Below are 144,179 nucleotides of genomic sequence, written 5' to 3'. Positions count from 1 at the left end.
CACGTTCTCCCCGTGTCTGCGTGGGTTTCCTCCCAGGTGCTCCGGTTTCCTCCCACGGTCCAGTCCAAAGGTGCGCAGGTTAGGCGGATTGGCCATGCTAAATTGCCCCTTAGTGTCCAAAGGTTAGGTCGGGTTACAGGGATAGGGCGGAGACGTGGGTGCTCTTTCCAAGGGTCGGTGCAGACTCGATGGGTCGAATGGCCTCCTTCTGCCCTGTGGCAGCTATGCAGTGTTGTGTTGTGAAGGGAGCACAATTTTAAAAGTATTTTAAAAAATGGACTGACTCTCGCAGCCCCCTCCCCCCCCACCATCCCTCTCAGTCGGGCATGCGTCAGCCCCCCCTCTGCCCCGCCAGTCCAACACGACACAAGCCCCCCCACCCCTACCCCCTACGGTCTGACCCGACCGCCCACCCGACCTGACTGCGCACCCCCCGCTTCCGGTTCGACCCCCTCCCCCGGGGTCTAAACCCCATCCAGGCCAAGTTCCCCCCCCCCCCCTCCCTCCCCCCCCCCCCCCCCCCCCCCCCCCCCCCCCCCCCCCCCCCCATCCCCCCCCCCCACCCAGCCTCCCCGAACAGGCGCTGGAATGTGGTGACCAGGGGCTTTTCACAGTGACTTCATTTGAAGCCTACTTGTGACAATAAGCGATTTTCATTTTCATTTCTTCACCCCCAGGTTCATGCCGGTTATTCCGGTTAGGATTTTACCTGGTTGCAAGTGTTTTTTCCTTCTGTGTAATGCAGAGCTCCTGCCCTGTAGTGAGTGAACGGCAGGACCTTCGCGCCCCCCCCCCCTCCCCCCCATGAGGTAATGGCGGGGGAGGGGGAGGGTGGGGGAAGGTTGGGGGGTGGGGGGGGGGAGGTTAGGGAATCTGACCTCCTGCTCGGCACGCCGGGAAACAGGCTGAGCCACAAGCTGCTGCATAACTGATGGGCTAAAAACTGGGCAGCCGCATGTGCTCACCTGAACCACCCCCCCTCCGACCGGCCAGCAGGAATCGCCCCAATTTCCTGGGTGGAAAATCCTGCCCAGTGTCCTTATTTTTGTGTCTGTCATTAGCGTCATGAGAATGGATCCTCGCCATGAAACCTTTGTGAAAAGTCTCGGTATTACCCAACACCTTTGGCCTCAATCTACTTCTCATAATTAACCCAATTCTTTTCCACTCAGTCACATATTTGTTTGGTAACATAGTTCTTGCATTCGCAAACAAGCAATCCTGGGCTAATGAATGAATGGGAGTTGAAATCCTACCACTGCGGTCCAGAATGTAAAATTCACTTAATAAAATACATTTTATTGAACTCATTGACATTAACCATGGCTGGGATTTACACCCCCCCCCCCCCCCCCGCACTCTCCCCGCGACGTGGATGTGGCTTGTCATCGGCCGTCGCTGCGATCTTCTGGTCATGCCGTAGTGTACGGCGATTTGTGTGGGTTTTCCCGCCCCGCCCTTCCATCCCTCCTTCGGCAGGGAAGGTCCTGAAAATGTCCCCCCAGGAAACCCATTCTCCTAAAAACCCATCCGGTCCACGGGTGGCACAGTGGTTAGCACTGTTGCTTCACAGCCCCAGGGTCCCAGGTTCGATTCCCGGCTTGGGTCACTGTCTGTGCGGAGTCTGCACGTCCTCCCCGTGTCTGCGTGGGTTTCCTCCGGGTGCTCCGGTTTCCTCCCACAGTCCAAAGACGTGCAGGTTCGTTGGATTGGCCATGCTAAATTGCCCCTTAGTGTCCAAAAAGGTTGGGTGGGGTTACTGGGTTACGGGGATAGGGTGGAGACGTGGGCCTATGTGGGGTGCTCCTTCCAAGGGCCGGTGCGGACTCAATGGGCCGAATGGCTTCCTTCTGCACTGTAAATTTTATGATTCTATGAGGCGGCTCAACATCACCATCACCATTCGAGGGCAAGGAGAGATGGGCAGTAAGTGTTGGCCTTGCCAACACCATCCACATCTCATGAATTAATTGAAAAGAAAACGTTGCAGCAAAAACCTGCGTCCTTGTGGTCAATTCTGTCATTTCCCCGCAAATAATATTTAATATATAACATATTAAAATCCACAAAATTATCTGTATTTAGCACATTCTCTCCACCCCCGCCACTCACCAATCTCAAAGTATTGTTCCTCAGTGTGTGTATTCTCTTGCTACTGTAAATGTTTATTAAGTAGAGTGCCTTGAGGCTGGAAGGCTATGTTTTGCCTCGGTTCCAGGGTGGAGCTCGATAGCTTCGCTCTGACTCACATACGCGGAAAGGCCGCACCTATCGTTTCGAATAAGTCTTCGCTACATCACTCACTGAGTCATTCTGGCCGGGTATCAGTGCAAGGTTGGGGAGGGTATGGGTGGGGGAGGGTTGCAGGGAAGAACGTGGAGCTTAGTCCACGATCAGGTCGGCCATGATCTTGTTCCATGGCAGAGATGGCTCGTTGGGCCGAATGGCCGTTCCTGCTCCTCTTTTCTATTGAAGACAGAGAAAGAACATAGAACATAGAACAATACAACACAGAACAGGCCCTTTGGCCCACCGTGTTGTGCCCACCACTTATCCGATCACTTGTGAACAATTGTCCCTGACCCTGAGACTGCACCCCATATTTTAGATTCTTCAGCCAGAGTAAACTCAATGTCTACCCTATCAAGCCCCTTCAGCGCCTCGCAAGTTTCAACCTGATCATTTGCCACTCTTCTGAACCTCAGGAAATGAAGGCCCAATTTATTCAGGCTCGGATCACAGGGTTCAATTTAGCGAACGTTCTGAAGGAGAGTCGTGCAAACGTTAACTGTGTTTCCCTCTCCACAGATGCTGCCAGACCATTCGAGTTTTTCCAGCGTTTTCAGTTCTTATTATTGCAAATATTGTATTAAAGGAGTCACATGTGCTGTGGGTAAAGGGGAACCAGTGGATGCACTGTGCTTAGATTTCCACAAGGCTTTTCATAAGGTGCCACATGAAAGGCTATTACAGAAAATAACGGGCCGGTTTCTTCCGCGCCGCCCGCCGCAAGATCGGCAAGGGTGGGACGTGGACCGTATAAAGGTCAGTTGACCTCAGGCGGGAATTTCTGGTCGCCGGATAGGCACGGCCAGAGAATCCCGTCTCAACGACTCCCCCTCGGACTGATCTGTTCCCTGTAAGAACACTATTCACGACGCCCTAGGCTGCTCTTGCTCATGTATTTTCTTTGTTTGGCCCCTTGTTCCACACTGTAACCAATCCCTGTTTGTCGATGTACCATTTGTCAATGTTCTCTGCCGATTATTCTTTTTGTCTGCTATGTACGTACTGTGTACGTTCCCTCGGCCGCAGAAAAATACTTTTCACTGTACTTCGGTACATGTGACAATAAATCAAATCAAATCAAATCAACAGCTCATGCTGTAGGGGGTAACGTATTGGCATGGGTTGAAGATTAGTTTTGCGGCTACCTTTTCTAGCCTGATCAAACAGCAATTTCAAAGTGCTGTGGAGGATTACACAGCCAGCTTGGGTGGCCGGGGGGTGGGGGGGGGCTAAACCCCCTGGCAAAGCTGAGATCCAGAGGTCGGGGTGCTACTTTTAGAGGGTGCCCCAATCTCAAAGTAAAGTTAAAAGCCCCTCCCCCACCCACAGACATCGGGGGCACCCTGCGGACACGGGGGACACCCCCAACGCAACCCCCCTCACAATCTTTGCCTCCACACCCTTAATGGAGTCACAGGCCCCCCTCCTCATTATCCATCGGGCGCCTCTCCCCGCACATAAGGAAACTCCCCCCCCCCCCCCCCCGCCCCCCGCAATGGGGCTATACAGAGGGTCACCCAGGCATGGCCAATCTGACAGTACTAACCTGGCAGTGGGAGCCAGGGTGCTGCCCTGCCATACCCCTCACCACCCTGGGTTGTACTTACCTCCAGCGTGGTCATCACAACTGTTTTTTGTTTTCGAAAGCCAACAATGATTCCAGGCAGTTTGACATCACGCCGGCAGGGGGATAACATCTAACACGCCCAGAAGCAAGGGTGTTAAACCGTATAATAATATTAAAATACATTTAAGTTCATGGAAATACGATTACTTCGCTGGCGGGGTGCAGGGAAGTTCTCAAACTGGGATCTCGTCACTGCAAATCCTGTTATGACCCTCTCGCAAGAGTTAGTGGCCATAACATGATTTGCACCTGTGTCGAATGGGTCTATAAAACCGCGTCCTCGAGTTGGCGCAAATTAATGTTTTACTGATTTGCAGGATGTGACGAGTGATGTGTCCCAGGGATCAGTGCTGGGACCTAAACGGTTTCCAATTTATATAAATGACTTGGGTGAAGGGACTGAAGGTAGGGTTGCTAAATCTGCTGATGGTACAAAGATAGGAAAGTAAATTGTGAAGAGGACGTAAGGAGGCTACAAAGGGACACAGGTAGGTTCAGTGAGTGGACAAGAATTTGGCAAATGGAGTAGAATGTGGGCAAATGTGCAATTGTCCAATTTGACAGGAAGAATAAAAAAGAAGCTTATTATCAAAATGGTGAAAGATGGTAGAGCTGTAGAGGGATCTGGATGACCTGGTGCATGTATCACAAAAGGCTAGCATACAGGCAGAGCAAGCAATTCGGAAAGTGAATAGAATGTTATTGTTTATTCTGAGGGGAACTGATTACAACAGTAGGAAGGATGTGGAGATGCCGGCGTTGGACTGGGGTGAGCACAGTAAGAAGTCTTACAACACCAGGTTGAAGTCCAACATGTTTGTTTCAAACACCAGCTTTCGGAGCACTGCTCCTTCCTCAGGTGAATGAAGAGGTAGGTTCCAGAAACATATATATAGACAAAGTCAAAGATGCAAGTCGATACTTTGAATGTGGGCATTTGCAGGTTAACTAATAGTAGGGAGGTTATGCTTCAGTTATACAGGGCATTGGAGAGACCACATCTGGAGTATTGTGTAAAGTATTGGTCTCCTTATTTAAGGAAAGATGAATTAGGAGCGGTTCAGAGAAGGTTTACCAGACGGGCTGTCTTATGAGGAAAGGTTGGGGAGGTTAGATTTGTACCTGCTGGAGTTTCGAAGAGTGAGAGGCGACTTGATCAAAACCTTAAAGATGCTGAGGGGTATTGACAGGGTGGATGTGGAAAGAATACTTCCTCTCTTGTCGGAGAATCTAGAACTGGGGGGGGGGGGTCTCTGTTCAAAAATAAGGGGCAGTTCATTTGAAACGGAGGTGAGAAATCTATTTATCTCAGAGAGAGAGATGAATGTTTGAAACTCTCTTCCTCAAAAGGCGGTGGAAGCAGAGCCTTTGAGTATTTTAAAGGCGGAGCTTAAAAATCACTGATTAACAAGGAGGTGAAAGGTTATCAGGGGTGAGGCAGGAATGTGGGGTTGAGATTACAATCAGATCAGTCATTAAAATTATAAAGGAGTTTGATGCGGTCAATGTGGACAAGGTGTTTCCATTTCTAGGTGAGACCAGAACTAGGGATTGTAAATATAAAATAATCATTCATTAGTCCAGTCAGGAGATCAGCCCAGAGAGTGGGGAGAATGTGGAACTCCATAGCCATTATTTCAGGTCAATTGCATTAAGGGGGGTGGGGGATTCTCCGTTCCTGCGACTCAGTGTTGATGCCAACGCAGAATCCTTGGACTTTCATGACAGAAAAACTGGCGTCGCACCTGGATTGATTCAGCCACTGTGGAGGGGCTAGCACCGGCGTCACGTGGAACACAATCGATTCCAATGGAAAACGGAGCGGGATTCGCCGGGTCCGTGATTGACACTCGGGAGGCTGACAAGCTGCAGCCGCACATACACATTGCACTCCCCCCACACACTCATCCCAGCCAATAACATGGCACTGGTTGTGCTGGACCGCACCCATTCAGCTGATGGGTTGGCTGGGGCCAGAGGGCTACGAGGAGGGTGGCTGGGGGGGGGGGGGGGGGGGGGACACCTATACGACCGGTGGCCCTCCGTTCACAGTGGCCAGTCAGCGGCTATGCGCAACTGCAATGGCTCCCTTCCGGCTGTGGCAGTGTTGTTCCGTGTCCACCCCCCCCCCCCCCCCCCCCCCGACCCCACAGCCACCTCCTCGCTACACCCCCCCGGTCCTGGCTGAAGGTCCCCCCCCCGGCCAGTGGCACAACTGTCAGCAAACTGCGGCGATGTACGGACACTTTCCGTACCCCCTCTCTCTCCCTCAGCAGCCACCACGCGCGGTTTCACGATTTTTAAAAGCACAAGTGAACCGTGCCATTGGGAACTCGGCCCATCGGAGGCGGAGCATCGCGGAGGCCCCAGAGAACACCGGGTCAGGACCGCTAAAGATATGCAAACAGTGTCCACTATACGTGCATTCCGGAACACATTGGCGCCCCTGTCGAGGTGACGGAGAATCACGATTTGCATCAAACCGGTGTCCGCCTTGGACATTGACAAATTATATTCTGTCTGCCACATCTGACGGCAAGATCGCACAAACGCCAATGGTAGATACCCACATCATCTGTTTGCAGGGATTGGTTGAAGGACGCACCAATACATGAAAGACCCCTGACCTGCCCACTTAATCCCATTTGCCAGCACTTGACCCGCAGCCTTCAATGTGCCGATATATCATTACTTTTAAAGGATGTGAGGCAACCCGCTCTACCCCCCTCCCAGCAGTGCGTTCCAGACCATCACAACTCATTAAATAAAAATGTTTTTCCTCAAATCCCCCCTAAACCTCCTGTCCCTCACCTTGAACTTGTGTCCCCCTCGTGACTGACCCGGCAACTAAGGGGAACAGCTGCTCCCTATCCACCCTGTCCGTGCCCCTCATAATCTTGTCCACCTCATGGTAGCATTGTGGATAGCACAATTGCTTCACAGCTCCAGGGTCCCAGGTTCGATTCCAGCTTGGGTCAGTGTCTGTGCGGAGTCTGCACATCCTCCCCGTGTCTGCGTGGGTTTCCTCCGGGTGCTCCGGTTTCCTCCCACAGTCCAAAGATGTGCAGGTTAGGTGGATTGGCCATGATAAATTGCCCTTAGTGTCCAAAATTGCCCTTAGTGTTGGGTGGGGTTACTGGGTTATGGGGATAGGGTGGAGGTGTGGGCTTAGGTAGGGTGCTCTTTCCAAAGAGCCGGTGCAGACTCGATGGGCTGAATAGCCTCCTTCTGCACTGTAAATTCTATGATAATCAGGTCGCCCCTCTGCCTTCTCTGCTCCAACAAAAACAACCCAAACCTCTCCAACCTCTCTAATAACTTAAAACAATAAATAACGCAACATCCTGGTGAATCTCCTCTGCACCCCCTCCAGTGCAATCACATCCTTCCTATAATGTGGCGACCAGAATTGCACACAGTACTCCAGCTGTGGCCTCACCAATCTTCTATATAACTCAACATGACCTCCCTGCTTTTGTCACCTATGCGCCGATTGATAATGGCAAGCGTCCCATATGCCTTTTTCACAACTCAATTAACCTGTCTTTAGAGATCTATGGACAAACACACCAAGGTCCCTTTGTTCCTCAGAACTTCCCAGTGTCAGGCCATCCATCAAATACTTCCTTGTCACATTACAAAATGTATCACCTCACACTTCTCAGGGTTAAATTCCATCGGCCACTTATCTGCCCATTTGACCATCCCGCCTATATCATCCTGTAATCCGACATACTTAACCTCCCTGTTAACCATGTAATAACTCGCACGGGAATTATGAGATCGGAATAAGTATCTTTCCCGTGGTCCTTGCGGAGTATGAGCTCCCCTGCTGAGGCTGGGGTATCTCTATTAACCTTTGTGTAAAAGGTCGGCCATGAGGCACCGACGGGATGAGGAACCTGGTCGGGGTCTACAGGGCAGGGTTATATCGTGTTCTAAATAAACTATGTTTCTTTATTTTTCCTCGATTTGGACTCCCTGTGTCCTTATTAAACTGGCGACGAGGAGTAAACTGGTTTGCTGTCGACGCTGCGACCTGCTCGGCTGAGCCACCTCCCCAATTATCTGGCCCAGGTTTGGATTTCTTTGCTTCGCCGCCGTGCCTCTGTTTGGGCGGTTAGATACATTTGACGGCGGTGTTGAAGGCTGGAACCAGTACGCTGTCCGAACACGTTATTTCTTCCGGGCCAACAATGTCACGGAGAGCGAGCGCCAGACAGTCATTCAGTTGACGGCCTGCAGAGCGCAGACGTTCGAGGTGATCCAGAGTTCCACGTGCCGGGCGGTGCCAGTTACACAATCACTCGGCCAGCTCATGGCAAAACCTTAACCTGACACCGTCAGTGCTCGTTCAAAGATATCGGTTTAATATGGTAGAGAGGTCACTCAGTTCATACCACGGCTATGGAAGATAGCTGAGTTTTGTGAGTATGGAACTGCTTTATCAGATATGCTCCACGATCGTTTGGTCTGCGGTATAAATAATATAGAAACAAAGAAAAAACCCTTTGGGCGAAATCTCTCTGACCTTTCAGCAGGCACTGAAGATTTCCTTGTCCCGGGAAAGTGGGGAGTGTGGCATCCGGGAGATATATGGGATGGAGGGGAACGTTTTTGGGCATTCCCCCTCACGTGGTATCCCAATGGTCTGAGCCAAATGCTGTGGCGACTCCGGCCTCTGGGCAAAGTGACGGCCGCCGAGACGTGTGATATCACCGGACTCGGCTTTAGGCGATTCTGGCCCATGTGCGACTTCTGGGCACCGGTCCAGGTGTACCGACCTGCAGCAGGAAGGCCAGCGCTACAGGCGCCCCAGTCGAGGTAGGCGTTAGCCCCAAGGCCGGGCCTTGCATTTGGAAGGCCCAGAAGAGGCCGAGGTTGAGGCTGAGATGCAGCTGGACACACGGGGAGGATGTGCAGACTCCGCACAGACAGTGACCCAAGCCGGAATCGAACCTGAGACCCTGGAGCTATGAAGCAATTGTGCTATCCACAATGCTACCATGCTGCCCGTAAGTAACTTGTGACAATAATAAAGATTATTATTTTAATGTTGTATTTCTTGAAGCCTGAGGAGGATTTTGTGAACGAATAAACCAAAATAATTATCGGATTGCAGTTCACGAGACGATGCGTGGAAACAGGGCCTTCCGTGATGTAAAACATTGACTTCAGCCTTTGATACCTTGGCTGCCAGGTTTGTGAGAAATGAGGCGTTAAATTCAAAGGGAAATCAATCATTGAAACCTCATGTGGTTTAAGGGTTATGAAAACTGAATGTGAACAATTCCATTTACGAAAGATAATTGCCAGGTGTAAAATAAACAGAATTACTCGCCAAGATTTGCAACTGTGGTTTTACTCATACCAACAAACAAAACCTCGGGTGTAGAATTCTTGTGGGAGTTCTCTTGATTGCCCAGATTGGCCAGATTGTCAAAGCACTTTTCTTTAAAGAGCGGCATTTGCCAGGAACAAATATGCTTCCGATCATCAGACAGGATTCGTTGCCTGAAGTCATGTCTGTAAAATAGGTCATTGCCAGCGCAGGGCGCAGTGTACAGCGTCATGGCGGCTTCATTCAGCTGTCATCCACGGCTCCATTATTAGCGTTTTTGTCTCTTCAGGTGAGGACTTGAATCCCATCCCCGGCGGGCGTAAATCCGAGCTGACACCCTCGGTGTGGGCCCGAGGGATTACGGCGCTCAGGTGAGGCACTAAACCGAGACCATGGGCGGGATTCTCCGGTTCCCCCAGCCACATGTTTCTTGGCAGGGCGCCGATCACTGGCGGCGGGGTTCTCGCTTCTCGAAGCTTATCAGCGCAGCCACGCTGCCGGGTAACCTACAGGCAGTGGGGCGGGGGCCATTTTGATCACTCCCACTTTCTCGGCGACCCCATACCCCAACTATACCACCTATTCCATGTGAAACACGCACTTCGTGTGGCGGAGGCAGACCCCATACTCTGAAAAAGCTTTCAACACTGCATCAGGTTCTGCAAATGTTCTTGATCTGCGATCCTGGTGACAATCACATTGCCCAAGTAAACCACAACGTGCAGTAATCCACCCAGGATGTTCTCCATGACACGCTGGAAGACAGCGCACACCGAGGATTCCCCGAACGGGAGCCGGATGTACTCATGGATTTCCCTTGTGTGTATTGGTCATGATGTTATTCTGTGATGATTTATCAAGCTCAGTTTGTAGGTCAGCGTACCATAAATGCACAGCGACCAGCCAATGTTGCACACAAATCCTCCACGTGCGGTAAAGGATGACAGTCCAACCCCGAAGCCGTGTTCACCGTCAATTTATAGTCGCTGCAGAGACGGACTCTCTTATCCAGCTTCATTAAAGGGACCACTTGCGTCGCCCAATCGGCAAATCGCACTGGCCAAATGATGCCAAACGCTGAAGTTCGATCTTGACTTTCTCCACTAAAGCGTGGGGAACCAGGCAGGCACTTAAATATCCAGACTAGGCCTCGTGTTCCACCTGTATCATGGCCACGGCCCCTTTAATTGCACCCGAGGAAGGCTGGAAAATTTGGGGGGACTTGCTCAGTGCTGCACACACACCACGAGATCCCACTTGGAGGATGTGTTGCCAATCCAACTGCAGCTGGTGTGGCCAAACGCAGCCCAACATGCTAGGATCGTTTCCTTGCACGACAATGAGGGGAAGGCGCACCAATTGGTGCCCATAAACCACCGGAGTGAGGGTGGACCCCGCCATATTCAATCCCAGTATAAGAGTAAATCAGATGCCGCATCAGCCAAAGTCAAAGTTTTATAAGATCAGGTTGCTCTGCGCCACCACAGAAATGGCAACTCCCGTATCCAACTCCAGTTGGAGCATGTGGCTATTCACCTGTATTGGAACGCGAACAGGAGCAGCACGGTAGCATTGTGGTTAGCACAACTGCTTCACAGCTCCAGGGTCCCAGGTTCGATTCCTGGCTTGGGTCACTGTCTGTGCGGAGTCTGCACATCCTCCCCGTGTGCGTGGGTTTCCTCCGGGTGCTCCGGTTTCCTCCCACAGTCCAAAGATGTGCAGGTTTGGTGGATTGGACATGATAAATTGCCCTTAGTGTCCAAAATTGCCCTTAGTGTTGGGTGGGGTTACTGGGTTATGGGGATAGGGTGGAGGTGTTGACCTTGGGTAGGGTGCTCTTTCCAAGAGCCGGTGCAGACTCGATGGGCCGCATGGCCTCCTTCTGCACTGTAAATTCTATGTAAAAAGTAGGCTTACATTACATTGACATTTGGGGCTGGTTTAGCACGGTGGGCTAACCAGCTGGTTTGTAATCCAGAATAATGCCAGCAGCACGGGTTCAATTCCCGTACCGGCCTCCCCGAACAGGCGCCGGAATGTGGCGACTGGGGGCTTTTCACAGTAACTTCATTTGAAGTCGACGTGTGACAATAAGCGATTTTATATATATATATGTGTGTACATTAACGCTGCAATGAAGTGTCACTTCATTGAAGCCTACTCGTGAAAATAAGTGATTATTATTATTATTAGGTTACTGTGAAAAGCCCCTATTCACCACATTCCAGCGCCTGTTCGGGTTCACTGAGGGAAAATTTAGAATGTCCAATTGACCCAACAAGCTTGTCTTTCGGGACTCGTGGGAGGAAACCGGAGCACCCGGAGGAAACCCACGCAGACACGGGGAGAACGTGCAGACTGCGCACAGACTGTGACCCAAGCCGGGAATCGAACCCAGGTCGCTGCCGCTGTGAAGAAACAGTGCTAACATCTGTTCTCTCGTGCCGCCCCTATTGTTTCAACCAGCAGAAGGATTTCCCCCCAGAGTTGACTAAACTCTTCTTTACTTCAGTTCTTACGTTTAAAAAAATAAACATACCCTGTCTTGACCTTACTTACTTACCCCTTGCACATTTCCCTTCGAACGAAACAAGTTAACTTCAAAGTTACCTGTGTTGTTGCCTTATGTAAAACTCTTATTAAGCTCCTCTTGGTTCATTAACGTATCAAACCACTTCTTATTGTTGGGTTAGATTCTTGCAGACGCCCTGTAGCCTAGAGAAGCAAACCAGAGGATTGGTCTCAGCCCAGGTGGGAATCGAACCCGGGATCCTGGCGCTGTGAAGCAACAGTGCTACACATTGTGCTTCCGTGCCGCTTCACATGTTCACAATGGCCTCAAATTTAATAATATAATAATAAGAATTGCTTATTGTCACAAGTAGGCTTCCTGTTCTGGGAGTCTGGTACGGGTATTGAACCTGCGCTGCTGGCCTTGTGCTGCATTACAAGCCAGCTGTTTCGCCCACTGTCCTAAACCAGCCCTTAAATTTAACCCCATGAAGGCGGCAGACGGTTTGAGGAGATGGTTAAAGAACTAAATTTGGGTGAGGGTCCCCGATACGCAAATGTCCTGTGCTGGACTCTCCGTTTCAGTGGCTAATTGCCGGCTCAAACAGAGAATTCCTGGGGGTTTTATGACGCCAAATTCTGTGTTGAACTGTCACTGATTCCGGTACCGGTGAGGGGCTAGCAGCGGCGCCGGGTGAAACTCCCGGCTCCTGCGCCGAAAACGGCCAGAGAATGGCCGTATCCCGTGGCGCGCATGTGCACAGCGATGACCTGCAGCGGTCACGCCGTACAACATAGCGCCGGCCGTGTGCGGACCTGACCTGCCAACCGTGACTCCACAGGCCACCCCCTGACCAGCCCCCACCAGCCCCCCCAGCCCTCGTGGAAGCCCCCTCACCCCCCCCGCCGGCCTGCAGCACGGATCCTGGCTGAGTGTTACGGTACCGACACAGTCTGCAGCCTCCGTGCCACGTTCCCGACCGCTGAGACCGCATGTCAAGCGCGAAGTCAGGAACCGACCCATCGGGGGCGGAGAGCCTTTCCGATGACGGGCCAACGGCGTTGCTAGCGCGCGGCGTGATTAAGTCATTTTGGAGGGGCAGAGCATGGCTGACCGGCATTAAATCGGTGCCGACCACGATTTGGCCGTCGGAGTGGATTCTCCGCCCGATCTCCGATTACGATATTGGCGTCGGGCAACGGAGACTCGAACCCCCTGTGTCTTTTTCACAGCACCTGGTATTGAGGGGTGCAGAGTAATGGAAAGGTTTCTCAGTGTGGTAGCGAGCGGGAAATGCAGTGAGCTCCCTGGCGAGGCAGTTACCACTATGGAAAGTTATTTGGCCCACTTAACGAGGCCCCACGGGATTCACGCCGCAAGTTATGGTCCGCCGGCTGATTCGCCGGGCCCGCGCTCGCTAGTCCCCCGCTAACAAGTGACACCAGTACCTTCAACCGCTCCTGCACAGCCATATCGCCACGGAGACCAGCCTTACACTTTGGTGACACCCGCCTGGGATAACTGTTGGACAAGGTGGAGGGAAGACGGGAAGCCCTGTTTCCCCGAGGGTCCAGGAGGGTCAGCCATGGGGTAGCCACTGCCACCTGGGAGGAAGTGGCAGCGGCCGTCAGCTCGGGGAGTGTCGTTCAGTCGGCAGTGAGGAAGGCAAATGCAATGTTCGCATTCATGTCGAGAGGGCTAGAATACAAGAGCAGGAATGTACATCTGAGGCTGGATAAGGCTCTGGCCAGACCTCATTTGGAGTATTGTGAGCAGTTTTGGGCCTTGTATCTAAGGAAGGATGTGCTGCCCTTGGAAAAGGTCCAGAGGAGGTTCACAAGAATGATCCCTGGAATGAAGAACTTTTTGTATGAGGAACAGCTGAGGACTCTGGGTCTGTACTAGTTGGAGTTTAGAAGGATGAGGGGGGATCTTCTTGAGACATACAGGATACTGCGAGGCCTGAATAGAGTGGACGTGGAGAGGATGTATCCACCTGTAGGAAAAACTAGAAGCAGAGGACACCATCTCAGACTAAAGGGACGATCCTTTAAAACAGAGATGAGGAGGAATTTCTTAAGGCAGAGGGTGGTAAATCTGTGGAACTGTTGGCAGCAGAAGGCTGTGGAGGCCAAATCACTGAAGAGAATGGGGATGAGAAACATATCAGCCATGATTGAATGGCAGACATCCACCGGTATTTGCTGGGGAGGTTAGATGGGGGGTTTCGGAGGTGGCAGAGAGCAGGGATTGAGTGGCTGGTAGATCTGTTTATTGATGGGAGCTTTCCCTGTTTGGAGGATCTGGAAGAGGCTTTTGAACTGCCCAAAGGGAATGGGTTTTGTTATCTGCAGTTGAGGGATTTTGTGCGAAGGCAGATTCGACCTTTCCGTTTCTACCGCCCCAGGGGATACAGGACAAGGTAGTTTCAAAAACGGGGTTGGGGGAGGGGATGGTGTCGTAAATTTATAAAGCGCTCATTTAGTGGCAGGAAACCCAGGTAGTTGAGCTGAAATGTAAATGGGAAGATGAGTTGGGAAAGGAGTTAGAGGCGGGTCTGTGGGAGGATGCCCTGAGTCGAGTCAACACGTCCTCATCATGTGCCAGGCTCAGCCTGATACAATTCAAGGTGGTTCACCGGGCACACATGGTGGTGGCCCGGCTGAGCAGGTTTTTTGGGGTGGAGGACAGGTGTGGGAGATGTGCGGGAGGGCCCGCAAACCATTTCCACATGTTCTGGGCATGTCCGAAGCTCAGGGGATTCTGGCAGGGATTTGCGGATGTCATGTCCAAGGTGCTAAAAACGAGGGTGGCGCCGAGTCCAGAGTTGGCAATGTATGACTTGTCGGAAGACCTGGGAGTCAGGGGGGGGGGGGGGGGGGGGGGGCGAGGGAGGTTGGTGTCTTGGCCATTGCCTCCATGGTAGCCCGGAGACGGACCCTATTAGCGTGGAGGGACTTGGAGACCCCGAAATCGGGGGTATGGGTTAGCGACATGGCTGGGTTTCTCAGGCTTGAGAAAACTAAGTTTGCCCTAAGTTTTAGAGGATCAATGTTAGGGTTCATCCGGAGGTGGCAGCCGTTCATCAACTTCTTCAGGGAAAACTAAACTATTAGCAGATACAATAGGAGGTAGGGGGAGGGTGTTCGGGAACATTGAGGGGGGGTGCGGTAGGGGAAGGTAGTATAGTTTAGTTCAGGTGGGATCAGTGATAGCAGAGGGAGGGGCTGGGGAATTGTGTGTATAAGCCATGTTGGCTGGGTATGGTTGTTGGTTGGGGGGTGTTATGTACTGAATTACGTTTATATTTGTATTTGTTGTTGTAAAATCATAAATGCCTTAATGAAATGTTTTATTTAAAAAATGATTGAATGGCGAAGCAGACTCGATGGGCTGAATGGTATAATTATGGCACAATTATAGGGATGCCCGGCAATAACCCTCGCATGCTACATGGCACCCCTACCCACGGGGATCCACTTGGGAAATGTGAGGTGCTCACTTAATTATGATTGCCAATTCCCTATTAGCTATAGCCTTCAGCCGCGTGGCCACAGGCCCCCGCGGTCAGTGGGAGGTATGGATGGTTAGACAGGGGCTAGGTTTGCCCGCTGAACGGGTGCACGCGTCCAGGTATTAGCATGGTGGGCCCACGGCCGATTAGGCCTCCCCCAGCCGAGATCATGGGCGGCCACCCCCACTGCTTCACGCCCCCCCATGGTGGTCCACCCCGTCTGTGGCTGGCCTCCCCGGTTGCTCCCCCACCCCCTCCGAGCACCAGGGCAGCAGCCCCGGTGACCCTGGTCTCCTTGCCTGTGAGCGAGGATGGCTACTCACCTCCTCGTGTCCCCACAGCTGCCCCTTTGCCAGTTTCACGTATTTCCAAAGGAGTACTAATTGGTGCCCACATGACCATTTGCTGGAGGGGCTGTTAGATCGGTGGCCACTCCTGTTAATTGTATGGAGATTGGGCTGAAGTGGTGATTATTGGTTTCTCGCCGTGCTAAGACGAGAACCCGGGTTTCGCCAAGGGGAGCGGGCCGGTTTGATCGCAAACAGATCGACGCACTACGCGGTTCTCGATTTTGGCCTCTTCCAGCATCTAACGGCTTTGTTACGCTCTTACTTAAGTATGACGCAGCCATTAAATCCTGCCCGAGGTAGATAGATAGATAGAGAAATACAGCACAGAACAGGCCCTTCGGCCCACGATGTTGTGCCGAACTTTTGTCCTAGGTTAATCATAGAATTTTGGACACTAAGGGCAGTTTTTCATGGCCAATCCACCCAACCTGCACATCTTTGGACTGTAGGAGGAAACCGGAGTACCTGGAGGAAACCCACGCACACATGGGGAGGATGTGCAGACTCCACACAGACAGTGACCCAAGTCGAAATCGAACTTGGGACCCTGGAGCTGTGAAGCAATTGTGCTAACCACAATGCTACCATGCTGCCCTTAAAATGTGTCTGAAACATCTCACCAATGAGGCACTGGAGTTGTCCTCCTTACAAAGGGGAGAGGGCTGAGCCATGGTTGACACACTCTTTATCAACAAGAGGATTTGAGTATTGGAGTAAAGATATCTTACATCAATTCATAGAGCCTTGGTGGGACGGCCTTTCTGGAGTATTGTGCACAGTTGTGGCCTTCTTACGAAAGGAAGGCTATACTTGCCATAGAGAGAGTGCAACAGAGGTCCCCCAGACTGATTCCTGGGCTGGCAGGGTTGTCCTCTGAGGGGAGGTTGATGACTTTTGAAGTCTAAGGGGTGATCCCATTGAGGGGCTGAACGGTAGCACAGTGGCTACCACAATTGCTTCACAGCTCCAGAGTCCCAGGTTCGATTCCGGCTTGGGTCACTGTCTGTGCGGAGTCTGCACGTTCCCCCCGTGTGTGCGTGGGTTTCCTCCGGGTGCTCCGGTTTCCTCCCACAGTCCAAAGATGTGCAGGTTAGGTGGATTGGCCATGCTAAATTGCTCCTTAGTGTCCAAAATTGCCCTTAGTCTCCAAAATTGCCCTTAGTGTTGGGTGGGGTTACCGGGTTATGGGGAATAGGATGGAGGTGTGAGGTTGGGTAGGGTGCTCTTTCCAAGAGCCGGTGCAGACTCGATGGGCCGAATGGCCTCCTTCTGCACTGTAAATGCTGTGAAATAATACATCCTTACAGGGCTAGACAGGGTAGGTGTGGAAAGGGATTTTCCCCCTGGCTGGTGAGTCTAGAACCCGGGGGCACAATCTCAGGATAAGGGACAGGCCATTTCGTACCGAGCTGAGGAGGTACGTCTTCACTCCCAGAATAGGGAATCTTTGGAATTCTCTCTGCCGGAGGACTGAGAAGGTTTAGCCACTGAATCTGTTTCAGGCAGGGATGGTGAGATTTCTACCTACTGAAGACATTAAGGGATATGGGGATAGTGTGGGAAAATGATGTGAAGTCGATGATCTGCCATGGTCTAGTTGAATGGTGAAGCAGGCTCGAGGGGATGACTAGGACACTCCCCGTTCCCATTTCCCAGGTTCTTTGACCTCGAGGTTTATTAGTGTGTGCCTGAACCTGCTGCCATAAGTGTATGATTTTAGCTTCAAAGTTAGGTTAGAATTCTCCTTGGAGCGAAGGAGATGGAGAGCAGGTTTGATAGAGGCACGCAGGGTTAAGACAGGTTCCGGTAATGTCGGCAAAGAAAAGCTGTTCCCGTTTGCTGCTGGCACAAGGATCAGGAGACGTGGATTTAAGAGCAAGCGATGTCGGAGGGGAACGTGAGAAACAATGGGCGGGATTCTCCGGTCGCCGTTGCCGCAAGCGCGTTGGGCGATCGGCTGGAGAATACCCGTTTCCGCCGAAATCGGGGACGCCGCCGCTTTCGTGATGCTCTGCCCCCTCAAAAGCGGCGTACCCCAGGAGCCCCTGAGCGGCCGAGTACCCGACGGCATCGCTCACGTGCGTGCTATCACCCGTCAGGAACTGGGCCTGGCAGCCGCGGACTCAGTCCAGCGCCGCCACTGTCGGGAGGGGGAGGGCCGATCCGGGGGCTGGGGCACTGTGGGGGGAAGGCGGGGGGGGGGGGGGAGGGCCGATCCGGGGCTGGGGCACTGTGGGGGAAGGCGGGGGGGGGGGGGCTCCCGAGCCGGCCAAAGGGGGGGGCAGTATTTTGCAGGCCGGGTCCGCGTGCGCCCGGCGCCATGTTGCATGTTGCCACCGCTGTGCGCATGCGCGGCCACAGACCCAGCAATTCTCCGGGTCGTATCGGCAGCTGGAACCGTGTGCTCTACGCCGCCTGTCTGCCAGCCCCCTGCAAAACGGGGAATCAGTGGCCGTTTTGCGCTGAATTTTCGGTCGTAAAACGCCACCTTTCCCACGCTGGCGCATGACATCGCCTCAAAAAATGTTTTTATACAGTGGCTGGTAATGATCTTGAACTCACTGGTGATAGAAATGAAGACATTGAATGATTTCAAAAGAGGACTTGAGTTTAATCCGTGGTTTAATCTGGACAAATGTGAGGTAATGCATTTTGGAAGGTCTAATGCAGGTAGGGAACATACAGTGAATGGTAGAACCCTTAAGGGTATTGACAGTCAGAGAGATCTAGGTGTACAGGTCCACACACTGAGAGGGGCAACATAGGTGGAGAAGGTAGTCAAGAAGGCGTACGAGGGACAGCACAGTGGCACAGTGGTTAGCACTGCTGCCTACGGCGCTGAGGACCCGGGTTCGAATCCCGGCCCTGGTTCACTGTCAGTGTGGAGTTTGCACATTCTCCCCGTGTCTGCGTGAGTTTCACCCCACAACCCAAAGATTTGCAGGGTAGGTGAACTGGCCACGCTAAATAGCCCCTTAACTGGAAAAATAATGGGTAATCTAAATTTTAAAAAAAAGAAGGCATACGGAATGCTTGCCTTCATTGGCCGGGGCATTGAGTAAGAATTGGCAAGTCATGTTGCAGCTGTATAGAACCTTAGTTAGGCCACACTTGGAGTATAGTGTTCAATTCTGGTCGCCACACTACCAGAAGGATGTGGAAGCTTTAGAGAGTGTGCAGGAGAGATTTACCAGGATGTTGCCTGGTATGGAGGGCATTAGCTATGAGGAGCGGTTGAATAAACTCGGTTTGTTCTCACTGGAACAACAGAGGTTGAGGGGCGACCTGATAGAGGTCTACAAAATTATGAGGGGCATCGACAGAGTGGATAGTCAGAGGCTTTTCGCCAGGGTAGAGGGGTCAATTACTAGGGGGCATAGGTTTAAGGTGCGAGGGGCAAGGTTTAGAGGAGATGTATGAGGTAAGCTTTTTTACACAGAGGGTAGTGGGTGCCTGGAACTCGCTGCCGGAGGAGGTGGTGGAAGCAGGGACGATAATGACATTTAAGGGGCAACTCGACAAATACATAAATAGGATGGGAATAGAGGGATATGGGCCCCGGAAGTGTAGAAGATTTTAGTTTAGTCGGGCAGCATGGTCGGCACGGGCTTGGAGGGCCGAAGGGCCTGTTCCTGTGCTGTACATTTATTTGTTTTTTGTTCTTTGTTCTAGGGCTACTGGGGTAGAGCAGGGGAATCAGACTGACTTGGATCCCTCTACGTGATGGGCTGAAAGGCCTTCTTTGGTGTTGCAACGACTCCTTGGGCTGTATTTTCCAACCCCTGTTCCCTCCGTTGCCCCTCCCCCCCACCCCCCACCCCGCTCCGTTAGCTGGCGGGTAACAGGTGGTCTTTCCACAGCCTTCCCACCCACCCCTGCCCTCTGTCCCATTTTCCAATGCATGGTTGGGGAGGGGCAGGTGTGACTTCAGCCTGGTAATTATCCCTGCTCGGGCTGCTTTCGGGCAGGAAGTGGAGGCCCCTCCTGTACCCATTGGAGGTACCTGCCTTGCTCCCCCCCCCAACAAAGATCAGACCTCCCCTTTAAGCCTCCCCACCATCCATGCCCCTCACACCACCCCTCACTTGGGTCTTGTTGTGTTATGCTTCTTCACGTAGCATAAGCTGCTTCCTTGATGTATACTCTGACAAAGGAAGGTTCAGACTTGGAGATAGCTTTAACACATTTATTGAGCAGTTAACAATTCTCCGACTTGGGTTCGACTCTCCTGTTAATCTTGCTATAGTAACTCAGTCTAACTAACCAATCTGCTCTAAGCCATGCGGTGGGTGTGATGCTTCCTGATCTGCCCCTGTCTCTCTGAGTGTCGCCTGTGGAATGAGATAGAGCATGTGTGCCCTGTCCTTTTATATGGATTGCCCCCTTGTGGTAGTGTCACCTTTGGGTGTGTCTTGACTGCCCATTGGTCGTGTCCTATCTTACGGATCTATTGGTTGAATGTCTGTGTGTCATGATGTCTCTGGTGCTCCCTCTAGTGTTTATCTAGTCCCAGTGTATTTACATTAACCCCTTGCGTATTTACAGTGATGCATATCACCACAGGTCTCCCAAGCCAGGCCCATCCAAAATTGCAGTTGGGATCTCACTGTGTAATTATGTGGTCAGCTTAAGAAAGGGAGACCAGAGCTGCAGGCTGCACAAGGTAAGTGGCTTTTAATGATCCTTGTGGGGCATCTGGAAGGCACTGGAGAACTATCCCATGCCTCTCAGCGTCCGCCAAGGAAGCCTTCCTCTGTTCCAGACAGTATTATGTTGCTTTATCCTTTTTTGAAATCTTACAAAATACCACAATGGCTTGTACTTAAGTGTATTTCAACACATTTTACTAACACCTGGCTGTCCACTAAGTCCTGTCCAAATTCCCCATCATTTGACAAATACACAATCACTTGGCATTTTCAGAACCTCTTGTCAAGAACCATCAAGTGGAGATGCCGGCGGTGGACTGGGGTGAGCACAGTAACAAGTCTTACACCACCAGGTTAAAGTCCAACAGGTTTGTTTCGAATCACTAGCTTTCGGAGCACTGCTCTGATTCACCTGAGGAAGGAGCTGTGCTCCGAAAGCTAGCGATTTGAAACAAACCTGTTGGACTTTAACCTGGTGCTGTAAGACTTCTTACTGTGAAGATCCATCAAGACTAGGCCATTGACAACTAACACTATTGTGCAACCACCTGAGCCCCAATATTTATGGTGGAGGGGGAAGGGGCAGTGCCAACCTCTTTTACTTCAAAATGTGGTCTCTCTTTCCCTTCCCTCTCCTGAGCAACCTCCCAGCTCCAGCCTCGCTTGTGCTCTGCCCGCTCTTGAGGGGATTACTCAGTTTCCCTCCCCCCCTCCCCCTGTATTCTCTTGTCTCCCACCTTTCCCTCCCTCCACTGCTTACCAGGGTCCATCCCCGAGGGTCCCTCCATCTGTTGTGGCATCCTGCCACTAGCTAGCTCTTCTTCCTTCCCAATGCCAGCCGTGGGCAGGAAATGGGTCCAGGAGGATAAGGAGGTCCTGCCAGGGATCTTGGGAACCGGGATCTCCACATTCCCAATTCTGTCCAATTCATCGGTCTCCCCAGCACCGTGTCATACTGGGCCCAGACGATTGCAGAACATGTGATTGTGAATTTGTCAAACGCCGGGGAAAAGAGACGGGACAGATCGAACAGCCAGGAATAAATAAAATGTGTTGAAATACACTTCAGATAAGCCTGAGTTACTGTAATTTTCCAAAAATTGGAAAGAAAGATGGCGACCAAATATTATCTAGAATACACTATTCATACAAATGTCAAAACTCTTCAATTTCTATCGCCCAAACTTTGCTTCGAGAGTTATTTCAATGGGTTGGCAAAAACACAGTAACGCCCATTTAATGTTTTAATAATCAGTGGTGGAAATACTTTACATTTTGGGGAAGATTTTGTTGTGTCACATTTTAATAAACCATGATTGCTCCTCCTTTGAAAATGAGCCCACAGAGAATGCTGCAATATAAATATTTTAACTTACAATACAATAATGAACTCATTAGTACTCCCACTGCCTGCAGCTCAAATGGAACGAAACCACAAAGGGACCTAATACACCATTGAATGCATTTTCTTGAAAACTCCAATTTACATTTAATATGTAGCATGGAGGGCACCGAGCAAGGATCTTCTAATTGTAAATTATACCCCACTAGATTGCATCTCTTACATCAAAATTGAGAACAGGAAGTGCTGGAAATACTCAGCAGAGATAGCAGCATCTGCGGAGAATGGTTTCTAGCCATGCATTAGAAATGAAGAAAGTCAGATGGCAACAGGCCGTCAGCAAGTATAGAGATAGGAGAACCAGTCGATGTCGTGTATTCGGATATTCAAATGGTATTTGACAAGATGACACACAAAAGGCTACTACGCAAGAGTAGTGTTGGAGGTAATATTCTGGAGCTCAATGATTTTTTTTCATAGAATTTACAGTGCAGAAGGAGGCCATTCGGCCCATCGAGTCTGCACCGGCTCTTGGAAAGAGCACCCAACCCAAGGTCAACACCTCCACCCTATCCCATAACCCAGTAACCCCACCCAACACTAAGGGCAATTTTGGACACTAAGGGCAATTTATCATGACCAATCCACCTAACCTGCACATCTTTGGGCTGTGGGAGGAAACCGGAGCACCCGGAGGAAACCCACGCAGACACTGGGAGAACGTGCAGACTCCGCACACACAGTGACCCAGCGGGGAATCGAACCTGGAACCCTGGCGCTGTGAAGCCATTGTGCTAACCACTTATGCTACCGTGCTGCCCGGAAGCATTTACTTTATCCATGCCCCTCATAATTTTGCACATCTCAATCATGTCCCCCCTCAGCCTTCCATGCTCCAAGGAAAACAACCCCAGGCTAACCAGTATCTCTCCATGGCTGAAACGCTCCAGCCCAGGCAACATCCTGGTAAATCTCCTCTGCATCCTCTCGAGTGCCATCACCTCCTTCCTGTAGGGTGGTCCATCATAACCTCCCTGCTCTTATGCTCTATGCCTCGGCTAATAAAGGCAATTGTCCCATAAGCCCTCTCAACCACCTTAACCACCTGTACATGGTGGGAACTCGATCCCAAGGCATGTCCGAAACGCATTGCTTTAGTAGTCTCATTTCTGAGGGTACACAAGGAAACCGCACAAGGACAGGTGTTTTCCCATGAGAACAGGGCATTAATCACTATCTGAGATAAATGACTCGATACCTGCACAGACATGTTTCTGCAAGCTTAAAAATCCTGCGGATTTACATGAAAGCCAACTTAAAATCCCGTGCTGTGCGAGCTGTGCCAGCATCAGTCAGTGAGAAAAGCGTGTCTTCTACTTCAATTTGAATGAGGCTGTTTATGATAAGGTGAAATATACTACGGGCTATGAGAGCATGGTTTCACGGTACGATGGTTAACTGACAAACCTTGATTTTCATCTGAAATAAAATTAAAATGACGCAGGTTATCTTGACAGAACATAACCCGATTGATTGATTGATTTAATTATCAATCCATAAGCATTTGAAGCATGCATAAAATTTTGTTTTGCCGGACTTTGCAATAAAAGTGTCAAGCAATAACACAGATATAATTCCAGCTGAGTTCTTCAACCAGCAGAAAACCTTGCTGAGAAATTGATGTCTACCATCGGGCCCTGTGCTTTGCACGGTAGGTCCGTGGGCCAGAAGGACCCTTCCCGCAAGCATTATAATTTGGGTTGGGGAGTGGGGGTGGCGGGGTGAGTGGGGGGGTGGGGGGGGGCGGGGTGGTGGGGGGGGGGGGGGGGGAGGGGGGGGCGGGGAGGGGGGGGGAGTGGTTTTGGATTCAAGAATAGAACAAGAAAGAAAAAAAAATACAGCACGGGAAACACGCCCTTCGGCCCTCCAAACCTATACCGGACCAAGAATGAGTTCTCATTTCGACAAACATCATTGCTGTTAGCATAATGAAATGGAAATCGCTTATTGTCACGAGTAGGCTTCAAATGAAGTTACTGTGAAAAGCCCCTAGTCGCCACATTCCGGCGCCTGCTCGGGGAGGCTGGTACGGGAATGAACCGTGCCTGCTGGCCTGCCTTGGTCTGCTTTCAAAGCCAGCGATTTAGCCCAGTGCTAAATTGTGACTTCCGATTGAAATGAAAATGAAAATGAAAATGAAAATCGCTTATTGTCACGAGTAGGCTTCAATGAAGTTACTGTGAAAAGCCCCTAGTCGCCACATTCCGGCGCCTGTCCGGGGAGGCTGGTACGGGAATCGAACCGTGCTGCTGGCCTGCTTGGTCTGCTTTAAAAGCCAGCGATTTAGCCTTGTGAGCTAAACCAGCCCCAGCCACATTGTGAATGTGGCACTCTGTACTTCTCTCCTCCTTCTTAGAATTTCACAGTAACTTCATTGCAATGTCAGCCGACTTGTGACAATAAAGATTGTTATTATTACTATAGAATTTATCTTTTTGACCAAGATTTTGGTTACTGGACTGATTATCTCTTTGGTGTCAGATTTTGTCTGATAATTTTGCTTTGTTGAAGGCCCTGCACAAATACAAGTTCATATCGCTAATTTAGAAACCAAAATACACTGTTTGTCTATGACAGAGTTCGAGGTTTGCTGAAAAAAGACCCATGTTGCCAAAGCTTTTCATCCTGCACTCATCAGGACAGACACAAGAATGCTAATTTCCACTTGCTCCCCCCCCCGCCCCACCTTTGAAATTTGGTACTCTCGCATCTAACCTGATGAGTGCGAGATGAAAACCTTCGACGGAATGTTTCTTTTTTCCGCAAGTCTATCTTGGAAATGGAAATATAGAAGTATAGTTCGAAAGGATTTGGGGCGGACTTCTCCCAAAAGGTGACTAAGTGACATTCTGGGCGGGAAAATCAGTGCCAGCGTTGGCTGTTGCGGTGATGGAACACCCCGATGGAGAGGTGCAAGGGCCTTCACAGGGGCAGCTGGATGGGAAAGAGATAGGGGAGGCTTTAATCGGACAGTGGTAGATCAGGCATTCATGGCCTCCGAACTGTGTGCCCTCCCTCTGTTGCAACATTATTGCGTCTAGATTGCGGGTTTGCGGAGAAAGTCCTGTCATTGCACACACTGTCTCAATACGTCAGGCATTGTTGCATCTTTACCAATGCTCATTGCTGAATCTTTCATCAATTACTCACAGGTAAACTCTATCTTTGCAAGAGGGGATAATACATTCATTAACATATCAGCAATGGCCCATCTAATGAGAATATTTGTGACTGGTGTGGGGTATTCTCTATGTGCTCTGGGGCAGTGCTCCCCCTTTTGCTTTGCTGCTGCGCTAGAGAGAGGTGACTGATCAGCTCCTCCTTCTCCGCTCACACCCATCCACCACTCAGACCCGCACCTCTCTCACAGCCCCTCTCGACTCTTACACCCCCTCCCCCTCCTCACACCCCCCCCCGCCCCCTCTCACACCCCTTCCCTCTCATATCCCCTCCCCCTCACATCCCCCCCTCTCACACCCCCCTCCCCCTCTCACACCCCCCTCCCCCTCTCACACCTTCTCCCACCTTCCCCCCTCCCCCCTCTCTCACACCCCCTCTCCCTCTCACACCCCCTCTCCCTCTCACACCCCCCCTCCCACTCCCCCCCCTCTCACACCCCCTCTCCCTCTCACACTCCCTCCCCTCTCACACCTCCTTCTCCGCTCACACCCATCCACCACTCAGACCCGCACCTCTCTCACAGCCCCTCTCGACTCTTACACCCCCTCTCACCCTCACAACCCATCCCCAGTATAAAATACACGAAAATACAGTATGCACGAAAGCAAAAAATCTTTTAATGATTGCTGGGAGGTTCAATAACGACAGTACAATGAAATCAGTTTATTATCCATAATTATAAATGGGGCGGAGGTAGATTTAATTGTAGTCAGCAATTTTACAACTAATCGGAGAGTTAGATAAAAACATAATTTAATCCAGGCCCTGCCCATCCCATAAATTGCACAGCCAAGTTTGACTAACAATTATAGCTGACTGTGAATAAGAAAAAAGCAAATGCTGGTAATACGCAGCAGAATCATCAGCTTCTGAAAAACAGGGGGGAGGGGTCAACCATTGGAGGGAATACCCTCTGTCAGAACCGAAGGATCAAGGGACACCAGGCCATTTATTGGATGGGCTAAAGGAACGGGGGAAAGGGAGGAAGACAGGAAACATTGTGGGCAACACGTGTCCCAACGCCCAGTCCCCTGCCCTATCCTGTAACCTGCACATCCCTGGGCACTTAGGGGCAATTTATCATGGCCAATCCACCTAATGCACATCTTTGGACTGTGGGAGGAAACCGGAACACCCGGAGGAAACCCACTCAGACACGGGGAGAACGTGCAAACACCACACACAGACAGTCACCCAAGGCCGGAATTGAACCCGGGTCCCTGCCGCTGTGAGGCAGCAGTGCTAACCACTGCGCCACCGTGCCCCAAGGAACGTGCGCAAGGCAATCTCCCCGTACTAAGGTAATTAGTGATGTTGGCTGGAGGATTGGTATAGTTCAGGATTTGCGGAGAAATCCCCTACTCTTCCCAGAAATCCCGGCCATGGGATCCTTCACATCTATCTGAGGGCACAAAGGGTTTAATATTTCATCCACATTCTACAATGATTGAGAGAGACTGCAAGCCAACGCTCTGTCGTGGGGAGTTCCAAATTCTTACCGCTCCCTGGGTAAAGGCGTTTCTCACGAATTCCCTGTGGAATTATTTTCTTTGGAGACCATAATATATTCGTGGCCTCCAGTTCCGGACTACACCCAGATGTGGAAACATTGCGACAGGTGTGGGTGAGGGGAGTACGCAGTTTATCTCGCCGCACTGCTCCCCAGGTCATACCGTTGCTTAAAATGTTTAATTCACACACCAAAATGGCCAATCATTTACCTTTGCTGCTTTTAGACCCGAAATAAAAGACTTTAATGAGGTTTCTTTCAATAAACTCAGAATGATTGATTTACTGGGCGGAATCTTACCAGAGCTTGGCAAAGTGTCAAGTTCAGACAGGAAACTGGTGTGTAACTCTCCAGTTGCACAGATTGGCTTCCTCGCCAAGTCTTGAGTATCTTCGACAAAAGGAAGTGAGTGGGTGTGGTTAACATTTTCGCTCTGGTGGGGCGGGGCCTCATAGAGGCAGCAATGCGATTGGGGCGCCATCTTTAAAGGAGGCCCCAATCACCACTGCAGGGTAATGGCCCCCAGCACCCATCACGGCCCCAAGCCCCCTCCCTCCCCCGGCAATCCCTTCTGGCATTCCCTACCATGCGCCAACCCCCCCCCCCCCCCCCCCTCACCTCCCCCCATCCACCACTGGCATTGAACTCCCCCACCAACACCAATGAAGTGTAGCCAGCGCTAACCCCTCATCACCACCAACGCGCCCCTCCCCTCCATGGGGCTCGCACGAGGGCCCACCCCAGCGTTGTCCCCTGCCCCTGCCACCCGTAGGCACGTAGGCTCTGAGTTAACCTGTGCCAGGGGGCAGTGCCTGACCATGTCACTCTCCCCACCCACTCCACCCCTCCCCATCCCCCCAGGAGCTATACGTACCTCTGCAACCCAGAGGGATACCCTCGACTGCCTCATGTACGGTCAAGCCTGTTGTAAACCTCGCCATCTTGACGTCACGTCGGCAAGATATAAATATTTAGTGAGAGAGGGGGACATTGTGTGTGTGTGTGTGTGTATGTGGGGGGGGGGGGTTGGGGGGACGCTATTAATATCTAAATCAATGCAAAACTATTCAAATGAAGCTAACGCCCACCGTAGAGGGGTGGGGGAAAATGGGAAACGCAACCTCAAACCTTCGGGGGATTTTCCAACAATGCCGCTGATCCCAGGGTCTCAAAACCGGCCCCACTATAAAACAAAATGAATTTTTAGAAGTTGAATTGTAACCTTGAAGACACACACACAGGCGCACATGCGTGCATGTGACACACACACACACACACACACACATATACACACCACGCACACACATACACAAAAATATACACGTCGCAGGGTTTTGACACCGTCGATCTGGTGCTTCCACATGTGGAGACAGGTCGCTAATCCCAGGAGGAGCCTGGGAGTTTCCACAAAAAGATGCTGCAGGGTGGAGGAGGGTATAACCTTCTTGCCTCAGCCTCTCGGATTTCCAAAGACAGACAAGTTCAGAGAGATGAGGATTCCTACTTGGATACTGTTAGCAACTCTATTTCAAACAATGGAAGGTTTGTGTGAGCTGGGGTGACTTTAATCTGCATATAGATTGGACAAATCAAATTAGTTAGAACACCTTAGAGGATGAATTCCTGGAGTGTGTATGGGGTGGTTTTCTGGACCAATATGTTGAAGGACCAACCAGAGAACAGGCCATCCTTGACTAGGCATTATGCAATGAGTACGGAATCATTAGCAATCTTGTTGTGTGAGGCCCCTTGGGGGTGAGTGGCCATAACATGATAGAATTCTTCATCAGGATGGAGAGTGACGTAGTTGATTCTGAGACTAGGGTCCTGAATCTAAATAAATGAAACTGTGATGATATGAGGCGCAAGTTGGCTATGTTCGATTGGCGAATGTTACTTAAAGGGCTGACAGCGAATAGGCAATGGCAAACATTCAAAGCGCGCATGAGCAGACTGCAACAATTGTTTATTCCTCTCTGGCGCAAAAATACAATCAGAAAGATGGCGAAGCTAAGGCTTAATAATTGCTTATTGTCACGAGTAGGCTTCAATGAAGTTACTGTGAAAAGCCCCTAGTCGCCACATTCCGGCGCCTGTTCGGGGAGGCCGGTACGGGAATTGAACCTGCGCTGCTGGCATTGTTTTGCATTACAAGTCAGCTATTTAGCCCACTCTGCTAAACCAGCTTACAAGAGAAATTAGAGATAGTATTCGATCCAATGAAGAGGCATACAAATTGGCCAAGGTAAATAACAGGTCTGAGGATTTGGAGCAGTTTAAAGTTCAGCAAAGAAGGACCAAGGGATTGATTAAGAAGGGGAAAATAGAGTACGAGAGTAAACTTGCAGGGAACATAAAAACTGACTGTAAAGGTTTCTGCAGGTAGGTGAAGAGAAAAAGATTGGTGAAGACAAATGTAGGTCCCTTACAGTCAGAAACAGGGGGATGTACCATAGGGAACAAAGAAATGGCCGAGTAACTAAACACATCCTTTGGTTCTGTCTTCACAAAGGAGGAATCAAATGATGTACCAGAAATGTTGGGGAACACAGGGTTTAGTGAGAGGGAGGAACTGAAGGAGATCAGTATTGGGAGGGAAATGGTGTTGGGGAATTTGATGGGATTGAAGGCTGATAAATCCCCAGGGTCTAATAATCTACATCCCTAAGTATTTAAGGAAGTGGCCTTCGATATAATGGATGCATTGGTGGTCACCTTCCAAGATTCTATAGACTCTGGAACAGTTCCTGCAGATTGGAGGGTAGCTAATGTAACTCCACTATTTAAAAAGGGAGGTAGAGAGAAAACAGGGAATTATAGACCAGGAAGCCTAACGTCAGTAGTGGGGAAAATTCTAGAATTCATTATCAAAGATTTTAATCGCAGACCACTTAGAAAACAGTGGCAGGATCGGAGAGAGACAACCTGGATTAATGAAAAGGAAATCATGCTTGACAAATCTTACTGGAATTCTTCGAGGATGTAACTAGTAGAGTTGATGAGGGGGAGTCAGTGGATGTGGTTTACTTGGACTTTCAGAAGGTTTTCGGTAAACTCCCACATGAGAGATTAGTGTGTAAAATTAAAGCGTATGGGATTGGGAGTAATGTATTGAGATGGATAGAAAACTGGAAACAAAGTGTAGGAATAAATAGATATTTTTCCAAATAGCAGGCAGTGACTCATGGTGTACCTCAGGGATTAGTGCTGGAATCCCAGCTATTCACAATATATATTCATGATTTAGATAAGGGAATTAAATGTAATGGCCGCGTTTCTCCAGAAAAACATCTAAGTGTTGCAGTGAATGGGAATGCCGCGAGCTTCCTGGCGCTCGGACTAGGGAGGCCGGCAACACTATTCAGCGTTAATTGGTCCACTTAACGAGGTCTCACAGAATTCTCGCTGCAAATGAATCCTCGCCAGTTGGCACTGCGCTCGTCAGCCCCCTGCTAACAAGGTTGTGCAGCATTAAGCAGCACTTGCTCAGCGAACCCCAGCCTGCTCGCAACAATGGCCACCAGGAGATCGGCCCCAGGATTCGGGCACACAGACCTGGAAAGCTGCTCGATGAGGTGGAGGCCAGGAGGGATGTCCTATTCCCCCAAGGTTCCCAGAGGGCCAGTCATAGGGCAGCCAATTCTGCCTGGGATGAGGTGGCGGTGGCTGTGAGCACCGGGAGTGTGGACACGGGGACCTCCCTCCAGCACAGGGAAAAGGTCAACGACCTACACTGGGCAGCACGAGTGAGTAGACACCAATGCCATCCCTGCTGCCCACCCCCCCCCCCGAGACCTTGCCACCCCCATTGGAGCATCCAACCCCCCAACCATCCCCCCACCCCCTTCAACCCCCCCCCCCCCAACCCTTCCTTCACACCGCTCCTCCCACCACTATGAACCACGCGTGTGGCTAACGATGCCCTCTCTGTGACTTCTCAGGTAAAACTCTGCCACAATTGTCGGGAGAGGGCCCAGACTCTGCCGGTCATCAGAATCCTCACCACCTTGGAGGATCATGCCTTGGAGGTGACCGGTGTGGCCGAGGACAGAGTGGTCACCAACGCGGAGGCTGGCGGACGCCACAGAGGTGAGGGACCATCGGGCTCCACCAGGGGACCTGTCAAACGTGAGTTGTTATTGCCTTACTGATGGACCCTCCCACTGTCCATTCTCCACAGGTTCTCCAGCCGACAGCGCCGACCCATCCCAGGTGGCCCTTTCTCCAGTCTCCCAGGAGGCTGTTTATGAAGAGAGCTCTGAGGATGAAACTGTGAGAGGCGTGTCACAGCTGTCATCCCCTCTCTTCACCAGGACAGATACACACACACCTATGTGGGAAATATTAGTGGACAGGCTTCTGGGGCACAATCGGGTGAGCAGCACACGGCTGCTGCTGATATACATCAGGTGGAGGCAGGAACCCCCAGGCTGGACAGCAGTCGGAGGGCTGCTGGATCCCAGGACCCAGCTGGGTCACAGCCTGACGCTGAGGCTCTGGAAGTGGGTCACCCGGAGCCGATGGAGACGTTAGACTGCGGCCACAACATTCAGAGGGAGATGTCAGCGATACTCCAGCAGATCCATAGCAGCTTGGAGGAGTCCCAGAGGCTACGGGTGCAGAAGATGTCGCTGGCAAAGCGTGGGATCGAGGTCAGTGGACCGCAGTGGAGGGCCCAGTGCACGACATTGCCACCATTAGCGAAGGCGTTGCGCAGTTGGTGATGGCCATGCCTGAGGGTCTCGGCAGAATGTCCGACGCACTGGGGGATGTGACCCAGTACCAGGCTGACCTTGATGAGGATCTGCAGGACATGTCCCGCTCTCAGATGCGCCTTCCCATGGCGGCTCAACTCTGCGGAGTGTCCCTCACCCCCAGCCGGGGTCCTCCCACCCCTCACCGAGCACTGGCGTGGCAAGCCCACGCCCCCAGGCTCTTTGCCTGTGAACAAACATGGCTGCTCCCCTCCTAGGCTCCCCGCAGAGGCCCTTCCGCCAGGTTCACATTTTTAAAAGGAGCACTAATCGGTGCCAGCGTGACCACTTGCTGGGGAGGCCGCTGAATGACAGGAGGCCGGTGGATATGGGGTGGCTCACGTTGATTGTATAGAAATACGGCTTAAATGGTGATAACTGGTTTCTCACCTCGCTACGGTCAGATCCCGATTTGGCCGACAGGAGCGGGCCGGTTGCATCACTAACTGTTTGGCACCTGGCGAGGTTCTCGTTTTCGGCCTCTCCCGCTACTCACCGGCCTCGCTTTGCTTGGGCGAGAACGCTACGAGGCTGGAGAATCGTGCCCAGGGATATTAATTCATGGGAATGTCAGAGGCCAGGCACTGTTCCCTCGCACAGGAGTTAAATCTCAGGTCAGTTCGGCTAGCTGGAAACAGGAGCTGCCAAATTCCTTCAAAGTGGGTGATGACACAGCAGGGCGAGGCTGGTATAGATACTCCACGGGCAGAGACAGGTATCCAGAGAACCAGGCTTTCATAGAATCCCTACAGTGTAGAAGGAGGCTATTCGGCCCATCGAGTCTGCGCCAACCCTTCAAATAAGCACCCTTCCGAGGACCAACCCCTCCCCCCTCCCCATTATACCATCTAACCTTTGGACACTAAGGGCAATTTGTCATGGCCAATCCACCTAACCTGCACATCTTTGGACTGTGGGAGGAAACCGGAGCACCCGGAGGAAACCCACGCAGACACGGGGTGGAAGTGTGAACTCCACACAGTCACCTGAGGCTGGACTCGAACCCGGGACCCTGGAGCTGTGAAGCAGCAGTGCTAACCACTGGGCCACCGTCCCCCCCCCCCCCCCCCCGCCGTGCTGCTTTGAGGAGGTTAGACTTGAGGCAGGTTTTGCTATCAGCCTGGAGTCTTACTTTGGTGTTGACAGGTTGGATGCTCAACAGCAGACTGCCCAAACCTTCCAACGGTCAAAGGAGCTTTGACCACACGATGGTGCCCTTTGGTATGCCAGCTTCAGGTTGGCAGTCGGTTTCTAAAGCCCCCGATTTTGACCCCATGCACGCTGCGAGCACCAACAGCAATGTGGGCACGAAATATCCCGAGATTGGGAAAACGGGCATTTCGCTGGTGAGATGACATTTACTGATTCCCAACACCGCTCGCCGGTGACGTAACGACGTCCCCACTCAGCAAGGCCCGGAACCTCATCGCAATAAGGGAAGGGATGCCGCTGTGGGGTGCGTAGGTACACCAGGGGGGAGAAGGGCATGCCTGGGCAGTACCCTGGTAATGCCCCCTGGCGCTGCACCCGGTACTGCCAGGGGCCTGGGCCAGTGTAGGCCCTCTGGGGAGCTCCATTGAGTGGGGTTCCCCATATCAGTTGGGGAGGGGGGCTTCCCCTTGTGTATGTGTTGGGGGGGGGGGGGAAGTTCCCCTTCTGCATGTGGGAGGCTATCCTTGTGCATGTGAGTGGAGGGGCCCCAGTCCTTGTGACAGGGGGGAGGGGAGGGGGGGGGGGGTCTCTGAGTGTATGTGGAGAGGGGTTTCCTGTCTTTCTATTGGAGATTGGATTGGATTGGATTGGATTTGTTTATTGTCACGTGTACCGAGGTACAGTGAAAAGTATTTTTCTGCAAGCAGCTCAACAGATCATTCAGTACATGGGAAGAAAAGGGAATTGAACAGAATTCAAGAAAATACATGAGAATACATAATAGGGCAACACAAGATATACAATGTAACTACATAAGCATTGGCATCGGATGAAGCAGACAAGGGTGTAGTGTTAATGAGGACAGTCCATAAAAGGGTCATTTAGGAGTCTGGTGACAGTGGGGAAGAAGCTGTTTTTGAGTCTGTTCGTCCGTGTTCTCAGACTTCTGAATCTCCTGCCCGATGGAAGAAGTTGGAAAAGTGAGTAAGCCGGGTGGGAGGGATCCTTGATTATGTTGCCTGCTTTCCCCCGGCAGCGGGAGGTGTAGATGTAGTCAATGGATGGGAGGCAGGTTCGTGTGATGGACTGGGCGGTATTCACGACTCTCTGAAGTTCCTTGCGGTCCTGGGCCGAGCAGTTGCCATACCAGGCTGTGATGCAGCCCGAGAGGATGCTCTCTATAGTGCATCTGTAAAAGTTAGTAAGGGTTAATGTGGACATGCCAAATTTCCTTAGTTTCCTGAGGAAGTAAAGGCGCTGTTGTGCTTTCTTGGTGATAGCGTCGACGTGGGTGGACCAGGATAGATTTTTGGTGATGTGCACCCCTAGGAATTTGAAACTGCTAACCATCTCTACCTCGGCTCCGTTGATGCTGACAGGGGTGTGTACAGTACTATGCCTCCTGAAGTCGATGACCAGCTCTTTAGTTTTGCTGGCATTAAGGGAGAGATTGTTGTCGTTGCAGATTGGAGGGGCTTGTTAAGAATGGCCGACCCGATCCCGGGATTCCTGGCTGCCAACCTAGACCCCGACCCGGACCTCGGAGCTCCCAACCCAGCCTAACAACCGATGCCAGCCCCTGGATCGCCCGGCCCAGTCCCCGAACTCCTAACCACCGACGATGAGACCCAGCCCAACTCGACCCCGAGAGACCAGCAACCCAACCCGGAGAGGCCCACCCAGAAACCTGACCTACCTGGAGATGGAAGAAAGAAAAATCCACGTGGAGGCCCGACCGGGCCTACTTCAAGATCCAACGCCAGGAGTACACAGGGAGGGAACGGACTCAGCTCAATCTGCCTCAGGAAACCCCTGCCCACGACCCAGGACCCCCGAAATGGCAGAGACCCCACTCGAGGACCCAAACGCGCTGCAAGGTATACCCGTGCCCGCAGAACGCCGGGACCCATCCGGATTGCAAACATGCCCGCCTAGCAACCCCTCTACCTCACTAGCGCCTGGGACCCTGCCAGATGCGACCCCGGAAACGTAACCAGTGCCCTGGTCCCTGTCAGCGCCCTGGACCCCGCCAGATGCAAACACCTACCTTCCACAAGGTCAGACTTCTCCCATCGGATCCCCAGGATCATCCAGCCGCAGCCGCCGACCGAGGAAGCGAGGGAAACATGGCGGTCTGCAGGTTAGACTGAAGCAACGCGGTTTCAAGACCCCTCTCCCCAGCATACTCCTGGCAAACGTCCAAGCGGTCAAAAACAAGCTGGATGAACTTAACGCCAGACTTACCTCTCAGAGGGAAGTAAGAGACTACCGTGTGCTCTGTTTCACAGAGACATGGCTCACCCCCGCCTCACCGGACTGTGCCATACAACCTGAAGGCTTCTCTATTCACCGGGCGGACAGCACCGCGTCATCAGGCAAAGCAAAGGGTGGAGGGGTGTGCCTCCTCATCAACTGCTCCTGGTGCTCGGATGTGGCGACCCTGGCGACCTATGGCTCCCTGGACCTGGAATACCTGACCGTGAAGTGCCGCCCATACTATCTTCCACGTGAGTTCACTTCAGCCATTATCACAGCGGTCTACATCCCACCCCAGGCAGAAGTGAGGAAGGCGCTGGATGAACTGTACACAGTTATAAACAACTACGAAGCAGAACACCCGGAGGCCTTGTTCATTGTGGCCGGAGACTTCAACAAAGCCAACCTCAAGAGTGTACTGCCAAAATTCCACCAGCACATCTCCTGTCCCGCCAGGGGCGACAACACTCTTGACCATTGCTACTCAAAATTCAAGGGCGCCTACCGTTCCATCCCTCGACCGCACTTTGGGAAATCAGACCATAGGACGGTGCTCCTTCTCCCGGCATACAAGCAGAAACTGGTCCGAGGAAACAGAAGAGCTCTTACGTGACTGCTTAGAGACAGTGGACTGGTCCATATTTAAGAACTCAGTGACCAACTTAAATGAGTATGCCACCACCGTCACAGACTTCATCAGCAAATGTGTGGACAACTGAGTGCCAAAGAAAGCAGTACGTGCGTTCCCCAACCGGAAACCATGGCTCAATTGCAAGATTGACTCCGTACTGAAGGACAGATCTGAGGCGTTCAAGTCAGACGACCCTGACCTATACAAGAAATCCAGATACGACCTCCGCAAAGCCATCCGAGATGCCAAGAGAGAATATCAAACCACACTAGAGTCACAGACAGACTCTCAGCAGTTGTGGCAAGGACTAAACAACATAACGGGCTACAAAGCGAAGCCAAGCAGTATCTCTGGCAGCAGCGCACCCCTCCCCGATGAACTCAATGCATTCTATGCTCGGTTCGAGCAGGTAACCAACAATCCGCTGTTGAGTGCCCCAGCAGCCCATAATTCACCCATACCCACCCTCACAGCTTCCGAAGTCAGATCGGCCTTCCTGAAAGTGAACCCTCGGAAGGTGACGGGCCCGGACTGTACACACCCCTGTCAGCATCAACGGGGCCGAGGTGGAGATGGTTAGCAGTTTCAAATTCCTAGGGGTGTACGTCTCCAAAAATCTGTCCTGGTCCACCCACGTCGACGCTACCACCAAGAAAGCACTACAGCGCCTATACTTCCTCAGGAAACTAAGGAAATTCGGCATGTCCATATTAACCCTTACCAACTTTTACAGATGCACCATAGAAAGCATCCTATCTGGCTGCATTACAGCCTGGTATGGCAACTGCTCGGCCCAAGACCGCAAGAAACTTCAGAGTCGTGAAGACCGCCCAGTCCATCACACGAACCTGCCTCCCATCCATTGACTCCATCTACACCTCCCGCTGCCTGGGGAAAGTGGGCATCATAATCAAGGATCCCTCCCACCCGGCTTACTCACTCTTCCAACTTCTTCCATCGGGCAGGAGATACAGAAGTCTGAGAACACGCACGAACAGACTCAAAAACAGCTTCTTCCCCACTGTCACCAAACTCCTAAATTACCCTCTTATTGACTGACCTCATTAACACTACACCCTGTATGCTTCATCCGATGCCGGTGTCTATGTATTTACATTGTATACCTTGTGTAACCCTATTATGTATTTTCTTTTATTCCCTTTTCTTCCCATGTACTTAATGATCTGTTGAGCTGCTCGTAGAAAAATACTTTTCATTGTACCTCGGTACACATGACAATAAACAAATCCAATCCAACCTTTTCCACGCAATCCCAACCCCCCCACTCGAGTTTCTCTGCACAGAGTACTGGGTTATTTGGATAGCACGCCGGCTCTCTTGCCTCAGTCAGCACTCAGTGCAGAGAAAGCAAAATTCAACCCTCTGTCTCTGGTCAAAATCCATTGTTCACCTCAGAACATAGATGGCAGCTGTTAACACCTTTGTTTTAATAGCTCTCTCTCTTTGTTACAAATCCAGGATGGGACAGTCAGTTGCTCCCTTATGCTTTCTGCGGCACGGTAGCACAGTGGTTAGCATTGTTGCTTCACAGCTCCAGGGTTCCAGGTTCGATTCCCGGCTTGGGTCACTGTCGGTGAGGAGTCTGCGTGTTCTCCCCGTGTCTGCGTGGGTTTCCTCCGGGTGCTCCGGTTTCCTCCCACAGGTCCCGAAAGACTTTCTGTTCGGTGAATTGGATGTTCTGAATTGTCCCTCTGTGTACCCGAACAGGTGTGGCGACGAGGGGCTTTTCACAGTAACTTCATTGCAGTGTTAATGTAAGCCTACTTGTGACAATAATAAAGATTATTATTGAGTGAAACTACTTTGCTCTTTTGATGTGATGATGTGCTGTCAATTGTAGCAATGAAATGAAATGAAAATCGCTTATTGTCACGAGTAGGCTTCAATGAAGTTACTGTGAAAAGCCCCTAGTCGCCACATTCCGGCGCCTGTCCGGGGAGGCTGGTATGGGAATCGAACCGTGCTGCTGGCCTGCTTGGTCTGCGATTTAGCTTAGTGAGGTAAACCAGCCCCAAGAGTGTTTGTCAACATTGTGGTTAGCATTAAAGCAGCATATTTGAGATGTATTCAAGTGAATATAAAGACTTAATTACCTGCAAAGACTCGCAGTCAAAGTTTCATCTTGTATCATTGGCTTTGTCTATATATTGTTTCTGGAACCCACCTCTTCATTCACCTGATGAAGGAGCTGTGCTCCGAAGGCTCGCGATTCCAAACAAACCTGCTGGACTTTAACCAAGAAAGAGAAGAAGGAAATTAGCCGGTCATTTTAATCCCATTTTCCAGTGCCTGATTCAGATCCAGGTACCTTTTAATTGAGATGAGCATTTCAGCTCAGGGCCTTTTGAAAGATATTAAGGTAGATACATCTCCTGGGCCAGATGGGAGGGATTTACCCCAGAATTTACTGACGGAAGCAAGGGACAAAATTGCTGGGGCCTTGATTGACACCTTTGTATCCTCATTGGCTACAGGTGAGGTCCCAGAGGACTGGAGAATAGTTAATGTGGTCCCGCTGTTTAGGAAAGGTAGCAGGGATGATCCTGGAAACTATAGGCCGGTGAGCCTCATGTCGGTAGTAGGTAAATTACTGGAGATAATTCTCAGGGACAGGATTTATACCCATTTGGAAACAAATGGACTCATTAGCGATAGACAGCATGGTTTTGTGAAGGGGAGGTCGGGCCTCACTAACTTGATCGGGATTTTTGAGGAGGTGACAAAGCTGATTGATAGGGGGAGGGGGGAGCGGGGGGGGGGAGGTGGGTGTTATTTACATGGACTTCAGTAAAGCCTTTGACAAGGTGCCTCATGGCAGAGTGGTAAAAAAGGTGAAGTCACATGGGATCAGAGGTGGGAGGTGGTAAGATAGATACAGAACTGGCTCAGGCACAGAAGGCAAAGGGTAGCAGTAGAAGGGTGTTTTTCTGAATGGGAAGTTGTGACTATCGGTGTTCCACAGGGATCTGTGCTTGAGCCTCTGTTGTTTGTAGTGTACATAAAGGATTTGGAGGAAAATGTAGCCAGTCTGATTAGTAAGTTTGTGGATGACACCAAGGTTGGTGGATGTTGGCAGATAGTGTTGGAGATTGTCAGAAGATACAGCAGGACATGGATAGGTTGGAGACTTGGACAGAGAAGTGGCAAATGGAGTTTAATCCAGATAAATGTGAGGTAATGCATTTTGATAGATCTAACAGAGGGGAAATATACCGGAAATGGCAAATCCTTATGAATATAGAAAGTCAGAGAGATCTGGGTGTGCAGATCCACAGATATTTGAAAGTGGCAACACAAGTGGACAAGGTAGTCAAAAAAGCATATGCAATGCTTGCCTTCATTGGACGGGGCATCGAGTATAAAAACTGGCAAGTCATGCCACAGTTGTATAGAACCTTGGTAAGGCTGCATTTGGAATATTGCGTTTAATTCTGGTCAGCACACTACCAGAAGGATGTGGAGGCTTTGGAGAGGGTGCAGAGGAGTTTACCAGGATGTTGTCGGTCTGGACGGTGTTAGTTATGTGGAGAGGCTGAATAGACTTGGATTGTTTTCATTTGAAAGACGGAGGTTGAGGGGTGACCTGATAGAGGGCTACAAGATTATGAGGAGCATGTGGATGGGCAGGCACTCTTTCCCAGGGTGGAGGGGTCAGTCACCAGTGTGCATAGTTTTGAAGTACGCGGGGCAAAGTTTAGAGGAGATGTGTGAGGCAGGTTTTTTACGCAGAGGGTGGTGAGTGCCTGGAACACGTTGCCAGGGGAGGTTGTGGAAGCAGATACATTAACAGTTAGAACATAGAACATAGAACAGTATAGCACAGAACAGGCCCTTCGGCCCTCGATGTTGTACCGAGCAATGATCACCCTACTCAAACCCACGTATCCACCCTATACCCGTAACCCAACAACCCCCCCCCCTTAACCTTACTTTTTAGGACACTAAGGGCAATTTAGCATGGCCAATCCCCCTACCCAGCACATCTTTGGACTGTGGAAGGAAACCAGAGCACCCGGAGGAGCACCCTGTTATGGGCCAAGGTTTAGAGAACTTCAAAGTGTATCATGGAGTTCACCTGATCCACAACTTTTAATAGATTGTGGTATGGGGAGCACACGGCCCACTCTACAGGTGTGGTACAGCAGAAATGGAAAAGTATTTTTTAAAGCAAAACATTGTTTATTCTATGAACTCAAGTTAACCTTTTTGAAACATGCAGTGAACATCTGAGCAACCATCAATTCAAATACAACCCGCAACGACTACTACACTAAGTAATCCTTTAAGCTTTCCTTTTAACATCCATAAGACTTAAAACACCTTTTACCAGAAGCACATCAGGTTAAAGTCACCACTGAGAGCAGTTATTAGTTTTAGATCACCAGGATCGATTTACAGTCTTTAGATTACAGAGAGAGACTCTAATACACCTTCTGACTGTGACTGTAGCTATCCAGCTCTGAAAACGAAACTAAAACACACCCTGCAGCAAACTGCCTAAAACGAAAGTAAAAGGCTGACAGACAGCCCAGCTCGACCCACACTCTGGCATCACTGAAAAATTCTTAAACACCCATTTCTTAAAGGTACTCTCACTACAGATATTTATATACATACCTATTTATGAACACCCATTTCTTAAAGGTACTCTTACATGACACAGTGTTTAAAAGGCATCTTGACAAATACATTGATAGGATGGATCTAGAGGGATATGGCACAAGGAGGGTTTTGACCAAGGTTAGTATCATAACCAGTACAGGCTTGGAGGGCCGAAGGGCCCGTTTGTGTGCTGTATTGTTCTGTGATCTCCCACTCTCTCCCCTTACCCCTTGATGTCTTATGAGTTTAGAAATATATCTATTTCCTTCTTAAATATATTCAGTCATCTGGCCTCTACACACTTCTGGGGAGAGAATTCCACAGGTTCGCCACTCTCTGAGCGAAAAAAACCTTTTCGTTCCGGTCAAACCAATCTTCCCTCGTACGACAATCCTGCCACCCAGGAATCAGACTGGCGAACCTTCGCTGCACCCCCTCTACAGGAAGTATATTCTTTCTTAGGTAAAGAACCAAAACTGCACATAATACTCCATAAGACCGTGCCTAATGCTGAGTATAAATTGAAAGACTAGGGAGGGGTCCCCAGTATCACTGCCCTCACCCATTAGAAAGACTGATGGTCAGTGCCAGGCCACCATGTAGCCCAGTGGATCTGGTTGGGCACGGGCGGTAAGCACCATGCTAACATATCGATCTTTCATCCCCTGTGGACAACGGATATTGGAATTTAACCAGCAATGGTGGCCTTCCTGCTGGTCGCTGCAGCCCTGGGGGATGCCCTGCGGCTGTACGAGCGGGTGCTGCTCGAGGAGGAGGAGGAAACTGCAGCAGCGGAGCGGGCAGCAGCGGAGTGGGCAGCAGCGGAGCGGGCAGCAGAGGGACAGGAGGCAGCTGCCCAGGATGGAGAGCCGGCCACCCAACAGACCGAGGAGGAGGAGGTGCCAAGGAGGCGCCGCATGAGGCCTCGTGTGTACCGGCATCGCCTGTCACTCGAAGACCTGCCGGACCGGTATTCCGTCTTAGCAAAGAGACACTGCGACGTATCTGCCAGATGATGGCAAACCTGGCAACGCGGGGTATGGAGGAGGACACCCGCTCCCTGTGGTCGTCAAGGTGCCGGTCACCCTGATCTGTTACGGCACGGGGTCATTCCAGGCACCGAGTGGGGAACTGTCCAGGATCTCACATATCTCGGTGCACAGGAGACACCCGTCTCGAAGGCCCTATATGCCCAGACAGCTCAATACATCCACTTCAATGTGAACGAGCCCACCAGGATGCCCAGGCAGCCAGGTTCACTGCCATCGACCGGATGCCCCGGGTCCAGGGGGTGATCGACGGAATGCGTGTCTCCCTACGTGCACCTGCTGATGACAGGCCACTCTACACAAACTGAAAGGGGTTCCACTCGATGAACATACAGCTGATATGTGACCATCAGATGTGCATCGTACACGTCTGTGCTGTAGCCACCGAAGTTGGCCATTCCCTAAATACAAAATGGAGGAACGCAAAGCATACAGGATAAAGTGGACAATGTTTGCAGCCCCAGCAGGCTGCACCTAGCAGGTGTGGATTCTGTCTGCTAAGAAAGCAGACAGCACCGAAACGAACATTCCGCATACTAATGAGGCAATCACCGGGATAATTAGCATGTTAATGGAACGATTCCAGAGACAATGGACACAAATGGGAAAGTAACTGCAACATTGTAAAGGATACCAGACACCCCGGCACCAACAGGGTTCGAAAACAAAGAGCCTGAGAGCCCGCCCAGTAGCTAAGGAACAGCCTCAGTATTGGGGGGATTCAAACATATCGATTGGGAAGAGACCCAATCGATTCCAAGCAGGTAAGGGAGTCCGCCCAAAGGGGCACGGATCCCTGGGACCTATAAAAGACAGGTCCCACAAATGGTTCATTCTTCTTGTCCAGCACTCCTCTCTCCTTGACCAGCACTCCTCCGTGGACCAGCACCTCGACCAGCTTTTGCCAAGAAGACCCTAAAGGAGAGAGGAGAGGTTTGGGACAGCAGCCGCCAGCAAGTAAGTGTCTCACAACGATCGCTACCAGAGATAGACACTCCTGACCCCTTTTTAACTTATACCAACCTGAAGTCTGCAGACCAGAGCAGAGCAAGAGGCCTTGTTCCCTGACCCGGCAGTTCCTTCGAGATAAGTATTAGTTTATTTAGCGGTAGGAATAGTTTAATCCTTTTAGCGTGTGCATGGGTAGTTATTATAATTGTATTATAATAAACTCAGTTGTTTGAACTTACTAATTGGTGTATGGTTTTATTGCTTTGAACTTCACCTTGAACTTGTGGCGGTATCTTAACGATACCTGGCGACTCCAGAGCTAAGTAAAGAAACAGAGCCAAATTGAGTGTTAAGCACACTCATCCAGAACGAGCAACTGTGCCCGGTACCCGGGCAGTGTACATGATGCCTTGATCCTGGCACACTCGACAATTCCTGACATGTTCGAGATGCTTCTCCAGCTGGGGGTCTGGCTCCTGGATGACAAGGGGTATCCACTGCGATTGTGGCTGATGACACATATCTGAGGGCCACAGGCCGACGGCGAGAGCCACCACAATGCCCATGCAGCGACCAGGGGCGTTATCGAGCAGTGCTTCAGTCTCCTGAAGATGCTGTTCAGGTGTCTGGACTGCTCTGGAGAGGTCCTCCAGTATGATGCTGAGAGGGTCGTCTGAATTGTGGCGGCCTGCTGCATCCTCCGCAACATTGTGTGCAACGAGGAGGGGGGATGTGCTGGAGGAGGAGGATGCCAGGCTTCATCCGACGAGGAGGATGGGAGTGAGGGTCAGGATGGGCAGGGGATGGAGCATATGGGGCAAGGGAGGATGCACAATGTGTGCGTCAGGGCCAATGTGCACGAGATGCTCTGTTCGCCTCCAGGTTCATCGACGTGGCTGGGGCAGGGGGAGAAGTGAACTGGCCAGGGGCACGAACACCACAGCCCACCCCACACACCTCCCCCCCCCCCCCCCCCCCGGCCACGCTCCCCCGCCTGCAACCTGCACGGGCCCCATAACCTCCTCCTCCCTCTAGGTGCCCAATGGGCTACTCCATGGGATATGGGTGCAAGTGGAGCTATCCCCTGAGGCTCCCCCGTCACCTGACGCTGCCAGTCCTGGAGTTATGCTCTGGTCTCGACCAGGGTCTGCATGCACGCAGTCATGGAGCAGAGGGAGTGGACTATCTCTGTCTGGGACTTCATCACATCACCCACTGGCTGCTGCCTCTTTCTGGGATTGTGTCACATCAGCCAGTGACTGCGCCATCTCCCTCTGGGACTGGGCCATCTTCCTCTGGGACTGGGCCATCTGCCTCTGGGACTGGGCCATCTCCCTCTGGGACTGGGCCATCTCCCTCTGGGACTGGGCCATCTCCCTTTGGGACTGGGCCATCTTCCTCTGGGACTGGGCCATCTCCCTCTGGGACTGGGCCATCTCTCTCTGGGACTGGGCCATCTCTCTCTGGGACTGGGCCATCTCCCTCTGGGACTGGGCCATCTCTCTCTGGGACTGGGCCATCTCCCTCTGGGACTGGGCCATCTCCCTCTGGGACTGGGCCATCTCCCTCTGGGACTGGGCCATCTCCCTCTGGGACTGGGCCACTCTGCCTAGTGTCTGCACCTGTGCAATGCCGCCGTCGTTCTCAGCCATGACCCACTGTGACTGGGCCATGCTCAGGAGCGTTGCTGCGATGTCCGGGTGGCTCTGACACATGGTTGCCTGTGAGAGGGCAGCCCTGTCCTGGGCCCAGGCCAGCACCTGCACAAAATTCCCCAGACCTTGGAGATGCTGATCCACAGCCGAAACCGTCGCCTCCAATGCCTCCACTGCGGACGACACCCATGCAGTGTTGGCCTGGGTGGCACCCATTGTCGGCCCCATCTCCTGCTGCTGCCGCTGTTGGACTCCTTGAACTGCACATGCAGGTGCTGGATGCTCGCCGACAACCTCTCATGTAGTCCCTGGCTCTGCGGCTGCACCTCCACGATCGATGGGACCGTCCGTTCCAGAATCCCGAAACCCGTCTGGACGGCAGCCAGTCCCTGGGGTCGGCCCACCCTCCGACCATCCGGCCCCTAGGGTGTTCCTACCTCCACCTGCTGTCCCTGATCAGCTGTGTGGTGTCCCAGGAGCCTCTTCACTAAAGTGCCCAAACGAGGTGATAGTGTCTGAGATGGTGGAGGGTGTAGGGGACAGCTGTGACGGCATATCCATGTCATCCTCAAACTCAAGCTCCGGGTGTCCTGCGTTTCGGGTGGGGGGCTGGTGTCCGAGCTGCTCTCAGCATCACTGCGTGGCTCATGAGGGGGGGGGGCATGGCTGGCATTGGTTGGGGGCATGGGACACCAGATGGGCCCGCCCCATCCACAGCAGCAAGACACAAGACAAGGCGCATGATTAATCCAGGGGCCTGGGGGTAGTGCGGTTGGTGGGGGTGAGGGTGGTGAGGGTGGGGGTGGAGGGGGGGGGGGGAAGAGTTGACACAACTCAGCAGAGTCTCACTTCCTCCCCCGCAGCCAAACTCCACGCGTCTAGGGCCCTCTGCACTGCCTCCTACAGTCTTGGGACGAGCAGTTGCCATACCAGGCTGTGAGGCAGCCGGATAGGATGCTTTCTATGGTGCGTCTGTAAAAATTGGTGAGAGTCAACGTGGACACTCCGAATTTTCTTAGTTTCCTGAGGAAGAATAGGCGCTGTTGTGCCTTCTTGGTCAAAGTGCAACGTGGGTGGACCAGGACAGATTGTTGGCGATGTGCATACATAGGAATTTGAAGCTGTCAACCATCTCCACCTCGGCTCCGTCATGCAGACCGGGGTGTGTACGATACTTTGCTTCCTGAAGTCAGTGACCAGCTCTTTAGTTTTGCTTACGTTGAGGGAGAGATTGTTGTCGCTGCACCGCTCCACTGGGTTCTCTATCTCCCTCCTGCACTCTGACTCATCGTTGTTTGAGATCCAACCCACGCCGGTCGTGTCATTAGCAAACTTGTAGATGAAATAAACATACTGAAATAAACAGATGAAACACTATGATAGCTGTCACAGAGCAAGAACATTGTCAGATTTTCAACAGGGAGAACAGATTTGGCTAGGAGATCAGAGAAATAGGGGAGAATTCACCACACCCAAGATATTACATTGTCTAAACAGAGCAGGGAAAAGAGTGTTCCCAGCAATTTAATGTTGTAATAAACAGGCCAGAGAGGTCCCAATGAAAGAACACACCACCAGGTGTGTTTTGGGGCCTCACGGTAGCATGGTGGTTAGCATCAATGCTTCACAGCTCCAGGGTCCCAGGTTCGATTCCCGCCTGGGTCACTGTCTGTGTGGAGTCTGCACGTCCTCCCCGTGTGTGCGTGGGTTTCCTCCGGGTGCTGCGGTTTCCTCCCACAGTCCAAAGATGTGCGGGTTAGGTGGATTGGCCATGCTAATTGCCCGTAGTGTAAGGTTAATGGGGGGATTGTTGGGATACAGGTTACGTGGGTTTAAATAGGGTGATCATTGTTCGGCACAACATCGAGGGCCGAAGGGCCTGTTCTGTGCTGTACTGTTCTAATGTAGGTGATCCTGTGCTACCAATCAGTTTGAATTTTGTTCAACAGTGTCCAGATGGCAAACATCCGAATGAGAATAAAAGTGAAATATGGCTGGAAATCTGAAAAAAAGACAGAAAATGCTGGAAAAACACAGACTTAATGCTTGTACGACTGAAGAAGAGTCACACGGACTCAAAACATTAGCTCCCTTTCTCTCTCCACAGATGTTGTCAGACCTGAGGAGTTTAGGGGTAGCACGGTAACGCAGTGGTTAGCACTGTTGCTTCACAGCTCCAGGGCCCCAGATTCGATTCCCGGCTTGGGCCACTGTCTGTGCGGAGTCTGCACGTCCTCCCCGTGTCTGCGTGGGTTTCCTCCGGGTGCTCCAGTTTCCTCCCACAAGTCCCGAAAGACGTGCTGTTAGGTAATTTGGACATTCTGAATTCTCCCTCTGTGTACTCGAACAGGTGCCGGAGTGTGGCGACGAGGAGCTTTCCACAGTAACTTAATGGCAGTGTTAATGTCAGCCTACCTCTGACAATAAAGATTATTATTATTATCTAGCATTTTCTGGTTTAATTTCAGAATGAGATCGATTAATCCCCTACAAAGGAGGGGAGAACCCAGTTCGTTAGACTTGTGCAGACACCACAACGTCTACCTCATGCAAGACAACATGGGGAGAGAACGGAAAATGGCATTTATCAAAGAGACCATCGATAAGCTTCATTTCTCACGGGACTACAAATGTTCAGAATGACGTGGAGACTGAAGCATTGGGTTTCTGGGGATGTGGGAAAAGTCCGATCAGAGACTTGGGGAGATGTTGTATAATGGAATAGGTTTGGCTAAATCCCATTAAGGGTTAACTGTAACAGTCTATAATGTCATGGGAGGAGCATACACTCATGCTTGCTTTCTGGAACTCGAGGAGAATAGGCATGGTCAGAAGCTGGTGTCGGGTGTTCCTGGAACTTGCAAATGTGTCACAAAAGTGCTGCAAGTGTTTTGCATCCAGCTGTCTTGGAGAGTTTACTGAAATAACTCCAACCCAACCGGATAATGGTATATCATCATTCATTTGTGACATATATTAGGGTGGCACGGTGGCACACTGCTGCCTCACAGTGCCAGGGACCAGGGTTCAATTCCGACCTCGGGTCACTGTCTGTGCGAAGTCTGCACGTTCTCCCCGTGTCTACGTGGGTTTCCTCCGGGTGCTCCGGTTTCCTCCCACAGCCCAAAGATGTGCAGGTTAGCTGGATTGGCCATGCGAAAATTGCCCCCGAGGGGCATATTGCAGGAATAGGATGGGGGGATTGGGCCAAGGTAGGGTGGCCTTCCAAAGCGTCAGTGCAGACATGATGGGCCGAATGCCTCCTTCAGCACTATTGGGATTCTACGATATTGTTCGCAGATAAACAGACAATGGCACGGTGGCATGGTGACACAGTGGCTAGCACTGCTGCCTCACAGCACCAGAGACCCGGGTTCAATCATGACCTTGGGCGACTATGTGGAGTCTTGCACATTCTCCTCGTGTTTGCGTGTGGGTTTACTCCGGTTTCCTCCCACAGTGGAGGTGAGGCGGGGTTACATGGATTGGGTGTGGCCAGTGGGCCTGGGTAGGGTACTCTTTCAGAGGGTGGGGAGGGTACTCTTTCAGAGGGTGGGTGCGGACTCAATGGGTCAAACGGCCTCCTTCTGCACTGCAGGAATGGTTCTATTCTAACCAGACTACACAAATGGCCACCGCACCCCACCCCACAGTCCCTCCCCCTTCAATGGCACAGGTAACTATGCCACAACCGGGGAAGTGTAGAGTTGACCTTTGACAGACAGAGATGAGTAAAATATTATTCATCTCTTCTGTACCTGGTGACCTCTTCCCTTCTGTTGATGTTCCTGTTGACGCCTCTGTTTAAAAGCTCATGCAAAACCTTGGTGTCTCTTTTCACAGCCCAGAGGTTGTTTTTCCCTCACCATGGAGACGGGACTGCCCTCTTCACACCCACCCCGAGAGAGGGCCACTGGGCTCCGCCCCTGCCAGTGACTCAGGGCGGCCCCTCCCCTGCCCTACCCTCTCACCTGGAGCCTCACCCAGGTGAGCCTGACAGAGGCGGCAGGGTAAAGCGGACAGACAGATAGAGAGAGAGAGAGCAGCAGAAGGAAGGCGCGGAAGGCAGTTTGCTGCAAAAAGTGACCCCACGCATTTTTGCTTTACCCCCCCCCCCCCCCCCCCCACACATACGGTGAAAATTGACACTTAAATACACGCATACTCGATACTGTTTTTTTACATACACACACTTCTCGAAAACTTTTGAGGCGTACACAAACTTTCCACTTTTGGAAAAAAAAATTACACTTTTTTTTAAAACACAGAAACTCGGTCCCCCCTCCCCTCCCGCGAACGGGAGGTTTCCTAAGACAAAAATCCGGGCGCGATTTTGCTCAGCTGCAGTCGAAGTGAAGTGAGGATCGAAGCTAATGGCGGCCCAGCGAGTCGCCTTTCTCGCCTCCCTGCTGCTGGTAAGGACCTTCACCCACTCTGTAACCATTAAGCTGCCTCTTATTTTCATGTTTAACTACAAGTGCCTTAATTTGATATTTGGAACATTTAAGGGAGAGGTTCGTTAGCCCTTTAATAATTGGCTGCCTTCATTGAAGAGTTTGCGTGATTTATGTACTGTTTGAAGTCAGAAAGAGCGATTGATCCAACCTTGTTTATTTGCAAAAGTAACTTTTGATAAACTCTCAAACAAAACTAAACCAAGTGAACTAAAGTGGTGAGGTTTAACTGTGATGTGGAGATGCCGGCGTTGGACTGGGGTGAGCACAGTAAGAAGTCTTACAACACCATGTTAAAGTCCAACAGGTTTGTTTCAAACACGAGCTTTCGGAGCCCGGCTCCTTCTTCAGGTGAATGGAAAGGCTTGTTCCAGAAATGTTTATATAGACGCAGTCAGAGATGCCCCGACAACGCAAAATTGCTGAGCAAAAACCTATAGCTAAGTTCCGCACGCATGAATGCGGACTCGAGGTCTACGCGGACTACGAGGTTTAACTGGGCATTCGTGTATTTAATTGCTGATTGTGGTCTTATTTGTTGGCTTCTTTTCTACTTTTATTTGCCCCCCCCTCCCAAAAACAAAATATGCTCTATCGGAGCAGAATTAGGCCATTTAGAACATAGAACATAGAACAATACAGCACAGAACAGGCCCTTCGGCCCTCGATGTTGTGCCCTTCGAGTCTGCTCCACCAAATTATTATGGCTGATATTTTTTTGATATAGAATGATACGGGCGGCAGTGTAGTACAGTGGTTAACGCTGTTGCTTCATAGCGACAGGGTCCCAGGTTTGATTCCCGGCTTGGGTCACCGCCTGTGCGGAGTCCGCACGTTCTCCCCGTGTCTGTACGGGTTTACTCCGAGTGCTCTGGTTTCCCCCCACAAGTCCCGAAAGGCATGTTTGTTCGGTGAATTGGACATTCTGAATTTTGCAAACAGGCACCAGAGTGTGGCGGTGAGGGGATTTCCCCTAACTTCATTGCAGTGTTATCCCCTTATTAATCAAGAAATCCTTTTATTAATCGAGAACACCAGTTTTTGTGGTTTAAAATTTATAAAAGTACGTTTTGAAGCAGAACAAATTTGACATGTGTTAAGGGCAATACAGAATTTATTTACCGAGAACACGTAATGCCCTTGTGTCTCACTAACTTACAGTTTTATTTACTGAGAACACGTAATGCCCTTGTGTCTCACTAATTTACAGTTTTATTTACACTGTTTTCTTATAGGAGTGAAAGCACTTCAAATTTAATTTCCGTGTGTGTGAAACATAGTTTTCTTTTTGATCACCTGGACTGTTCCATCAATTTTTTAAAAAAGTCATTCATTAACTTGCAATTTGCAATTGCTGTAACTTTCTGCCCAGTTGGAGGTTGTATTCCAAACAAAAGTTTCAGTTTTGATACTATTTTGAAAGAAAATGGAGCTGGGGATGTAGTTTCTGTCTTTGTCCAATAAAATACGCAACTGCTTTAATATCGCCAATGCTTGTGAAAGATCGCTGGCATAATTTGAGTTTTCTTTTTAAAAAATCCAGATATTCTCTGAACCACAAGGAAGTTTTCTATCATTTGTTTTAGCTTCTGCGTTATCTGTTGTTTAAAGTATCATGTCTTTAATGCTTTAATATTGACTACACTTGTTGTTATTAATACAGAAATTTGTATTTCCTGTGAAGCATACGGTTTATTTGATTGTATGAAGTGTTGGCTCATTAAATGGATAGCTAGAATTTATAATTAACTTGTTTTGTATCTGACACAATGCTGTTGACCCTGTAAATTGTATCGAACCTTGGACTGCACCTGGAGTGCTGTGTGCAGTTTTGGGCCTCGTATCTAAGGAAGGATGTGCTGAGGCCTGGAAAGGGTCCAGAGGAGGTTCACAAGAATGATCCCTGGAATGGAGGACTTGTCATATCAAGAACGGTTGAGAATACTGGGTCTGTACACGTTGGAGTTGAGAAGGATGAAGGGGGATCTTATTTGAAACTTGTAGGATGCTGTGAGGCCTGGATAGAGTGGACGTGGAGAGGGTATTTCCACTTGTAGGAAAAACTAGAACCAGAGGACACCACCTCAGACTAAAGGGATGATCCTTTAAAACAGAGATGAGGAGGAATTTCTTCAGCTAGAGGGTGGTGAATCTGTGGAACTCTTTGCTGCAGAAGGTTGTGGAGGCCAAATCACTAAAGACAGAGATAGATTGGCTCTTGATTAATCAGGGGATCAGGGGTTATGGAGGGAATGTTATGGGATGAGAAAAATATCAGCCATGATTGAATGGCAGAGCAGAGTTGATGGGCCAAGTGGCCTGATTCTGCTCCTATGTCTTATTGCTAAGGGCAATTATGGAAGAATATTATTGCCACAGTGGGAGTGCAACAAAGGTTCACCAGACTTGTTCCAGGGATGGTGGGACTGTCCAGTGAAGAGAGGGGAAAAACAGGGCCCGTGTCCTCTCACATTTCGAAGAATGAGAAGTGATCTCATTGAAACCTATTAATATCTAAAAGGGTAGATGCAGGTAAGATGTTTCCCCCTGGTTGGGGAGTCTTGAACCGGTGGGGAGGGGAGGGGGTTTGCGGGATGCCACTTAGGACTGAGAAGAGGGGAAATTTGTTCACTGAGGAGTGAGAGTCTTGGGGATTCTCTATCCCAGAGGCATGTGGAAGCTCAGTCATTGAGTATGTTTAAAGCAGAGACTGACAGATATCTAAATACCAGTGATGTAAAAGGAGTTGGGGATAATCTTGGCCAAGGACATTGAAGTGGATGATCAGCCGTAATCGTATTGCGTGGTGGAACAGGCTCGATGGGCTGAATGGCCTACCCCTAAGGGGCCTAAGGGGCCTCACGGTAGCATGGTGGTTAGCATCAATGCTTCACAGCTCCAGGGTCCCAGGTTCGATTCCTGGCTGGGTCACTGTCTGTGTGGAGTCTGCACGTCCTCCCCGTGTGCGCGTGGGTTTCCTCCGGGTGCTCCGGTTTCCTCCCACAGTCCAAAGATGTGCGGGTTAGGTGGATTGGCCATGCTAAATTGCCCGTAGTGTAAGGTTAATGGGGGGGATTGTTGGGTTACGGGTATACGGGTTACGTGGGTTTAAGTGGGGTGATCATTGTTCGGCACAACATCGAGGGCCGAAGGGCCTGTTCTGTGCTGTACTGTTCTATGTTCTATGTTCTATGTTCCTCTCTTCCTCTTGTTTGACTTTTTCCCATTTTGTTTTCCATATGTATTGATGCTGAGGGCTGAATTTTCTTGCAGGCTTTGAAATCCTGACATCGGGATCAAGTGGGGAGGGGTCTTGAGCTTGCGCTTGCAGCAAGACCTGGGACCGTCTCTGTCCTATTATTTGTCTGCAGCTTCCTATCAGGGGGCTTGCAGCTCTGATAGCCCCCCCCCCCCGGAATAGGTGGGCATTGCCGAGGGAGGTCCTCGACATGGAGGCAACCTTGGGAGGCTCGATTATTGGGGCTTGGAGCCTCCTGCAGGGAGTTTGCCTCTATTGAGCTGGTGGTCTCCACGGGATGGGTGCTTCACCAGTGGCCCAATGCCAGAAAGGTGGCAATATCGCCCCTAATTGTTGCCTTGATCACTATCGAGCTCCCTGCTTCCACAGTGTGGCCAGCAGATCTTTTCATAGATGCTGTATTTCATAGAATTTATAGTGCAGTAGGAGGCCATTCGGCCAATCGAGTCTGCACCCTCCCTTGGAAAGGGCACCCTATCCAAGCTCACACCTCCGCCCTCCCCGTAACCCCATCCAGCCTTTTTTTTTGAACGCTAAGGGCAATTTAGCATGGCCAATCCACCTAAACTGCACATCTTTGAACTGTGGGGGGAAAAACTGGAGCACCCGGAGGAAACCCACGCAGACACGGGGAGGACGTGCAGACTCCGCACACGGTGACCCAAGCCGGGAATCGAACCTGGGACCCTGGAGCTGTGAAGCAACTCAGCTGCCCACTGTACCCTTTCCCACACTGCACCGTGGAAACCTGCCTTGTGGTGAGAATTCACCAGAGTCAGCTGATGTGGTGCTCCTCCACTGACCCCTTCTCTCAAGAAAGAAAATGCAGCCCTTCATCTGAGTTTCTTGTTATTGTTTGCCTGTGCCAGCTGTGAGAAAGGCAGTCTGGGTCTACCCGTTTTCTCTATCCACTGTGACACTGCAAATATTTAAAAATATTGCATAACTTAGATTAAACATGTTTACTGGTAATAGTTAAGGTGAAATTTCATGATTTTCATATGTAATTTCTTTTTTTAAAAATAAACATTTTATTGAGTTTTTATTTGGTTTTACAGTGACAACAAAATAAACAATGTACATGAATCTATAAACATAGTGCAAAAGCCGTCTCTCTCCCTTACAGGTCCCAGCTTTATTAACCCCCTACTCTAAGCTAAACTAACCCCCCCCCCCCCCCCCTTCTGCTGACGATTAATTTTCCGCGAAGGGAATCGACGAACGGTTGCCACCTCTGGGCGAACCCTAACAGTGACCCTCTCAAGGTGAACTGGATTCTCTCCAAACAGAGAAAGCTAGCCATGTCTGATAGCCAGGTCTCCGACTTCGGGGGCTTTGAGTCCCTCCAAGCTAATAGTATCCGTCTCCGGGCTACCAGGGAAGCAAAGGCCAGAACGTCTGCCTCTTTCTCCTCCTGGATTCCCGGGTCTTCCGACACCCCGAAAATCGCCACCTCTGGACTCAGCGCCACCCTTGTTTTTAACACCGTGGACATGACATCTGCAAACCCCTGCCAAAATCCCCTAAGCTTAGGACATGTCCATAACATGTGGACATGGTTCGCTGGCCCTCCTGCACACTTTACACACCTGTCTTCCACCCCAAAGAATCTGCTCATCCGGGCCACTGTCATGTGAGCCCAGTGAACAACCTTGAATTGTATCAGGCTGAGCCTGGAACATGTTGTGGATGCGTTGACTCTACTCAACGCGTCCGCCCATAGACCGTCTATCTCTATCTCATCTCCCAGCTCCTCCTCCCACTTGTGCTTCAGCTCCTCGGTCTGCATCTCCTCTGACCCCATAAGTTCCTTGTAAATGTCAGAGACCCTCCCTTCTCCCACCCACTCTCTGGAAACTACCCTGTCCTGTATCCCCCTTGACAGTAGGAGTGGGAAGGTTGAGACCTGCCTGCGTAGGAAGTCCCGCACCTGCAGATACCTGAATTTGATTACCCTCGCAAATCCAAATTTCTCCTCCGGCTCCCTCAAGTTAGGAAAGCTCTCCTCTACAAACGTATCGCCCATCCTCTCAATCCCTGCTCTGTGCCATCTCTGAAACCTCCCATCCATCCTTCCCGGGGAAAACCGGTGATTATTACAAATTGGAGACCAAACCGATGCTTCCTCTGCTCTCACATGTCTCCGCCATTGCCCCAGACTCTCAGGGTGGCCACCACCATGGGGCAGGTGGAGTATCATGCCGGCGGGAATGGCAGAGGCGCCGTTATCAACGCCCCTAGTGTAATTTCTTTTTACTGTTTTATTTGATTTGAATTGTAAATCCCTGAATTTTTAAAACAATATCAACTATAATTTCCTGAGGTTTAAGAAACTGCACACTGAGTGCGCACTTCATTCTTCAGAAGATATCGAGCATTCTGTTTCGCAAAAGGGCTTGTTACGTAAGAAGATGGTAGGTTCAGGTGATGTCATTCCGCTCGTAAACCTGAAGCCCAGGTTAATATTCTGGCCACACAGGGCGGCAGGCGGCGCAGTGGTTAGCACTGCGACTGCAGCGCTGAGGACCCGGGTTCGAATCCTGGCCCTGGGTCACTGTCCGTGTGGAGTTTGCACATTCTCCCCGTGCCTCCGTGGGTCTCACCCCCCACAACCCGAAGATGTGTAGGTTAGGTGGATTGGCTAAATTGGCCCTTAATCGTAAAAAAAAACAATTGGGTACTGTAAATTAAAAAATATATATATTCTGGGCGCATGAGTTTGGACCCACCCAAGGCACTGGTGGAAATTAAATTCAATTGGTCAATCTGGAATATAAAGCTCATCCCAGTCATGGGGACCATAATCGGTGTCTGTGTTATAAAACATTTGAATGAGAGTGAGACGAGACAGTGAAATGTTGCAAATTCTGATTCCCCATAAATATAAAATGATGAGAGGAGCAAGATCAGGTCCTTCAGCCCTTCAAATTCTGAGGCGTTGAAATGAGAGGGTGAAAACTGCTGGGGGAGATGCGAAGAATATTTCCCCAAAGTAATTAAACAATTTCAATAAAAGTGTTGTGAAAGTGGTTTGCGGTGGAGGAACGCGCAAATATTTAAAGAGGTAAAACGTGGGAGTGCAGGTAATATGAAATAAAATGGGAAATTACCGATGTGCACACCGATGCCTGATGAGGGTAAAATGCAGGCTGTTTACGAAGAAGAATCCACGTGGTAAACTCATTATATATATCCAACTGGGGAGTGACTTGATGGAGAAATGTACGGTTACGAAATAGAGTTGGATAGGGTAGATGTAGACACAATGTCTATGTGCAGGACGGACCAAACCGACAGGCCCAATAATAGAACACGGTAACTCATTAATCGAGTAGAGAATTTGGTGGATACACCTTTGCGCAGAGAGTGGTGAGAATCGCGATAAAGTGCAGGAGAAGGAAGCTCTTGTCCAGCTACAACATAAGGAGAGGTCAATGAACAGGTGTTGCACCAACTATGGTTGTGTTGTAAAATGCTCAGAATAGGTGCCGAAGGGGTGACGTAAGAGAGAAAGACATAGTGAACAGCGTGATCCCTTGGGAGGGGGGGAGGGGGGGGGGGCGGGGGAAGAGGATGAATGTGGATATGTTACTTTGGAAAAGGTGGGAAATGATCTGGTGGGTGAAAGATGGTATAGATCCATAGAATCCCTACAGTGCAGAAGGAGGCCATTCGGCCCATCGAGTCTGCGCCAACCCTACGAAAGAGCACCCTGCCTAGGCCCACTCCCCCACCCTATCCCCGTAACCCCACCTAACCTTTGGACACTAAGGGGCAATTTAGCGTGGTCATTACACCTAACCTGCACAGCTTTGGAAACGGGGAGGACGTGCAAACTCCACACAGCCAGTCACCCGAGGCCGGAATTGAACCCGGGTCCCTGGTGCTGTGAGGCAGCAGTGCTAACCACTGTGCCACCCTTGTATAGAATCAGGAACCCTTTTAAGTGAGTGAGAGTGTGTCAGAGGAATTGGGATAGACACAGTGAGGGCCCTGTCTGGCATAGGGGGTGGGGAGGGAATGTTGGCTCAAGAACAATTAAATTTCAAACGCTCTAATCATCTGGGCAGATGGGGAACAGAGGTGGAAAATGGAATCTTTACGCAAAGTAGTGTGGCATACAACATAATGCAATTCGTTGTAGAAATCCGTGAACTTGGTAGTTTAGAACATAGAACATTACAGCGCAGTACAGGCCCTTTGGCCCTCGGTGTTGTGCCGACCTGTGAAACCACTCTAAAGTCCATCTACACTATTCCCTTATCACCCATATGTCTATCCAATGACCATTTGAAAGCCCTTAGTATTGGCGAGTCAACTACTGTAGCAGGCAGGGCATTCCACGCCCTTACTACTCTCTGAGTAAAGAACCGACCTCTGACATCTTTCCTGGATCTATCTCCCCTCAATTTAAAGCTATGTCCCCTCATGCTAGACATCACCATCCGAGGAAAAAAGCTCTCACTGTCCACCCTATCTAATCCTCTGATCATCTTGTATGCTTCAATTAAGTCACCTTTTAACCTTCTTCTCTCCAACGAAAACAGCCTCAAGTCCCTCAGCCTTCCCTCATAAGATCTTCCCTCCATACCAGGCAACATTCTGGTAAATCTCCTCTGCACCCTTTCCAATGCTTCCACATCCTTCCTACAATGCGGCGACCAGAACTGCACGCAGTACTCCAAATGCGGCCGCATCAGAGTTTTGTATAGCTGCAACATGACCTCATGGCTCCGAAACTCAATCCCTCTATCAATAAAAGCTAACACACCGTACGCCTTCTTAACAACCCTCTCAACCTGGGTGGCAACTTTCAGAGATCTATGTACATGGACACCGAGATCTCTCTGCTCATCCACACTTCCAAGAAACTTACCATTAGCCCAGTACTCTGTCTTCCTGTTATTCCTTCCAAAATGAATCACCTCACACTTTTCTGCATTAAACTCCATTTGTTACCTCTCAGCCCAGCTCTGCAGCTTATCTATGTCCCTCTGTAACTTGTAACTCCTTCCGCACTGTCCACAACTCCACCGATTTTAGTGTCATCTGCAAATTTACTGACCCATCCTTTTACGCCCTCTTCCAGGTCATTTATAAAATGACAAACAGTAGTGGCCCCAAACAGATCCTTGTGGTACACCACTAGTAACTGGACTCCAGTCTGAACTTTTCCCATCAACCACACCCTTTGTCTTCTATCAGCTAGCCAATTTCTGATCCAAACTGCTAAATCACCCTGAGCCTCTGTATTTTCTGCAACAGCCTACTGTGGGGAACCTTATCAAACGCTTTACTGAAATCCATATACACCACATCAACTGCTTTGCCCTCATCCACCTGTTTGGTCACCTTCTCAAAGAACTCAATAAGGTTTGTGAGGCACGACCTACCCTTCACAAAACCGTGTTGACTATCTCTATCTCTAATCAAATTATTCCTTTCCAGATGATTATACATCCTATCTCTTATACACCTTTCCAAGACTTTGCCCACAACAGAAGTAAGGCTCACTGGTCTATAGTTACCGGGGTTGTCTCTACTCCCCTTCTTGAACAACGGGACAACATTTGCTATCCTCCAGTCTTCTGGCACTATTCCTGTAGACAAAGATGACTTAAAGATCAAAGCCAAAGGCTCAACAATCTCCTCCCTAGCTTCCCAGAGAATCCTAGGATAAATCCCATCCGGCCCAGGGGACGTATCTATTTTCACTCTTTCCAGAATTGCTAACACCTCCTCCTTCTGAACCTCAAGCCCTTCTAGCCTAGTAGCCTGTATCTCAGTATCTCCTCGACAACATTGTCTTTTTCCTGTGTGAATACTGACGAAAAATATTCATTTAGCACCTCTCCTATCTCCTCGGACTCCACGCACAACTTCCCACTACTGTCCTTGACGTATCTGTAGAAAGCTGTAGGGTTATCCTTGATCCTACCTGCCAAAGACTTCTCATGTCCCCTCCTGGCTCTTCTTAGCTCTCCCTTTAGGTCCTTTGGAGGGACGATGTTTGCCAGATTAGCTTGTACCTGAATTTTGGGATGAGGTTTATTTTATTCATTCATGGCTAGGCCAGTATTTATTGTCCATCCCAAATTTCTCTCGAAGGTGGTGGTGAGTTGCCACCTTAAACCGCTGCAGTCCATGTGGTGTAGGTACACCTACAGTGCTATTAGAGAGGGGATTTCAGGATTTTGGCCCAGCGACAGTGAAGAGCACGCTGTTGAGTAGCTAAGATTGGATGATGTCCAGGAAGTCCCGGCTTGACAGCCTGGGAAACGTGTCATGGATCCGGAGAGAGGCCAGAGGATGAATACAATGGTTGGTGTTTAGCCGTTGCTATGTTGAAATCTTTCTGCCATGGCCATTGTATCAACTCTGGGGGGTTTGAAATGTCGGGATTGGAATTGAGGGATTTCACGTTTACATTTTCAATGCAAAAGGCAAGTCAAAGGAGTGAAGAAACTAAGGTGGCTGAGGTTGCATTGCCAACTTTTGAGAGGGCATCGAGAGGGATGGGATATAGGAAGATCCAAGAAGGATGGAGACAGAGAAGAATCACAAAGGAGAGAGTTGCTCCCACGGGACAGTCTTCACCTGAATCAAGCTGGGACCAGATGCGGCCCATCTGAGTTTTGAGTGCGGCCGATGAGACACTTTGTTGACGATTGCTCACGTGAATTTCTGTTGCGCCTCCTGAATAACCATTCATTGCTGTTCCAGTGTCTTCCCTGCTAGGCTCCCTTTCCAATCAACCCTGGCCAGCTCCTCCCTCCTGTCTTTGTAGAGACCTTTACATTGGGCAGCACGGTAGCACAGTGGGTAGCACTGTTGCTTCACGGCGCAAGGGTCCCAAGTTCGATTCCTGGCTTGGGTCACTGTCTGCGCGGAGTCTGCACGTTCTCCCCGTGTCTGCGTGGGTTTCCTCCGGGTGCTCCGGTTTACTCCCACAAGTCCCGAAAAAGTGCTGTTCGGTGAATTGGACATTCTGAATTCTCCCTCCGTGTACCCGAACAGGCGTCAGAGTGTGGCGACGAGGGGATTTTCACAGTGACTTCATTATAGTGTTAATGTAAGCCTACTTATGACAATAAAGAATATTATTATCTGATTCCAATTTCTCCCTCTCAAACTGCGGCGTAAGTTACATAAATCCTATCATATTGTGGCCACTGCTCCCTAAGGGATCCTTCACTTTGAAATCCCTAATTAAGTCTGCCTCATTACAGATCACCATATCCAGAATTACCTGTTCCCTAGTGGGCTCTGTCACGAGGGGCTTTTCACGGTAACTTCATTGCAGTGTTAATAAAGCTTGTATTGAGCTTGTTAAGGAAGGATTTGGGGATCAAGACTCTGGGTAGTTCAAAGAGATATGTTCAGTGTCTCTAAGGCAGTGGTGGGCGACCTGTGGACTGGGGGCCACATGCAGCCCATCTGGGATTGAGTGCGGCCCATGACACATTGTGTTGACCGTTCCTCACCTGCAGATTTGCCACATTCCCCTGATTTCCGCCCCTGTAGTTTTTTTCCTATCGGTGTGACTGAAGTGATTCGCACGTAAAGCGAGGGCGAGTGAAGTGACTGTTCACAACATTGTCTGTGAGAACTGTGCGCTCCCTCTGTGTCCAAAGTGTAAATATTTATTTTGTTTTTACCATTTGAAATTGTTAGTTCTATTAACATACAAAGGTTGAAGCATTTGCTATCCTGTTATGAATTTCTTTGGTGTCTATTCAATGTATTTAATGTTTAAAATGGGGTCATGGATAATGAGCAAGCCCAATTTCAATCTTGCAGCCCACTGGGATAAAGGAGTGGCCCACTCGCTAGTCTTAGTTGCCCATCACTGCTCTAAGGGGCACTTATTCTTCCCAGTTATTTTTGATCACTTGTGGAATGTCAATTTATCTTTGCAGTCACAGATACTGGCCAGGCGTTGTTTTCTGAATTTTCTGTTTGTTTGCTTTTTGGCACCTTCAACAATTGATATATTTTAATGTAAAGATGATGGAGCGTCATGGGTGCAAAGTTCATTTTAAGATTAAATTTGGTTTCATTGGATTATGAATTGTGTTCTTTTCTGTTTTTAGATGCTCCCAAGGTTTGGAGAAGCTTGTGTCAGCAAATCTATCGATGTTACCGTGCCAAGTCGGGAGATTCAAAAAGATCAAGTGATTTCAAAAGGTGACACAACTGAACTCTTTGTGTGCATCCCTGTTTTTCTTCACTCCTTCACCCCATCATTTACAGCTGTACCTCCAGCAGCCCAAAGATCTGAACTCTTAAAAACCTACCAGACTTGTCCCAATCCTTCCCAATGTGGCTGGGTATCCAGTGTTGTTTGATAACACTCCTGTGAAGTCACTCTCAGATGATTAAGAAGGCAAATGGAATTTTGTCCTTCATTGCTAGAGGGATGGAGTTTAAGACTAGGGAGGTTATGTTGCAATTGTATAAGGTGTTAGTGAGGCCACACCTGGAGTATTGTCTTCAGTTTTGGTCTCCTTACCTGAGAAAGGACGTACTGGCGCTGGAGGGTGTGCAGAGGAGATTCACTAGGTTAATCCCAGAGCTGAAGGGGTTGGATTATGAGGAGAGGTTGAGTAGACTGGGACTGTACTCATTGGAATTTAGAAGGATGAGGGGGGATCTTATAGAAACATATAAAATTATGAAGGGAATAGATAGGATAGATGCGGGAGGTTGTTTCCACTGACGGGTGAAAGCAGAACGAGGGGGCATAGCCTCAAAATACGGGAAAGTTGATTTAGGACTGAGTTTAGGAGGAACTTCTTCACTCAAAGGGTTGTGAATCTATGGAATTCCCTGCCCAGTGAAGCAGTTGAGGCTCCTTCATTAAATGTTTTTAAGATAAAGATAGATAGTTTTTTGAAGAATAAAGGGATTAAGGGTTATGGTGTTCGGGCCGGAAAGTGGAGCTGAGTCACAAAAGATCAGCCATGATCTCATTGAATGGCGGAGCAGGCTCGAGGGGCCAGATGGCCTACTCTTGCTCCTAGTTCTTATGTTCTTATGTTTGCCGTATTTAAAAGGTGCTGTGTGCGACTGCAGGCTGTTGTTGTCGATGGTTGGGAGGGAGGGGGGGGGGGGGAAGTGTCTCAATTATCTTGGTGGAATTCAAAACTCCTCGGGTCTCTCCTGAGTCATTGTCTTCGTTTTTGACTGCTTCCATTTTACTTGGATTGCCATCGTGGCCATCTCCGTCTCCTCCTGTCAGTCACCCCATTCCTCTTCCAACACCACCAGGTTTATTAAGTCTCTCGCCACCGTATGTGGCCTTGGGCCTTCCTTTTCTCTTTCTTTTATGGGATGTGGGTGTTGCTGGCTAGACCAGTGTTTATTGCCTATCTCTAATTGCCCTCGGCAGCTGGGACATTCCTCAAGTACCCTCTTTTTAAATTACAATGATCAGAGTCTAGGGAAGAGAGATTGTAATTGAGGAAGCTCTAATCCAATAACCTAATAAAAGACTTTCACTGGGATGTACAAAATTTAATGCGTTTGCAAACATCAGCATTCGATTCAACGAGGGGAAGAATGGGCTGGGTTGAAAATTGCCTGTTGGGTCCAATGGTAAATGAGTATAGAATAATTTAAAAAATCATGGTTGAATTTGGCTTGCTTTTTGTCTGAGCATATTCTTAAAAAGCTGAGAATTTTGTTTCTGGATTAGAGAAAAAAGTTTGAAAGAAAAGACCAAATTTATTAGCAAGTGTTTTGCCAATTCAGCATGGTTATTTTTCAGTGTCAATTTAATCATTTTCCCCCTACCGAAAGGGCTGACTTGTGCAGTTGTGTGAAACCATGGACGCTGATTGGGTTCCGTTTTTTTTTGTCTTGATCCTACTTGTTTCATCCTTGTTTTCTAGTTCTTCCGGCTCCCATCCCCTCCCTGCCTCCTTGTCTCTAATCTTCTCCAGCCCTACAACCCTCCGAAGATTCCCGCACACATCGAATTCTGGTCTCCTTGAGCATCCCTGCTTACGATCGCTACATCGTTAGTGGCTGCACCTTCAGTGGCCGCTAAGGGGGTTGGGATTGAGATACAATCTCAGCATCCTGTGCACTCATTGTTTGTGGGAAACAGGATAGCAGAACTGACACCCTCTTTACCCCATGGGTTGGTTCAGAAAGACAGGATGTCAGAAGTGCCGTCCTTTTACTTCCAGAGGATATCAGGACCACTTGATAACAACTTGTGTTTACTAGTAATTTGCTGATCGCACATTTTGTGTGTCTCAAAAACATGGTCAAGTTAGCTATCCTTAATCCCATTTGATTACTTATTGCTGCTAGGTCCTAAAAATACATGGTTAATGGTCAATAATGATTACTCAGTCCACTTCCTATAATTCATCTCAATCCTTAATAAACTAACTTCTGTAAAACCACTCGAGTGGCATCCTAGCTATTCAGTTTTAAGATGTCTCATCGCTGAACCCCCCCCGCTTCAGCCGTAATCCCGAGGTCTGCAATTCCCTCTCTACCTCACTTCCCACATTTCAACAACATGTTCCTTGGCCAAACGTTCGATCATCTGTCTGCGATTCAGTGGTATATGTGTGAAGCGCCTTGGTATTATATAATAACGGGGGCTATGTAAATGTAAGCTGTTGCCTTATTGTGTGATTCTGAACAGTCCGGTTTCCTCCCACAGTCCAAAGATGTGCAGGTTAGGTGGGGTTATGGCGATAGAATGGGGAGTGGCCCTAGATAGAGTGCTCTTTCAGAGAGTTGGTGCAGACTCGATGGGCCAAATGGCCTCCTCTGCACTGTAGGAATTCTATGGTTCTACCTCTAGATATAGCTCTATTTCTAGATGTAATAGCTATCAGTCAGCCTACTCCATGTTAGACACGAGTATCCAACTTGATGCCAGCCCAGCATTGAAGAAGTTGTAGCTTTGAGTTATCTGCTCAGAGGGTGTATTTACTCTGCTGTCCTCATGTCTGTTGCAAATACCCCATTGGGGTGCTGAACCAGTGGACAGAGACTTGAATTGTCTCCTCTACTCCAGGGGGTTTTATTGCAATGCTTGAAGATTAATATTATATTTGCAAATGGGCTGAAATATGCATGGTGCCACAGTCCCTGTCTGTCCACCACCAGCTGACTCCCTCCCCCAACACTGCCCCACAGCAGTTTAGCACTTGGAGCAGCATTGGTTACGTTAAGGCGAGACTCCTGCTCCTGGGAAAATGTCCTGCCCGTGTGAGCTGGCAGCCAATCGGGTGGCTAGCGACTCCAGCAGTACCAGTTTGGGGTGGAGGCAGGCGCACTGACCATGCTGAGGAGCCAGTTGAGGCCCTGTGGACGGGTGGCGGGGAGGGTATCAGCGTGTGTTGCGGGGGTGGGGACGTGGGCTGGTGGGGGCTGGGCTCAAGAAGCTGGGAGGAGGGATTTGTGGGGGGGGGGGGGGGGGGAAGGGTGAGGAGAGGAGCCCCCTGACTCCGGCACCTCCAAACTCGCCGGCGAGAGGAGTGTAAGACCCAGCTGTGTCGATGTTAATAAAAGCTAAATACTGCAGATGCTGGGAATCTGCAATAAAAACAGAAAATGCTCGATAAACGCAGCAGGTCTGGCAGCATCTGTGGAGAGAGAAAAACAGAGTTAATGTTTTGAGTCCGAAGAACTCTTCAGTGGTGAAGAAGTTTCTGTTGCTCTGTGTTTGTGCAGTATTTGCAGTATTCGTGAACCTTAAGTCTTCCATTCGGGATTAATCTGCATTTTGAGAGACGGGGTTTAATTAAGAACAGTCAGCATGGTTTGTTAAGGGGAGGTCATGTCTGACCAACTTGATTGAATTTTTCAAAGAGGTGACCAGGTGTGGAGATGAGGGAAATGCATTTGACGTTGTCTACTTGGACTTCAGCAAGGTTTTTGATAAGGTTCCACACGGGAGACTGATGGTGAAGGTCAGAGCCCATGGGATCCAAAGAAATTTGACAGATTGGATCCAAAATTGGCTGCGTGGCAGGAAGCAGAGGGTATTTTTCTGACTGGAAGCCTGTGTCCAGTGGTGTCCCCGCAAGGATCAGTATTGCGGCCTTTGGGGTTTGTGGTTTATTGATTTGGGTATGAATGCAGGGGGGTTGATCAGTAAGTTTGCGGATGATATGAAAATTGGTGGGGTGGGATATAGTGAGAAGGATCGCCTTCGATTACAGGAGGATTAGGGCAGCACGGTAGCATTGTGGATAGCACAATTGCTTCACAGCTCCAGGGTCCCAGGTTCGATTCCAGCTTGGGTCACTGTCTGTGTGGAGTCTGCACATCCTCCCCGTGTGTGCGTGGGTTTCCTCCGGGTGCTCCGGTTTCCTCCCACAGTCCAAAGATGTGCAGGTTAAGTGGATTGGCCATGATAAATTGCCCTTAGTGTCCAAAATTGCCCTTAGTGTTGGGTGGGGTTACTGGGTTATGGGGATAAGGTGGAGCTGTTGACCTTGGGTAGGGTGCTCTTTCCAAGAGCCGGTGCAGACTCGATGGGCTGAATGGCCTCCTTCTGCACTGTAAATTCTATGATAATCTATGATATAGATGGGCTGGTCAGATGGGCTGATCAGTGGCAAATGGAATTCAATCCGGATAAGTGTGAGGTGATGCACTTGGGCAGGACAAACAAGGCAAGGGAATACATGATAAACGGCAGGACCCTGGGAAGCACCGAAGGATCAGAGGGACCTTGTTGTGCATGTACACCAGTCCCTTATGGTAGCAGAGCAGGTGGATACAGTGGTTAAGGTGGCGTATGGTATACTTCTTTAGTAGCTGAGGCATAGAGTTCAAGAGCAGGGACGTTATGTTGGAAGCGTTCGTTCGGCAGTAGCTAGAGTACTGTGTTGCAGTTCTGGAATCCACATTATAGGAGAGATGTGATCGCACTGGAAAGGGTGCGGAGGAGATTTACCAGGATGTTGCCTGGGCTGGGGGAGGGGGGGGGGGGGGAATGATTGAAATGTATAAAATTAGGAGGGGCATAGATAGAGTAGAGAGGATCCAACTCTCCTCCCTTGGTGGTGGGATCAATGACCAGGTGGTTTGGATTTCAGGTAAGGGGCAGGAGGTTTAGAGGGGATGTGAGGAAAAACCTTTTTTCACCCAGAGAGCGGTGGGACTTTCTGCCTGAAAGGGTGCTGGAGGCAGAGACTATTCTGGGCTCTATAGCTCAGTGGGTAGCATGCAGACCTCTTCAATTGGAGAGTGACGGGATCACGTTCCATGTTCATCATTCGAGTGGCAGCAGCTGGAGGCGGAATTAATTTTGCATCTCGGGAACGCCGCTTGTCTGCTTATCGTTAATCTTTTCTTCAAGCTTTCCCACCTTTGTTGGTGATCTCATTCACGAAAATATTGTGGTGTCGATAATAAAGTGTGGTGGATTTTGCTTGAATATGTTCTATTCAGTGGTGCACACATGAAGTGACTTGAAGACTTCTGTTGTCCCTCACATTTTGGTAACTGTTGCCCAAATTTTGAAAATATGTATCTATTGATCCCAATCTTGTTCTGCTCTTCTCGTCTTTTACCTGTTAATACATTTGGTACTGTTGTTGCTTAATTACGTTCAACACTGTGGTGAGGGATACTTCAAGGAGTAGCCTTTAGCTGCATCGTGACCAATGAAATACTGAATTACATGTGACATTTTTTTGATTGTCCTAATTTTTCTTTTTGTGCAGTGGATTTAGAATGTTGCCGAAAGGGTACGTTACAGATCAGCACCACCGATCCAGATTTTGCTGTGAAACGCGATGGCTCCTTGTATGCAAAGCATGTTCTCCGCATTAACCGACAACGGAACTTTGACATTGAACTGCAAGACTCGGTGACGTCAATGCCATGCACAATCCACGTCCGAGTGGTGTTTCAGTTGAATCCACAGGTGAGCAATTTGCTTCTTTTAACCCCTGACCCAATGATGGCAGTCAGTCAGGCTCATAGGCTCAAGAGGTAGGCCACTCGGCCCCTCGAGCCTGCTCCGCCATTCTATAAGATCATGGCTGATCTGATTGTAACGTTTTCTGGAATGGCCAAATAGCTCAAAATGTTGAGCAAAATTTTAATGCAGCTAAGTTCAACAGGAGGCAGGGCGGAATGTGGCGCAGTGGATAGCACTGGGACTGCGGCGCTGAGGTCCCGGGTTCGAAACCCGGCCCTGGGTCACTGTCCGTGTGGCGTTTGCGCATTCTCCCCGTGTCTGCGTGGGTTTCACCCCCACAACCCAAAGATGTGCAGGTTAGGTAGATTGGCCACGCTACATTGCCCCTTAATTGGAAAAAAAATAATTGGGTACTCTAAATTTATATATATATTAAGAAAAAAATTCAACAGAAGGCAATGCTTCTCGGCTATGTTTTTTCTTGGCCACACTTGGCTGCATAAGAAAGCAACCCAGTTCTTGCACTACTTTTGGACCCATTAGATTGAACTCGGCATTTCTCGTGTTCACGTGGCCAGGACATTAGTCTGATCACTGTGTGCTGGTAGAAGGCTGCATAGAAAGTGTGGCCGTGGACCACTCTGCTTCAATCAGATTAGGATATCGCACTAGACACCGCCCAGTATTCAAGAAGCTGGATTGCACTGGCAGGGAGAAGGAGAGTTTACCCTGCTTCAGTCCCGTCTGACACACAAACTCCACTGGATGTCAAACCACTATTTGTGCGACGGGAACGGTCTTCTTTGCTCCCTGGGCTTTTACTGCAATGGCTTTGCGTTAATATTTTTTTCCTCGTGCCATTAGCCTTCTAGTGTCCCAGACATCGCAATTCACATCGCTGGTCATGTCCTATCCCACCAGCAGGACAGACCCAACAGAGTTGGTATGCAGTCATTGGGGGGGTTTGTCCCGGGACTTGTCCATTATGTGTCTGGACTCGGATGAAGTCTCATAGCATCAGATCAGACATGGGCAAGAAAACTGGCTGATGACCTACTTTGCCTCGTCCTCCCCCAGATTCACCTGTTGATGACAGGTATTTGTAGGATGGCCAAAGCACAGCCCTTGTGCAGACAAGACCCATCTTCACATTGAAGATTCCCTTCATTGTGTTTGGCACCACTACCATGCTAAATTTCAAACAGAAGTGGCAACTCAAGACTGGGCATCCATGAGGCGCTGTGGGCCATCAGCAGCAGCAGCAGAATTCTATTCAACCTCAATCTGTAATCTCACAGCCCAGCATATTTCCCCCACTCTACCAAAGCAACCCAGCCAGGGGATCAACCCTGGTTCAATGAAGAGTGCAGGAGAGCGTGCCAGGAGCAATACCAGGCATACTGAAAAACGAGGTGTCAACCTGGTAAAGCTACTTGTGTGCCAAGCAGCATAAGCTGCAAGTGATAGACAGAGCTAAGCGACCCCAGCACCACAGGATCCGATTTGAGCTCTGCAGTCCTTCCACTTCCAGCCGTGGATGATGATGAGCGATTAATTGTCATGAGGAGAGGAGACTCCTCAGTCCACACGTCAGTGCAAAAGACGAGGCTGAAGCATTTTCAATAAGCTTCAACCAGAAGTGCCGAGTGGATGATCCATCTCGGTCTCCTCCGGAGGTCCCTAGCATCACCGGTGTCAGTCTTCAGCCGATACGATTCACTCCACGTGATATCAAGAAACAGCTGAAGGCACTGGATGCGGCAAAGGCTATGGGCCCTGATAACGTTGCAAATAGTACTGAAGGCCTGTGCTCCAGAAGTAGTTGTGGCCTTAGCCAAGCTGTTCCAGTACAGCTACAGTGACATCTACCTGGAAAATGCGAATAATTGTCCTGGTGTGCCCTGTTCATTAAAAAGGACAAATGTAACCCGGCCAATTGCTACTCTTGATCATCAGCATGGAGATGGAATTTGTTGGCGACAATGCTCAAGTAGCACATATTCAGCAATAGGCTTCTCACCGATGCTCTGTTTGGGCTCTGTCAGAGCCACTAAGCTGCTGACCTCACTACAGCCACAGTTCAAACCTGGACAAAAGAACTGAACTCCAGGGGTGAGGCGAGAGTGACTGCCCTTGACATTAGGGCATCATTTGAACAAATGTGGCATCAAGGAGGCCTTGCAAAACCGGGATAGTGGGAATCGGGGAAATACTCTTCACCGGTTGGAGTCACACCCGGCACAATGGAAGATGGTTGTGGGAATTGGAGGTCAGTCCTCTCTGTCCCGGGACATCGCTGCTGGTGGCCCTCAGCCCAGCCACCTTCAGCTGCTCATCAATAACCTTCCCTGGGGATGGTCGCTAAAGATTGCACAATATTCTGCACCATTTGCAACTCCTCGGATACTGAAGCAGTCTATGCCTGTATGTATCAGTGCTGGACAACAATAAGGCTTTGTATGATAAGTGGCCAGTAATATGAGACACAAGTATCAGGCAATGGCCAGCTCCAACAAAAGGCAACCTAATCTCCCTTGACATTCATAAGAACATAAGAACTAGGAGCAGGAGGAGACCATCTGGCCCCTCGAGCCTGCTCCACCATTCAATGAGATCATGGCTGATCTTTTGTGGACTCGGCTCCACTTTCCCGCCCGAACACCGTAACCCTTAATCCCTTTATTCTTCAAAAAACTATCTATCTTTACCTTAAAAACACCACCATCTGGAAGTTCCCCTTTAAGCCACTCGCTATCCTGACTGGGAAATATATCGGCCGTTCCTTCACTATCGCTGGGTCAAAATCCGGGAACTCCCTCCCTAACAGCACTGTGGGTGTACCTGCATGGCATGGTCTGCAGTAGCTCAAGGCAGCTCACCACCACCTTCTCGAGGGTAATTAGCACTGGCAATAAATAGTGGCTCAGGAAGCGACATCCACATCCCAGGAAAGCAGCATCCCAAGGGCAGCGCGGCAGCATAGTGATTAGCACAATTGCTTCACAGCTTCAGGGTCCCAGGTTCGATTCCCGGCTTGGGTCACTGTCTGTGCGGAGTCTGCACATTCTCCCCGTGTGTGCGTGGGTTTCCTCCGGGTGCTCCGGTTTCCTCCCACAGTCCAAATGAAATGAAAATTAAATGAAAATCCGCTTATTGTCACAAGTAGGCTTCAAATGAAGTTACTGTGAAAAGCCCCTAGTCGCCACATTCTGGCACCTGTTCGGGGAGGCTGGTACAGGAATTGAACCGTGCTGCTGGCCTGCCTTGGTCTGCTTTCAAAGCCAGCGATTTAGCCCTGTGCTAAACCAGCCCCTGCACAAAGATGTTCAGGTTAGGTGGATTGGCCATGGTAAATTGCCATTAGTGTCCAAAATTGCCCTTAGTGTTGGGTGGGGTTACTGGGTTATGGGAGGTGTGGGCTTGGGTAGGGTGCTCTTTCCAAGAGCCTTTGCAGGCACGATGGGATGAATGGCCTCCTTCTGCACTGTAAATTCTATAATTCTATGAAAGAATAAAAAATAAAATTCCCATCTATCCTCTTGTGATAGACTCGTGGAACAGAAGTGTTCTCTCTGTAATTCCTAATCAATGTACATTCCCTCGATTAATATCAGCCCGTTTGTAGGGAAGGGAAAAACATCTCCGTGCCATGAGAGAATCGGTGACTGCATTTAAAAATAAATATATATATATTTCACAGGATATGGGTGTCCCTGACGAGGCCAGTATTTGTTACCCGATCGCTAAATACCCTTGAACTGAGTGGCTTTTTCGGTCACCAGCTAAGGGTCAACCTCATCATTGTGGATCTGGAGCCATACTGGGCAGATTCCTGCCCCAAAGGCCATTACTGAACCAGATGGCGTTTTTTTTAACAATAATTGATCGTTTCAAGATTACCATTACTGTGACGTTATCATAAATGTAAAAATTGCAAGGGTTAATGAAATGTCTAAAGCAACCACTAGAGGGAGCTAGATGTACAAGTATATAAGACATTGATACGAAGTCCTCTGGGGAGAGCATTGAAGGAGATAACAGACTGGAAAAAATAGTGTGAGTGAGAGCAGATCATAGTTAATATAATAGTCTAGAGATTAGTAGTAGATGAGTATATATTGTATGCTAATTATCAACTGTATTATGTAGGAGTAAGTGTCGAATCCAATTAAGTAATGGTAATGGGATTTATAGCTTTGTTCAATTTAAAAGCTATTTGTGGTCTTTGTGAACACTACGCCAACCATCCTGAATTTAGCGTAGAGTCATGGATGTTTACAGCATGAAAACCGGCTGTTCGGCCCACTTGTCCATGCCAGCCAGTTGCTAAGACTAAGCTAGTCCCACGTGTCCGCATTTGGCCCATATCCCTCTATACTCTGCAACTACCTGTTTTTTAAAGGAAAAAATTGTACCGGCCTCTACCACTGCCTCTGGCAGCCCGTTACAGATGCTCACCACCCTCTGTGTGAAAAGGTTTCCCCTCTGGTCTCTTTTATATCTCAGCCCTCTCACCTTAGACCCACGCCCTCTAGTTCTAGACTCCTCTACCTTTGGGAAAAGATGTTGACGATCTACCTTATCGATGCTCCTCATTATTTTATAGACCTCTATAAGATCCTATGCTCCTGCGGGAAAAAGTCCCAGCCTATCCAGCCTCTCCTTATAACTCAGACCATCAAATCCTGGTAGCATCCTAGTAAACCTCAAAGCAGACACAAAGAACGCTACAACTACTACCATTGCCGAGACTAGCTTTATATCCCAGATTGTTTTATTAATTTAAATTCCTCCAGCTGCTGTGGTGCGATTCGAACCCACATTTTCAGAGCATTAAAAGCTGGGCCTCTGGGTCACCAGTCCAGTGGTATAATGTTGCTGTCCTTTCAGAAAGAACACCATTAGCTATGAAGCATTTAGGACATCCGGAGGTTGTGGACACTCTCTGTACAGATCAGGAGGTTTAACACTGCTGTGCTTAATATTTTTCAGGTACTTAGTCGGCAGCATGTTCGAGCGCGACGTGCAGCCATCTTGCGTCGTCAGAAAAGACGGTGGAGACCTCTTCCGTTTTCCATCACAGAAAACGACTCCGGACCTTTCCCCAAGTTTATTCAAACTGTATGTAAGCTGCGACACTGGTTAAAATTAAACTAATCTCAGTTAAGCAAAGGAAATAAATTGTAAATTGTTTAACTTTAATCGATTCTCAATTCTTCATGTATTTTCAGATCAACTCCGAGTACCAGCAGAATTATACCATAGTTTACCATTTATCTGGTGAAGGTGTAGATACTTCTCCAAAAGGCATTTTTAGGATAGACTCCAAAACTGGTCGAATATATCTGTTGCAGCCTGTGGATCGTGAAGAATATGCCACGTTTGATGTAAGTATCTCCGGCATTTTCCTTTTTCTTCCGTAATTGCAAACAGCGATTAGGCCAGGACGATGTGCTCCCTTTTTCTTCAGGTGCCGATCCTCAAATGTAATAATAATAATAATCTTTATTACTGTCACAAGTAGGCTTACATTAACACTGCAATGAAGTTACTGTGATAAGTCCCCAGTCGCCACATTCCGGTGCCTGTTCGGGTACACAGAGGGAGAATTCAGAATTCTCAGCTGGTACGGGAATTGAACCCGAGCTGCTGGCCTTGTTCTGCATCACAAACCAGCTGTTTAGCCCACTGAGCTAAACCAGCCCCTGGCTGATTACTCATGTGACGCTCATGTCACGGCCTTTAGTCGGTGATGGCCTGGATTTTGCACTTTCATTTTTAAGTTTAGAGTACCCAATTAATTTTTTCCAATTAAGGGGAAATTTGCCGTTACCAATCCACCTACCCTGCACATCTTTTGGGCTGCGGGGGCGAAACGGGGAGAATGTGCAAACTCCACATGGACAGTGACCCAGGACCGGGATTGAACCTGGGACCTCGGCGCCGTGAGGCAGCAGTGCTACCGGCTTTTGCACTTGGTCACTGTCTGTGCGGAGTCTGCTCGATCTCCCGATGTCTGCGTGGGGTTCCTCCCGAAAGACGTGCTTGTTGGGTGAATTGGATATTCTGAATTCTCCCTCTGTGTACCCCAACAGGCGCCGGAGTGTGGCGATGAGGGGACTTTCTTTTTTTTTCCCCAGGATAATAATAATCTTTATTGTCACAAGTAAACTTACATTAACACTGCAATGAAGTTACTGTGAAAATCACCAGCTGACGATTAGTTCCCCGCGAAGAAGTCGATGAATAGTTGCCACCTCCGGGCGAACCCCGATAGTGATCCTCGTAAGGCCAACTTGATTTTTTCCAAGCCGAGAAAGCTTGCCATGTCCGACAGCCATACTTCGGACTTTGGGGACTTTGGGTCCCTCCAGGCCAACAGTATTCGGCCCTGGGATATCAGGGAAGCAAAGGCCACAACGTCGGCCTCCTGTACTCCTGGGTCCTCCGACACCCCAAAAATCGCCACCTCTGGACTCATTGCCACTCTTGTTTTCAGTAGCCGAGATATGACGTCTGCAAATCCCTGCTAGTATCCCCTGAGTTTTGGACATGCCCAGAACATGTGGACATGGTTCGCTGGTCCTCCCCCACATCTAGCACACTTGTCCTCCAGCCCAAAGAATTTGCTCATCCGGGCCACCGTCATGTGGGCCCGGTGAACCACCTTGAACTGAATCAGGCCGAGCCTGGCACATGTTGCGGGTCCATTTACCCTCCTCAGAGCGTCTGCCCATACGCCTCCCTCCAACTCCCCACCAAGCTCCTCCTCCCACTTAAGTTTCAGTTCCTCGGTCCCTGTATCCTCCGCTCCCATAAGCTCCTTATAAATACCCGAGACTCTCCCCTCTCCTACCTCCCCCCTGGAAATTACCCTGTCCTGGATCCCCCTTGGTGGAAAGCGTGGAAAGGACGGGACCTGTCTACGTACGAAATCCCGCACCTGTAAGCACCGAAAGTCATTCCCACTCGGCAGCCCGAGCTTCTCCTCCAGCGCCCTCATGTTCGCAAAGCTCCCTTCCAGGAACAGGTCGCCCATCCTTCCCACCCCCGCCCTCCGCCACGCTTGAAACCCGCCATCCATCTTCCCCGGGACAAATCGGTGGTTGTCACATAGAACATAGAACAGCACAGAACAGGCCCTTCGGCCCTCGATGTTGTGCCGAGCAATGATCACCCTACTCAAACCCATGTATCCACCCTATACCCGTAACCCAACAACCCCCCCTTAACCTTACTTTTTAGAACACTACGGGCAATTTAGCATGGCCAATCCACCTAACCCACACATCTTTGGACTGTGGGAGGAAACCGGAGCACCCGGAGGAAACCCACGCAGACACAGGGAGGACGTGCAGACTCCGCACAGACAGTGACCCAAGCCGGGAATCGAACCTGGGACCCTGGAGCTGTGAAGCATTTATGCTAACCACCATGCTACCGTGCTGCCCCTGGGGGTATTGGGGACCAGACCGACGCTCCCACTTCCCCTGCATGCTTCCTCCATTGGCCCCAAATCCGCAAAGCCGCCACCACTACAGGGCTGGTGGAGTACCTGGCTGGCGGAAACGGCAGGGGAGCCATGACCAGGGCTGCCAAGCTGGTGCCCCTGCACGAAGCAGCCTCCACCCGCTCCCAAACCGACCCCGTACCCACCATCCATTTCCTTATCATGGCTATGTTAGCCGCCCAATGGTAGTTGCTCAGGTTCGGCAACGCCAGCCCCCCCTCGCTACTGTTCCGTTCCAGCATCCCCCTCTTTACCCGCGGGGACTTCCCCGCCCAAACAAATACCAGGATGATTTTATTAATTCTTTTAAAGAAGGACCGCGGAATGAAAATAGGGAGACACTGAAAAATAAACAAGAATCTCAGGAGGATCGTCATCTTCACTGTCTGTACTATCCCCGCTAGTGACAGCGGGAGTGCATCCCACCTCCGAAACTCGCTCCTCATTTGCTCCACCAGCCTGGACAAGTTCAGCTTTTGCTTCTTACCCCAGTCGCACGCCACTTGTATCCCTAGATACCTAAAACTTTCCCCAACCAGCCTAAACGATAGCTCCCTCAGCTTATTCTTCTAACCCCTTGCCTGCACCACAAACATCTCGCTTTTTGCCATGTTCTACTCGTAGCCTGAAAACCGGCCAAACTCCCCTAGGATTTTTTTTTTTTTTTATAAATTTAGATTACCCAATTATTTTTTCTATTAAGGGGCAATTTAGTGTGGCCAATCCACCTACTCTGCACATTTTTGGGTTGTGGGGGCGAAACCCACGCAGACACGGGGAGAATGTGCAAACTCCACACGGACAGTGACCCAGAGCCGGGATCGATCCTGGGACTTCAGCGCCGTGAGGCGGTTGTGCTAACCACTAGGCCACCGTGCTGCCCGAAACTCCCCTAGGATTTCCATAATCCCGTCCATCCCTGCCGCTCGATCTGACACATACAAAAGCAGGTCATCCGCGTAGAGCGAGACCTTGTGTTCTATCCCCCCTTGACCATTCCCTTCCATCCCCTTGCCGCTCTCAAGAGCAATTGCCAGCGGTTCTATGGCCAACGCAAACAGTGGAGAGAGGGGACATCCCTGTCTTGTCCCGCGGTGTAGTCTAAAATACTCAGATGTCGTCCTGTTCGTCCTTACACTAGCCTCCGGAACCTGATGTTTAACCCAGTCCACAAAGCCCTCTCCAAACCCAAACCGTCCCAGCACCTCCCATAAATAGTCCCACTCCACCCAGTCAAAAGCCTTTTCGGCATCCATTGCCACCACTACATCTACCTCTCTGCCCTCCGGGGGCTTCATAATCACATTGAGTAGCCTTCTTAGATTGGCTACTAGCTGCCTGTCCTTAACAAACCCCGTTTGGTCCTCCACAACCACGTCCGGTACGCAGTCTTCGATTCTGGACGCCAGGATCTTGGCCAGCAGTTTAGCGTCTACATTAATCAGGGAGATTGGCCTATAGGATCCACAGATCTCCGGGTCCTTATCCCGTTTTAATATCACGAGATGGTGGCTTGCGACATCGTCGGGGGTAGCACCCCATTGTCCCTCGCCTCGTTAAACACCCTAACCAGCACTGGCCCCAGTATACCCGCTAACCTTTTGTAGAACTCCACTGGATACCCATCCGGCCCTGGGGCTTTACCCAACTCCATGGCCTTCAGGCGCCCCATTACTTCTTCAGCTCTAATCGGGGCCCCCAGCCCCTCTACCATCCCCTTGCCCACCTTTGGGAAGGTCAGCCCATCTAAGAAGTGACTCATCCCCTCCGGCCCCGTGGGGGGTTCCGAGGTATACAGCTTACTGTAAAAGTCTCTGAATACCCTGTTCAGTCCTACCGAGTCTCCCACCCAGTTCCCTGCCCCGTCTACTACCGTCCCTATCTCCCTGGCTGCCTCCCTCTTCCTAAGTTGCTGTGCAAGCATTCTGCTGGCTTTCTCCCCATACTCATACACCGCGCTCCTGGCCTTTTTGAGCTGCTCTACGGCCTTCCCAGTGGATAGCGCTCCCAGCTCCGCCTGCAGTCTCCGTCGTTCCCTAAGTAGCTCTGCCCTCGGGGACTCTGCAAATTCCCTATCTGTCCGTGTCATCTCCTGCATCAGTCTGTCCATCTCTGCCCTCTCCGTTCTGTCCCTATGGGCTCGGATTGAGATCAGTTCCCCTCTCACCACCGCCTTCAGCGCCTCCCAGAGCACCGCTGCTGAGACTTCCCCTGTATCGTTGACCTGCAGGTAGTCCTGCATGCATTTCCCCACTCTCTCACACACCCTCTCCTCTGCCAACAATCCCAGCTCTAACCTCCATTGTGGGCGCTGGTAACTTTCTTTGCAGCCCAGCAGGTCGACCCAATGTGGAGCATTGTCCAAAATAGTGATCGCCGAGTATCCAGTATCCCTCACCCCCTCTAAAAAGTCCCTACTCATAATAAAGAAGTCAATACGAGAATAAACCTTGTGAACATGTGAATAGAACGAAAACTCCTTCCCCGTCGGCCGGCAATTTCTCCAGGGGTCCCCCCCCCCCCCCCCCCCCCCCCCCCAATTTGTTCCCTGAACCCTCTCCGTTCTCTTGCCGTTGCCGGGACCCTGCCCGTTCTGGAGCACGACCGGTCCAGGTCGGGGTCAAGGACTGTATTAAAGTCCTCACCCATAATCAACTTGTGCGAATCCAAGTCGAGGATTTTCCCCAGCAGCCTTTTGATGAAATCTACATCATCCCAGTTTGGAGCGTAAACATTCACTAGGACTAACCTTCACCCCCTCAAGCTTGCCCCGGACCATAAGAAATCTAACCCCCCCATCCGTAACTGTGCTGTCCGCCTCAAACTTAACCCGTTTGTTAATCATGATCGCGACCCCTCTGGTCTTAGCGTCAAGCCCCGAATGGAAGACCTGGCTAACCCAGCCCTTCCGTAATCTAATCTGGTCCGCCACTTTCAAATGTGTCTCCTGCAGCAACATTACATCCGCCTTCAGAGCCCGTAAGTGCGCGAACACTCTTGACCGGCCCGTTTAATCCTCTAACATTCCAGGTGATCATCAGCCATCCCCCTTCTTGGGCCCACCCCCTGCTCATGTGCCGTGCCTCCCCTGGTCCGCCTCTTGGCAGCTCCCGACCCCTTCCGTGTTACTTGGTTCAGTTCCCTCCCTCGTCAGCAGATCATCTCCCCCCCCCCCCCCCCCCACCCCGCCCCCCCCAAAGCAACAACCCCTTGTATCCTAACCCCTGCCATATACTGGCTGTACACACACCCCCCACCTCGCTCCCGTTGACGAGCTCAAAGCAGCTAGCCTGGTGGCTCTCAACTCCGGTGCCACCATGTCTCACACCTATTGTCCCCCCCGCTCCCCCCCGCCCATTCACACCACCTCCCCAGATCATCCCTCTTCAAGCAATCGCTCTGGGACCGAGACAGAGAGAAAACAAACAAAGAACAAAGCAACATTCCCAGGAGAAAAAAAAAGCAAAGAGAACCCGAACAGCCCCCCAGCACCCAACAACTTAAACTTTAACTATCACTTTGGCTTTAACTTTCAAACTTTCAAACAGGCAAACACAAACATAAGAAAACCCCCAATTTTTAAATAAAAGAGCATGCCGAACGACACCGCTAACACGAAGGGCAATCTGTGAACAAATGCAAACATCCCTTAGTAGACTCTATCTTGAGTCCATGGGTCCTCAGTTCGGCACCAGTCCATGCCCCTTAGCGAAGTCCATCGCTTCCTCCGGGTCGTCAAAATAATGTTGCTGTTCCCAGTATGTGACCCAAAGCCGCGTCGGGAAAAGTAGCCCAAACTTGACCTTTTTTAACAGAATCTCTTTAATTTGTCTGTAGGCTGCCCTCCTTCTGTCCATCCCCTGGCTCAGATCCTGGTAGATGCGCAGGACACTGTTGTTCCATGAGCAGCTCCTCGTGCTCTTGGCCCACTGTAGAACCCGCTCCTTGTCCACGAACCTATGGAACCTGACCACCATCGCCCGGCCCCCACCCACCCCACTCGTGGCTGCCTTGCCTGCACTCTGTGTGTCCTGTCCAGCTCCAACGGACGCGGGAATAAATCATCCCCCACCAGCTTCTGCAGCATGTCTGCCACATATGCCGTGGCATCCACTCCCTCGGCCCCCTCCGGGAGCCCAATGATTCTCGGATTCTGCCGGCGAGACCTGTTTTCGAGGACCTCCAGCTTGTCCATCAGCCTTGATTGCTGCTCCTTCAACTTACTAATTTCCACGTCCGCTACCGTTTGGAAATCCGCCTGCTCGTCCACTGTCTTCTCCCGTGCCTGGACCTTCTAATCCTGAGCATCCAGCCTCTGGTCAAGTCACTCCACCCGCTTTCTGGAGCGGTTCCAAATTATCCCGCTTCAGTGCTGCGAAGCTCTCTTTCATGACCTGCAGCATGTTGTCCAGTGCTGCCTGGACCGTCCGTTCCGTGGTCCGTTCATCGGCCATCTTTCCTCCCACTTGAGCTTCCACACCACCTTTTGTTCAGCCCCTTCTTCGCCTGTTCTCACTCCCTTCTGCTCCTTAAGTCCATACAACTCTGTATGGATTCAGATCTAGAGGGCTATTGCTTTTCACTCCAACGCTCAAAAGTTCAAAAAAGTCGGGGAGAAAAGGTCTTAAAGTCAGACCGGAGCAAGAGCCACCAAATGTGCGACTTGCTCCCTCATAGCCGCCACCGGAAGTCGATGAGGGGATTTTCACAGTAACTTCATTGCGATGTTAATGTGAGCCTACTTGTGAAAATTCTCAAGGTTCTTGTTAATACTTGATACTGACGGAATGGTGCTCATTTGTCATGCTTGCAGCTGCTTCTGGCCGTTGCTAACACTGAGATTTCCACAGTGAGCTGAGCATGGCTTCCAGAAATTGCTCTTCGATTTCTCATTTTTATAATGCAAAATCCGAATCATTATGTTCCTCTGAAGAGAGAGAAAAAGTAGATCAGTTACCTATCATCCCTTAAATCTAGCCTCTGCATTGGGCTAAAATCCATAATTCAATAGGTGAATATTTACAAACGCATTTGTTAATCAAGGATGGACAACAATCTGTTGTTGAGGGCAAGTCATATTTGTGTTGTGTTTGTTCATTGATGAGAGATTGGGTAAAGACATCAAAAGAGAAAATGTTGGAAAATCTCAGCAGGTCTGGCAGCATCTGTAGGGAGAGAAAAGAACTAACGTTTCGAGTCCAGATGACCCTTTGTCAAAGTTCGAAGACATTGCGAGTTAATTTATTGAGCCTAGGCGCATGAGAACAGATGTACGTGGATAGAAAGCTTGCAGAAGTCAGCAGCAGTGCTTTGTGTCCTGCACTCTGCTGATAGGTTAAAGTGAAACTGTGACTGGATCTCCAGATGCACTTCCCTTCCAGTAATGTCATGCTGCAATCCTGGAAAGGTTTTATAGATTTAATAAATTTAGAATGGGTGTCAAATGTAGTTTATAAGTTTTTCCTTTGTCAGAGAACATAGAACATTACAGCGCAGTACAGGCCCTTCGGCCCTCGATGTTGAGCCGTCCTGTGAAACCCCTCTAAAGTCCCTCTACACTATTCCCTTGTCGTCTCAAAGACTGCACTCCACGGACTTCATATCCATATGGGTGGCATGGTGGCACAGTGGTTAGCACTTCAACCTTATAGGGCAAGGGACCTGGGTTCAATTTCGGTCTCGGGTGACTGCGTGGAGTTTGTACTTTCTCCCCGTGTCTGCTTGGGTTCCTCCGGGTGCTCCAGTTTCCTCCCACAGTCCAAAGATGTGCAGGTTAGACAGATTGACCATGTTGAATTGCCCCTTAGTGTCCAGGGGTGGGCAGGTTAGGTGGGGTTACGAGGATAGCACGGTACGAGATACGACGGTAGCACATGTGGCTAACACTGTGGCTTCACAGCGTCAGGGTCCCAGGTTCGATTTCCCCGCTGGGTCACTGTCTGTGCGGAGCCTGCACGTTCTCCATGGGTTTCTTCCGGGTGCTCAGGTTTCCTCCCGCAGTCCAAAGAAGTGCAGGTTAGGTGGACTGGCCATGCTAAATTGCCCTTGGTGTCCAAAAAGTTTAGGAGGGGTTATTGGGTTATGGGGATAGGGTGGAAGTGAGGACTTAAGTGGGTCGGTGCAGACTCAATGGGCTGATTGGCCTCCTTCTGCACTGCGTATTCTATGTATATGTATGATAGGGAAGGGGAGTGGACGTAGGTGAAGTGCTCTTTTCAGCGGGTCAGTATAGACTCAATGGGCCTAATGGTCTCCTTCTGCACTGTAGAGATTCTATGATATCACATATCAAACCGTTCCAGTGCAGTAATAAGTCAGTGCTGCGCTGTCAGAGGTGCCTCCTTTTAGAATGAGGCATTAATCTGGGTGCACTTGTGAAAAAGGAATAATGTTTGTTGCAGACAAATTGTAACCACTCCTCTCTATCCATTCCTCAGATGACTGTGATGGCGCTGACCATTGAGGGGTTTAGTCGTGAAGACCCTCTTCCTCTGCATGTTAAAGTCAATGACGTCAACGATAATGCCCCCAAATTCACTAAAACTGAGTACAGTGCAAATGTGGCCGAAGGCTCAGCAATTGGTAAGGACCCAAAAGCAAAATACTGCGGGTGCGGGAAGCGAGAGCAGTGTAAGTCTGGCGAAGCTCACCAGGTCGAGCAGCATCTGTGGCGAGAAACACGGTTCAACATTTCAGGTTGATGTTGACAGTTCGACCTGAAACGTGAGCGCCCTTTCTCTCCACACTCGATAAGAATGTATTGACTTAAAACTTTTATATTTGAAGGGCGTTAATTGCAAATGTTGGAGACTACCAGCCCTGTGGTCACCCTGTTTGTGTTCTTTTTGGAAACTCGATAAGTACAGGAGGGAGGAAGGAAGCAGTGGACGAATAACCCCGTTACTGGGTTACGGGGATCTCTAGGAGGTGTGGACTTGGGTATAGAGTGCTCTTTCCAGGGGCTGGTGCAGGCACGATGGGTCGAATGGCCTCCTTCTGCACTGTAAATTCTATGATAAGCCAATGGAGTGGGAGGAGGCTCGTGTGGAGCAGAAATATCAGCACGGACCAGTTGGGCTGAATGGCCTGTTTGTGCCATACTTTCTGTGCGTTACTATGGTTTCTGAGGTTCTACTGACGCTTTAATCAAAGTTTCAAGTTTTTATTTATTTTTTTAAATTCCAATTAAGGACCGAGAGAAGGGCAGGTTAATCGGGTGGTGAAAAAGGCAAATGGGACACTCGCTTTCATCAATCGGGACATTAGATTACAAAAGCAGGGAGATCATGGAGGGGCTGTACAGAACTTTGGTGAGGCCACAGCTGGAGTACTGCGCGCAGTTCTGGTCGCCACATTATAGGAAGGATGTGATTGCACTGGAGGGGGTGCAGTGGTGATTCACCAGGATGTTGCCTGGGCTGGAACATTAAGAGGGGTTGGATAGGCTTGGGTTGCCTTCTCTGGACTGAGGGGCGACCTGATCGAGGTGGCCAAGATTATGAGGGGCGTGGATAGGGAGCAGCTGTTCCCCTTAGTTGACGGGTCAGTTACGAGGGGGACACAAGTTCAAGGTGAGGGGCAGGAGGTTTAGGGAGGATTTGAAGAAATACCTTTTTACCCAGAGGGTGGTGACGGTCTGGAATGCACTGCCCGGGAGGGTGGTAGAGGGGGGATGTCTCGCATCCTTTAACAAGTACCTATGGGCCAATTGCTGGCAAGTGGGATTAGGTGGGCAGGTCAAGGCCATTCATGCGGCGGTGCAGACTCGATGGGCCGAATGGCCTCTTCTGCTCTGTAGTATTTCGCCATTCTGTGAAGGCGCAATTTAGCGTGGCCAATCCACCTACCCTGCACATCTTCGGGTTGTGGGGGTGAGACCCTCGCAGACACGGGGAGAATGTGCAAACTCCACACGGACAATGACCCGGGGCCAGGATTCGAACCCGGGACCTCGGCGCCGTGAGGCAGCAGTGCTCACCACCGTGCTGGCTCAGGTTTTTGTTTTTAATTACTCCAGGTGGAATATCTAGGTAGGTGATTGAATTCATTCTGGACACCTACCTCACGTACTTGGGATGCAGCGTTATGATCTAAAATTGAAGCAAAAGACAGCCCCGCAGATACCACCAGACATCTCTGGTTCAATTCTAACTCTACCAACCTAGCAGAAATGGTAGTGAATAGGTGGTTGACATTAACTTGAACTGCTCAATGTCCTGTTTGACACCTGTCACAATCCACTGCTCTTCCGCACAAGTGGGGGAGGGAACTGCCTGAAATTGGCGGGGCTCGTCTCGCGTATCTCAACGTGACCTTCACTGAAAGTAACAGTTAGCTTTACGCTTTTAGGCACAATTTTCCTGAAGCTCGAAGCTACTGACCGTGATGAACCCAACACCCCAAGAACGTCACTGCGTTACAAGATTCTGTTACAGCAGCCAGGCTCAAAATATGGCCGGCTATTCTCTGTCGACGACCTCACGGGTGAAATCAAAACGAAGAGTGATAAACTGGACCGGGAGGTAAACTTTGCTTTCGTGCTCCCAAGTTTGAATCCCTCTTGCGTGTTTTTAGCTCCTAAAATTACAAAAAGTGAAGTTTGAAATGAACAGCCAGTAAAGTGCTATCTGAAACAGGAAGCTGGGTTACAAGTAACCTGTTGACCGCAGATTGGCTCTATCTTTGGGAGAGCCATCCAGAATTATGACCTATTAGTCATCAATAGACCCAGACCCAAGATGAGGAAACCCCCTCCCCCATGATGATGAACTGTGAGAGCCATATGACCATGAAGCATGTGTCAGGTTAGGAATATGGAATGGATTAGACCATTCGGCCTTTCTTAACTTGCCCTGCCATTGAATTTGATCAAGGCTCCATTTTCCCACACTATCATAGAATCTACAATGCAGAAGGAGGCCATTCGGCCCATCGAGTCTGCACCGGCTCTTGGCAAGAGCACTCAACTTAAGCCCACACCTCCAACCTATCCCCGTAATCCAGCAACCCCATCTAACCTAAGGGCAATTTACCATGGCCAGCCCATCTAACCTGCACATCTTTGGACTGTGGGAGGAAACCGGAGCACCCGGAGGAAACCCACGCAGACACTGGGAGAATGTGCAGATTCTGCACAGACGGTGACCCTAGCCGGGGAATCGAAGCTGGAGCTGTGAAGCAACCGTGCTAACCACAATGCTACCGTGCTGCCCCAAAAAGTATAAAGCTAGCTGTCATTAGTATCCAGAAATCTATCCTTCTCTACCTTAATCAAAGTCACTGACGGCATCCGCAATGAGGCAGAATTCCCAAGATTCACCACCCTCGGAGTGAAGGAATTTCTCCTATTTCTCAGCCTTAATTTGCCTGCCCCTTATCTCGAGATGTGTCCCCTAGTTTTAGACTCACCGGCATTGGGAAACATCTGCATGTACATTGTCATGTCCTGCAGAAAACAATTTTTTGTAAGTTTCAATAAGGCCCAAATCGTCTCAATATCTCCCTTTGTAAGACAATCCCGTTTTCCCAGGGATTAATCTGGTGACCCTCTGTTGCACTCCTTCCAAAGCAAGGATAATCCTTCCTTCACATAAGGAGACCAAAACTATGCACCCTGCATGGCAAACTGCAGGAAAACTTCCTTTACTTCTGTACTCCAATCTCCTCACGGTGAAGGCCAATCTTTCATTCGCCTTCCTAATTGCTTGCTTCACCTGCATGCTCCGCTTTTTATTGACCCATGAACTAGGATATCCTGGTCCCTAAAGACACCTGCCCTTCCCAAACCCTCACCATTGAAGAAATACTCTGCCGCCTTGTTATTTTTCTACTGAATTGGATAACTTCACACTTATTCACATTATATTCCATCTGCCACGTTCTAGCCCATTTACTTAGCCTGTACAAGTCGTCATGAAACCTCCATGGTTATTCAAATGTACGGAATTATTTCACTTCCCATCAACAGTGGTTAGCACTGCTGCCTCACTGCGCCAGGGATCCGTGTTCAATTCCGACTTCAGGTGACTGTCTGTCTGTGTGGAGTTTGTTCTTTCTCCCTGTGTCTGTGTGGGTTTCCTCCGGGTGCTCCGGCTTCCTCACAATCCAAAGATGAGCAAGTTGGGTGGCTTGGCCATGATAAATTGCCCCTTTGGGTGGAGTTGCAGCGATAGGACGGGGGATTGGGCCGAGGTAGGTCGGCCTTTCGAAGGGTCGGTGCAGACTCGATGGGCCGAATGACCTCCTGCACTGTAGGGATTCTATAATTCTATTGTATGATTGTCCCATGTTCATTCTAGGCATCCTACAGTGCACAAACTGTGATTAGGGTGATCAAATTCGCCTTAAAACACACATCCCACACATCACTGAGGAATTAGTCAGTCTGGCTGAAGAATCTGGGTCACTGTCTCAAAACATGGGATCAATCATTTAAGACCGAGATGAAAAATGTCTTCATTTTAGAGGACTATCTATCCCCGGGACTGTTGGTACTCGGTCATTGAGTAATAGAAATCAATCGATTTTTGTTTGTTAAGGGAACAGGTTTGGAAGGTGGAGTTAAGGTTATGGTGGATTAGCCATAATCTTGGTGAATGGAGGCGCAGACTTGGTACAATCAAACAAATGCTTTACTCCGGCTCAAACCAAATGCAAACCAAAATGCACTTGAGATTTTTATGTTTTCCAGTTGAAATTGCATGCACTGTTTCATCTTTTAAATGCTCAATATTCTCAGGAACGGGACACTTACACTCTCACCGTTGAGGTTAGAGACATGGAGGGAACAAGTGGTGGATTATTTTCGAAAGCAACTGTTGTTGTCCACGTCACTGATGCGAACGATAATCCTCCAACGTTTGAGAAAGCCCAAGTAAGTTGTTGACATCTGCGTAAAATGTAGCGACCTCTGTATATGAATGTACATGATCAATGTATGTAATTGTAGTACAGTATTTTCAACACTAGACGTCTCACTATCAGATGGTATAAGAACGACTTACCCACATTTTCTTAGAGTGTGTGCTTCAGGCAAGTGAACAGACAAGACCTCGATTAGCTAGAGAGAGAGAGAAGTTATAAGTTATTTCATTATTGATAATTAGTTGTATAGTTAGTTGGTTATCTTTATTATATTTTATTTATTTTACTAGTTGAGTATTAAGCACAAAGGACTCGCATAATATTATTTATATTACTCATTTTAAAAAGACTACTGTTTAATTAATCGACTCGACTGGTTCAATATATGTAATGTAACATAAAATAGTCCAATATGGTTTGTTTTTGTTGAAAAGGCATTGTCGTTCTTCTCTGTGTATAGAAGCTTGTAGCGTAGAAGGAGCACAGTCAGCTGGTCATTCTTGGGCTATCCCTTTGGGAAGGGCTATTCAATTTGTCCCGCTCCCTCTGTTCTACCTCCACAACCCTATAGTTTTCTATCCTCCAATATTTATCTAATTCCCAACTCAAAAGTCATTAACCAGTCTGCTATCTTTTTAGACTGCATATTCCGGATCGTAACAAAACTGAATTCTCCTCCTTTCCCACTGCCTCCCTCTGGTTACTGACCCTCCTATTGGTGAAGACCAGTTTCATTTTATTTAATCCAGCGAAATCCCTTGGTGATTTTGGATGCTGCTATTAAATCTTAATCATTGCTCTCAGGAGAGCAATCCGAGAAATAGTTTCTGATTGGGGGGGGTCACCTTCTAACCCCCACAAAGCCTGTCCGCCATCTATAAGGCACAAGTCAGGAGTGCGATGGAATACTCTCCACTTGCCTGGATGAGTGCAGCTCCAACAACGCTCCAGAAGCTCAACGCCATCCAGGACACAGCAGGCCACTTGATTGCTCCCCACTTCCACAAACATTCAATCCCTCCACCACCACCGACGAACAGCGGCAGCCGTGTGCACCATCTACAAGAGGCACTACAGTAAATCACCAAGGTTCCTTAGACAGCACCTTCCAAATCCATGACCACTACCATCTAGAAGGACAAGAGCAGCAGATACCTGGGAACCCCACCACTTGGAGGTTCCCCTCCAAGTCACTCACCATCCTGACTTGGAAATATATCGACCGTTCCTTCACTGTCATTGGGTCAAAATCCTGGAACTCCTTCACTAACAGCACAGTGGATCTACCTACACCTCATGGACTGCAGCGGTTCAAGAAGGCAACTCACCACAGACTTTGTTCCTTGAGAGGCATTACCTTGTGTGGTTACGATAAAGTTATTTCCAAGACCTAAGCAATGACTATCTTTTCAAAATATTCTGAACTCTGGTTTTATTTTACCGCTCGTAAACATATATTAACTGTGTACAGCATCGTTGGTCATGTTCTCACCATTATTAAGCTTGAGCAAGTTTAATTGTGACTATTGACTTTTCAAAAAAAAAAAAATTAGACAAATAGTTTTTAACATGAATTTTTGTTTTCAGTACACCGTAACTGTTAATGAGACTGTAAGTGACATAATGATCCTGTGCATGCCTGTAGTGGATAAGGATTTGGCGAACACAAATGCTAGCAGAAGTGTGTTCACTATCACCAAGGGAAACGATGATGGAAATTTCAAAATCATAGCTGATCCCAAGACAAATGATGGCCTCCTGTATGTGGTCAAGGTAAGCAAACGGCGGTGTCTCTAAGAGTTCCTGCAGCAAACAATCTTGAGGTTTTCAATGAAACATTAACATGACAATCGTTACAATCCATTGAATGAAAACAAGGACACAGTTATTTATTACACAACTTCTGGATTGTTTGGGAGATGTTTGAATGATTCCAATCAATGTTACACCTCTCCATACCAGCCGCAATCAAAGTTGCTGAACATCTTTGACTGCTTCATAATGTCTGGACCTTTAAAACCCTTGATTGTGCCACCCTCATGGTTTATCTCGCTTGGTTTTGTACGTAAGAGCGTGCGCAATTTATTTTATTCTAAAACTGATTACGTCAATGACGCAAACTTTCACTTAAACATTAAAATAATTTCATATCAGTTCAAAATTATCAGCGTTGTGCTGAATGAAAGTGGGGGAAATGGGGTTGAGGGGGTGTGGGCTTGAGGTGTGGCTGGGGGAATCTGCACTTGAATTCATGAAGTGCCTTTCCTAGCGGTGATCCAAGGAGCATTTAATGAACTATTTTGAGGTAGGATTGCTTGGCTGAGGAGGTGAGTCGCATGTTTAATGTATTCTCTCCCCTTCTGCAGCCACTGGATGCTGAGACGACACCACAAATCCCATTAGAAATTACAGTGGGGAATGAGATCCCTCTGACCGGGAGTTCGGCCACAAGGCAAATTGCTTCGGTGATAGTTAAAGTGCTGGACATGGATGAAGGTCCAGAATTTGTACCAGCCGTCAAACAGCTCTGGACAAACGAAAATGTGGCCAAAGGGAAACTTCTGGGTTCTTACACAGCAAGAGATCCCGAGTCTAAGAGCAGCGATGGCATCAGGTAGGACCATTGCTTCCACAGCGTACTTCAGGTAGAGCAAGAAGGCACTTGCTCCCAAAAAAAATGAAAATCGCTTATTGCCACGAGTAGGCTTCAATGAAGTTACTGTGAAAAGCCCCTAGTCGCCACATTCCGGCGCCTGTTCGGGGAGGCTGGTATGGGAATCGAACCGTGCTGCTGGTCTGCTTGCAAAGCCAGCGATTTAGCCCAGTGTGCTAAAGCAGCCCCTTGCAAGGGCTCAGGATGTCCCAAAGCACTTTGCAGTTAATACCATCGTTAGTTATGCTGTAATGTAGTCGGAAATGTGACAGCCAATTTTCACACAGCAAGTTTCCACCAGCAGCAACATGGTAATGAAGAGTCTGATTTAGTGATGTTTGTTGAGGGGGCGAATGTTGGCCAGGACAATGCGCGTTCTATTCTTTCACAGTTGGTGACATAAGAACATAAGAACATAAGAAATAGGAGCAGGAGTAGGCCATCTGGCCCCTCGAGCCTGCTCCGCCATTCAATGAGATCATGGCTGATCTTTTGTGGACTCAGCTCCACTTTCCGGCCCGAACACCATAACCCTTAATCCCTTTATTCTTCAAAAAACTATCTATCTTTGCTCGGGGGTCGTGACAACAGTGCTGTTGGTTTTGTAGGTGTTTGTGTTTTTTTTTACACGTTGTCTTTCCTTTATAAAGCCGTGCAAGAGGCACCTTGCTGGAATTATACAAAAAAAAGTGGCGTTGTAGATCAGGAAAGATTGAGAAGGCTGAAATTTTCTCTGGGAAAAGTGAAGACTGCAGATTGACCTGATAAAGAGTTATAGCACGGTTACAGCACAGGAGGAAGCCATCTGGCCCATGGGCCCGCTGTCCACGCAAGAGGAAATCTGCTAGTACCATTCCCCAGCACTTTCCTCAGAACCTTGCAACTTATTTGACTTTAGATGCTTATCCACTTAGTTCCCTTCCATGATTGACTCTGCCTCCTCCACGTCCTGGAGCAATGTGTTCCAGAATCCAATCATTCGCTGTTTAAAAGGGGGGGGGGAAAAAAATGCTTTTCCTCCCATCGCTTCTTCCATTCACCTCATGCCAGGGTTTGTTGGGTTGGATGTAGAGAAGGTGTTTACGCTCGCAGGTAAGATGAGGAACATCAATATAAGAAGACTCACTAATAATCCTCGTAAAGAATTCGGTAGAAAGCCAGAGAGCGGGGAACCCTCTGCCACAGGAGTATGTTGACACAAATATTTAAAGATGCATTTGAGGGGCAGCTGGGCGCACAGGATAAGCGAGGGGAGAAAAGATGGAAGGGTATGTGAATGATGTCAGATGCAGTATATAAGCCAGGGCCAGTTTAGCTCAGTTGGCTAGATAGCTAGTCCGTGATGCAGAGCGAGGCCAGAAGCACAGGTTCAATTCCTGTACCGGAAGCCTTGCCTCCTCAACCTTTACCCTCACTTGGACTCAATTTGCCAAACGGCCTCCTTCTGCACTGTAGGGATTCTACGATTCCCAAAGAAATGTTTCCTAGCTTCTGCCCTGAAAAGGCTGGGCTCTGACTTTTAAGATTATGAAAAAATGAAAATCGTTTTATGACCCGTCTTGTCCTCTAATCTCCCACCTACCTGTGGTGATTGTAGATCTGTGTAGATGCAATACAACTGGGCAAGCACTAGAGGGAGCACGAGAGAGCTATAAATACAGAGGAACAGGAAGTGAGGGCACACTTCACAGAAGGGAGAACTGGTAGCAAGACACAGGCAGGCAGCATTTGAGGTAGCTGTAAGTTAAGCACTGAAGACAGAACAAACTCACAGTAAAGCATCTACTCCACCTTTGAGACTACGAGCTTTATTAAGACACAAGGAACAACACACTACCATTCTATCCACCATTCAATTCCTGTACCGCCTGAGGTTATCCATGAAGGTCCTGCCTTCTCAACCTTGTCCCTCGCCTGAAGTGTGGTGACCCTCAGGTTAAATCACCACCACCCTCAAAAAAAAATGGAAAAGCACCTTATGACCCACCTGGCACTATGGCCACTTTACCTAGTATGTACCAACAGGCTGAATGGTCTGTTCCTGTGGTAATATTTGGCAAGTCAAAAAGCCAACCCATCAATGTAGATGCAAGAATGTTTCATTTTGTATTGTGTCGCTGGCTTTGAAAGCAGACCAAGGCAGGCCAGCAGCACGGTTCAATTCCTGTACCAGCCTACCCGAACAGGCGCCGGAATGTGGCGACTGGGGGCTTTTCACAGTAACTTCATTTGAAGCCTACCCGTGACAATAAGCGATTTTCATTTCATTTCATTGTGTGTAGGTCAAGTTGTACTGACTGAACTAGATGTTGATGTGAAATAAAGCAGATTATAGATTTAATCACCGTGACCTTGCAGAGATTGAAGAGGTACACAAAAAATGAAGTGTTCGACGTTAGGGAGGTATTTGCAGTTGTGAGGGAGACTTCAAAGCTTGGGGCTTATAAATACAAGATACTTACTAACAGATCCAATGAGGAGTTCAGGAGAAAGGCTGGCACGGTGTCGCAGTGGTTAGCACTGCTGCCTACGGTGCTGAGGTCCTGGGTTCAATCCCAGCCCCGGGTCACTGTCCGTGTGGAATTTGCACATTCTCCCCGTGTCTGCGTGGGTCTCACCCCCACAACCCAAAGACGTGCAGGGTAGATGGTTTGGCCACACTAAATCGCCCCTTAATTGGAAATAAATAATTGGGTACTGAGTTGAGGAGAAGCTTTACCATATAGAATTTATGACACTTACATTTAGTTGACTATTCACAATTATGCCGTATTGTACAGGCTCATCTTCTGCAAGCTAATTAACAGTTATTCAACAAAAACTCATATATAACATATTTTTTATAGATACACATTGATATAGATACACATAGATGTAGATACACATAGATGTAGATACACATAGATGTAGATACACATAGATGTAGATACACATAGATGTAGATACACATAGATGTAGATACACATAGATGTAGATACACATAGATGTAGATACACATTGATGTAGATACACATTGATGTAGATACACATTGATGTAGATACACATTGATGTAGATACACATTGATGTAGATACACATTGATGTAGATACACATTGATGTAGATACACATTGATGTAGATACACATTGATGTAGATACACATTGATGTAGATACACATTGATGTAGATACACATAGGTATATATTTATATAGATATTGTGTGTATATATATATATTATATGGATATTGTGTGTGTATATATATATTTGTATAGATGTATTTGTATAGATGTATTTGCATCTATATATCTATATAAATACATCTATATATCTATATATTTATATAGATATAGATATATTTATGTAGATATATAGTTTGTGAGATGCTTCACAGGAGCCTCTGCGCCACATTGAGATGTTAAGCTAGATGACGGATAGCTTAGCCAAAGTTTTTATGAGTGTCATACAGGAGGCAGGAGAGAGTTTAAGGGAGAGAACTCCAGAGCTTGGCGCCCAGGCAGATGAAGTTTCATAAGTATGTGCTTATTTAATAAATGTCCATTTAAGTGGAGCAGGAAGCTTTTAATTGAACATTCTTCGTGGCAGGGTTTATAAATGGAAAGGAGCCAACTTCGGAAATGTTTTATTTCTTGTTTGACTATCTAGATACAGGGAGCTAACTGATCCGGCAGATTGGGTCACCATCGATGCAAAAACTGGTGCGATCAAGACTACTGCTGCGCTGGACAGAGAATCAGAATTTGTAAAAAATAATAAGTACAATGTCACAGTGCTGGCCATACAAGATGGTGAGTACAAATTTAATGTGTATTATTTATGCTGTAATTTGTACTGTTTGGGGAAAAATATGCTGGCTTCGTAGATCTTCTCAGCAATGGCAATCAAGAAGCCGATTGTGCGAAGTGGCACCTCTTTGGCCAAAAGGGTAGGTTTGCTCCTTTAGCTGTGCACGCAGCCCACTTTATGAACATACAAACTAGGAGCAGTAGTAGGTTGTTAAACCCTGTGAGCATGCTCATGCCATTCCATAAGATTATGGTTGATCAGATTGTAACCTCTGACCCCCCCCCTCCCTTGCTTACCAAGAATCTATCTACCGCTACCTTCAAAAATCAGTCAAAGTTTCTGCTTCCGCTGTCTATTGAGGAAGAGAGATCCAAAGACTGGCGATTCTCGATCCTCCCACAAGAGGAAGCATTCTCGCCACATGCAACCTGCCAAAGCCCCTCGAGATAGAACATAGAACATTACAGCACGGTACAGGCCCTTCGGCCCTCGATGTTGCGCTGACCTGTGAAACCCCTCTAAAGCCCATCTACACTATTCCCTTATCGTCCATATGTCTATCCAATGTCCATTTGAATGCCCTTAGTGTTGGCGAGTCCACTACTGTTGCAGGCAGGGCATTCCACGTCCTTACTACTCTCTGAGTAAAGAATCTACCTCTGACATCTGTCCTATATCTATCTCCCCTCAATTTAAAGCTATGTCCCCTCGTGCTGGACATCACCATCCGAGGAAAAAGGCTCTCAATGTCCACCCTATCTAATCCTCTGATCAACTTGTATGCCTCAAATAAGTCACCCCTTAACTTTCTTCTCTCTAACGAAAACAGCCTCAAGTCCTTCAGCCTTTCCTCGTAAGATCTTCCCTCCATACCAGGCAACATCCTTGTAAATCTCCTCTGTACCCTTTCCAATGCTTCCACATCCTTCCTATAATGCGGCGACCAGAACTGCACGCAATACTCCAAATGCGGCCGCACCAGAGTTTTGTACAACTGCAACATGACCTCATGGCTCCGAATCTCAATTCCTCTACCAATAAAAGCTAACACACCGTACGCCTTCTTAACAACCCTCTCAACCTGGGTGGCAACCTTCAGGGATCTATGGACATGGACACTGAGATCTCTCTGCTCGTCCACACTACCAAGAATCTTACCATACCAAACAGTACTCTGTTTTCCTGTTATTCCTTCCAAAATGAATCACCTCACACTTTTCTGCATTAAACTCCATTTGCCACCTGTCAGCCCAGCTCTGCAGCTTATCTATGTCCTTCTGTAACTTGTAACATCCTTCTGCACCGTCCACAACTCCACCGACTTTAGTGTCATCTGCAAATTTACTCACCCATCCTTCTACGCCCTCCTCCAGGTCATTTATAAAAATGACAAATAGCAGCGGCCCCAAAACAGATCCTTGTGGTACACCACTAGTAACTGGACACGGGTCTGAACATTCCCCATCAACCACCACCCTTTGTCTTCTTCCAGCTAGCCAATTTCTGATCCAAACTGCTAAATCACCCTGAATCCCATGCCTCCGTATTTTCTGCAATAGCCTACCGTGGGGAACCTTATCAAACGCTTTACTGAAATCCATATACACTACATCAACTGCTTTACCCTTATCCACCTGTTTGATCACCTTCTCAAAGAACTCAATAATGTTTGTGAGGCACGAACTACCCTTCACAAAACCGTGTTGACTATCCCTAATCAAGTTATTCCTTTCCAGATGATTATACATCCTATCTCTTATAAACCTTTCCAAGACTTTGCCCACAACAGAAGTAAGGCTCACTGGTCTATAGGAACCGGTTATCTGATATGCTTCAATCAAGTTGCTTCTTGCTCTTCTAAACTCCAGCAGATATAAGCCTATCCTGTCCAACTTGCCTATTCCAGGCATTGGTTGAGGAAGCTCTCTCTGAACTGCGAATGCATTTGCATCCTTCCTCAAATAAGCAGACTAATATTATACACAGTATTCCAGGTGTACAGGATGGACTAACAAGGCAATGGAATACACCATGAATGGCAGGATGGTGGGAAGGACAGGAGGACATTGGTGTGCATGACCAAAGATCCCTCAAGGCAGCAGGACAGGTAGATAAGGTGGTTAAGATGGCATATGGGATACTTGCCTTTATTAGCTGAGGCATAGAATATTAGAGCAGAAGGTTATGATAGAGCTGTATAAAAAGCTTGTTGGGCCACAGCTAGAGTACTGTGTGCGTCCTGGTCGCCACCCTATAGGAAAGATGATTGCACTAGAAAGGGTGCAGAAGAGATTCACCAGAATGTTGCCTGGGCTGGAACATTTCAGCTATCAAGAGGGACTGGATAGGCTGCGATTGCTTTCCTTGGAACAGAGAAGGCTGAGGGAGGACCTGAATGAGGTGTAAAAAATTATGAGGGGCATAGGGTAGATGGGAAAGAATCTTTCCCCATTGGCAGAAGGATCAATAACCGGGGGCATAGACTGTGGTGCGGATCTTGAACTCACTGCCTGAAAGGGTGGTAGAGGCAGGAACCGTCAACATTTAAAATGAGCACTTTAAAACGCCAGGGCATACAAGGCTATGGATCAAGTGCTGGAAAATGAGATTAGAATAGATAGATGCTTGATGGCTGGCACAGACACGATGGGCGGAATGGCCTCTTTCTGTGCTGTAAAACTCTGATTCTCGAGGGGAGAGAAAAGAGTACAGTCCGAATGAGGAAGAGAAGAAGAGTGACTGTTTAAGTAAGATTGGGCAAAGGCGAAGGCATGTTTGGCGTGAACAAAATAATGCTGGGTGATGGAGAATAACGAAAGCACTGGTGTATAATCAGAGCGAGAGAATGTTGTGAACTGCCAACTTGAGAAGAGTAAATATTATGGGATGTCATGGTGACGTTGGCAAGGCCAGCATGTGTTGCTCATCCCTAATTGTCCTTGAATAGAGTGTCTTGCTCGGCCACTTCAGGGGGCAGTTAAGAGTCAATGTTCTATGGCATTCAAATAGTCATTGGATAGACATATGGATGATAAGAGAATAGTGTAGATGGGCTTTAGAGTGGTTTCACAGGTCGGCGCAACATTAAGGGCCGAAGGGCCTGTACTGCGCTGTTATGTTCAATGTTCAACTGCATTGCTTTGGTGGAATTTCTTCAGCTTCCACAGGAGACATCAATTTTCTGTTGAATTGAAATCCATTGAGCTGAAGAAAATATCCATTTTTGGGAATGTGTAGTGCCTCACTCTGCAACTGGATCCTCGACCTCCTGACCCATAGACCACAATCAGGAAGAATAAACAACAACACCTCCTCCTTCACGATAGTCCTCAATACCAGGGACTCGCAAGGCTCCGTACTCAGCCCCCCGACTATACTCCCTGTACACACACAACGGCGTGGAAAAATTTGGCTCCAATTCCATCTAAGGTTTGCTGACAACCACAGTGGGTCGGATCTCGAACAACGATGAGTCAGAATGCAGGAGGGAGCTGAAGAACCTAGTGGAGTGGTGTAACGACAACAATCTCTCCCTAAATGTCGGCAAAATTAAAGAGCTCCGTCCGTGCCCCTGCCTTGAGTCCATTGTGTAAAATTCCTGGAATGTCCAGCAAGGCGCAGAACCATGGAATGTGGGTTGGATGGATCCCTGCACTGTAGCTCTTAATAGATACACTGCCCAAATACACTGGTCTGAAAATGATCTTGTCTCATTTCATGCAAATTGAAACATTTGAGATTTTTTAACGTTCTGTATTTCACTTATCATTTGGTCTTTTTTTTTGTTCCATAGGAGTTCCTCCAAGAACTGGAACCGGAACTGTGGTCATAAACCTGAATGATGTCAATGACAATGTTCCAATAATTACCAATAATCATTTGTATATTTGCGAGAATGGAAACCGGCAATTTGTGAATGTATCAGCTGAGGATCTTGATGCGACGCCGAATTCGGCTCCATTTACCTTTGTGCTATCAGATAGCCCACCAGAGATTCAAAGAAATTGGTTAATCTCCGAGAAAATGGGTATAGTTTTTTTTAAAACAAAAAATCTTCATTGCTTTGGTTGTTTAGATCTGCTGAGTCTGATATTTCAGTGTCTGTAAGCAGTATCGTCACCAAATGCCACTTTGCATAATTACTATCGAAGGAAAATCTTGTAATAAGCTCAGCAGGTCTGGCGGCAGCTGTGGAGAAAGAAAGAGCTCTTGGAAGGGTCATTTAGATCCAAAACTTTAACTCTGTTTCTCCCTTCACAGATGTTGCCAGACCTGCTGAGATTATCCAGCAGTTTTCTGTTTTTATTTCACATTTCCCAGCTTCTGCAGTATTTTGCTTCCAATATTGAAAGAGTTGGCGTTTCGAGTCTAGATGACTTTAGTATTTTGCTTTGGTTTTATCTGCAGTATTTTGCTATTACTTTAGTCTGTAAATCTTGCGTTATTTTGATATATTTAGTGAGGTGGGGGTCACAGTCCAGAATGCAACAGTTACTGATTGGATAGAGTTGATGGTGTGCATGCATGTAATGCGCAGAGTATTTGAGAAGGAAGGATGTGGTCATCTTTACATTATTTAGAACTTGCCTTTACTTTGTTTTTTTGAAAATTCATTGCTTTTGGATATGGTAGATGATGAACGAATTGACCCTAGGTTTGCACGGTAGAAGATAAAAGCATTGTGTGAAGCAAACTGTTGGCAGTTGGAAGAACTTTTGCTGCTTGTGTTAAGTGTTAGTTATAGGGGTTCATCATTATCAATGATGGCCGGTTTAGCTCAGTTGGCTGGACGGCTGATTTGTGATGCAGAGCAAGGTCAACAGCGGGGATTCAATCCCGATACCGGCTGAGGTTATTCATGATGGTCCCGCCTTCACAACCTTGCCCCTCGGCTGAGGTGTGGTGATCCTCTGGTTAAATCACCACCAGTCGGCTCTCAAAAGAGGAAAGCAGCCTCTGGTCATCTGGGGCTGTGACGACTTTACTTTATAACTTCATAATCTGCTTGATTTTAGTTTCCTAGCGTAGTATATAATACATCAGGAGTTTGACATATTTAAAATAATCAGTTTTGAAAAAACTTGTTTAACCCTTGTAGCTTGGAAAAAATGGTATTTGATGTACTATTGCCAGCTCATTGCATTCTCCTGTCTTCCAGGAACCTATGCCTTTGTAAGACCGGTAAATACACTTCCTGTTGGTTATTATGAAGTTCCTATCGTGATTCAGGACCAGCAGCACCAGGGGAAAGAAGATATCTTGAAGATTATGATCTGCAACTGCCCCAACAATGAAAATTGTGCCGGGAAACTTGCATCACGAAGTGCTGTCCTTGGTGGAATGGGAATCCTAGTCATGTTATTGGCTGCGTTGTTACTGCTTTGTAAGTTTTTTAAAAGTTGGCTGTATCATTTGAGACAGGCAGGAAGAATCTGCAGCTCCCCCCCCCCCCCGCAATCGCTGTAGCCCCACCTAACCTCCACGTTTTTGGACACTTATTTGCATTGCCAATCCAGCTAATAGCACTGTTGTTTCACAGCGCCAGGGACCGGGGTTCGATTCCCGGCCTGGGTCCAGGGCCGGCTCAAGGTACCGGCAACTCGGGCAGTCGCCCGGGGCACCATGTGCTAGGGGGCGCCATCAAGGAGTGCGGGTCCTGCGCATGCGCAGTTGGGCCGGTGCCAACCAGCGCATGCGTGGTGGCCACCCTCCCTCAGGCCGCCCCGCACAAACATGGCGAATGGATCCAGGCTCGCCGGTGGTCACTCCACGCCCCCCCCTCACCCCCCCCCCCGGCCCCCCCCGGCCCCCCCCCCCGCCTCCCCCCCGGCCGCCACCCCCCCCCCCCCCCCCCCCCCCCCCCCCCGAAGGGCGCCGAAGTTCAGCTTGCCCGGGGCGCCAGCAACCCTAGGGCCGGCGCTGCCTGAGTCACTGTCTGCGAGGAGTCTGCACGTTCTCCCCGTGTCTGCGTGGGTTTCCCCCAGGTGCTCCGGTTTCCTCCCACAAGTCCCGAAAGACGTGCTGTTAGGTGAATTGGACATTCTGAATTCTCCCTCAGTGTACCCGAACAGGCGCCGGAATGTGGCGACTCGGGGATTTTCACGGAAACGTCAAATGTAAGTCTACTTGTGACTATGATAAAGATTATTATTTATTAATTAAAAATTTCTGTGGTAAAAGCTTGGAGATGAGGGGAAGGGGGCAAAGAAAAATCCTGGTTTTGTTCAGTGGCAATACAACTACTTGAGGCTGTGTACACGCAATGAATGAATAATGAATAATCGCTTATTGTCACAAGTAGGCTTCAGTGAAGTTACTGTGAAAAGCCCCTAGTAGCTGTTATTCTTTTTATTGGTTCAGTCAACAATGGGGAAACATTAGCGTAGTAATGCCCAGGCTACAACCCTGGAATGTGGGTTCAAATCCCACCATGGCAGCTGATGAGATTTGAAATCCATGCATTTAATTGCTAAAATCTGGAATGCAAGATAGTCCAGCAACGGTGCTGCAAAACTATTGATTGATTGTTGTGAAAACCCATTTTGTGATTTAAAAAAAAAAAATTGTATAATTTCATTCATGACATGTGGATGTCGTTAGCTGGATCAGCGTTTATCGCCCACCCCTAATTGCCCGTGAGCTAAGTGACTAGCTCAGCCATTTCGGAGCGCAGTTGAAAGTTGCTTCAGGTTCTGGAGTCGAGTGTAGGCCAGACCAGAGCCGGGATTCGCCGCGCCAAAATCGTGTTCAGCGCAGGGGCGGAGAATGGGCCTTGACACTGAAATCCGGCACGATGCCACTCCTGCGATTCTCCAGCCCCTGCGGGAGGGGGCCATTGACAGAGGCCCCCGCGGCAATTCTCCGATTGAAAACTGGCCGAGTTCCCGACGGCGTGGTTCTAACCAAGTTTTGCACGTCGGGAATGGCCAGTGGCGGCTGTGGACTCTTCAACAGGTGGGGGGGCTCATGGGTGGCCAGGCAAGCGATCGGGCGGCACCGATCTGCGGGCGCATGCGATCTCGGGGGGGCGGGGGGGGGGGAACCTACTTCTTCCATCAGGGTCTGCGGTGCGAGTCCACCATATCGCACCGGGCGCATGCGCAGGGCCACGTATCCACAGCCAGTGGTGCGAGAAGCACTCCGGGGCTTCCTTAAGGAAAGTCCAGATTGAAACGCCCACTTTTTGAAGCTGGCATGGGGACATAGCCCCATTATTGGAGAATCCTGCCCCAGGTTCTTCCCTAAAGGATATTTAGTGAAAGGTGGGTTTTTGGTACACTGGACTCCCGGTTTCTTTCTTTTTCGTTGAATTCAGATTTCACCATCTGGCGCGGAGGGATTTGAACTCCGGGTCCCCTGAGCATTACCTTAATTTTAAAGTGTCCAACAATCTTCTTATCCTTCACAGGCTTACTCCTGGCAGCTGTTGCATTGTATTGCGGAGGTGACCAAAAGAAGAAACCATCGTTGTATCCCGAAACTCCTTATCACCAAAGCCTCATTGTCTCCAATGAAGAGGGTGGTGGTCAGCAAGATAAGGTGGGTTACCCCCGATCCACATCTCGCGTGAGCTGTAGTGGTCGTTCAGTAGCTGGAAACACCGCCTCTTTGTCAGAAGGTTACGAATTCAATATCCAGGCTCGCGCTTGCTCTTCAGTGTCTTTTGGAAGGAGGTCACGACGTGCCGGGTTGTGGTGAGAACCAAAGATCCCATGGCATCGTTTTGAAGAGGGGCAGGGGCGTTTGTCCCGGTGTCTGATCCAACATTTACCTTTTAATTCATTTTCACGGGATGTGGGCGTGGCTGCACAGGCCAGCATTTATTGCCCTTCAAAAGGGCAATCATATCATTTTTATAAAAACTATGGTATGTGGCCATTTATCGTGTTGCTGGTTGTGGAAGCTTCCTGCCTACACATTTGCCGATGCACATCTCGTGTCCTACATTGTAGCCGTGACCAGGCGTCAAACTACCTCTGTTGGCTTAAAACACTTTGGGACTTCTAGAGGAATTTTGTAAATGCAAGTTCTTTTTTTGGAATTCTTGGACCTTGACTGTACCAGAGTCAAAATGAGAATTAAAAATATAAGGGGACATGTGACCCAAATGCCGACAATTTACTTGCGCTTTTAACTTTTATCAATTATTTGAATGCTGGTGATCCAGGTTCCATAGCGGAACCTCCCAGCACTAGATTGGTTTGTCTATTGTCACGTCTACCGAGGTACAGTGAAAAGTATTTTTCTGCGAGCAGTTCAACAAATCATTAAGTACATGGGAAGAAAAGGGAATAAAATAAAATAAAATGCATAATAAGCAACACAAGGTACCCAATGTCACTACGTAAACACCGGCATCGGGTGAAGCATACAGGGTGTAGTGTTAATATGGTCAGTCCATAAGAGGTCATTTAGGAGTCTGGTAACAGTGGGGAAGAAGCTGTTTTTGAGTCTGTTCGTGTGTCATTAGGTGGAAGATGCCACATTGCACGAAAATGAAATGAAAATTGCTTATTGTTACAAGTAGGCTTCAAATGAAGTTACTAGCCGCCACATTGGCGCCTGTTTGTGGAGGCTGGTACAGGAATTGAATTGTGCTGCTGGCCTGCCTTGGTCTGCTTTAAAAGCCAGCAATTTAGCCCAGTGTGCTAAACCAGCCCCAAGACGATGTGCCCAGTCTTTTGCTGTCGATGTTTAACCTCCGACCTGTCCCTTTCCGTCAACCCATTTTGTGTTAAAAGCCTGTGCCCTGCCATCTTCAGTTTCCATTTGGAGCTTATTCTTGGGGTTTATTGCTTCCTTGTAGTCGGCAACGGCAAAAGCTTAAAAAATCCCACACGTCCCAATCCACTTGAATATTTCTCTGCCTCCATTTCAATTCCCCTTTTCCTTCACTCAAGTGGTAGAGTGTAGCAGGAAGCCATTCGGTCTCTTGTGCTGAAGAGGTATTCAATTAGTGCCTCACCCCTACTCTTCCCCCCCCCCCCCCCCCCCCCCCCCCCAACCATAGTCCTATCGCTTTCAAGAATTCATCCAATTTCCATTTGAAATTACTATTCAATCTGCTTCCATCCCCCTTACAGTCAGTGCATTCCAGATCATCATAACTCGCTGCGTAAAGCATTATCCCCCTCCGGTTCTTTTGCCAGCTATCTTAAATTGTGTAATTTGAAAACAGAAAGTTCTCGAAAACCTCAGCCGGCCGGGTCACATCTGTGGAGGGCGAAGCGGGATTATTGTTTGGAATCCTTGCGACGTCATCGGGGGTTGAAGAAAAGTAGAAAATTACTCCTGCCCATGTTTTAATTTCTTGAAAGTTCCTGTCCCCTAACACCTCTCACAGTGCTCACTTGACCAACATTGTTTTCCAGCTAAGAAGATTCACGGATTTTTAATAGGGCAATTCCTTAATTACTGTGCTCCCATTTTTCAGAATCTTGATGCCCTGGGGATTCCTCTGACTCTGAAAGATAACATGGTTATATCTCAACATTACGACAACCAAGAAGCGGGAATGGGGCACGGAGCACTTTCCACTTTCAGCCACACAGGAATGAAAGGAACAAGTGGTGGAGGAATGGTGCCAGGCAATGATCTGGTGAATATCAACGAGAGAGGCGTTTATAGGGAAACAATGTACTCCCAGACCGACATGGCAAATGCAAATTTGACCACCTTTGAAAGTAATACACTGAGTCGCAGAAACAGTCACAACTTAATGGATGTCCTGCGATCACGTGTTGAACAGGTAAATATGGCAATCTTGCTATAAATTAAGCTGTAAAGGGTGTGTCACAGCCAATAACCTTTCTTTTGTGCATTTTCTTGGGGGGCATGCCAGGAGGTGGGTTGGTGGGGGAAGTTTGAAGTGAGTTTTTAATTTATTGCCCAGCCCTAATTGCCCCTTGAAGGGGCAGTTTAAGAGTCAACCACATTGCTGTGGATCTGGAGTCGTGTGTAACCCAGACCCGGTAAGGGTGGCAGATTTCCTTCCCTTATGGACATAAGTGAACTAGATGGCTTTTTATGGCAATCGCTTCATGGTCATTATTAGACTTTTTGCAGGTTTGCATTGAATTCAAATTTCGCCACTTGCTGTGGTGCGATTCCAACTTGGGGTCCCCAGAGCATTGCCCGGGGTCTGTGAATTATTAGTCCAGTGATAATGCCATTGCCTCCCCTAGATTGAGTATTGCTGGTAAAATGCATTTTGTTGCTGCTTTTCACCTTGCACTCAGATACGACGGCATGGTGGCACGGTGGTTAGCACTGCTGCCTCACGGTGGTTAGCACTGCTGCCTCACAGTGCCCGGGACCTGGGTTCAACTCCGGCCTCGGGTGACTGTGTGGAGTTTGTACTTTCTCCCCGTGTCTGCTTGGGTTTCCTCCGGGAGCTCCGGTTTCCTCCCACAGCCTGAAGTTGTGTCGGTTAGGTGGATTGGCCATGCTAAATTGCCCCATTAGTGTTGAAAAGGTTTGGTGGGGTTACGGGGTCACGAGGATGGTGTGCAGGCCTAGGCAGGGTGTTCTTTCCGAGGTTCGGTGTAGACTCGATGGGCCGAATGGCGGCCTCCTTCACTGTAGAGATTCTATGATCAGGACAATCACAAGAATACCAAAGAGAGGGGGAAACAAAGGTGTCATACTATGAGAAAAATGTGCTGATTAGTTGGCAGGGGGAATCTGGTCCTGTTGGTGCCATGGAAAATGCACCAGTTGATGGTGATTGACAGTTAACTGCCAAACATTGTGTTATTAATGTATTATAGGTATTTGATGCAGTAATTGTTAAAAGCTTGAATAAGAGTGTGTTCAACTGCTGCAGTCGTGTTTTAAAAGAATAGCCTAAATTGAAAGGCAAGTATATTTTGGGGGCCAGGAGTGTAATAGAAGTATTGTAAGAAGCTTGGGAATATGCACATTTGTTTTAAGGGGATTCCCTGTGGTGTTCATTAAATTTTGATGTGGTGAGATGATACCATTACTGGGTGGAGTAATGTTTTTTTCAGTGGGAATAAAGATAGCAATCTTCACTATATTGAGTAGTATTGTTTAAAGAGCAATTGTAAAAGTTATTTTCTGGGGTGACGTTAGAGACATCCGAATGCTGTGTTAGTAATATAGAACATAGTGTTTTTGAAAACTCACCATTATTCTTAGAATTCCCCTATACCAAAAAGTGCCGACATTCTAAATGGTGAACAGGGATTCTCACTCCCTGACTCCGATGCAGGCTTCAGTGGGTGCTATTCAGGTCAAACTATATTTTCAAGTTATCGCCCAGTATAACCCATACCTTCACCAAAGATTTTATCTACTTCCCACTTAGTAGCATCGATGTCCTGGGTCCTGCATTGCTAAGTATGTAAAGTAGACTTTAGGAATAACCACTGTTTCAGGTTAAATTAAGTTATTTTATTATTATATTTTTTCTTTTAAAAGCTGAATTCACTTTCTTTACAGAAAGGTAAAAAGATCTTGCTTCTGGATCCTGCTGGTTGGTTGAAGGGACCTTCGGGCCCACCTTGGCAATCAATCTTCTTTAAAGTCTGGTCTTCTTGAGATGTATTCGCTGGTTAGCTCCGTTGCTGTGTCTTGTCGATCCATGTACTGAGCTATGAGAGCTGGCTCTGCTAGCTATCTCTCAGCTGACTCTGACTCCTGTTTAAATTCTAGTCTTCCTTAGCTGTATAGCTGTTTAAACTCGGCTGCTTGTCTCATCTTTTCCATGGCCAAGCTGTGAAAGCTGAATCTGCTTCTCTCCTCTCTCTGAGTTCTGGTCTCCTTCCGCTTCTGCTCCCTGGGTTTATATTCTCTTTCTAACAATTATTAAGTTTTCATTACCTTATTGTAAATTAACTTATTTCACTTTGATTGTAAAAAGTATCTTTGATCTAAACATTCTAATATAACTAAGTATTCATTTTGGGCATGGCCTCAGCCCTCAGATCTGATTACATTGTCCTTTGTGATGTTCAAAGTTCCTTTGTGATATTCAAAATGCTTTGGTTTCAGTAGAGGTGTTACATTTAATTCCTGTGATTTCTATAGTTTAATTTTCTAATTGTCCCCAGCTCATAACTTTGCCTTCGATTTTGACTTTAAATTATGTTTCTCGTAGACAAGTTGTCTCCAATTTTCTTTTAATTTACTTGATATTTGCAAAATTTCACACTTAGAATTGTTAGCAAATGCAATTCAACCCCATCCTTTCCTTTCCAGCTGTTTACTGAGAGTTAATTTCAATGAAGGTGTGAAACCTTTGCTTTTAGCTTAATACAAGAAACTTGTGTGTTTGCTAAGCCTGCTTGAGAGAAAGAATTTTCATTTTATAATCCTGCTCTTTGCAGCTGCTATTAACCCTTTATGGGATCTTTCCCTGTATCCTCTCATGTTTGTCTCAGACCAGATATTGCCAGACTTCCATGTTTCAAATGACACATTTTTCCCACCGATCCACTTAAGCCCTCACTTCCACCCTATCCCCATAGCCCAATAACCCCCTCCTAACCTTTTTGGACACTAAGGGCAATTTAGCATGGCCAATCCATCTAACCTGCACGTCTTTGGACTGTGGGAGGAAACTGGAGCACCCGGAGGAAACCCACGCAGACACTGGGAGAACGTGCAGACTCCGCACAGACAGTGACCCAGCGGGGAATCGAACCTGGGACCCTGGCGCTGTGAAGCCACAGTGCTATCCTCTTGTGCTGCCCAAATATAATTTGTTTTAATATACCTTACACTTCTTTCCTCGTGCAATCTCTCCCGGAGGGAAGTATCTTTCCCTCGTTCTTACAAACATAAAATAAGCCAGGCAGTTTGACTCTGGGCAAGGCATTGCCCTGAGGAATGAACCAGTGAATGACTGTCACTTGTTTTGTTTAGCTGAATGGGGAAATGCTTAGGAAATCAGAAGCACAAAGGGACTTGGGAGTCCTTATTCAAGATTCTCTTCAGGTTAACGTGCAGGTTCAGTCGGCAGTTAGGAAAGCAAATGCAATGTTAGCATTCATGTCGAGTGGGCTAGAATACAGCAGCAGGGGTGTACTTCTGAGGCTGTATAAGGCTCTGGTCAGACCCCATTTGGGGCATTGTGAGCAGTTTTGGGTCCCATATCTAAGGAAGGATGTGCTGGCCTTGGAAAGGGTCCAGAGCAGGTTCAGGAGAATGATCCCTGGAATGAAGAGCTTGTCATATAAGGAGCGGTTGAGGAACTCATTGGAGTTTAGAAGGATGAGGGGGGATCTTATTGAAACTTAACAGGATACTACGAGGCCTGGATAGAGTGGATGTTTCTACTTTAGGAAAAACTAGAACCAGAGGGGACAATCTCCGACTAAAGGGACGATCCTTTAAAACAGAGATGAGGGGGAATTTCTTCAGCCAGAGGGTGGTGAATCTGTGGATCTCTTTGCCGCAGAAGGCTGTGGAGGCCAAATCACTGAGTGTCTTTGAGACAGATAGATAGGGTTCTTGATAAAAAAGGGGATTGGGGTTATGAGGTGAAGGCAGGAAAATGGGGATGTTGAAAATATCAGCCATGATTGAATGGCGGAGTAGTCTCGATGGGCCGAGTGGCCTAATTCTGCTCCAATGGCTTATACTCTTATGGTGCAACAGGCACAATGTGTGTGCATGTTCTTTCTGTCTATAAAGATTTAAGCTCGTCAGTGTGGCTCACTTGTGTGTACTGGAAGCTACATATATTAATGCATTGGGACCGTACTCTGCCCCCATAGTGCTGCAAATTTACCCCCACCCCCCCCCCCCTTCACTTTTTATCTAAGGTTGAAACTGCTTCCACCATTCCAGACCTTAACAAATCGCCGTGTAAGATAAAGTTATCCGGACGTTTGTTTCTTTTTCCATCAATTAGCTATGGGAAATTAGATTCATTTGGTAATCTATGCCGGGTGTCCCCTCAATTTGCAATATGGTAAAACGATATCCTTTGGAACGCCAAAAAAAAAAGAAAGGTACTTTTAGTTGGAAGTTGAAATGAACGTTGTGCGCCGTTTCGCACTGGAAAGATTTTTAACTTGATGCTCGATTTTCTTCAAGGTCTATGAGGAAGAGGAGGAGCAGCAAGAGCTGGGCATCCCCATTGACTACCAACAAGAATATCCAATTGAGGGAGCCGAGTCGGTTAATGGGTCTGTTGGCCGCTACAGCGATGTGAGAGAAAATCTGGGTTTGGAGCACTTGAACAATTTTGAACCCAGGTTTGACACCTTGGTTTCGATGAATAGATGAGCGCTGTGACCAAACCTCAAAAAAAACCACTCGCCTTGTCGAAGATATTTTGGAAAATCCCATTGGGAAGTTCAAGGCAATTACTGACTTTTATTCTTTCCCATGCTTCCATTGTATTGAACTACTTCAGTGGTATAGATTTGACAATAAACGTGCCTTGATTTTATCATTGAACGATGCGTTAGGAAGCTGGTTGCATTTGGTGTGAATATATAAGTAAATGATCTTTTTATTAAGAATGTTCAACTTTTCAAAATGTTCCGCTTGTTTCTTGGTGAGGGTTAGGATATGAATGCAAGGTGAAACACAACTAGCATTGCCTGTCTGTCCTTGCCAGTAAATGCTTTAAACCTGAGTTTGAGTAGGTTAGTCAAAACACGTACATTCCCGAAATGATAGGTCCTGCGGTTTCCTTTAACTTTGGGAGTTGAATGTCTTGTTTTGCTGATTTAATATCCCCCAAATGATTTTAATGTGTCAGACCTCTGATTGTTTAATTTTTTGCGTGCGTGTTCAGTTAGGAACAACTCATCAAAGTTAGCCGATCTTGGCCTTGAAATTCATTGCCGTGGGAGAAAGCAGATCATCGGGGGATTTCCTGCTGATAACTGAGAGTGTGTGTGTGTGTGTGTGCTGAGTGACAGTAAAGTATGGGGTTGGGCTCGATTGTTTGAACTCCTGATGCTCCCTGCCTAGACTCGCCCTGAAAGTTGGGACAGGTACTTGAGTAATGTCAGCCTGCGGGAGCATGTCGGGACGAGTTGAAACTTTATGTTGAGGGTGGAGGGAGGAATTTGGGGGAATTCAGTGCTGCTTCCTATTACTGCAGGGCCTGTGTGTAACATATATTCCTAGTCTACCTGCCTTTACCTCTTGGGATGTGGGTTCATCAAGCACGTCATTGATTGCTCTTAAGAAGGTCGCGGCTCTGGGCTGCCTCACGCTGCAGTGGTAATTTTCGCATGACTGAGATCTAAGTGGCCCCTTGTCTCTGTGGTTTGTAAAATGTAAATACTGCTTATTGATGTCGGTATGGAGATGCTTGTTGCTTCTTATTTTTGTAATTTTGGTAGCTGAACTTCAAATTCTCAGGGGTGGTCCAACCAAAACGTCTTTCTGTTTTGCCTCTCTTTGTTTCAATTCCCTTCCTTTTAAGGCACCTCTTAAAACCTACCTCTTTAACTAAGCTTTGGTCATCTGGCCTAATACCTCCTCGGGTGGAATGGTGCTGAAATTTGTTTGATTACGTTCCTCTGAAGCACCTTGGACGTTTTGCTTCATTGAAGGTGCTATAGAAATACTTGTAATTGAAGTTCAGCCACCAACCGGGAAGGCGTGTCAAATAAATAAAATGAGTACTTTCACTTATTCAGTGAACAGTGTGTATTTCCTCTTGTGTTTTTGGGGTATATGCGAACTTCAGTTTGAGTGGGGAGGGTGGACGGGCTGAAAATGTGCGTAAGAGGAGGTGGCACAGTGGTTAGCACTGCTGCCTCACGGCGCCAAGGAGCCGGGTTCGATCCCGGCCCCAGGTCACTGTCCGTATGGAGTTTGCACGTTCTCCCCGTGTCTGCGTGGGTCTCGCGTCCCCCCCCCCCCCCCAAACCACACGCAACCCAAAGGTGTGCAGGATAGGTGATTTAGCCACCCTAAATTTCACTCTTAATTGCGGGGGGAATAATGAATTGGGTACTCGTAAATTTATTATTTTTTAAAAAAAGGAAATGTGCTGAATATTGTCTTCCTTTTTGAAGATAAACTTGTCCCTGAGATTTAGCTTCCAAGATGTAATATTGGTTATGAGCTTTGAGTCAACTTAAATGAGCTCTCACACTCCAGCAAGGGTGAGCAGGCAGAATTGGGGTCTTCACCCCTGCTGTGCTCCCATAAGTATGCTGATTTAAATTGCAAATGTCTTTGCACTGTAGCTATAAATAATATCTGCAGTGTGGGAGCAGAGTCAAAATTTACTCGTTTTATAGAAATATTTCATTTAGTGGAATTTCTATTTCTGTTGTACCCTTGTTAACCTAAGAGAATGTGGCTTTCCATGACTACATTGGTGTAAATATCCACAAGTAATTTTAAATGCGGTATAATACCGCACCAGCCTCCCCGGACAGGCGCCGGAATGTGGCGACTAGGGGCTGTTCACAGTAACTTCATTGAAGCCTACTCATGACAATAAGCGATTTTCTTTTCATTTTTGTTTTTCATACACCTATCGTTTAAGGCATTTTGCAAAAGTGGTATTACCCATTATAGTGACATGACTTTCACAAATATTGAACCAAAGTTGTACTAAATTGCTCAGTGTCTTGCAACCAAAGTTAGCTCTGAATTTTAACAGTGGCTCATCTCCACGCTGTGTTTGCTCTTGATGGAGGTGATGATGTAATGAAAGATGTCCGACCTTTGTATATCTGTCAATGTATTTGTAAAATAAAATTGATATTGTACATAAAAAGCGATGTCCCCGTGTTTGGAAGAGCTTGTTGAATTTGATGCAATGTATTTTTATACACACTGATTCCTTTCTGAATACGTCAAGTCAGTGTTTTTCAAACTTTTTTTGCCCCGGGACCCATTTTTTGCCAACTGGCCGTCCTTCGGGTCCTACGATGGCCAACCTCCGTGACCTGCGACAGCCGGCCCTTGCGCCCACTATATTCACTTGCCTTTAGTGTGACAGATGAGCCGCCTTGGTACTCATGATGTCACTTGCTTTGGTTATTCAATGCTAAATTTCTGATAATGACGTCCGCTGATGATTTACGGTCTCAATGCGTGCATTGGAAAAAAAAAAATAGAGGTTTGTCCTCAAACTCGCCATGTTTAGTCTTCAGATATCTTTGAAGTTTTGAGGGTTTTAAACTTTTATTTGCCAGTGCCTCCCTGCATGTAACAGATGAACTTTGAATCCTGATTTGCAGTGGAATAATTAATCACCAACACCTCAAGTAATCATATTTATGCTGTTTTGTTCCTGTTGTCAGCTACTTCATGGGTTGTTCACCAGAGGCCCAGGAGTTCTAAACAGTACTGATGGCAGTTGCAAAATGGAGGAATCTCTCTTGCGCCCAGAACACGTGACGTCAGCGCAGTGGGCGTGTGACCTGCTCTCTGCCGCCGCTCTTGGTGGGAGGACTCCCTTGGTGTTTTTTAAAAAATAACTGACCCTGGGCAGCCTGCCGATGTTAGGAGGAGGTGGTCCAGCCCGCTGGGCTCCAGGCCTGAGCACTGCTTATTCCAGCACACATGGTCAGCAATCACGGTAGCATGGTGGTTAGCATAAATGCTTCACAGCTCCAGGGTCCCAGGTTCGATTCCCGGCTGGGTCACTGTCTGTGTGGAGTCTGCACGTCCTCCCCGTGTGTGCGTGGGTTTCCTCCGGGTGCTCCGGTTTCCTCCCACAGTCCAAAGATGTGCGGGTTAGGTGGATTGGCCAGGCTAAATTGCCCTTAGTGTCCTAAAAAATAAGGTTAATGGGGGTTGTTGGGTTGCTGGTATAGGGTGGATACGTGGGCTTGAGCGGGGTGATCATTGATCGGCACAACATTGAGGGCCGAGGGGCCTGTTCTGTGCTGTATTTATCTCTCTCTCTCTCTCTCATAGGGCATCGTGAATAGTGTTCATACAGGGAATAGGTCAGTTCAGTCTATTGAAGTTTGTAACCCTCTTGGAATTCCCTTGGGACAACCTCTTTGAGTCTTCAGCACTTGGCCAGACAAGAAACCTGTTTGAAATCTCTGCTCTTAATCCCCGAGTGGCAGCCAGGCTTTCTTCAATTTGATTATTGGTGTTCCTAGATTAATTGGCTCCTAATTACTTCAGCAACCTGTGCTCGTTATCTCAGTGATGAAAATGATCGGGGGCTGGATTCTCCGGTCGCCGATGCCGAAATCGCGTTGGGTGAACGGCTGGAGAATCACATTTCCCGACCGAATCGGGGTGGTGCTCCTTTTGCGATGCTCCTCCCCCTCCAAAGCCCGCGCCACGTACCTATGACCTCAGGCTGTTGCCTGAGGCCCATCCCCCAATGCTCCACCCTCGAATGGCCGTGTTCCCGAGGGCGCGGGACACGTGGTCTCACCCGTCGGGAACTCGGCATGGTGGCTGCGGACTCGGTCCAGCGCCGCCACAGTCGGGGGAAGGGGCGATCCGCAGGCACTGGGGAACAATATTCGGGGCTGGGGACACTGGTGGGGCAGTCCGTGCACGTGAGCTGGAGGGGGGTGGGGGGGGGGGGTACTATTTCATGAGCCGGATCCGTGGGCTGCATCTGCCATGAACCATGGCACTGCGCGGCCACTGACGCGGCAATTCTCCAGGCTGTATCGACAGCTAGAGCCCTATTGCTCTACACTGCCTGGCTGCTAGTCCCCAGTAAAATGGGGAATCAGTGGTATGATTGTGACAATCTCAGATTGTCCATCTAAGAAACCCCATGTCACTGGTCATGGGTTCTGTCGGTCCCTGCATGGCTGGTGACCCCGATCCTCGAGGTGAATCTTCGACCGCGCACTTTTGAGATATTTCTGGGAGGTGGGATCGGTCCTTGGACTCGGGATCGTCGGTATTCCTTTCTCAGGCTCCTTCTCCGGGCCTCCTCTTGATGTCGGGTGTCCTCGAAGAATTGTGTCCTTCAATCTGGAGGTTCCTCCAAGTAGGTCTCTTCTGAGCAAGGCTCTCCCGGGATTGAGGTCTATGTTACATTTCTTGAGGTTGGCCTTCAGGGTGTCTTTCAAGCGCTTCCTTTGTCCTCCTCTTGTTCAGAAGCCTTCCTTGAGCTGGGTGAAGAAGATTTGCTTTGGCAGTGCAGATTCTGGTATCCTAAGCACATGGCCGGCCCGCGGAGATGATTTTGGATGATTATAGAGCTCTTGGCTCGTTCAAGGATACTTGAAAAAGGGTAGAATTGCTTTTAAAATCAAAAGGATAGTTGCCAAACAGAAAAGGGGAAGGTTAGCTCTGAGGTTTGTTAGGATCTTTTGGGAACTCTTTTAAAGTTTGCTTATTGTGTGAAGCCATTCTTGTGTACAAGTGTACTTTTCTTTTCATAATAATAATCGCTTATTGTCACAAGTAGGCTTCAATGAAGTAACTGTGAAAAGCCCCAAGTCGCCACATTCCGGCGCCTGTTCGGGGAGGCCGGTACGGGAATTGAACCCGCGCTGCTGGCATTGTTCTTCATTACAAGCCAGCTGTTTAGCCCACTGTGATCAATAAAAATTTACCTTATAATAAAATCATCACAATAGTCGGGCACACCAGTTTTTGATTTCAGATTTCCTCATAGTATACAAATTGCGAAAGCTGTTTTGGCAGCAGCTTCAAGTTTCCTTTTGGGATTTGGGCAACATGGCTTTTGCAATCGTCGCTAAGTGCCATTCAGCTGGCTGAAAAGAGGACGTGGGAAAAAACAGAAGCCAGTAAATACCGCACCTTCCCAGCCCACTCTTTTCCTCTACCTCAACTGCAGCAGGTACCATGTCAGAGTGCTGCTCCTGGATCGCACCATGCAATAGTTAACATGCAGAGCTGGCCACCAAGATGCACACCATCATCTAATGAGATGGAATGCTGCCAGAGCAAGTCAATGCAATCCTCACAGGGTCAGGGCAAGCTGACCTGCAAATCTAATACAATTTACTCCTTGGCAGCAGGATGCACTAAATAATGAGAGATAATGGTTAAATTTCAGGTCTGCCTTAACGTGTCCTCTCACATGAAACAGAGCTGGCCATAACTTCAAGAGGTCCACACGCCTAGTAATAATAATCTTTATTATTGTCACAAGTAGGCTTACATTAACACTGTAATGAAGGTACTTAGAAAATCCCCGAGTCGCCACATTCCGGCACCTGTTCGGGTACACAGAGGGAGAATTCAGAATGTCCAATTCACCTAACAAGCACGTCTTTCGGGACTTGTGGGAGGAAACCGGAGCACCCGGAGGAAACCCACGCAGACACGGGGAGAACGTGCAGACTCCGCACAGACAATGACCCAAGCCGCGAATCGAACCTGGGACCCTGGCGCTGTGAAGCGACCATGCTAACCACTGTGCACGCACGTGCTGATATCTGAGCTGGTGAAACCACTCTCGCCCCCAGTTTACCCTACGTGACCCTATTAAGATCTGAACTGCATTGGTCAAGTGTTGCATATCTCCAGTGTGAATTTCATAGATTGAGAACATAAAGCCTGACCATTGCTCAGGAACTGACCGTGGTTTGGAGATGGTTGTCAGCACTGAGCACCTTTTATTATTATTTATTCCCGTACCAGCCTCCCCGGACAGGCGCCGGAATGTGGCGACTAGGGGCTTTTCACAGTAACTTCATTGAAGCCTACTCGTGACAATAAGCAATTTTCATTCATTTCATTTCATTTATTAACTGGTGGATGCGGAAAATGTTTTCCTTTTCTGCGCACAAGATTCAATTTTGCCCGGACACAAATGATTTCTGTCACAATTCAAAGATTCAAAGTCTTTTCGTTCCAGGCTTGGTAGAATCACAACAGGCTTCACAAGCCAAACAGGTCCAACCAGAATGTCTGAAGATCCTTCTGAGAAGTATGGTAATATTTTAACGAATGTCTGTATCAGATATTTACTGCACCAATTGTAATGCTTCAGAGGAATTTCCAGTGATAAAATAAGAAAAGCTTCCAATCATTGCACGTGTGGTTTCCCATTGGTCAGTCACTCGAATTAACCTCCTACAATTGCCCATCCCTTTCAGGAGAAGGCATTTAACTTGGATCTGAATTTGTCTGAAGTTCGGCGCTGGAACCATTTTCGTGTTCCTGCGCCTTTCAGTAGCACACAGGCTGGAGTAACACAAAGGCTGGAGTAGCACACAGGCTGAAGTAACACAGGCTGGAGTAGCACACAGGCTGGAGTAACACACAGGCTGGAGTAACACACAGGCTGGAGTAACACAAAGGCTGGAGTAGCACACAGGCTGGAGTAACACACAGGCTGGAGTAGCACACAGGCTGGAGTAACACAAAGGCTGGAGTAGCACACAGGCTGGAGTAACACACAGGCTGGAGTAACACAGGCTGGAGTAACACACAGGCTGGAGTAGCACACAGGTTGGAGTAGCACACAGGCTGGAGTAACACACAGGCTGGAATAACACAGGCTGGAGTAGCACACAGGTTGGAGTAACACACAGGCTGGAGTAACACAAAGGCTGGAGTAACACACAGGCTGGAGTAACACACAGGCTGGAGTAACATACAGGCTGGAGTAGCACACAGGCTGGAGTAGCACACAGGCTGGAGTAACACACAGGCTGAAGTAACACACAGGCTGGAGTAGCACACAGGTTGGAGTAGCACACAGGCTGGAGTAGCACACAGGCTGGAGTAGCACACAGGCTGGAGTAGCACACAGGCTGGAGTAACACACAGGCTGGAGTAACACACAGGCTGGAATAACACAGGCTGGAGTAACACAGGCTGGAGTAACACATAGGCTGGACTAATATAATGGGAGGCAGATAATTGGTCAGGACAGCTGACAAGTGTGAAGGCCACTCGACCCATCGAGCCTACTCGGCCAATCAATAAGTTGACTGCTGATCAGATTGTGGCCTCGACTGCACTTTGCTCCCTGTCCCCCACAGTGCAGATCCTCATGTTGCTTTGATCTGCTGCTGCCCCCTTGCTCGTGTGAATGGACGAGCTGCAGATAGAGCAGGGGCACATTACTGGTTAAACCCCTTCTGAAGTGGCTGCCAAATTGCCTCGGGATAGGCCATTGGGGGTGATGTCGAAGAGTTGCCGCCATCTCCCTGAGGCTATCTCTGGGAATAGTGTGAGGAAGTCGGAATACTTCAGGGAGCCGGCCCAATGATTCCATCCCGCGTGCTCTCCCCAGCTGAAGCCGCTATCCCAAGGGCAGCACGGTAGCACAATGGTCAGCACCATTGCCTCACAGCATCAAGGACCCAGGTGTGATTCCAGCCTCTGGGGTTTGTCTGTGTGGCGTTTGCACATTAATCTAATTAATTAATAATCTTTATTGTCACAAGTAGGATAGCATTAACACTGCAATGAGGTTACTGTGAAAACCCCTTAGTCGCCACACTCCGGCGCCTGTTCGGGTACACAGAGGGAGAATTCAGAATGTTCAATTCACCTAACAGCACACCTTTCAGGACTTGTGGGAAGAAACCGGAGCACCCGGAGGAAGCCCACGCAGACACGGGGAGAACGTGCAGACTCCGCACAGACAGTGACCCAAGCCGGGAATCGAACCTGGGACCCTGACGCTGTGAAGCAACAGTGTGCTCCCGTACCACCCATGTCTGGGAGGGATTCCTCCGGGCGCTCCAGTTTCCTCCGACAGTCCAAAGATGTATAGGTTAGGTGGATTGGCCATGATCAATTGCCCCTTAGTGTCCAAAAATGTGGAGGTTCGGTAGGGTTACGGGCAGGGAGGGAGAGTGGGCCGAGGTAGTCTGACTCGATGGGCTAAATGGTCTCCTGCAGTGTAGGGATCCTGTGGCTGGGAAAATTATGCCTCCTGTTTGATGTGGCACACAGCCATTCGATGGAGTCACAGGGCATGAGTCACTACTTGTTATTTCACTGAGAGTACATTGATATATTCCCATTACCACAAACACCACATACCTGGGAGTGGCTCCTTTTGCTTTCCATTGTCAATAATAATCTGATCCTATCATTTGATACCAAGCTCAAAAGAGTCCATTGTTGTCAGCTTGTTGAGTGCACGCCCTAGAATGATGTGCCTGACAATCAAATGGACCTACAATATTTGCTTTGTGTTCAATATTCCCCCAAAAATGTGTAAAAAGCGCTTGAATACATTTCCGCACAATAAGAGTGTGCAAATGAAACGCTAATTAGGAGTCAGACCTCTGCCGCTCAACTATTCAATTAGATCAGAGCTGATCTGTATCTGAGCTCCAGTTATCTGCCCTTACCTGAAAACCTTGTACACTTTCTGCACATCGGGGAGGAAACCGGAGCATCCGGAGGAAACCCACGCAGACATGGGGAGAGCGTGCAGACTCCGCACAGTGACCCAAGCCGGGAATCGAACCCGGGACCCTGGCGATGTGAGGCAGCAGTGCTAAGCACTATGTCACCGTGCTGCCCCTTTTTCTTCAACCAAGGTTCCACCCACCCCATGGTTGACAGGGTACTCAACTGGGTTCGACCATTTTCCTGCACCTCTCCCCTCACCTCTTCCCCTCCCTCTCAGAACCATGATAAGGTCCTCCTTGGCCTCACTTTCCACCTCACAAGCCTCCACATTCAGACGATCATCCACCCCCATTGCCCTCAGCTTCAGCATGATACCAGCGCTACACCCAGCTCCGTCTCAGACCACCCCGTCAGCATTCTGCAGGGACCCCCCCCCTCTTTGACATCTTGGTCCACTCCTCCATCATACCCAACTCCTCGTTCCCTCTCCACGGCACCTTCCCTTGCAATCGCGGAAGGTGCAGCACCTGCCCCTTTACTTCCTGCCTCCTCACCGATCGATCCCAGGCTCTCCTTTCAGCTGAAGCAGTGTTTCACTTGCACCTCCCTCAGTTTGGTTTACTGTAGTCGCTGCTCCCAATGTGGTCCTCCTCGACCATGGGGGAGTGTAAACACAGACTGGGTGACTGCTTCGCGGGTCACCTTCGCTTAGTCCGCAAGAGGGTCCCCAACCTTCCTGCCGTTTGCTATTTTATCCCAGCAGCCTTTGCTCTCATGTCCACATGTCCATCCTTGGCCTGCTGCATTGTTACAGTGAAGCTCTGCGGAAGCTGGAGGGGCATCTTCCAGTTGGGCAAATTATGGGCGGGATTCTCTGATCCTGAGGCGAAGTGTTGACGCCGTCGTAAATGCCGTTTCACGACAGCGTCAACATACCTTCAGGAGCGATTCTGACCCCTACAGGGGGCCAGCACGGCATTGGAGTGACCCACGTCGCTGCAGCTGCCGATACCGGCATCAAATGGGCGCCGCGGGTCTGTGCGGGGGGGGGGGGGGGGGGGGGGGGGGCGACGACCGGCGCCAATGCGCAGATGTGCAGTGGGACCGGCGCGATTACGCACATGTGCAGTGGCTCCCTACTTCGCGTCGGCCCCGACGCAACATGGCGTAGGGCTACAGGTGCCAGCGCAGAGCAAAAGGGGCCCCCAGCCCGTGAGGCTGGCCCGCCGATCGGTCGGTCCCGATCGCAGTCCAGGCCACAGCGGAGGTCCCCCCCCCCCCCCCCCCCGGATGGATGCACGGCGAGGTCCCGCCGAGTAAGACCACACGTGGACGGCGCCGGCGTGACTCGGATTTTCTTTATGGCCTCCCGGGCGGCCGACCGGTGCTGTGCCGACTGCGCCGGCGCCAACGGCGCGATTCTCCGCTCTCCGGAGAATCGGCAGACCGGCGTCGGGGCAGCGTTGCCGATTCGTGCCCGACCCGCCAATTCCCCGGCCCGGTGTGGGCTGAGAGTATCCTGCCCCATAGCCTTCGAGATTCAACATTGAGATCAATGGCTTTCGGGGCGCGTTTCAGCGGACAGAAGTTAAATCTGTTTTTGGGCACGTTTGCCGGCTGCAGCTATTCTTAAAGTTCCTAACATCGCCACTCTTTGTTGCAATCTCTCTCAGCTACAGTTTAATATCCAACACTTCCTCCCTGTCTTTAGATCTGATGAAGAGTCAGAAGGACTCGGAACGTCAACTCTGCTTTTCCTCCTTACAGACGGTGTCAGGCCTGTCGAGTTTTTATAACATTCTCCGTTCTTGTTTAATTTGCCACTTGTGTGTCGAATCCACCAACATGTTTGTATCCTTTTGAAGATCAAGACTCATAGTTGACAGTGTTTCCAATCTTCGTTTCACCTGCAAATTTTAAAATCATTGCAGTCTTGGTCATTGATGTATATCAGGAAGAGCAAGTGTCCCACCACTTACTCCTTGGGATACTGTCTATCAACTCCAATTAGGCAGCCTGCACACCATTCCCACAAGTGATTTCTTGCCTATATCATGTCTCATCTTGACCAAAACCCATCCTGCAGCCTGGCCTCCTGAACTTAGGTCATCCCTCTCTGGTCTAGGAGAAGTGGATTCCATTCTTGGGGCACCAGCACCCTTACTGGGGGAATTGGATCTGTAACGTGGGGGACAAAGAACAAAGAACAATACAGCGTAGGAACAGGCCCTTCGGCCCTCCAAGCCTGCGCCGACCATGGTACCTGCCTAAACTAAAACCGTCTGCACTTACAGAGTCTGTCTGCTTCCATTCCCACACTATTCGTATATTTGTCTAGATGCCTCTTAAATGCCGCTAATGATGGTCGACGCCTGATGTTCCAGTGAGCCACATAACCTGGCCGGTTCCAAGCAGCCGATTGGTTCCCGCACTGGTTCTGAGCAGCTGATTGGTTCCCCCTCCCGGGCCGATTCCAAGCAGCTGATTGGCCCGTGGTCTGGTTCTGAGCAGCTGATTGGTCCATGGGCTGGTTTGCGAGCAGCTGACTGGCCTCCGCCCCTGACTGCCCGGGAAGTGACTAGGCCTCAAGCCTTGGCCCCATTTCTATTCTCCTGTTCCAGGCTATCCTGGCAAAGAGGTGGCATAGTGGTGCTTTCACGAGATAAGTAATCCAGTGATCCAGGGTAATGCTCTGGGCACTTGGGTTAGGATCCCACTGCGGCAGACGGTGAAATTTGAGTTCATGAAAAGTCTAATGATGGCCATCGCTGATAGTTGTAAAAACCCATTTGGTTCACTAATGTCCGTTAGGGAAGGAAATCTGCCGTCCTTACCCGGTCCGGCCTACATGTGACCCCCAGGCCCACATGGTTGACTCATAATTTCCCTCATGGATGGCCAATAAATGCTGGCCCAGCCCGCAACATTCACATCCCATGAATGAATAAAAGAAGAAAAAAAGGTCTGCCACTTCAGTTTGAAACAATTGAGTTAAGGGTCCTGTATGTACACCGAAGCAAAGCTTTCTGTTGTGTTCTGTGTTATAGCCGTGGTAATGATGTACACAGAACAACTAGAACTTTAACTAGACAGATGATTTATCAGCAAACACGTGGAAAGATAACTAACAAACTATAATACAGACGATGGCTAGTAAATGAATTTGGTGAATTCTCCTGGAGCTATTCTAAGTGCGACCATCCTCTTGTACGACTTACTACCAACTAGCAGGTGTCTTGAGTCACATGCTAGATCTCTATCGCCACCTGCTGGTCAGAGGTCGTACTGATAACTATATACTTTGATAGGCAACCAAATACATTGATGTGGACATGCATATCACCAGTTTCCTCTTGTATCTCTCAGCTATATCGAAGCCAAATTGTGTGAGATCCGGGCTTCTTTTGCACCTGTGTTTACGGGAGCTGGATCCTAGCTCTAACCTGAGTGAGGCTGTGCCAACAAAGACAGCTGGCAGCTGTGCCGATATCCAGTGACACATGCATAATGCTGCTGAAAAACAGGCCCCGTTACAATGAATTACCTTTGAATCCACAGCTCAGAAACAGGCCATCGGCCCACTTGGTCCATCCTGCTGTTTATGCTCCACACGAGCCACTTCCCAGCCCCCATAATCTCACACCATCACCGTGTCAATCCCTCTCCTTCATCGGCCCATCCCGTTTTCCCTGAAACTCACCTCTGGTAGTTATGTTAATGTTGCCTTCATGTTGTCCAGTTCTGTTATCAAGTCTTAAATATTTGTATTATTGACGTTTTCACTTGATATTTAAGTAAATATGCAGCTTTCTATTGAAGTCTTGTGGCGTAGTGGTTATCAAATCTGCCTCTGAGCCACAAACTCTGGGTTTGAGCCCCACGCCAAGACCCTGACGGCCAAGGAAGGAGTGTTCATAACGCGGCCTAACAGGTGGATCATCAACCTGCCAAAATCCTTCCAACATCCCGCCGATGGTAGACGGTAAGAGCAGGAGAGATTCCTGGTCAGTGATGGAAAGAAAGTTGGAACCTCTACCATGGCTCCAGAACAGAGACTGCTATGAGAACATCACTATCTGTATGTGTAGTTGGCTGGATTCCCTGCTGCCTGATGCCATTGGGGAGTCTGGATTGGATTGGATTTGTTTATTGTCACATGTACCGAGGTACAGCGAAAAGTATTTTTCTGTGAGCAGCTCAACAGATCATTAAGTACATGAAAAGAAAAGGAAATAAAAGAAAATACATAATAGGGTAACACAAGATATACAATGTAACTACATAAGCATTGGCATCGGATGAAGCATACAGGGTGTAGTGTTAATGAGGTCAGTCAATAAGAGGGTAATTTAGGAGTCTGGTAACAGCGGGGAAGAAGCTGTTTTTGAGTCTGTTCGTGCGTGTTCTCAGACTTCTGTATCTCCTGTCCGATGGAAGAAGTTGGAAGAGTGAGTAAGCCGGGTGGGAGGGATCTTTGATTATGCTGCCCGCTTTCCCCCGGCAGCGGGACGTGTAGATGGAGTCAGTGGATGGGAGGCAGGTTCCCGATACCGCAGAGAATCTAGCGGCGATCCTGTTCCGATGGTCTGGTCTCCTCCTGGTGGTGGTACCGAGGTCCATGCCTCGTGCTAGCGAGAGGATGCACATCGGTCAAATTGGCCAATTTTCATCCTATTAATGGGCTGGGCACCGGGTTCCCCGAGCCCGTGTGAATCTCTGGCCCTCTGCACCGGGATTCACGGGGGAGGGGATTGGTGCAGGTATTTCCCAGCGTGGCCCTGGGACGGTGGACCTTGCGGTGAGCCAAGGGGGTAACTCTTTAAGGGAGTGCCCCGAAAGTCCATCGGCGGTGCCTCTCCCTCCCACAATGCAAATCCTGCCCACTCCACCACCAACAAGCCCCTCCCCAACAAGACCCTCCATGAGACAGACCTCGACCAATAACCCCCCGCAGAGACCACCTCACTACAGACACCTCCGTCAGAAACCCCCCCATTACAGAGACCCCCACCAGAGATCCCTCCATTACTGGGGATTCTGCCTGGAAGCTAGGCAGTAGTCCAGACCAAGATAATGAAAACATCCCTGCTTTAAATCTCATCTGTGCAATATACATGCTGGCTCAGGCAGAGGACGCAGCACCTGTAAATTACTAGAAAGGGAAAAGCATATCAGCTGGGTTTAAACCCCCTCAGATCTTTGATCTGCAAGGTTTTCATTCATATCAATGTGAAATTGGTTTTACTAAGCTGTGTTTGACTGCTTGCGCGTAGCCAGTTATCTGGATTGTTTAATTTCATCTCACTTCATGCTTGAATGGATCTGCTGTGTAATTAACCACAATGTTTATAAACATTTAGCTGTGATTGACAGTTCTTGGACCACATCAAAGACAGTTAATTGCTTTCTGCGGAGAAAAAGAAGTGAGAGCAGTCAGCAGCCACCTATGAGATGCATTGCAGGAACTCACCAAGGCTCTTTAGGCATCACCTTCCAAACCTGTGACCTTTACCACCGTGAAGGTCAAGGGCAGCAGATACATAGGAGCAGCCCCGCCTACAATAGAGCAAAAGGGAAATGCCATCTTGTTTGGAAATCGCCTGCCGCTCGTTCACTGCCGCTGGGCCAAAATCCTGGAGGCCTAACTCCTCATGAGCAATTTGGGATGTTGGACAGACGTTGCCCCTGCCAGTGAAGCATGCATGAGCGAATGTAAAGAAAACGCACCATGCCATTGTTGACGACTACCTGAGACTGTGCCAGAGATGAACACTGTCTCTTTGCAGGCATGGCAACGTCCAGCAGAACGCTGGAAATCTGAAAGAAAAACATAAAGTTCTGGATTAAGCCAGCAGGTCTGGCAGCATCTGTGGAGAGAGAAACAGAGATAACGTTTCGAGGCCGTGCGACTGTTCTCCAGAGCTGAGGAGCAAGAGAAATGGGATGGATTTTATACTGTTTAACTGCGAGTGGAGCAGGCAGGAAAAAAAAGGTCAGTAGATAAGTGGAAATCAGGAGAGATTTGACAAAGATGTCATAACCACAATACAAAGGGAGTGTTCATGGTCGCATTAAAGACCAAGAAGGTATCGATAGTGGCATAAATGTTTTTTTAATATATATTTTATTGCAAATGCAACAAAAAGTCACACAACCATCCAAAAATGTTGTCATTTTTACACCTTTTTAAACCTTGACCCCCCACCAAAAAAGACAGAAAAAATCCCCACCCCTTTCTACCCCCCCTCATCCACCACCACCCCCCCCGCCCCGCTTACTCACCAGCGACAAACAAATCTTTGAACTCAGATATGAATAGCCTCTCATTTCACGTGAAATCCCTCCTCTGACCCTCTGAGAGGCGAATTCCTCCATGTCCCCATCTGTTCCGATGCCTGCAGTGTGGCACCGCCGACCTCCATCGATGCAGAATTCTCTGCCGGGCAATCAGAGAGGCGAAGGCCCCTCCCCTCCAGCAGCTCCAGTAGCTCCGATATCCTAAAGATCTTCACCAGCGGGCACGGTTTCACCCTCACCCCTCCAATCTCCGACAGCGTCTCAAAGGCCGACGTCTAAAATTCTATTAGTTTTGGGCAGGACTAAAACATATGTACATAATTCGCCGGCCCCCTTGCGCACCTATACTGTCTATTCTCCACCTCAGGGTAGAACCTACTCATATGGTCCTTAAACTGTATCAGCCTCATTCTGGCACAGGAGGAGGTCGGATTCACCCAATACAATATTTCACACCAGGCCCCTCCCCCAGTTCCACTCCCAGCACCTCCTCCCACTTCCCCTTTATTTCTTCTAATGGTGCTTTCCCCATTTCCAGGAGCCACCCACAGATATCTGCGATCTTCCCTCAATGTACGATAACAGCCGATCCAGTCGGGTGGTCTCGGCAGTGGAGGGAACGAGGGGGGTTCTTTTCATACAAACTCCCACAGCTGCAGGTATCTGAATTCACTTCCCCTCAGCAGCTGGTACAGCCGCCACAACTCCTCCAACCCCACAAACTCCCCTTCCGCGAACAAGTCCCTAATCCACTCTACCCCTTCCCTTCTCCAACTTCCCTTCTGTGTCGTCCATCCCCGCTGCTACGATCTCCACATATCGGGGTCAGTACCAACATACGCCCCCCCCCCCCCCCCCCCCCCACTCCAGCTCTGGAACCTAAGCTGGTTCCGGATCTCAAGGGACGCCACCACCACCGGGCCCCGCTATGGATCTGGCTGTCGAGAACAGGAGAGGGGTCGTCGCTAAAGCCCTTAAGCGCGACTCCGCACAGTTGGCCTCCTCCATCCCTACCCACTCCAACCCCCCCCCCCCCCCCCCCCCTCCTCACACCACCGCCACACCTTTTCCACATTCGCCGGGCAGTAATAATGTGGCAAGTCTGGCAGCACCGGCCCCCCTCCTGAACACCGTCCCCTCTGCGAGAAATCCCCCGGAATCCTGGGAGTCCAGTCCGCCCACACAAAGGCCAAGGGTAACTTACCCACCCTCCGAAAAAATGCCTTGGGAGTAATATTGGGAGGGACTGAAACAGGAACAAAAAACCTCGGGAGAATGTTCATCTTTATGGTTTGCACTCCCACCTCTTCCCATCCCCTCCCGCCCCCTCAGCGGGCGGACTTCCCGCCTCTTCCCATCCCCTCCCGCCCCCTCAGCGGGCGGACTTCCCACCTCTTCCCATCCCCTCCCGCCCCCTCAGCGGGCGGACTTCCCACCTCTTCCCATCCCCTCCCGCCCCCTCAGCGGGCGGACTTCCCGCCTCTTCCCATCCTCTCCCGCCCCCCTCAGCGGGCGGACTTCCCACCTCTTCCCATCCCCTCCTGCCCCCTCAGCGGGCGGACTTCCCACCTCTTCCCATCCCCTCCCGCCCCCTCAGCGGGCGGACTTCCCGCCTCTTCCCATCCCCTCCCGCCCCCTCAGCGGGCGGACTTCCCACCTCTTCCCATCCCCTCCTGCCCCCTCAGCGGGCGGACTTCCCACCTCTTCCCATCCCCTCCTGCCCCCTCAGCGGGCGGACTTCCCACCTCTTCCCATCCCCTCCCGCCCCCTCAGCGGGCGGACTTCCCACCTCTTCCCATCCCCTCCCGCCCCCTCTACCAAACTGACCAAGTTCCATTTGTGTATCGTGGCCGAATCATGAACTACCTGAATCGCCAAATACCTAAACCTTGTTTTGGTCAGTTTAACGGCAGAACTCCCAAGTTGGCACTCCTCCCCTGGGCATTTACCGGGAATATCTCACTCTGTAACATATTGCGTTTTTACGCTGAAAAGGCGCCAACTCTTCCTATTGGGCCCATTATCCTCTCCGTGCACGCAAGCGGGTCCGAGACATATGGCAACAGGCCATCCGCATAGAGCGACACCCTGTGCTCTCCCTGGAGCTCGGACCTTTACAACATCCAATTAGGGGCTGGATTAGCACAGTGGGCTAATGCAGAACAATGCCAGCAGCGCAGGTTCAATTCCCGTACCGGCCCCCCCGAACAGGCGTTGGAATGTGGCAACTAGGGGCTTTTCACAGCAACTTCATTGAACCCTACTTGTGACAGCAAGCCATTATTATTAAATTATTGAAAGGCCTCAAACGCCTCGTTAATTTTTTCCGGAACAGTCACCAAAGCACCCCCTCCCCCCCCCCCCCCCCCCCATCCCTCACCTGTGCTACCTCCCGTGTGGCCGCATGTCTCAGCTGATGGGTCAGCAGTCAGCTGGCCTTTCCACCCATACTCATAAAGCGAGTCAGGAAGCTGGCCCACCGCCTTCCCTGTCGTCATTAGATCAAACTCTCTCTGCTAACAACTCGCGAGTTGGGGCCATTGAGTACAACCGGCCCACTTCCACGATGGCATCCACCAACCTGTGTTTCCCTGCCCACTCAACCTTGTCCCTGTGGGCCTTATAGGATATAACCTCCCTCCGGACCACTGCCTTCCCCGATGCAGGAGAACCAACATCCTCCAATTATTCTGCACTTTTTCCTACCAAAGGGCTCGTTAACTGGGTGGAAAGGGCCAAAACCTGAGCCTCCAAGCGGGAGCCACGCTGTGTGGGACCAATCAACTCATGGCTGTCACTAGATGGCCTCGTGGCCTAAATGCAAGGGAGTTGGATGTGTTAATAGCAGAACAAGGGTCAGCACTCTGTGCAAGCAGAACTTCGGAAAAAGTGGCAGATGGTCCTGTGGGGGAGGGGGGGGGGGGGATTTTAGGACGTTAAATTTGCTTGGAAAAGAGAGTCAAGATGGAGGAGAGAGTTTGCGGTCTGAAGCTGTGAACTTATTGGACGATTCGAAGGAAGCACAATATCGAATTATATTTGGCATATTGTTCAAGCTGTGAGTTTTTAATGTGACCATCGCTATCAAAGAAAAACTTCAAAACAGTCTGGCACAATTATTTTCTGATTCCTACTGGCTGATTTTATGAGAAATAATATTTCAGAAGTTAGGGGACTGTAATAGAAGAAATGCGTCGAACCAACCATAATTTTTAAAATTGCTACGCCCACCGAGATGTTTGGGTTCGGTTTTCAAGCAGGAAGTGTGGTGTGGCTGGGGGAGCAGGGAGGCGAGCGGGTGGTGAAGGTCAAGGAGAAATGGGAAGGGGAGTTGGGAGGGGAGATCAATTAGGGAGTATGGAGAGAGGCACTGTGAAGGGTAAACGGGACCTCCTCTTGTGCAAGAATGAGCCTGATACAGTTTAAGGCGGTGCACAGAATGCATATGACTCGGGCGAGAATGAGTGGGTTCTTTCAGGGGGTAGCAGATGAGTGTGAGAGGTGTGGGCTGGGGCCAGCGAATTTGTGCATATGTTTTGACAAATTTGAGAAGATTCTGGGTGGGAGTGTTACCGGTCTTAGCCAGGATAGTGGAGGAGGGAGTGGACCCGGACCCTTTGGTGGCGATATTTGTGGTTTCAGAGAAGCCGGAGTTCATAGAGAGGAGGAAGGCCGATGTCTTGGCCTTCGCCTCTCTGATTGCACGGCGGTGAATTTTGCTGGAGTAGCGGTATTAGGAGTATTACGGTACCCTGGATAATGCTGTAAGACCATTGGTGTGGGAGGTACCTGAGACTGATATATCATTGGTGAAGCCTGCCTGCTGGTTCCGCCCAGTAAGGCGGAGTATAAGAGCCTGTGTCTCCCCAGCAGCTGCATTCTGTACCTGCGCTGCTGGGGGAAATATCTAGTTCGATAAAGCCTTCAATTGTTGTCCAATCTTGCTTCTGGAGTCATTGATCGAGCATCAAGCGGTCGGCAGCGCCACGGGGGTGTAGCGGCTTGGTTGGGTGACCTGTACGACTTCCTATGGTTGGAGAAGATAATGTATGAATTAAGGGGCAGGGGACTTCAGAAAAGGGAGATATTTGTGACCGTGTTTGAGGAGCTGTTCGTTGCGGGGGAGGTGGGGGTGCTGGGGGGGGGGGGGGGGGGGGGGCGAAAGAGGGAAATCATCTGTATAGTTGATTGTAGGGAAGTATGTTTCCCAGGGTGTTTATTCGCTGTAACATGTTTTGATACATGTTTGTAATAAAATACATTTACAAAAAGAAAGTGTGGTGTGACTTTGAACTACAAGCATTGGCCAGAGAATGGAATACCCACTCTAAGTGGAAGGGAGGGGATTCCTGCAGGTTGTCAAACCTTGCCAACGTACTGGAATGTATGTGTGAGGCCACACTGTGGGAAACGGTCACTCAATGTGACTTCCCCCAAAGCGGTCAATTCACACCAGCGAGGAAATGAAAAAGCTTCTTGTTAAGGTATCGGGCGAGATGAAGGATGAAATGGGACTGGGGACAAGGATAACTTTGAGCGAGGCTGGAGACAGAGGTGGAGTGTGTCCGTCCGGCGGCGCTCGGCCCCGACTGCGGAACTCAGAATGTGGCGGGAACAGCAGTCCGAGGAACGTCGCGTGTGCCGGGGGATACCGATAATCCTGGGTGGATTCAAAACGTGAGGGGTGGAATCCTGGTGGGGTGAGCCGGAGACAGAGACGGAGATGGAGACAGTCGCTGAGGATGAAAACGTGGCTGTGGGAACGTGGTTGGTAAACACCTGGTCAAACACCAAGAGAGAAATGGAAAGCAAAGAAGGTGGACACGGCGAAAGAGACAGGAATCCCCGTTGGGGAGAAGATCAAGTTCCTGAACAAGAAATGGCGGCGAATTAGGCACTCAAATAAAAGCAAAATACTGTGGATGCTGGAAATCAGAAATAAAAGAGAAAGAGAGTTGGTTGAGGTGATCTGATGAAAGAGCATTGCGACCAGGAACATGAATTCTGTTTCTACCCACAGGAGCTGCCTGGCCTGCTGAGCATTTCCACATTTGTTTTTATTCTAGTTCAGGGCTGTGGCACCCCCTCAGTACCGCACCTGAAGTGCCAGTCTAGATTCCGGCTGCAAGCCCCTGGGGATTGACCTGAACCCTGGACCCTTGCGAGGTAAAAGTGCTCCGCGCTGTGTTGCCAATCATTGCTTCAGATCGCCAAACATACGTTAGTCACCCTTTCACCCGCTTTGTGCGATTGTATGTCGCAATTGCTTACACAGCAGCACTTTGTCGGGCAATTGACTGTGAAGCACTTTGTAATAACCCTGGGCCATAACATGCACTCTCCAACATATTTCTTTCCTCAGCTCATTATAGATACTCCAGCCAGATTGAGCCCCACCTGCAAGAGGCATTGGCGATCCCCTGGGGCAGTCACAGACTGAGAGATAATCTGTTTTCATTCGATCCAGGTGATGAATAGATTAAAACGTAGAGACTGAAACTGTGAATCATATAAAGGTGTGGGGCTTCGAGGGTTGAAACTTCTTTTCATCGCAGTCTGGGAGTTAATAATAATAATCTTTATTAGTGTCACAAAGTAGGCTTACATTAACACTGCAATGAAGTTACTGTGAAAAGCCCCTAGTCGCCACACTCTGGCGACTGTTCAGTGGGAGGGAGGGAGAATTCAGAATGTCCAATTCACCTGACAAGCACGTCTTTCGGGACTTGTGGGAGGAAACCGGAGCACCCGGAGGAAACCCACGCAGACACAGGGAGAACACAGACAGTGACCCAAGCCGGGAATCGATCCTTACCTTACTTGAAGGGTTATCAAGCAACTTGGACTAATAGTCGAAGTGAAACATGCGTTCAAATTCCACCAGGGCAGTTTGCGAATTTCAATTATCTTTAAAGAAAACCCCACAGCTTGTCCGTCACATTGTAAGGAGCTCCACTGGTTCACTCGAGAAGGAATCCCGCTGTCTGTGTGACTCCAATCCCATGCCAAAGTGGTTGGCCCTTAATTCCCTTCTGAAGTGGTCTATCGAACTTTCAAATAACATCAAAGAATGAGATCCCCCAACATCTTCTCAGTCCCCAGACCGTCAGAAGCTGACTCAGCTCGAGCTAAATAAATGAAATCATCCTTTAAACAACATTAAATCGGCCTTTAAGAAATGAAAATCGCTTGTTGTCACAAGTAGGCTTCAAATGAAGTTACTGTGAAAAGCCCCTAGTCGCCACATTCCAGCGCCTGTTCGGGGAGGCTGGTACGGGAATTGAACCCGTGCTGCTGGCCTGCCTTGGTCTGCTTTAAAAGCCAGCGATTTAGCCCTGTGCTAAACAAGCCCCTTGTATTATTGTATTAACACCAACGCTGGACTAACAATTTGTTTGCTTACTACAACCCTATTCTCTTCACCTTTTCTTCCATGTGTCTTTGCCATTTTATCTCATCCACCCTCTAACCCTTACCTCATGTTCGCCTCCTGCTCCATCTGCCCTTTCCCCATTTTTTCATTAATGCAAAACATTTCTACTTCCCTTCAGTTCCAATAAAGTGTCATATTGGACTTGAATCATTCACACTGTCAACATCCTGTGGGTTCCCATTGACCAGAAACTGAACTTCACTAGCCATAAAAATACTGTGGCTACAAAAGCAGGTCAGAAGCTGGGAATCCTGAGCTGAATAGAACATAGAACACAGAGTGCAGAAGGAGGCCATTCGGCCCATCGAGTCTGCACCAACTCACTTAAGCCCTCACTTCCACCCTATCCTCGGTACCCAATAACCCCTCCTACCCTTTTTGGACACTAAAGGCAATTTATCATGGCCAATCCACCTAACCTGCACATCTTTGGACTGTGGGAAGAAACCGGAGCACCCGGAGGAAACCCACGCAGACACGAGGAGAACGTGCAGACTCCGCACAGATAATGACCCAAGCCGGGAATCGAACCTGGGAGCCTGGCGCTGTGAAGCCACTGTGCTATCCACTTGTGCTACCGTGGTGCCCTAATCGATTTAGATTTATTGCCAGGTGTACCGAGGTACAGTGAAAAGTATTGTTCTGCATACAGTCCAGACAGATCGTTCCATACATGAAAAAACATAGGACATACGATACATACACAATGTAAATACACAGCCATTAGGTGAAGCATACGGAGTGTGCTGCTACTCAGTAGAGAAGATGTGCGGAGAGATCGGTTCAGTCCATGAGATGTTTAGTAGTCTGGTAACAGTGGGGAAGAAGCTATTTTTGAATCTGTCAGTGCATGTTCTCAGACCTTTACTCACTTCCTGACCTCCCCCTAAGCCTGTCCGCATACTCAAATCTAAAATGGTTGCGAAAATGTTTTAATAGATCCCCCAACTCCACAGCGCCACCGTGCTTACCGATCTCGAACTGCAAGCTGCTTCAGAAAAGTCTATTCTAATCTCGGTCGCATTGAATCTTAAATCACACTTCAAGTATCAAATTATTCAATACTCTTGCAAGGGGTAAAATTGGAAGATTGATATAATAATCACTTGCAGGTACTTGGGTCTGCGGACTGCAAATAATCGTTAAAAACCCAGAATTAACTGTTGCACGAAATGGCGAGGAACACAACTGTTATAAAATGGCAGCCGGGTTAGACAGGGGGCCTCAGCAGGGAGCACGCGACCCCCGCCCGAGAATGGTTCCGTTCTATGCAGTGACGAGCTCCGCTGACTGGAACTCCTCAGTGTAACGAGATATCGGGACACCATGTTTAAATGGTATCATTATCTCTGGAGCCCCTGAAGCAACCCCCAACACCGCCAAGGTGCAATGCACGATGGGACTGTCCCCACCCCAATGCATGATGGGAGAGTCCCCGCCGTCCTCTGCAGCCCCCCCCCCCCCCGCCCACCCAATACCCTACCCATGCAGGGCACCCCTGACCTGATCACTACCGTGCAGAAAATGCCAGTTTGGCACCCTGGCAGTGCCCCCTCAGCTGGCAGTGCCACATGGACACCTTGGCTGGCACTGCCAGGGTGCCCAGGTGACACCAGCAGTGCCAGGGTGCCACCCTGCCCAAAGGGCATGCAGCTAGAGGCCCCCGATCCCCTGTGAGACCCCCACGAGTGCCATTCCATCTGGTACCCATTGGCGGACACCAGGGCTGGACGACGCTCGCCCGATGTCTCCAGGGCGAAGGGGAATCTCCACATTAAAGTGAGATTAGTTGTCTCTCTCTCTCTAACGCGCAGGTTTGGCGAAAGGTGATCCTGCTCACAATGGGCGGGATTTACATCGGAATGTCACGCGAGGTTGTATTGATCTCGGGGGACGTTGCGAGCCAGGTAGGTCTCCCAACGACTACACAGCGCCGCGGCGAGCTGCTTTTCAAGCGCAGTGAGGCCGTTCGATCTCACACAATGTGTGGATTCCCGACGATTAGCTTAAATAAGACGATGGGCAGAATTGTACCAGAATTTGGCAAAGTGTCAGACTCACAGGGAAAACTGGTGGAGAATTGTACACGGGGCGGGATTCTACCACCAGCGGGATTCGCCGATGCGGCGGCAGCGACCCACTCCCGCGGGTTTCCCGGCAGCGTGGGGTGGCCACAGTGAGAAACCCCACCTGGCAGGTGGTGGGAACGGAGAATCAGGCTGCCGGGTGAGGGCACACCGCCCAGGAAAACACAGCTGGCAGACCGGAAAATCCCACCTCCGGCGAGGGAGAGCCGCCAAGGAACGAGCAACACGGTGGCACAGTGGTTAGCACAGTTGCTTCACAGCTCCAGGGTCCCAGGTTCGATTGGGTCACTGTCTGTGCGGAGTCTGCACGTCCTCCCCGTGTCTGCGTGGGTTTCCTCCGGGTGCTCCAGTTTCCTCCCACAGTCCAAAGATGCGCAGGTTAGGTGCATTGGCCATGATAAATTGCCCTTAGCGTCCAAAAAGGTTATGAGGGGTTAGTGGGTTATGGGGATAGGTGGAAGTGTGGGGCTTAAGTGGGGTGCTCTTCACAAGGTCCGATGCAGACTCGATGGGCCGAATGGCCTCCTTCTGCACTGTAAAAATTCTATGAATACGCAGCTGGTGGACTGGAGAATCCTATCCCAGTTTCCTTGCAGAATCTTGAACTCCTTTGACAAAACAAAACTTAGCGAGCTTGGTTTACATCACTCTGGTGGGGAGGGGCTTCTTCGAGCCAGGAACCGGCTCCAAACAGATCGGGACCCCACCAGCGCTGCAGCCAAATGGTCCCCAGCCCACACAAAGAGGCTTCCACCCCCCCCCCCCCCCCCCCCCACATTCATCGTCGGCATACTCCACCCCCCACACAGTCATCGGTAGCATATCCCTTCCCCCCCCACATTCATCGCCAGCATACCCCTCCCCCCACACAGTCATTGACAGCATACCCCTCCCCCCACACAGTCATCGGCAGCATACCCCTCCCCCCACACAGTCATTGACAGCATACCCCTCCCCCCACACAGTCATCGGCAGCATACCCCTCCCCCCACACAGTCATCGGCTGCATTCCCCTCCCCCCACACAGTCATCGGCACCATACCCCTCCCCCCACTCAGTCATCGGCAGCATACCCCTCCCCCCCCACATTCATCGCCAGCATACCCCTCCCCCCACACAGTCATTGACAGCATACCCCTCCCCCCACACAGTCATCGGCAGCATACCCCTCCCCCCACACAGTCATTGACAGCATACCCCTCCCCCCACACAGTCATCGGCAGCATACCCCTCCCCCCACACAGTCATCGGCTGCATTCCCCTCCCCCCACTCAGTCATCGGCAGCATACCCCTCCCCCCACTCAGTCATCGGCAGCATACCCCTTCCCCCCACATTCATCGGCAGCATACCCCTCCCCCCACTCAGTCATCGGCAGCATACCCCTCCCCCCACACAGTCATCGGCAGCATACCCCTCCCCCCACACAGTCATCGGCAGCATACCCCTCCCCCCACACAGTCATCGGCAGCATACCCCTCCCCCCACACAGTCATCGGCAGCATACCCCTCCCCCCACTCAGTCATCGGCAGCATACCCCTCCCCCCACACAGTCATCGGCAGCATACCCCTCCCCCCACACAGTCATCGGCAGCATATCCCTTCCCCCCCACAGTCATTGACAGCATACCCCACCTCCCCCACATTCATCGCCAGCATACCCCTCCCCCCACTCAGTCATCGCCAGCATACCCCTCCCCCCACACAGTCATCGCTGACATACCCCTCCCCCCACTCAGTCATCGGCAGCATACCCCTCCCCCCACACAGTCATCGCTGACATACCCCTCCCCCCACACAGTCATCGGCAGCATACCCCTCCCCCCACACAGTCATCGGCAGCATACCCCTCCCCCACACAGTCATCGGCAGCATACCCCTCCCCCACACAGTCATCGGCAGCATACCCCTCCCCCCACTCAGTCATCGGCAGCATACCCCTCCCCCCACACAGTCATCGGCAGCATACCCCTCCCCCCACTCATTCATCGGCAGCATACCCCTCCCCCCACTCATTCATCGGCAGCATACCCGTCCCCCCACACAGTCATCGGCAGCATACCCCTCCCCCCACTCAGTCATCGGCAGCATACCCGTCCCCCCACACAGTCATCGGCAGCATACCCCTCCCCCCACACAGTCATCGGCAGCATACCCCTCCCCCCACACAGTCATCGGCAGCATACCCCTCCCCCCACACAGTCATCGGCAGCATACCCCTCCCCCCACTCAGTCATCGGCAGCATACCCCTCCCCCCACACAGTCATCGGCAGCATACCCCTCCCCCCACACAGTCATCGGCAGCATACCCCTCCCCCCACTCAGTCATCGGTAGCATATCCCTTCCCCCCCACAGTCATTGACAGCATACCCCTCCCCCACTCAGTCATCAGCAGCATACCCCTCCCCCCACACAGTCATCGCTGACATACCCCTCCCCCCACACAGTCATCGCCAGCATACCCCTCCCCCCACTCAGTCATTGGCAGCATACCCCTCCCCCCACACAGTCATCGGCAGCATACCCCTCCCCCCACACAGTCATCGGCAGCATACCCCTCCCCCCACACAGTCATCGGCAGCATACCCCTCCCCCCACTCAGTCATCGGTAGCATATCCCTTCCCCCCCACAGTCATTGACAGCATACCCCACCTCCCCCACATTCATCGCCAGCATATCCCTCCCCCCACTCAGTCATCGGCAGCATACCCCTCCCCCCACACAGTCATCGCTGACATACCCCTCCCCCCACACAGTCATCGCTGACATACCCCTCCCCTCTCTGACAGTCATCGCTGACATACCCCTCCCCCCACACAGTCATCGCTGACATACCCCTCCCCTCTCTGACAGTCATCGCTGACATACCCCTCCCCCCACACAGTCATCGCTGACATACCCCTCCCCCCACTCAGTCATCGGCAGCATACCCCTTCCCCCACACAGTCATCGGCAGCATACACCTCCCCCCACACAGTCATCGGCAGCATACCCCTCCCCCCACACAGTCATTGGCAGCATACCCCTCCCCCCACACAGTCATCGGCAGCATACCCCTCCCCCCACACAGTCATCGGCAGCATACCCCTCCCCCCCACACAGTCATCGGCAGCATACCCCTCCCCCCACTCAGTCATCGGCAGCATATCCCTCCCCCCACTCAGTCATTGCGGACATACCCCTCCCCCCACTCAGTCATCGGCAGCATACCCCTCCCCCCACACAGTCATCGGCAGCATACCCCTCCCCCCACTCAGTCATTGGCAGCATACCCCTCCCCCCACACAGTCATTGGCAGCATACCCCTCCCCCCACACAGTCATTGGCAGCATACCCGTTGGGCGCCGTTTAATGGCCTCGTTGCACCCATCTTGATGTCGGGTCGAGATCAAGGCCTCTGGTGAGATTTGCAACGCTTGCTGTGCCTCACGAAATTTAACGGAGTCTCGCGAAACGTCACGATCTGAAACTTGCCTTTACTGGGCGTGATCCAGGTAAATATTTAAATGAGGCATTGGGATAATTTAAATATGCATTTGCAGGATTCCCCTGGCCCCCCCGTGACCTAATGGCCACCCCTGCGAGACCTCGCCAGGGCGCCATTTGGTACTGGTTTCCAAAAACGTGGGCCAGTCAGAATGGCACCTGGGAGGTCTCCCAGGCCATTGGATACCCCTGGGTGGTCGGGGACAGGGTTGGGTGGCCCTGAGTTCAATAAAAATCTGGAATTAAAAAGTCTAAAACGTGACCAGGAAGCCTTTGTCGATTCTTGTAAAAACCTACCTGGCCCACTGATGTCCTTTAGGGAAGGAAATCTGCCGTCCTTACCCGGTCTGGCCTACACGTGACTCCAGACTCACAGCAATGTGGTTGATTCTTAAAATACCCTCAGGTATAGGCAGGAAACGGCCACATCCCATGAACGAATAAAAAAAATACATCGGAGCAGACGTTGGCCGCTCGGCCCATCGAGTCTGCTCCGTCGTTCAATGTGATCATGGCTGATCTGATATAATCCTCAACTCCACGTTCCCGCCTTATCCCCATAACCCTCGATTCCCTCACTGATTAACAATCTGTCTGTCTCAGCCTTGAACATACTTAATGACCCGGCCTCTACAGCTCTCTGCGGTGAAGAATTTAAAATAAAGGCCAACATTCCATTTCCCTTCGCAATGACCTGCTGAACTTGCATGCTGGCTTTTGTGATTTATACACGAGGATCCCCAAATCCCTCTGAGCTGCGGCTTTCTGCAGCCTCCCCGAACAGGCGCCGGAATGTGGCGACTCGGGGTGTTTCACAGTAACTTAATTGAAGCCTACTCGTGACAATAAGCGATTTTCATTTCATTTTCATTTCAGTTCATTTCTCTCACCATTTGAATAATATTCTGCTCCTTTATTTTTCCTACCAAAGTGCATAACTTCACGTTTTCCTACATTTTATTCCATCTGCCAAGTTTTTGCCCACTCACTTAACCTGTCTCTATCCCGCTGTAGACTCTATATCATCCTCACCACTTGTCATCCCATCTATGCTTGTGTCATCTACAAATTTGCCAATAGTGTATTTGCTTCCCTTGTCAAGTCAATAGACATCTATTCCTTATTTCCTCATTGCAACTTGCTTTCTCGCAAATTTGACTGTAGCACCTTCTATCCCTGTATCCAAGCCATTAATATAGATGGTAAATAGTTGGGGCCCCAGAACTGAACCATAAGAGCATAAAGCATAGGAGCAGAAGTAGACCATTCGGCCCATCAATCTGCTCCACCGTTCAATGAGATTGTGGCCAATCTGATATAATCCTCAACCCCACGTTCCTGCCTTATCCCCATAACCCTTGATCCCCTCACTGATTACCAATCTGTCCGTCTCAGCCTTGAACATACTCAATGACCCGGCCTCTACAGCTCTCTGCGGTAAAGAATTCCACAGATCACTGCCCTCTGAGAGAAGAAATGTCTCCTCACTTGCGGCACACCACTAGTTACATCTTGCCAACCAGAAAAATACCCATTTATCCCCACTCTCTGCTTTCAATTGGTTAGTTAATCCTCTCTCCAAGCTAATACCCCAACCCCGTGGAATCTGACCTTATGCATTAACCTTTTGTGTGGCACCTTATCAAATGCCTTCTGGAAGGCCAGATGCACTGCATCTACATGGTCCCCAGCATCCATTTTCATTTTTAGTTAGAACAATTTATCATTCAGAAAACCATGCTGATTCTAATGGACTACCTTTCCAGAATCCAGAGAAATTTGGAATATTATAACCAATGGATCCAATATCTCTACTGCCATTTCCTTTAAGGCCCTAGGATGTAGGTCATAGGTCACCAGGCCGGTGGGGACTGGTCTGCCTTTAATCCCAATATCTGGCTCAATACTTTTTCTCCAGTGATGGTGACTGTTTAAAGTTCCTCCTTTTCAACAGCCTCTGCAATACCTGTTACTTTTGGGATGGTTTGCGCGCCCTCCACCCTTACACGAAGGCAAAATATTGATTTAGTGTCTGTGCCATATCTGTGTTCCCCATTATTAACTGCCCACTCTCGTCCTCCAAGGCACTAGTGTTGACTTTGGTTATAATAATCTTTATTAGTGTCACAAGTAGGCTTGGATTTACGCTGCAATTAAATTACTCTAAAAAGCCCCTAGTCGCCACATTCCGGCACCTGTTCGGGTACACAAAGGGAGAATTCAGAATGTCCAATTTAGCTAACAAGCATGTCTTTCGGGACTTGTGGGAGGAAACCGGAGCACCCGGAGGAAATCCACACAGACACGGGGAGAACGTGCAGACTCTGCACAGACAGTGACCCAAGCCGGGAATCGATCCTGGGACCCTGGGGCTGTGAAGCAACAGTGCTAACCACTGTGCTTCCGTGCGTCCCATAGACACTTCGGGTGGAGACGCGGGAATAGAACCCGGGGCCTTATATGTGCTGAGCACCACTCTGACATCGACCTAATCCCCTCCTTAAAAATAAGGCGTAGTCGACAGGATAGTCGTTTCCTTTTTATTTACGTATAGAATCTTTTGCTATCCGTTTTATATTTTAAACTAGATTTAGAGTCATAGAGCCATAGATGTTTACAGTATGGAAACAGGCCCTTCGGCCCAGCTTGTCCATGCCGCCCAGTTTCTATCACTAAGCTAGTCCCACTTGCCCGCATTTGGCCCATATCCCTCTGTACCCACCCTGCCCACGTAACTGTCTAACTGCTTTTTAAAGGACAAATCATACCCGCCTCTACCACTGCCTCTGGCAGCTCATTCCAGATGCTCACCACTCTCTGTGTGAAGAAATTTCCCCTCTGCTCTCTTTTGTATCTCTCCCCTCTCACCTTAAACCTATGCCCTCTAGTTCCAGACTCCTCTACCTTTGGGAAAAGATGTTGACTATCAACCTTATCGATGCTCCTCATTATTTTATAGAACTCGGTAAGATCATCCCTAAGCCTCCTACGCTCCAGGGGAAAAGTCTCAGCCGATCCAGCCTCTCCTTATAGCTCAGACCATCAAGTCCTGGTAGCATCCTAGTAAATCTCTTCTGCACTCTTTCTAGTTTAACAATATCCTTCCTATAATAGGGTGACCAGAATTGGACACAATATTCCATGTGTGGTCTTACTAATGTCTTGTACAACTTCAACAAGACGTCCCAACTGCTGTATTCAATATTCTGACCAATAAAACCCAGCATGCTGAATGCCTTCTTCACCACCCCGTCCACCTGCGACTCCACCTTCTAGGAGCTGTGAACCTGTGCCCCTAGATCTCTTTGTTCTGTAACTCTCACCAACTCCCTACCATTAATTGAGTTGGTCCTGCCCTGATTTGATCAACCAAAATGCATCACCTCACATTTATCCAAATTAAACTTCATCTCCCATTCAGTGGCCCACTGGCCCAATTGGTCAAAATCCTGTTGCAATCTTACAGAACCTTCTTCACTGTCCACTATGCCACCAATCTTGGTGTCGTCTGAAAACTGACCATGCCTCCGACATTCTCATCCAAATCATTAATATATATAGCAAATAACAGTGGACCCAGCATCGATCCCTGAGGCACACAGGCCTCCAGTTTGAAAAACAACTCTCCAAAACCACCATTGGCTTCGGTCGCCAAGCCAATTCTGTATCCAATTGGCTACCTCGCCCTGGATTCCGTGAGATTTAACCTTTTGCAACAACCTACCATGCGGTACCTTGTCAAAGGCCTTGCTAAAGTCCATGTAGACAATGTCGACTGCACTGCCCTCATCTATCTTCTTGGTTACCCCTTCAAAAAACTCAATCAAATTGGTGAGACATGACTTTCCCCTCACAAAGCCATGCTGACTTTCCCTAATTAGCCCTTTCCTGTCTAAATGCATGTAGATTCTGTCCCTCAGAATACCTTCTAACAATTTACCCACTCCAGAAGTAAGACTGACCGGTCTTACCCCTACAGCCCTTCTTAAACAAAGGCACAACATTTGCTCCCCTCCAATCTTCAGGCACCTCTCCTGTGGCTGACGATGATTTAAATATCTCAGCCAGGGGGCCGGTGATTTCCTCCGTAGCCTCCCACAAAATCCAGGGATACTTTTCATCAGGTCCCGGGGAGTTATCTATCTTGATCTGTTTTAATACCTCCAGCACCTCCTTCTCTGTAATATGTACACTCCTCAGGACATCGCTTTTTATTTCCCCAATTTCCCTCACATTCCTGCCTTTCTCAACAGTAAATACTCAATTAGGACCTCTTCCATCCCTTGTGGATCTGCACATAGATGACCTTGTTTATCCTGAAGAGGCCCTATCCTCTCCCTAGTCACCCTTTTACCCTTTATGCATCTGTGAAAGCACTTTGGATTTTCCTTTGCCTTATCTGCCAAGACAATCTCATGTCCACTTTTTGCCCTCCTGATTTCTCTCTTAACTCTACTCTGACAAACCCTATACTCTTCACGGGATCCACTTGATCCCAGCTGCCTATGCATGTCATATGCCTCCTTCTTCCTTATGACCATGGCCTCAATATCCCGAGTCCTCCAGGGTTCCCTCCTTCTCCGAGCTTTAGCCTTCACTCTAACAGTAACGTGCTCACCTTGAATCCCAGTTAACACCTTTTTGAAAGATTCCCACTTCCCAGCTGCCCCCTTGCCTGCCAATAGGCACCCCCCCCCCTCCCCCCATCAACTTTTTAAAGCTCCTGCCTAAAATTCTCGAAATTGGCCTTACCCTAATTTAAAATTTTAACTTTTGGGCCAGAACTATCATTATCAGAACTATCTCCATAGCTATCTTATAACTCATGGAATATGGTCACTTGTCCCAAAGTGATCCCTCACTAACACTTCCGTCACCTACCCTCCCTTATTCCCCGAGAGGAGGTCAAGTTTTGCCCCCTCTCTGGTCGGGCAATCCACATATTGAATGAGGAATTCTTCCTGAATACACTTGACAAATTTCTCTCCATCCAAACCCCTAGTGCTATGGCTGTCCTAGTTAATGTTGGGAAAGTTAAAGTCCCCAACTATTACCACCCTATTTTCTCGGCAACTATCTGCAACCTCTTTACATATTTGCTCCTTGATAGCTCGCTGACTCTTTGGGGGCCTATAGTGCAGTCCTATCAGAGTGATCTCACCCTGCTTATTTTTCAGTTCTACCCATATAGACTCAGTGGGCGAATCCTTGGATATATCCTCTCTCTGTACTGCTGTGATACTGTCCCTAATCAAAAACGCAACTCCCCCTCCTGTCTTACCTCCTGTTCTATATTTTTTGTAGCACCTGCAGCCCAGAACATTGAGCTGCCAGTCCTTTCTTTCATAATTTACCTTTGCTCTTTTTATTAACCCTCTGTTGGTCTTTGAAGGTTTCCCAATTCTCCAGCCTGCCACTGACCTTTGCAATATGTCTTAGTTTGTTTTTAGAAACATGATAACGTAGAAAATAGGAGAAGGAGGAGGCCATTCGGCCGTCCAAGCCTGCTCCGCCATTCAGGATGGCCCCCGCAGCCAGAACGCCAGCGGGACTCGGCGGGCACCATCTGCCATGGCGGGATTCGAACCCAGGTCCTCAGAGAATCCCACTGCCTCCCCTATGTCTTACGGTCTCATCCTCTCAGAGTGTCCATGCCCGGTGGGCACCGCGGGGTCTGGGGTGCTTTTTTGACCCGATTAATCACCTTTTGGTTTGATGTTTTTAAGTTTCCTTTTCTCTTTGTTTTTGTTTCGGGCTGTGCCCCTGTAATGAATAACCCCTTTAATTTGTCCCTCAGTTTGTCGATTCAATTGAATTGGTTGAACCTCGAAACAGTTCAAAGACGAGGCTGGCATAGAGCTTCAGGTGTCAGGGCCGTCAGATTGGTTGCACAGGAACAGGTGGCGAGGGGGGCAGTCGCAATGACGGAGCACAGCACCCTCCTGGAAGAACCCTCAGTGGCCTCAGGTTTGAGCGAGGGGATACCCACGCTGAGGGCCAGTCGCCAGTCGGAGTGGGCAAGGGCAGGTGCAAAGGGCAGTCCTGTTCTGGAGATAGGAGGGCACCAGAGGTGCCAGTGTGTGATCAGGATGGCCATTTGGTCAGGAGATGTTAATGACCAGTAGCTGCAACAGCAGCCTCTCTCTCTCTCTCTCTCTTCCCTCGCAGAAGACTGAGCAAATTCAGAATGGAGTCAGTGAAGCCGACAATCTTTGTCAAAGCTTTCACAGAGAGTCTTAGCTTTGTTTTGGATTCCGGCATCCGCAGTAATTTATCAGAGCTGCCAATCTTATTGGTTACTGAGCTGGAGGAGGACAGACTCCTCCAGCAACATGTTCAGGAGACACTCTCCAGGTCAGGACCAGGGGGCCGCAGGACAGGATCAAGGGCTCGAGGCTGCACTAACCGTACAGTGAGTACGAAGGTGCTGAAGGTGTCCCAGGGTTTGTCGAGCTTGGATATCCGTCTTGGAGCTCTCTGACACCATGTACCTACAGAGACTCCGGCTGACAAAGGAAAAGGAGCGACACCTGTGCCTACTTGTGGTGTTCTTTGCGTTGCTAAACTCAGGATGGTTGGCGTTGTGTTCACAAAGATCACAAAATCGCTTTAACTTGAACAAAGCTATAAATCTATTAACACTACTAATTTGGATTTGACATGTATTCCTAAATAATAAACAGTTGATAATTAACATATAACCTACACTCATCTACAACTAGTCTCTACACTGTTATAAACTATGATCTGCTCTCACTCACACTATCTTTCCTTCTATCTGTACTCTAGTTATCTCCTTCACTTCTCTCCACCCAAGGTTTAGCAGCAATGTCTTATATACTTGCAACCCTAGCTCCCTCTAGTGGCTGGTCTAAACATTCCATTAACCCTTGCAGTTCTTACGTTTATGATAATACCACACTTTTCTTGTGGACCTAACGTCACAGGCGCCTGAGCACACCTGCTCTCTTTGGCCGTCAAGGTCACGGTCGCCCTGACCACCTTTGTCACTGGGTCTTCCGAAGTTCCGCCTGGGGCCTCTGCGGAATCTCTCAGGCGTCCGCCCCATGAGCTAATGGATGCGCTGCATGCAAGGACCGGGGAAGACATTCATTCCCGAACCAGGCCAGACAGGACACAAGATCAACAGGGTGCAGACAATAGACTTCACCCATCTGGCTCTCCACACCCCATGGCATCAGGGAGTTCCCTTCATAAACAGGAAGGGATTCCATTAATTCCATTCCTTAGATCCTAGTTGTCCACAGGTCCACCACATGCGGGTCATGCACATTTGTGCCCATTTTCCAGAGAACATGCATGACAGCTTCATCATCGGTCAGCCACAGATTCCAGGACTCTTTGAGGGACACCCCAGACAACAGAGATGGCTCCTTGGGGACAAGGGTTATCCACTCAGATCCTGGCTGATGATGCCAGTGCGGAGGCCACAGTCTGTACCGGAGACCAGATATAAGCAGGCACGATATACGACTCGCTCAGCCATTGAATGAGGCATCGGTTTCCGCTGCCTTGACAGGTCGGGGGTTCAGTACAGTACAGGGTCTCCCACATTGTTGTTGTCAGCTGTGGTCTCCACAACCTCGCTCTGCAATGCGGTGAAGAGATTCCGAATGGCATCCTTGAGGGATGGCCCTTGTCCTCGGACGAGGAGGACGTGCAGGAGGGCACTGAGGGAGAGCCTGCTGAGGAGGCCGAGGATGGAGGCCAGGCGAGGTTGCACATGGGCAGGAGAGTTGGAGACACCCTCATCGCCTCCCAATTCAGGAGGATGAGTAATTCGGTGGGCAACTGGATGCCCCAGCAGGACGATGATGGTAGACGAGCGCGCACTAGTTAGGGAGCTGTGGATGGGGAGTCCTAGAATGCCTACTGGCCAGTCTATACAGGAAGATGATGATGACTTACACTGAACAATGATCTGTGATGTTCCTCGGCTACTGCTTCTGTCTGACGCCTGTCTGTCCGATGCCAGTACGCTGACTCTCTGGTTCATGCCTGAGCGAGATTGAACAATACATTCTTCTGTCCTTATGCTCGAGAGGGGGATTGGGTGTGAGGGCTCAAGGTTCTCTACATCATGCCTGCGTCATCTCTGTGTGAATGAAGCAATCACAGCGAGAGGCTTTAATCATTTGCAGAGCATGGAGACCCATTGGGAACATCTATGCCTTGATGATGATACCCGCCATGCCACCGGGTGGAAACTTAAAGATTTTGAGGTGTGTGGTGAGCAACAATGATATTTCATTCGGTGACATCTGAAAATTGCACAAGGGACAGTGTTCTTGAGTTACTAGTGCCGAACCTCACCCGTGCCCACGCTGTGCACCTACAATTCATTAACCTTTCAAACCCTCCCACTACACCCCTGGATAGACATCAGAGGTGATGGTGTCCTGCCGTGTTCCGATGCTTCAGATGCCCTTGGCAGGTGTCCTCTGGTGGGCTGAGGCTTCAAGGGCCCCGGCCTACTTTCGGAGAGCGCTGGTGTTGTCCTGTTTTGTCTGCTGTTCCTGAGCTGTGCCAGTTTCAGGTAGGGGGGAGTCAGATTGGCAGGGCATTCCAAGGGTCTCCTAGGTGGAAGGCCCCATGCTTTGCTGCAGCGGACCCTCCTCCCACAGGATACTCCCGATCGCATGGGTTAGAGAGGCAGCTGGAGTGAGATCCAGAAGCTTCGTCATCCTCTGGCACAGGCACTCGAGGATGCAACATGCAGCTGAAGTTCTCAGCATTGGTGCTCGGGAACTGAGCCATGCTTCATACATCTCCCGCCATGGAAGTGACTTCAAGCCCCAGGGTTGGCACTGCGGCCGTCACCCTTGCAGTGTTGGCCTGGGTGCCACGCATTACCGGCATCATCTCCTGCGAGCGGCTCCTCCATTCGGCCTTGCAGTGTTGCTGACACGTCACCCCGGTATTGCCGGCTCTGCCTTCTCATCTGAAGCAGTTGAGGGATGTACGTCACCGGAGGCTTGGCACCTGGATGAGGTACAGCAGAGCCCTGAGATCCAGCCAACTTCTGACTGTCCGATCCCTGGGATGTTTCTGCCTCCACTTGATGTGGATGAGGAGCAGTGTGGTGCTCACCAGATCGTGACCCACGAGCCTGTCTGCTAAGATTGTCCACCGAGGTGTGCGTCTTGGCGCCGGTGGATGGCGCGGGTGACAGCCTCGATGTATCTTTTGTGTCCTTCTCCAACATCTCCTCGGAGGTCGTGTCCAGGGTTGGTGATGAAGCCCGGCTGGTTGACAAGCCAGGCTCCTTGAGTGATTTCCCTGCAAGGAGAAGAACGTGGTATTAATTCAGGGTCAGGGCAATGGTCTGGGGCACACACGTGAGTTTGGGCAGCTGGGTGAAAGTGCTGAGGCTCGACCTTTTCTCTGGCAGGCTCACCTCGCCCACCGCACAGGCCCGTTCCTGCTCCTCCCTTGCGCTCTCCAAGGCTCCCTCTCCTCAGAGGGAGTCAGGACCCTCACCTCTGCCATTCCACAGCCCGTCTTCGCCCAATCCCGAGGGTTGCGAGCAAGCATGTTCTGCAGAGGGAGAGAAATGGGGATGATGTTAGCTGGCCGCCTGCTGGGTCAGAGGTCGGTGATACTGAGCATGTGTGGGCATGGTGCGTGAGCGGGGAGGGAGGTGTGAGGAGAGGAATCCCAGGGCTGTGAATAACCTGATGGGAGGTTGGATGGTGGGGCCCTGCTTGGTGGCAGCATGTGGGGTCCAAGTAGAATGGGGAGGGCTGACGGAAAGGTGAAGGGGTAAGAGGAGACAAGAAGCACTTACCCTGGCAGAGTGGGGTAGGTCATTTGTTTCTTTCCAGTATTGCCACCCCTCTTGTAGAGGTTGAGAATCAGACGGTTCGCGCCGGAGATGCGCCGTTTGTCACATGGGGAAAATGATTTTTTTCCGAGTGCCTAAAGGTTGCGCTGTGGTTTTCACCGTTAGGGCAGACGGAATTCGAGGCGGTTTTCACGTTGATAATGACACTTAGCCAAACCTTGGGGAAAATTCTGCCCAGTTTAAAATTAAACCAAAAACCCCCATGCATGCAAACGCCTACTTTAACATGATTTTACCCTTTCCTACGTAGAAACTCTACAATAAAGTCACTTCAATCTATGCTTTATTTTTAACATCCAACAGTACAAAGATAGACCACTTAAAACTCCCTCTGCTTCCTGACAATTCTATGTTGGGGGATAAGAGGCCTTCTCAAAGGTTGACGATTCTTAACGAGGACACACATGGGTTACAAGAAGAGTGATAACTGCCTGGGCCGTGTCAGCTGCCTCCAGAACAGTGTTTTCTGACGTGAAAACCGCCTCGAATTCCGTCTGCCCTAATGGTGTTTTCTGATGTTGGAGGGTTAGCATCTGTCTTATGCCGTGAAGGGTAATTAAACAACAGTTTTTCTTTTTCTTAATAATGAGACAGCGGGCGGGATTCTCTGAGCCGGCGCCGAGACCCGAACCTCCAAACCGGGTAAAACTGTGCCAACGTGGCGGGGGCCGCGCAGCCCGGAGAATCGCTAGAGGTGGCCCGATGTGCGATTTTCCGGACCCCCAGCGATGTTGTGGCCCGGGTAGGCCGGTGTCGTTCGAATCTGGTTTAAAAAAGCGGCAACCAGTCGTGCTGGCTGACTCTGCAGCTGGAGGAGGTGGGGGTGGACGTGGGGGGACCTCAGGATGGCGAGACGGCACGGCCCTGGCTGTGGGGTTTGGGGAGGAGGCCCCCCCCCCCCCCAGGTGCCGGGGGGGTTGGGGCAGACAGCCGCGGCGGCCGGGAATGGCCCGTCATGATGGGCGGAGCCAATGCCACGGACGCCATGATGGCGGCCACGTAGATGGGCACCCATCCCGGTCGCTGGCTCAGCCCAGGCCTCCCGGCCGTTCGGATGCGCCCCCCCCCCCCCCCCCCCCCCAGCCGGCCGCACCCACCGGCGGGTAGATCCAGGGCCGCACCCATGGCAGCCCCCGGGTGAGGGCAGTGCCATCAAACGGTGACCCTGGCAGGAGGGACGGGCGACAGGAGTCAGGGCACCGAAGGGGCAAGGGTGGGGGGCATGCGTGGCTGGGGCGTGAGCTGCCAACCGGGGTGACCATGTAACCCATGGCACCTGATTGTGGAGGGGGGTTCGCGCAATGGTGAAACTTTGTCTCTCTCCAGATCGTAATGTTTGGGCATCACCCAGCGATGTTAGCCGCCGTGGCCGGGCCGCTACCCTGCATGAAGCCCTGTGGGAGCTGGAGCAGGAGCGTGACAGGGAGGCGGAGGAGGCTGCAGCAGAGGAGCGGGCTGTAGAGGGGCAGGTGCCAGCCACTCAGGCTGGAGGGCCACCCGCTCGACAGGCGCAGGAGGAGGAGGAGGACCACGACGAGGGGGGGGGGGGGCCACAGGATGAGGATGGCGAGGAAGAGGAGAGGTGGGAGGAGAAGGCGGTGCCACAGCCACGGAGGCACCCAATGAGGCCCCGTGTGTACCGGCGCTGCATATCCTTCCAGGACCTCCCGGACAGGGCATGCAGGAGGAGACTCCAATGAGCCGGCAAACTGTCGCCCATATCTGCCAGCTGGCGTGGGACTGAGGGTGGACATCCTCTCCCGGTGACGGTCTCCCTGCACATCTTCCCGACGGGGTCGTTCCAGTCGCCGAGTGGGGACCTGTCCGGCATCTCGCAGGCAACAGTGCACAGGCACATCCGGGCAATGACTGACGCCCTGTATGGCATCGCGGACCGCTACATATATAGGCTGGTTTAGCTCAGTGGGCTAGACAGCTGGTTTGTGATGCAGAATAAGGCCAGCAGCGTGGGTTCAATTCCTGTACCAGCTTACCCGAACAGGTGCCGGAAGGTGGCGACTAGGGGCTTTTCACAGTAACTTCAAACTTGTGACAATAAAAGGTTATTATTATTATTATACAGTTCCCTGTGGACCGCGCTCACCAGGATGCCCATGGTCCAGAGGGCGCACATTGCCATGCGGCCACCATCGGCAAACAGGGCGATATCATGAATAGGAAGGGGTAGGGCAGCACGGTGGCACAGTGGTTAGCACGGTTACCTCATGGCGCCGAGGTCCCAGGTTCGATCCCGGCTCTGGGTCACTGTCCGTGTGGAGTTTGCACATTCTCCCCGTGTCTGCGTGGGTTTCGCCCCCACAACCCAAAGATGTGCAGAGTAGGTGGATTGGCCACACTAAATTGCCCCTTAATTGGAAAAAATTAATTGGATAGTCCAAATTTATTTTTTTTAAATGAATAGGAAGGGGTCCTACTCCATAAACTTGCAGGTGGTCTGTGACCACCAACCGAGGATCCTGCACGTCTGTGCCCACTACCCAGGCAGTGTACATGATGCGTTCATATTGGCACAATCGTTCATCCCCGGCATGTTTGAGGGGCACCCCCCCCCCCCCCCCCCCCCCCCCCCCCCCGGCTGCGGGGCTGATTGCTGGGCGACAGGGGTTACCCGTTCCGGTCGTGGCTGATGGCACCTATACGGGGGCCACAGACTGATGCGGAGCCCTGCTATTATGATGCCCATGCAGCGAGAGGTCGAGAGGTGCGTTGGGTTGCTGAAGATGCGCTTGAGGTGCCTGGACTGCTCTGGAGGGGCCCTCCAGTACCTATCGGAGGTTTGGGAATCACACAGCGATGTTGGCCGCTGTGGCGGAGGCCGCTGCCCTGCATGAAGCCCTGTGGGAGCTGGAGCAGGGGCGTGACAGGGAGGCGGAGGAGGCTGCAGCAGAG

General features: G+C 49.6%; 1 protein-coding gene across 1 annotated transcript; it reads left to right on the top strand.

The window, feature by feature from the left end:
* The first annotated feature begins 47,447 nt into the window (after nt 1-47,447).
* On the top strand, nt 47,448-106,595 carry LOC119972215 (desmocollin-3-like). The gene is made up of 16 exons (XM_038808582.1): nt 47,448-47,860; nt 59,252-59,345; nt 64,862-65,064; nt 70,054-70,182; nt 70,293-70,448; nt 79,009-79,153; nt 80,921-81,093; nt 83,310-83,444; nt 85,022-85,207; nt 85,801-86,048; nt 89,732-89,874; nt 93,666-93,899; nt 95,031-95,255; nt 97,281-97,411; nt 99,306-99,620; nt 103,937-106,595. The coding sequence occupies exons 1-16, from the start codon at nt 47,819-47,821 to the stop codon at nt 104,126-104,128; spliced, it is 2,751 nt and encodes a 916-aa protein (XP_038664510.1). The 5' UTR covers nt 47,448-47,818; the 3' UTR covers nt 104,129-106,595.
* The last annotated feature ends 37,584 nt before the right edge of the window (nt 106,596-144,179 follow it).

This window comes from Scyliorhinus canicula, chromosome 10 (genome assembly GCF_902713615.1).
Source record: "Scyliorhinus canicula chromosome 10, sScyCan1.1, whole genome shotgun sequence".
NCBI classification, from domain to species: Eukaryota; Metazoa; Chordata; class Chondrichthyes; order Carcharhiniformes; family Scyliorhinidae; genus Scyliorhinus; species Scyliorhinus canicula.
The sequence above is the reverse complement of the archived record's forward strand: the minus strand, read 5'-3'. Positions and strand labels throughout refer to the sequence as shown.

Coding starts and splice junctions, on each gene's coding strand:
- LOC119972215 (XM_038808582.1), top strand. CDS start 47,819: ATGGCGGCCCAGCGAGTCGCCTTTCTCGCCTCCCTGCTGCTG. Junction 89,875..93,665: donor AGTGCTGGCCATACAAGATG/GTGAGTACAAAT, acceptor TTTGTTCCATAG/GAGTTCCTCCAAGAACTGGA. Junction 93,900..95,030: donor GTTAATCTCCGAGAAAATGG/GTATAGTTTTTT, acceptor CCTGTCTTCCAG/GAACCTATGCCTTTGTAAGA.